The 108,485-nt window shown below is 37.7% G+C and overlaps 1 protein-coding gene across 1 annotated transcript; it reads right to left on the bottom strand.

Annotated features, from left to right (window-relative positions):
• Positions 1-6,353: 6,353 nt before the first annotated feature.
• On the bottom strand, positions 6,354-107,819 carry LOC110827331 (G protein-coupled receptor dmsr-1). Its single transcript, XM_022058918.2, has 4 exons — positions 107,033-107,819; positions 15,610-17,363; positions 13,704-14,035; positions 6,354-12,655 (listed from the first exon to the last, which is right to left on the bottom strand). Exons 2-4 carry the CDS (start codon positions 16,230-16,232, stop codon positions 12,282-12,284), a joined length of 1,329 nt encoding a protein of 442 aa, XP_021914610.1. The 5' UTR covers positions 16,233-17,363; positions 107,033-107,819; the 3' UTR covers positions 6,354-12,281.
• Between the last annotated feature and the right edge of the window lie 666 nt (positions 107,820-108,485).

The following is a 108,485-nucleotide window of genomic DNA, read 5'->3' as shown; positions in this document are numbered from 1 at the left end:
TCAAAACCTCCCATCAACCCATTCGTCTGTTCGGACATCAACAATCAGTCATGCAATAAGTCAATCAGTCTTGGCACCCATCCTTCCATCTTTTCTGTTTTAACCTTATTCATTAATTCAGGGCTGATAAATAATAAATTTTTGATAATAACATATTTATAAAGTTTCTTACGAGTTATAGCAAAGGAACATGTGCCATGTCGCCAAGTTTCTTGACTCTGCATCTGTATGTTTGTTTTGTGAAATTTTAAATTAAAATTCCCACATTCAGCGGTTATAACCTGCCGGTTTTTGAAACGTATGAGGTGCGAGCAAGACGAAACGTCTTGGATATTTACATTGTGATAGGAGTCACAGGATACTGCAACGTTTGTAAGGTCTGTCTAAAGTTTAAATAAGGAAGCGATTGGTTTTTTGTCTAATGGCAGTAACACATTAAGTGTTGCACCTAGGGACCTGAAACTTGTTACAGCATATTTTACTTTCGGCTCTACGTATTTATACTGTAAAATTTCTTTTACGCTTTTATATGAGAAATTTAAGTTATTACAACGGGGATATTATATGACGGCAGTCTCTCGTTGTTAGCGTGAAGTTTCGTTTGTATAGGTTACATCGTTTTTTTGCACAGTGCATGAAATTCAACATTCTATTTTAGTCGTGGACCGTAGTTCATAACTCGCTTTTGTGTAAGATTTTCCTTTATTTTTTTAACAGGCTTACAATTTTTCTCTGTGACCTGAAATTCTGTCACGAGTTTGTTCATTATTCAGTTCACATGCCTGAAGTATGGTCAGAAAGTACGAGAAGAAAACACAGAACATCTTCATGATAAACACATGATATCTTATAGGCCCAATATAAATCAGAAAAAATATCACTTCTGATATCCAAGTGTTGAGTTTAACTGTAATATAAAATACACCACACTTCAACAAACATTTTATAAGTTATGTTACTACGTCAGCAATTTTAGCGTTGTATAATTATGTAATAAGTTTTGGTTAAGACTTAAAGTGTGCCCTGCGTTTCGTCTGTTCATATAAGTTATTTATATCACTTGCTCTGAACAGAGACCAGTGATGGACTGTGCGGAACAAAGTCTTCTGGGATGTTGCCTCGTGTAATCTTGTAGAAGTTTACCGACGTTTCAGAGCTGCTTACTGCCTCCATAACCAGGGCAATGGGAAAGCTAAGCGCGAGGAATTAGTTTGAGATATGGAACGGGGGCGGAGAGACAGGTGTAGCTCAGACATGTAAGGGAGGGAAGTAGGAAAGTCCCTAATCAGTACCGACCTCATTGGAAGACCTTAACCTGGTTTAGTTTTAGACTATTGTTACATCTCCTACCTTCCTTAATTTCCACTATTGTAGATGCTTGCAAAGACAAACTTATTCGTTCATCAGCTACCAGCTGTTGCACAGTTGTTCGATCATTCAGGCTTTTGTCTTTTGTTAAAAAAGAAGGCGCAAACCGGAAGAACAGCAGATTTTGCTGCATAGACAGAGCCGTTTATTCCTTTTGTGCCTGAATACAAAACTTTAATAGCTTGTCTGTTTTCACAGTAATGGGATTATGTACGTAATGTCGGGCTTCTCACTCCCAAATTGTTTATTAATTGGTTTAGAAATTGAGCTGTTCTGATGACCGAGTAAATCTCTTCGGACTTTCAGGATGAATCAGATTACAGCATGGGAACTCGTAACTTTATTTGGATTCAGCGCCTGATAATTAAAATGTGTAGGAGCATCAGAAGGAGATTTAGCTAGATTTTTAATCCCTCCGAAAGAATAACTGATATCAAAATTGGTTGAACGACTAAATGCAGTTAGAAAAAAGAAGGTTATATATGTGCCGTTGTTGGCGAACATTCAAGGCATATTTTCGGATGCCGTATTTTGTGCTGGGTGATGTTTCATTCATCAGTTCATTTCAGTTGTAAATAAAATGAAAGTAAATCCAAATCTAATTAATTATTTTTATGTTATAAATTGAAAGTCAAGTAAACGAGAGCTCATATTTTCGAATGAATGTGTTTAATATGTCTTTCTCCTTATGAAATAATGTGTCAAATCTGGACTCAGAAATTCTGGAGTAGGCCTGCAAGATGGAAAACAAGTAGAAAGTTCGGAAAGAAGTAAAAGTTTGTTGGTACAGTTGTACGTAGGAAACATTGATGTTAAGTGCATTCGGCAAAACTTTCTAATTTCAGAGGTTGACATTTATAAGATGTGCATCGATAGTTAATAGACCTGTTTCATGACAGGTGTCGTAATTTTGAAAAGATTGTTCTTAAATTATATGTACATTTATTTTGCGTTATGAGAGTATTACATATGGAGATAGAATTTACATTAATAGACAGAAGGCTTGATATTTGATAGAAGTGTCGGTGTCAAGGTGCCTGTGTGATATTAAATTTTAATTGTATTTTTGTCGTCTTGGACTTTCTTGAGTTTTCGTTATAGGTAAGAGCTTCGACTTTTGAAACAAACCACACTGCATGAACCTTAACCCAGACTGCGCAAAGCTTTTTGTGAAGTAAATCCATTTGCATAATAAGAATTTGTCTGGTACCAAATGAACTATCTTACTGTGACCATTCATTCGCCATCTCGTAAAATATCAGAGAAACCTCTTTCGTACTCAGATTATACGAATCACGCTATTACGATGCATATAGGCCTATACTTATGTATTTAGGTACTGTTATAACCACTGGTATGTGAAAAAACAGTTCTTCTAACTTGGGGACAATCCTTACACGCGCTTTGGTAATAATTCATCTTATTTATGCGATATTCTTCTACACTGCGCTTACAAGAGTAGCAGCATTCTCATCAGTGCTTTCTCCATTTGTCTGAAGCCCACTATTGCATTAAATCATGTAGCCCTGAAAACATACAAATTTCCATCAGCTCTCACTGCTTTAGAAGCGATAACATTCGCACATGATGGACACTCATTTCACCGTCAGAGCTCTATTAAACCTGCTGATATATTTGTTTAGCTGCTTGCATTATGAGTTTAGAATGCCATAGCATGAGCCCTGGCCAGTTGCGTCAACGTACTGTAATTAATATCCTTAATCTTGCTAATAAAGTGTTTCAGCGCGTGTTTAGAACCCGGGATGGGGCGGTAGCGATGTTTCAGTTAATCTGAATTTCGAAATTGTTGAGTCACATAATAAGAAAGCATAAAATTTTAAAACTCTTACGTTTACAATAAAAATCTGAAACGTTCATAACGGTGGAGGAAATCAGGGTATTAGAATCCATCTTCTCCGGAAAACCTCGAGGAAAAAACCCGGAAGTCATAGACGGAGTTAGAAAGAAGACATTGAAATGGGTATTAGAGTGTGGATTGAATTAAAATGGACCAGGATAGGATTCAGTAGAATCAGTGATAAACATTTGGATTCCATAAAATGAGGAATTTGGTGCCTAGAGAGTTGTAGAATTGACAAGGACTTTGTGGTCGAAAAACATAGATTGGGGGTGTTTGAGGTCAGGGTGTTCAGGAGATATTTCAACCTAAGAGAGATGAAGTAACAGGAGGGTTAGGATCAAATAGAGGATTAGATGGATGGGTCATGTATCGCTCATTGGGCCGATGAAATATGTATACAGAAATTTATTTGAAAACTCTGAAGGAAAGACCTGGTAGTAGATGGAAGAATAATAGTAATATGGATCTCATGGAAGTAGACTGGGACGGTTTGGACTGAATTGGTGTGGCTAATGATACGATCCTAGATCGGACTGTTTGTAATAGCTTCAGGTTCCGTAAAAGACTGGGAATGTTTTGTCTAGAAGAACGACTGTCACCTTATCAAGGACTCTGCTCCGTGTAGTCAGTTAGTTATTCAGTTTGCACATGTCAGGATGGATGGGAGGATAGTATGGTATTTGAAGATGCTCTACCAACTGCATCTTCCATAATTTAACGATTTTAACTCCATGGAGTTGAGCCCCTGAGAAGGTGATAGGCTTTCCAATCAATCTTTTGTAGGCTTTTTTCATGGCCTCCATGCCCACTCATCTCATTCTGTTTGATTTGATGATACTGATAATATATGATGAAGAATACATAACATAGAGATCCACCCTCCCGTCACTTTATCCATGTTAGGTCCTAATATTATCCTGAGCTCCCTGTTCTCAAACATCCCCGATTTAATCAGTCTAACGATATTAAATTAAGTGTGCATATTATTATAAAAATTTTCATTTTGCAATTTTCTTCTGCCATTTGTTACTTTATTTCTTATAGGACCTCTGTCAGAATTTTGCTTTTAAACATAAAACTGTAACGGAACACATTAGATTTTTTTGGTTTCAGTTTTAGCTTCTTAGTATCCTTACACAAAGGTAGTTAGGTCTGATTGTCGCTGGCAGTGGTGACTTGCATTTATACAGAATAAAGCTTACGTAGGCATGCATATGGGCATAATGAATGGAAAATTCGGTTGTTTTGAACACTTTTCTAATTGTGGAGATTAAATCCTGTGTGGGCTTCAAAGAGAGGCAATGTGGTAATAATCCATACGTCCTGTCTAGAAGCTTATTGCTCCACAAATTAATGGTGGTGTTTATTCTTGGAGATTGGAATCTCTAATTGTTTTGTTTCAATATTAACGTAACATATGGACAAGGCGCATGGGAATCGGCTTCTGTCGTATTTGTGCAAGGAGAACTGTTGTTTTGAAGAGTGACAGGGCAGTCTGTGTGGTTTGTGGTTGTATGTCCGTAAATTCTACAAATAAGCAGGGTCTGTTCTACCCAAGCCGTGAATATTTGTTACAAGAAAGAGAAGTATAAATAGATTGCTTTCCTCTTTGGTGTGAAAGGGATATAAATGAAGGCTTCAGTACGCACTATAATTAATTTTAAGTTACAATTAAGAAACATTGATCCTGTATGAAAAACATAGTTAAGGAGTTCCGAAGTTGGATTGTTCCTAACATAAACTCAGATTATTATTACGCCTTCACTCCTACCCTCTGGTACTAATGAAGGTGAGGTTTGTCTGGAATGGTTTTGACTTTCTCTACTCGCAGTCCTTATTAATGATTCATGAGAAGGGGGGGAGGTGTTAGGTGCATTCACTCCTTAATCCGAAATATACTCGAGCCATTCAGTGTGAGTGAATAAGTTACTTGCTTCCTCTCTCCTTAAGCTCCATCGCCTTGGCGTTTGTAAGTGTACCTTACTCACAGTATGACTACTTGGACGCCGTTGTCATGCGTTTAATAGACTTAATTCACACGCCTTGAGAAGCTTCATCTATCAGTGTGACACGTAGCGTACTCAACTTTAATTGATGAGCAAAATTAGAATAATGATACAAGAAGAACAATTTTCCATTTCTCTTCCTTGCATCAATTTATCGCACAGTGAACCACCTCTGAGAAATTATATAAAATATTAGTTGAGATTGTTGTAAAGTAAGAGTTGCACAGTATTTCACCGATATAAACAAAAAGTAAGTTCTCCTGGCAATTCTTAGTAGAGACTCCTAATGTTAAATGTTGCCAATACGAAACACGTGGAAGGAAGGTCAACCGAGCATCACCTCCCCATTAAGTGTTAATTCATTATCCTCGTTGCAGAAGAACACCTGAAACAGAATAGTTGTTTAACATTATATGTTTCATAAATTAAAATACATATGGAGTCTGTAATGTATCGTTACCAAAACGTTGACAAAAGCGAGGAGTAAACTACCCGTGGAACATATACGAGTAGTTAACACGTGGCTGAAGTTAAACACATATAGGAGACGTAAAACTCATATCAAATTGGGCAGGGAAATGAATACAGAGAGACTAATTTAAGTGCTGTGGTTTGAGTAGAACAATGGGGTTTGATCAGCTCGAGCCGAAGTAAAGTATTTCATGAAGACGATTCAATAATACTAGGGAAGGAGTTTATGGATTTGTATATCTGTAAATACTTAACCGACTAACTTCATGGAACAATCTGTCTTAAGAAGCTCATAGTCGATCATCCAGTCAATAAATTGCCCGCTCCATTGTCTTTACAAGAGCCCGCCACTGGTTTCTTTCTGGATCCAAATGAATGCAATCAGTCTTCTGCGTGTTCTCCGCTACTCAGGTCGTTCTATAAAATCCGTCCACATGTAAGTTTGCTTCCCGCGATAAGGGACTTTTAACACCTCTCCGAATCCCAGTGCTGGAAGAAGGATATTCTGTGCTAATTATTCTCGTTTATTATTGCGACATATTGTCTGTTGGCACAACAAAGACATAATTATGTAATACAGGCCTTGTAAATGGGATATTTATTATCTTTTGAAATATATTAGGAAGCGATGATAATTCAATCACAAATATTTTTACATATTTTAATACTCTGTTAATGTACAATATTATTACATACATATTTTGAAAACTACTTCAATTTTTTACCAACAGACTTATCTTATCAATAAGCACCTTGGCAACTTATGAGTTAGCTTATTTCAAGAACCGTGAATTCACGCCGGGCTCATTTCAAAGTGAATTCAAACATTTCTTCAATAATATAACACACCGTTTTAATAATATTTCTCCATCTTTGTATATGAACTAAACACAGACTTGACAGATGCCATTATATATATGACAGAGTTACGAACGAAAGTGAGCGGCTTACAGTGTGTCTCAAAATCGCAGGTGACATATTTAATGACACTGCGAACGGTGTGCCTATATCAGTTAAAACAGAAGTACAATTGTAAAGTTTAAGGTTTTCACAGCGGTGAGTATGAAGATTTCTGTCTTCTGGGTTGTTGCGCCGTGTAGTCTGGCCGATGTTAACAAACAAGACAGAAATCTTCAGAATTTATACTCAGGCTGTATTCGTACTTTGAAAAATCTTGTTTGTGTAATGCACATGCTGTGGGAAGACAAGACCATACCACGTACCGGTACATACGCTGATTAATGTATGTTGTAAACCAGTTAGTGTGACTGAAGACAGGAGATAACATTTTCTCAGTTCCGTGGAACCACTGCAGTTAAGAACTGTAATTAAAACAAATATTTTTGTTGTGCATAAGTCTGTTCCGTAGAAAGGCTAAATACAAGGAAGAAAAATTGAACATAAAACTCATATATTGTACAGTAGTACTGTATGTTCTAAAGTAGGTAAAACTGGGGAAACCTATAAACTTTTGCACAGAAAAGAAACTTTTGACACGTGTTACAGTCTTATACATAAGGTAATACGAATCAGAACACCGACGTAAGAATTATGTTGTTAGTATCAGTGAGGAGAAAGTTTGGTTGTTTTCTTGACTCTCTAATAATCATTTAAAATTTATCCATTGTAATCAAAAATGTTTAAAGTACTCTGAAACTCATCAAGTCCGAGGAGGTATGATCATGACGTGTCCATGCACTCAGTAGTAGCAAAATTTTACTTTGTCATAATGGCTCGCTACCACAATAACGGTTGTAATAGTTCTCATGCAAGACACTATTAATGCTTGTTTTGCTCAGGTTAGAAGAGAGAGAGAGAGAGAATGATTTTGTTCCGGAAAAAATATTCTGGATTTTACATGATTTTGTGTTATACCTGACACTACAGCTTCTACTTAATAATTCCACAATCTTTACAGCTGTCTGAATCCAACAAAAAGTTCCATACACTTTCTTAGGGCGTAAAGCATTTAATTCTGCAATAATTTGACTGAAAATTAAGTGAATTCTATATAAAAAGTTCCATTCACTTTCTTATGAAGTAAAGCATTGAATTCCTTTGGAAGTAAATTATTGTGAAACCACACATTGGGTATTTGATATTTTGTGTTTTGAATTTTAAAGGACGGTGGTTACTAATGGAGCTTTATAATGGGGAATTGTTTGTTTTCCTTGAGGTACTGAATGAATTTTTTTAAATATTATTTTTGATGAGCTTGCTTGAAAGGATTACCGCCGAATTGTTTCGTGTACAAATACAACATTTAATTTTATATTATCGCATGTCTTCAGTGTCGTTGTTATGAGCCAAGCTGCTTCAGGTACTTTCAAATTCATCGCGATCAAGATCACGATTAAATTTCTACACTAGTTCATTTTGAAAACTAACATGACTAGTATCGTATTCGACACTACCCAGTCTCAGAACTTGAAAGTCGAATTGGAATATGAAATAAATGTGGTTAGCATTAAGGTTTAAATAAATTCATATATATTTGCCGTTCACCACAAAATTTGAGTTTAATTGCACAAATATTTACAAAAAATAACCAGTTTCTCATCATATTCCAACTGATTTAGAAGCCTGATATTAAGTATTTTTAAATTACGCATTGTGTGTATTGTATTCTATTTCGTTTATAGTAGTTTATTCCCGATCTGTTTACTATAGCTATATTAAAGAAAACATGTCATTTAGCTATTGAATATGCTATCTACGTTTCAATCACATTTCATAAATTTACCGCTCTGCGTTCTTGAGCACAGACGCCGTAATGCATAAAACACTGTGAGAGTTCTTATTTAGTGTGGAACGTTTTGTAGCAATTAAGGACGCTAGAAAGTGGTTTACTTATAAAAATGCCAGTAGTGTGTTTTGTCAAAAAACACTTTATCGAAGCACCAGTAACAGCGAGATAATTTGATAAATCTATCAAAGTTTGCATTTTAACAACAGTAACGGTTTAAGCCCTGTTTTAAGTCAATGGATTTTTTAATACATTTACGTTGCAGAAAACATAAGACAAATTATGAAGAATGTTTTCTACAGAAATGTGGCCGACATAACTTACTCGTACTTTTTTAACGTTTAAATAAACACTGTTCTTAAAATACGCTTACGAATACATATCTTTAACACAACTTTAAAATACACAGAGTACAACGAATCACATCATGCACTTATGTTTATAAAATTGAATTTGTAATGTTTATTTATTTGTGCGGGATATTAAATTACTCGTCTATATAATAGTAATCAAAATTCTACCATTATTTACTAGGGCTGTCAAATGTTAAACTTAGTCTAACATCGTATTTATTGTTGTAAAAGAGGACGGAGGGAAGGGGAGTTAATTATTTATATTCTTGACTATTTGATCACAATATATAAAAATCGAACACCGTTATTATTAATGAATACCCTGTAGTTTAGTCTAATAACATATACAAACATCCAAGTCTTACTATTACTTTCAAAATGCTGAACTTTCAGAGAAATTAGTTATATACGATGTGTCGTCTTCGTGCTATAAATAACATTGTGGTTAAAATACAGCAGTTACATCGTAACAGTTTTATTTTCTGTTATAAATGCACATTCACACATTACGGCGACTAATATCCTCAACACAATAAAAATATATTTGTCTATTTACAATAAAATACATTCATACTAACTATAGTTTGTGTGCAGTTATTAGGAAGGATGTTTTCTTATGCTCACGTTAGACGTACTGAGATAGACACACTGCATTTACTCCTTAATATTTCGTCCAAGCTGTGTAACAAGCATTTGAATTTGGTGCTGATTGGTTGTGCACAGTTTTGCTCGAGTAGTCAATGAACAAAAATACAAAAGGTGGTACAACAGTATCCTACCCTATGGCAGAGATGTGTTTGGTGCTGTCCCAAAATTCACAATAGGAAATCAAAACTCATTTGTACTCCTTCACATATATTGACTGATAAATGCTACAAATTGATATATTTAGTTCAATCACTTCACTGGGTTCTGAATTTTCCAAGTCAAGTTTGCTGTTACAGTGTTAGTAGGATTGTGCAATTATGTACAGGCCAAAATTCTTTCTGATTTGCTGAGATGTTGCGTGGAAGGAACGTCGCTGCGTAAGATTAACCTAAGGTCAGCTCTGTTGATCCGTCTATTGTCGAATTACTGGCATGAGCTGTGCCGTTTATCACAAATAGCTCCTATTCGCTTTTTGCCCGTGGCATGATATAACTTGTAATCAGAGGCGGAGCCTTCATGTTAACCCTGTTAGCCCGGCTAACACGGCCGCCGCTGTTAATACGAACGCTTCGCCCCCGCTTGTAACGCGCAAGTATTCAGGGTTGAATTAAACTCCAGCATTTCGACAGCACATGTATATTTTATACATTTTCCTAACAAAAATTATGTGTTTAATTATTAGTCAAATTGATTAGAGCATTCAACATATCGATATTTTCTGTTTTAGACAGAAAGATTCGAGGAGAATATTCGGGTTTAGGAAAGAGGAATTGAAAAGACGAGAAAAAGTTGCGTTATTAAATGAGGCCTACCCTCTTATCATAATATTAGTAGGGGTGCTGATCAGATCGGGTGAAGTGGGCGGGAGATGTATTTATTGCCCGAATGGGGATATAAGAAGTGCTCATAGGCGTAGATGGGATGATAATATTAAAATGGGTGTTATAGAAGTAATGAAAGACTGAAATTTTTATCAGCTAAGTAAAGCATTTCAAGAGAATAATAATAATAATAATAATAATAATAATAATAATACGGATTCAATCGGTTTATTAGTCAAACACAATTGACTGTGAATTTATTTATTTATGGTGTATTTAACTACGCTGTGGGGACTGAGTTTGAGACCTCAGTTTAATCTGAAAATACTTCTTAAAAAGTAGATGAAGAGGCGGACGGGCTGTAGCCTGTACAATGGAGCCCTATTAATCTGCGGACTGGAGAATGCTAAAATTGATACCTGTCGCAGCTGTTACATTTACAGGCAGATGTTGATGGCTGATAACTACCCGTACCCCTTAGCATGACAGAGTGACTGACGCTGTCAGTATCAGCTAACCGTGAATAGCTGCATGTGAATTTAATGCCTATTTATTATAAGGGAATAGTCCGCTGTGGTCATAATTTTCACGGCTGTGAGTCTTAAGATGGCTGTATTCTGGCTTGTTGCGCCGTGTATTCTGGCAGAAGGCGATGAAGGAGGTAACAAAGACCTCTGAAACGTCAGTAAACTTCTACCAGACTACACGGTGCAACAACCCAGAAGACAACCATCTTCATTTATAATTCCTTCTGCCGAACGCGCTTGTTAAGTTTATCTATCGCATCAAGAAGACTGAGATGGGCAGGGCGTGCAGAATACATTGGGATAATGAAGTATACTACAGTGGAGTTTATACAAAACTATGTATATATATGACTGTGAAATAGGGCCTGAAATATTAATATTTATAAAAACTTCTAAGTTTGCTGCTGGGTTTATTGAATATTGATGATGAAATTAATTATGGATAATGAAACAAATCTGGGCAAATAAATAACTGATAGGTCTCTCTCTGACAATAAATTTGTACAAGTCTTGTCATAATCGGACTTTAAGCATTAAAATAAAAATCGTTTATTAAATTATCTCGTGTAACCAGGGACTTTGAACCGGTGTAACTGGGCGAATAAGAATGTAATTCCATGTGAATAACACTATTGGTTTTCGCATTTTGAAAGATTTGCATTTTGTTTTATGCACCTCACAGGCCTATATAAATATATGTGATCGCTGACAGTTTGCACACGTAACACGTTTGTGACATGCAATATGTAAAATTTATGTTTTTCTACATATAATACATTGAGCTAATATCTTATTATCTGAACACTGATACTAATATTGGACCAATATTGCCTGGGATTATAATATTATATACAAATATTAGTAATACTACCGAGTTGTCTTTAATGTATAATCCAAGGTAACACATAAACTAATACGCATATTTAGGAGAGACTCGGGCATATTGTAAGTTTATCTACGCAGAATATTTACTAAAATATATAATAAATTGAGAACACTTATTTTATAGAGGAATCGACCGTATTCAAGATCCAGGTTCTGAAACCGAGTTGATTATAAAAGATGTCATGTAACTTCCATGAAACAGGGATTGAGTATGAATGTCTTTGTTTGCATATTAAATGCTCACTAAAACAAGAAATATTCTATAGTATCCACGAAATAGATCTGTTCTTTTACGTATTGTTTGCTGTGACAGTATTTTTTTTAGTAATTTTCGTAAAAACTGTGTTTTATTTCACACGATGGATTTGGGAAGATAAGGAAAAGAGAAATTACTATATTTTTGTTTTATTGTAATGCAGTTCATTATTCCCTATGTCTAAGAACTTTTGAGACATGCTGTATAATGCATTCACGATGTGTAAGTCAGTAATTGACAAATAATTAACTATACACAATCCTGAGACACTGTAGGAATCTTTCTCTGACTCGAAAGTGTTAGGAAACTTCGCAAAGTGATTGCACCGTTAGGTCTGTATCAGACATACGTACTCTGAACATCTGTCTGTGAAGCAGGTGTTGACCACTTTGTCAACATTCTAGGCTTAAACAACAGCGCAAAAGTTGTTCGGAACTGGCGACTCATTGAACAGTACAAGATAAAATTTATGGCACCGTTTAGAAGTGCCAATATGTCCATTACTTCACCGAACAAATAATAACATGTCCTGAAGAAACATCTTCCCAGCGCCACGCTGAGGAGCCCGAGTATTCCTTGTGGGAACTCTGTGATGAGGAACAGCATGAGGACGGCCACCAACATCTTTGTGGTCCTGTCTGTTCGCCTCTCAGATTTGGATACGATTCGTTTCTCGGAAGACAACAGGCTTGCAGAATTGCAGTTGTTGAGCCCTGCGAAAAGAGTAAAGCAATGACAACAACTTTTGTGCAGCACCTCTGCGTAGGCGCAATGCAGAGCCGTCTTGAATCCCAAATTTACATCCACGTTTGTTTCAGAAGGGTGAATGCTCCTTGCTGTAACGGTGAACCGCTGGTTACGACCGAAATTCGATTTCCGGTGGGGGGAAATTAATTTTTAATTGCTGCGGAGACGACTTGTGGTCCTGGTGGCTTACGTCAGTGGAGTCGTACAGGCACTCTTTTCGTGAACGACGACATGTTGTACGTCCTTGTTTGTCAGTCCCTGGGGCATGTTCAAACTTACGGATCAGTTTTATAATCTGACTTCTGATCCGGAGCACACTTTCACGAGAAGGAAAAACGCGTATAATAGGGCACGGTATTCAGCATTTAGAATGATTACGTAAGCATTATGCAGTGAATTGTAGCTGTTGTGACGATGTTAGTCTTATGGGAGGTGACGCCTTGTGGACTTGTAAGTAGATCCCAACATTTCGGATAAAAAGCTTCCATCATCAGGGATGAAATTAAGAGCTTTTGGAAGTTGGTGGTTTGTATAGGGTTAGAAGAAGAACCAGAATTACTTTAGGAATTTTGATTTCTTTTATATATATATATATATATATATATATATATATATACATAACTGATCGGACAAAAGCCAAAACACAGAAAATGCGGACATTGGTCTTATATGGTGTGGCATTCGAAATTGAAGTCCAAATTTTCGAATGACCAAAGACAGTGCGCACTGTAAAATATTCTGTACAAAAATGTCGAATGGATTTATCTGACTCAGGATAGATCCAAGCGCCTAGTGCTTCATGCAGTTAGTTATTATTTCAACACTAGCAATAACTATAGCGGGAGGACTCCAAACTCATTTTGTCATCTGGTATTTAAACTGTTTCTTTAGAAGTTATAAAAGTCCTGTAATTTTCGATAGTCGAATGTTTCGATGTAAGGGCCGCGTAAAATAATATTTTACTTTTGTAAGTGGACCACGTGAAAGAGCGTGTTGATTAGAGAGACAACTTGCCTTTGAGGGCCTGTTTCCTGCGGTTGGCCTTGTAGAGAGCCTTGATGAGCCAGCAGCTGATGACTGTAAGAATCGCACACGGCAGTAACTTGATAATTATGCCGTAGATCCAGAAGTTTATACAAAACAGCAGTTCGTCGTCCTCCTTGGCGACCCCACTCAATCCCACGTGGTACAAAACGATCAACTGATCGTTCTCCAGCACTACTGTCGCCTGTATCTTAAACATAAAGTATGAGGGGATGCAGACCAGCAGGGGTAGCGTGTAGCCGATCCCAATCGCCATGTTACACCGTTTGTCGGAACACAGGATGTGGCTTCGCTGTGGGAACCTGCAATCATTCGGGGAACATGACATCTCGGGACCAGACTGAATGAATAGGTGTCGCTTTGGAAGTACAGGGTCATAATTTCAATGTACTACACCGGAATTCATTTTTATGACTGAAGAAAATTAAGAAAAACCTTTCAGGATTGTCTGTAACCGGGTAGACGTTCAAACTGTGCAACTCCCAAATACAAATATAGAACGCCACCTGCTAGTTGGTATTTCGTATGGTCTTACGCAACCTTACCTTGGGTTAAATAAGTTTATTTATAATCCTCAGATATACATACAAATATGTTGAACGAGGGGTAGCGGATTGCCGAAAAGCGGTGGTCAGTCATTTTCGAGGTTATGCGCCCAAAGTTTAGTCGAACACCTTCGTAAGCGGACCGAATGGAACGTAGACTCGTTCGTTGTGATTGAAATTTGCTGTCCGGGACTAAATAATTATGAGTTTTCTTGTTGAGGGCTATGATTATTCGGGACGCACATTAACAAGTGACTTTTGAACAGCCGATCTATTCAAAGATGAAACCGCATCGCATAATTAGTCATTTTGCATAATGCTGCTTGTACCCGTTGTGAATACGTTGCCAAATCTTTTGGTTTCTCAGATTGAAGACAGGGCATCGTTGGTCTATATGTATTTGATTTCCAGCGGTACAGTATCTGAGTTTTGAGACAGATGCATAATGGCTTTGTGTTAAGCTCATAGAAGTGTGTTGTAAGACTCTCTTAATCTTAACTAGTAACAGGCTGGAAGATTAATTACAGCGAAAGTCACTAAGATACATTATCATGTTAATTCTGTGTGAAATATTCAGTTTCTGAGTAAGCGGTGGCTTAAAACAGAGCCCTTCGCATTCTCATTGTTTTACAGTGAGAGCAACAGAGGTACGGTTTAAATGTAAAAGACCAGGCATATATGTTAATCCACAGTTGCGTTACTACTCTTCCGCAAGTATAGATTATGAAGAGGAAATATTTACATACGAGCATGTGTGCCACGTAATGTGACATTTTATTAAATATATTTGCTTATACCGTCAACAAAGTATGTCAACTCGAGCCAAAAAAAATCTAACTTCGCGCAACGATCCAGAATAATGAATATTTAAGCAACTAAATTTTGTGAAGTAGCGTCACAAATATATTTACTCTTCGCGAAACGCGTAAAATTAATGAGATGAATCAACAGAAGCCAGGACCAATGGTGTTTTTCACACCTTTGTCTTGTTCTGAGAAAAGCAGCATTGAACTCTGCAACATAACGAAACGGGATAGGAAATTCGCAATTTCTGCTCTTAAATAAAATAACGTGTAGAAACGACTGTGAAAGCGATCCCAAACAGCGACCTCCAATTGAATAACTTGCATTAAGCAGGTATCCGGTTTAGATTGGGTTTATGGCAGCGGCTAACTTTTTTCAGGATTGTCTTAGTTTCCGTTATAATTCCTAGAAATAAGCCTCTGCTGCTTCCTTCCAAATCCTTTCAAAATCATCTTGGTTATTATCCTCTCATCTCATTGACACTAAACAGCCTTTGCGGTTGATACCTCAACATTTAATAACCTTACCTGATGGCGATGTACCTCCAGATAGCCAACACGAGCGTCAGACCTATGGAGATAGTGTGTAGCACCTGTGTGAAATGAGAGTGGAAGAGCACGAACACTGCCCACTTGTAGGGCATGTTGAGTTCCCCAGGTAGCACCAGGTATGCGTAGCATGCATAGGGGATGTACTCCAGCATGACGAGCATGTCCGCAATGGCAAGAGCAGTCAGGATCCTGTTGATGGGGGCGCTGGCCATGTCCTTTCTTGTGAGCACTGCCACGTTCAGTGCGTTGGCCACGGTGCCAAATATGCATACGATCAGGCTCAAATAGCCGTGTACTGACTTATACGACACCAACACTTCCCGCATAGGACCGCTGCAGTAACACTGGGTCATGACAGAGACAGGCCTTGACGACATGTTCAGAATCTTCTCGATGTCAGTGATGTTGAACTGTTCCAATAGAGACTGAGTTTCAGGCAGCGTTGATGATAAGAGGTCTTCTTCCAAATCATTCAAATCTGCCAGTGAGTTGTTGAACGCAGAGTTCCCAGATAATCTATCCATAATGAAAAGTATCCTTAGTAAATGCGCTAAACTGTAGCGTGAATGTTTCAATAGTGGTCTTGAAGTTGCATTCATATTCGCTTTATTGGAATTTCTCCATGACCAAATTTTCCTCTTAAATAGGTAGTATGAAACAACGAGAATCAATCGAAATTGAATAGTTCGGCCAAAAGCTGTTGCTCAAATACCTGTCCTTTCATGTTTGCTTCAGCTATTAGTTTCCACTACATAAAGACAATATGTAATAAACGTACATCGTAACACAGCACAACTTTATGTAATTTTCTTCTTAGCAATGATATTCTGTCACAAGATGTCTTATTAAATTTGGAGGGCAAGGAAACCCTGTTTGGAATGACTTTTAGATAGGGTTCAAAATTATGTATAAATTTTATCCTACACTTATAGTTTACAAGGAATTTCAAACACCCACGAGTTAAAAATCTTTTAAAGGTTTACATGGCCATAGAAACACACAGTTGTAGCATCAGATTAAAGTCTTTGGAAGATAATACGCTCTAGAAGTGATTTATAAAATTTGAAATGTGACGATAATTTGTGTACATGTCATACGTATGTCATCCACAGTTGATAATTTATAGACGTTATAACAACTGAAGTAACACGACACTGAAATTTGCACATAAACAAAAAATTTATGTTATTGAAAAAATGGAACCGTGTCTTGCTTTCATTGATTTGGAAGGTAAAAACTGTTTTAAATAGATAGAAGTTTAGAAAATGTTGTTTCATTTGGCTTTTGTATTCAGTAAGGTTTGTGCACATAAAATTTGGCTGAAAGTTTTCTGACCGAATTTCCGAGATTAATAGTATTCAGAAGCAAAGTTCTTAGAAACTTCCAAATTACAATGCAGAATCATATACATATTCATGAATGAAACATTTTACACTTCCATTTCACTAATATTCCTTCTAGATTTTTAATAGGCGCCGTTCTTTTAATTTCAAGTTTGTTTCTATTCCTTTATTGTGTATAAACCAAATTCACACATTTTGCCTGAAGCGCCAGTAAATTTTAATATACCACTTAACACTCAGAATTCACTTTTCAAGCAATTTAATATTCTCTGAAGAATATCACAATATCTCAAGCAATTAAAGAGTTCGGGCACACACTTCATTGTCTTCTTCAAAAATTATTTGTTACCGCATTGGCCTCCAGTATTTCATTCACTTCAGGAACACCTGTAAAGGCACAAAGAAAAATATTATTAGTATGACGCGACGTTTAACCCTTTGATGTTCGTAGCCTATATGGTGGTAAGGGGAATGAAATATTGTTACCAGCAGAACGACAGAAGTTATGTCCAATTCCGGCATCTTCCTTTATCGCGGAAACAAAATACCTGATACACATGATCTTAAACTAACGTCCCGTGACCCCTTGTCATCCTCTGTCGCAGTCTCATGGGTACACATCAAGACCGTTGTCCCGAAACAAGTCATATTCTTCCCATTAGACTGATAAAACATCTTTGTGATAAGTGCGTTTCAGAATTTAATTAACAGTTTGTAAATTAAGTAATCTGATAACAATAAATTGAAGTAACTTGCAAGTCACCGGAATATTAAATTTAATCAACATTCATTCACGAGACATTCTTGAAATACAGTGCACCATTACACAACTAAACTAATCATCTTGGTTAGTCGCAAGATTATTACGTTGATGTACATTGTGTAGTATGTTTGCTTGTTCAAACAATATGAATCAATAAATGGGGCACGTGATACATACGTCAGATCCGGTGTAGCATTACCAATGTCGAGGGCGAGAAATTGTGGACAACACAGGGTTCATCAGATTGTAGTGAGACATTTAATAATTAATACATAAGTTGTATTGGAAGACATAGGTTTGATACCGGTAACACCAAAGCCCATGTCCTGAGCATTTGCAATTCAGTAGTCGTAATCGATTATTGCAGTCTATTTTTATTCCGTAGAAATATCTGGAAAGAATGGTATCAGATCAAAGTTGTATTTAAGAAGTGCTTTGGGGCAGATTATATTCAGAGAATACTTGAATTTCGGAATTTATTGTCATTTAGTATGTCACTTAAAATGTACAAAAGTACAATTTTACCTGTTGTTTCATGTGACTTCTAATAATGAGGGAAGAACACAGATCGTGGGTGTTTGAGAAAGGGTTGCTGAGGAGTATATTTGAAAATAAGGGGGCTGAAGTGAAAAGAGGTTGGAGGAAATTACATAATGTGAAGCTCAATAATTTGTTCTGTCCTCCAGATATTACTGGGATGATCAAACCAAGGAAGGTGCGGTGGACGGGGCATGTAGCATGAGCGATGATGAGAAATGCGTACAAAATTTTGTTGAAGTGTCTGAAGGAAACAGAGCACTCGGAAGCCCTAGACTTAGATGGGAGGATACTATTAAAATTGGTTTTAAGAAACTGGAGTGGAACAGTGTAGTCTGGACTTTTCTGGCCCGATAGTGGGCTCCAGTGAACACGGTGATAAACCTTCTGGAGCCATAAAGGCGCGGAATTTCTTCACTACCTGAGCTAGAGTTATCTTCTCGAAAAGGACCTTCAGTGCAGCTGTTCAGCTCATGTTATTACCTGTCAGCTCTTTGAGAAGCCTGATTATAAAAACTGCCTGGAATTTGGGTCAATAATCTTTATCTGTTTCTGTGGGGTGGAGACGAAAGAAACTGCGTTGAACACATTTGCATACATATTTATTCGTACTGCAGCACAGTAAACTATCTTAATTATTTAATTAGCTGCTACTAAACGAGGACGGGAATCAACGCACAGTGAACAGTGGTGTTGCACTGTGGCAAAAAGGCATTAGGTCCGCAACAAGCGTTGTACGTATCGATATTCAAATTAGATTATTTATAAACTGTTAATTCGCGTATCGGGTTTCGAGAATGGACACTGACTTTTGACCTTTCATCAAATTTTTCCTGAATTATTGAAATGTTTCAGATGGGTTTGTTGGTGAAATATTTGATGCATCAGATTCGATCCCTGGTTAGTGCGTTGGTATTTTTCTTATCTTTGTTCAGATTGTGCATAGCGTCGAATGAAAGATATGGCGGGATATGGAAGGAAACTGTCATGGCCTATTTTAAGGTATTTTCCAGATGTTTCTTGGTGATACTGACAATGAAACGAAAACTCTTAGCCAAGTTTGCCGAAATCCGAGCCGAGAACCAGCCTTTAGAACACAAAGTTCGAATTCTTATCACTGAACCTGTTTTGTACCGTTATAAAAACCGAGGGGCCTTCTTTGTCATTGGACTCAATGCTGAGGAGGTAAAGTCCACAGCCTCACAGTTTTATTTCTTGAGAAGCATTTTAATATTTTCCTTCCGCCCATGTCTCGGCCTCCTAAATGATACTTTTTCGAGATGTTATCTAATTAATAGTACGTATGCATGTCTTGTTTCCATATCCTTTTTACAATACCATGCATGTAAATATAATTGATTTAACAGATGTAACAATTCTGGTCGAACACACAATATATTCAATTAAACCTGCAACATTTTCCTTCTCTCCCCGCCCCTTACGAAAGGAATGCATTTTTCTTCGCTTTTTATATTGCATGCTGCGCACAATTCTGCTTTGTTTTGTTTATTACGTAGGTATGGTCATTTGATTGTCTGAGAGTGTGAAATATTACAGGGAAATACTTAAAGCAGAATATAGGTAGTGTTTTGTTTGTCTGCGAATATATAAATCAACAAAGTGAAAGATAATATTTGCTCCAACTTGACGGTCTCAATATCCCTGGTAGTTTTCCGTGTACCTTATCCACAGTCCCTCGGGGTCTTAATCGGAACCACAAAGAAACCCTCGAAAGAGGACTGCTATGACGAAATAATGAAAGAGCTTGGGAGTTGTCTGTATCAGCGAGTTGTATTCCTTCTCTAAGGGTGGACTCTGAAGCCCTAAGGGGCCAGTTCACTTATCTGAGAGGAAGATTGGGTCGTATCTGCGATCATGAGGGGTCAAGTATAGGTCGTAGCGGTCGACGTGGGTGTCGTGACCTATGTTATAAATAGTAAACTTGTGGTCCGGAGGCCACAGAGGCATGTCAGAAAACTATCATACTAAACGCAAACAAAGGGCAAGATCCAACATGTTTTATAGAGATCTAATAAAACTGCCACGCGATCTGCCACCAAGCAGGTTACTGTAGGCTCTTTATAGAGCTCCTGACTTGTGTTCGTGAGGTAGCCGGTTCGAGCCTTGGTAGTGATTTCCTCAGTTACTTCGGGCATTGGCAGGGAACAACTTCCAAATATACAACGACAACCTCCTAACAAATCATAACATATTTTATCCATGACCACCTTCCCTTCTCATTTGAGAATAAGATTTTGAGTAATTGAAACTGCATTCTTCGGCAACCCGGACTCAGTTGTCAATCTTTTTACTCACTTTAAAATTCGGAGAGTACTGACATTTTAAACCGTAACATCAGTTTTATTGAATCCTGTAGGAAACTCAGGATTTCGTTCATTTCGTAATGAACTCGCGCCGTTTATCCATTTAGATCAAGTGTGATGGCTGGCGACCAGTCGATTTGTTTTGGCATTCCGAAAATAGTTGATTGGATCAGTGATGTACTGGTATTTTTTACTAATGTAACTTCCCAATACATGTTACCGTAACTAGTTGATTTAAAACCCTAGATAAGGTTTCCCTTACAAAATTATTATTTTTTGTTTGCGTTTTAAATAGCATAAGACGATACTGTTTGAATGTCCATATTTATTTTAGAAATAGTTTCAGAATATAAATAAGACATATGCTTGTTGGCGATGTTTGCTTTTTACATGTGCGAAGAGCAACGAAGATTGTATTAGAAGCACAGATTTCTAAAAATTTGAAGTGAAAACCTTTCAGTCTCTTATAATGACGGTATCCAAACACCTTGATGATCTCGTCTTGGAGAAGACGGAAAAATGTGTTGTGTGGGGGGAATTGAAAGAAAAGTTTGTACAGATAAACAGATTCCCTTATAGACCGATTAAAAGTTGGTGGTTCTTAACCTGCATCCTAATGTTAAAAAGAATGTGTGGTCTAGGTATAACGTCGTGCGTGTGTCTGTCTGTGTGTTTGTCTCTCATTTACCTAACTACTTGCGATATTTGGCGCATTTTAATTGGTATTAAGTTCAGGTTACTTCAAGCTGTCCTACGTACGTACTATGGGTTCCTGAGTAGGAAAAATAACCAGGACACAGAAAATTTGTAAACAGATGTTTGTGAAATATATGAGTTTTACATGTTGATTTTCAGGCTTCTTTAATTATTGTGCCCAAATTGTTGTGAATATTACAGTTGCCAACTTTAAATGACAGAATTGCTTATGGGTTACGTGACAGGTAGCTTCTGAGTATACTTTATAAGCTTCTATCAAACTGACGTTAATGTGTACAAACGTTGTTGTCGTTGTGGTCATAGAAAAGCTGCCATAGGTTAAGTTGGGTTAGCTTTAGTTAGGTTAGGGTTGTGTTGTTTTATGGTGGGTTGTGTTGTGTACTGAAAAATTACTATCGTGTTATCGAGTGGTCGTGAGGTGCCCTGGAGAAGTGCTGGAGAATTCCTGGAGAATTGCTGGAGTATCTACTTACCATTATATTCTGTTCCTGAGGGTGAGAGAGACCAAATTTGGCATCTGAACAAACCAAATGTAACATTTTTGGGTTTCAATATCACTGTAATTTTTATAAAACGGTTTGCGATAGCAAATAAAAGGTTTCCTTTGTTTCAATCTATGCTTACATGTTATATGTGTTTTTCCTTCAAAGACTGTCGTGTAATATTGTTTACATTATATTACTGTGTCAATGTTCCTTATATTACAGACCTATATTGCACACTCTTTTCATATATGTCGGATTCTTTTATTTTGTGGTTACCAACACTGCTTCATAGAAAGGAGAGCAACGGTTCGATTGTCAAAGCTAAATTTTGTGACTACGTAAGATTTTTGTTCTTTTTTCGCAGTTGTATCACAGATATTGCGTCTTTAGTCATCTCCAGCACATATTATTCCTGTCGAGTTTCTACTAAAAATCGAATAATTTGTACAGACGTTATTGTGAATGAACAGACAGAATTCATGTAGGCCTTTTGTGTAAATTATTTATTTTCGGAAACCTGTTCGAGAAGTACGGATTCTCACGGGTTCATGTCTCCAGTAACCCAGTTAATTATAGAGCTCAGGCCATTTGAGCTACACAGCCGCAATCAGAACGCATAGTTGAGTGAAATTTGGTTTACTCAAGGCCCTTAATTTTCTTGAACTGCGTATCTCCTTACAGCTGTAATGACTTTGAGGTTTTCCAATTAAGCTGTTCTACTCCATTTGCTATGAAGGCCAGCATTCTACTTGGGCTTCTGTCCATCTATTTTCGTAATTTTATACAGAATTTGCATACACAATGTCAACAATTCAACTCTCCGCTTTACAAGAACTTCTCTTCTGCTCTGAAGATGTAGGAAGTATGTTCCTTCGAAACGTTGTTATTGACCTACAAGTCATTATTTTAGCCTCATATCTAATGAACTGTAGGTTATGAGTTGTTAACCTGACTCATGTCATATGTAGATTACGAATCTGACATTCGCATCGTTGGTTCAGAATACGCGGAAAGACAACATCTGTCGAATCAGTAGCATTCCTTCCGATTCCAAGAACCCTACAATTAGGCTTAACCAAAAAGTAATTATAATATTTTGCTTACTTGATATCCATAGAAAATTAAATCAATATTAAGATCATGTGAAGTAGTTGGAAATATGCTGTAATAGCTTAGAAGACATTTGTCGTGTCTCATATTAAAATACTGGCCAAATTAATTGATTCTTGTAGCCTTTTTGAAACGTTTTCACCAGCAGAGGTTGTGTAGCGTCGGATGGTACAGTGATTATACGTGATGCATTCGGCAAGGTCTGAAAGGAAGCGGCCGTGGCTTATTTTAATACGTCATTCCAGAATTGTCTGTTGTTGACAGAAGAAAACCACGAAAATACTATCTCTAGTTATTTATGGATATGATTTATGACGTTTAATTTGAGAAGGAAAAACACCGAATTGGGAAGGATGTAGGTTGTGGCCAACTTTTAAATACTGCCTGGTAGAACTAACCAAAACAGAAGATACCTGGGTTGCCAGTTTGTCATCCGAGACTCGAACCGGGGTCCTTTTGAACACAAAGCGTAGTATTAATATCGGCACGGAAATGCTCATCAGGAGTAACTGAGTTAGATAAATAAGAGCATTGCTGATCACACAGTTAGAATCCCAAACACGTGTAGCAAAAGCTGTTTGCTCTACACGCCATTTGGTATTTTCTTTCTGTGTTAAGTTGAAGACGAACAGAGTAGTCATTCTGTGGATTCGGTCCAAGGTTCTTTGCAGACATGAACAATCACACTGTAATTGCATTTGATTTGTTCAATTTTTGCCTCAAGCATTTGCATTGATTTTCGTTAATACGATTTTATCAAGAGAGTGGGATTAGAGTCGTTCGATGAATTCGTTTGTTGAAGCTCCAACAACAGACAGAAAACACAGAAAAGCTCCAATTTCTGTGCTCCAGTTCCTGAAATCCGGGTTGCATCGATCAGGGATGCACAAAGCTTTAAGATGGCCATCTATATAACGTCACCGACGAGTCTTCGGAATCTTCGATTTCCATCATTAAAAATAACTCTCTCCCTTGTTTGAAATGAAAAGTGTTAAATGGAGGATAAACATGCCTCTCTGACAGTTTGTAAGCTCTTGATGTTCTCTGTGGAGCTTGATTTAAAAGCTACTATATCTTAATTTCATGTGGTTAGTAAAGCTTTAGGAAAGTTGTTCTGAAGGCGGAAACGAGCGACTCTGAATTCCACTGCTATGACAAAATATCTGTGGATATGAACAAGGTCTCGGGCTTTGAGGAAAAAACATAAATTGGATGCATTTGAAAGGAAAGTGTTCATGATCTGCGAAGGATCAAGAAATAGGATAATTAAGGAGCTTGTGAATTGTAGGCCTGCAAATTGTTAGTTAATTAAGAGTGAAATATGTTAGACTGTTATGGTATGGACTTGCGGGTATAATGGAGGAGTCAAGGAATACATGCAGAATAATTATGCAATTCAATATTATTATGACTGGGAATTTTCTTCGAAATAGCTATTTCGAAAACCTTGGAGGAGATGAGAGGATAAGAGTAAAGTTGGTCTTAGGAAAGTTGATACTAAGAATGGGGGGTACACAGAACAAGCTGTATTATAATTATTATAATGATAATTATTATCATTGACATCGTCATCACGTCGTAGCTTGTTTAATTTGTGTGCAACATTCTTGTGTATTGAGTTCCAGATGAGTTTTGTTTTTTGGAGAATGTAACAACTCCAGAAAAGTTTGAGCAACGACAGCTGAAATTTTTTCATGAAAGCATGTATGAAGGCGGCAAGGTCAATTAATATGAAGCTTGATCTGTATATAAACGTACACAGCCTTGCAATTTGAGAAGGCGGCTTTATTGTATAGAACTGTGTACTTGGCACTGTAGTTGAAAACAATAAGCAAGTCAGCCTTAACTGAAAACAATTCCACTGTGCAGTGTGGGTTGCACTGTATGGGAAACGGGTCTGTTGAAAAGCTGGGGCGTAAATAAAGTTTTATTCTGTATGGGTACAAATACAGGGACACTGACCAGAACATTTCTGTAGTTTTGTGAGATATGAGGTTCTCACGGCGGCGTGTACGAAAATGAATGCCTCCTGAGATGTTGCGCCGTGTAATCTCATGGAGATTGACCGACGTTTCAGAGGTACTTACTGCCTCCATCATCATAGATCTGGTGTTGAAGCAGTAAGCACCTTTGAAACGTCTGCGAGTTTTCACCGGACTACACATAGCAACGTGCCAGACCGATTTTGGTTCTGTGTCTCTCAGACATCGTGACGAGAATTCATTACAACATGATCTTGGAAAAGGAATACTCTTCACGTGGGTGTTTGTTAGAGGCGAAATCCTGTAGATTATGCAGATACACAGTTCTTGTGCTTCCAGCTGCTCTGCTATCGTTAATTGCACAGCTTTGAATTAATTAATTTAAAATTCTGTCTGTCCATAAACGATACTGATGGATGAGAGGTGTTTTATACTTTGGCTTTACAGTGCATATTAGACAGGAAGACAGGCCTTGAAGTTAACAAAATTGGACTATATTCACATCCTAGATGCGTTGTTTCTATTTAATATACCTTATTCTCGACGATGTTAATTTATCGCAGATATAAATCTACTGTAGCACATCGCACATACTTCCAATTGTACAGAGTCACAAAAATATTTTCTTAGATTTTGTTACGTGTCAGGATATGGAGAAACTATTTAATATTTCTATATTTATATCCTGCACTAATTTATTTTGTACATTGATCTGTTTCTGAGGAATTTAATGAAGTAAAGTAGACGTTATAATTCACTGGTACGCACCGGACGTGAAATTAAACATTTCGGATAAAAACACTTCCTCCATCTAGGACCGAAAATGAAGTCAGCATGTTGCTAACCATAAGATCAACATCGACATCCTCACCGCTGTTCGAACCTCAAGTACCGTATTATGCGACCACTTCCCTCTACATACTTCCAGAATCATTCAGAGTAATCGTCTTATTCTCTTATACATATTCTCCGTATCGTTGAAGTAAGAAGATTTGCGCAGGAAACATTGTCCTGAGTTGGCGAACATTTTGTGATTGAAAATATTAGATCTGCTTCTGCAAGGACTCGTCACACTTTCACCGGTTTCTGGTTATAATTTTCCGCTGACTGCATTACACTTTGTAATGGTTTTCTAACCAATCGCTCCGTGCTCATGCAACTGACGATTTTATAATCGAATTACTCTGTACCACTTATTGTCTGAGTATGTTATCAAGGACTAATCAGACTGAGTGGTTGTCCGTTCTTAATGAGTCGCGTCTGGAATGATTATCATCTCCTTGTGATGTCCTCGACACATAAGTGCATAGGCCTAATGTTTATCTGTTTGAACTTTGTTAATGATCAAACAGTCTAGTCTCTAGCGTCGAATGAGAAACTTGGCGTTGGATTGGATTGAACAAAATACTGCCTATACTGCGTACTTCATGGTATAGTGCCATGCATGATAAGTTGAGAGTCACTCAGCTGATCAAGAATTTCCGACATTGGGTTCCGTACTGAGTCACTTACATTCACTATATGTACACAGGATAAAATTTTATGTAACAGTAATTTTAATACTCTTATCCTAGCTACATATACGGGTCTCTAAGTATATTTCAACTTCGTATATTTAAATTTTTTCACGGCGATTAGTAGGAAGATGGCTGTCTTCTGGGATGATGCGCCATGCAGTCGATATCTGTCCGACTGTATGGGGCATTGTCACAGTAGACGGCCATCTTCCATCTCTTCACTTGACATTCACCGATCAGGGTTTTGTATTTCTCAAATGTGTGTTACATTCTAGTATTATTTATTTAATAACCATAACAGTTATAAGTTAAGAGCACAAATTCTAAAGCCTCTGATTGTGTAATTTCTCCAGCCATTTGTTACCAGTCTTTCTCAGGTCCAAATAACTTCCTCCACACTCCTCACTCTATGTTGTAGAGTCAGAGAACAAGTTTCACAATAGACTGAGAGGATGTGAACTGCATAAAAATTACTCAGAAGAGGGACCAATTTCGGACTTCCATGGTAACGCAGTTACGTACGGTCGTCGCAAGTTTATTAGACCTATGTTACGACCTGACTAGCGGAAATGCATAACACTCTTTGCACTTCAGCACACAAGATTAGTCACAAACAACAAGTGTCAAACAAGAGAAATCAAGTAAGAGGAGACAAACACGTGGGGTCAGACGAGAGTCATCAGAAAAGAGGATACTAACACAAGTCAAACAAGAGAAGTCAGAGGTCCTGAAATGTCATTGCAAACTGTTAGAGGACCTATGGTAGATTTATGAAGAAGAAAACTTGTATTTTGTGTGACACCACGCCATGAAGACGTAGGTAGTCGATGAAGGCATTGAGGATTCAATCTCAGATAGTAAACGAAGGCTAGACTTCCAGCTTGTTACTAATTATCTGTCAACGTAAGATACTACTCTGTTACGAAGTGGATTCTGATTGTGAAAGCTGTGGCAGTATAAAATACAGTCGTTAACATTTGGTAGACTTCTTAGGGAATAACAGGTAATTAGCACAGTTTAAATAGATGTTATATGTAATTGCACATTAGAAATTATAGACGGGCTAGGTCTTTCCCTTCAGGACTGGGAAATAGAATCACTTGAAGAGTAATTAGAGTGAGGCCGGTTGGGAAGCCAAATAATTGCCGTTTCTGTGTTAGGGGTTAGCTGCTTCGTACTCTGTCATCTCAAAGTGTGCGTGTTGCGGTCCACTGTTAGTATATCTGCCGTATTAGACAAGTCCTGTAGAAACAGTAACGTAAATAGAGTAAGTTTTTCTTATTTGATTTGACATATTTGATTATTTTTGTTGTATATAATGCAAAACACAGGAAGACATTTTATTTCCGTTTCTATTCTGTTTCCATGACAATGAATTGAAAGAAGTCATACATGCATCGTGCGGCTTGAATAGTTTTCCCTTGACGAGAAGGCTATTTTCGTAGATTGGATTCCCTACTTTGGTGCAGATATTCGCTTTTACTCCCTACCGAAGATGTCCATTCCAATTGACATCGGCTTTATGTTACAACAATCACTGGAATTTCTGTCGGTAACACTTTTCTTCCAGTCGTATCCGTATGGCCGCACGCTCATGCTGCTGCAGTGTTGCACAAGACGGAAAGAAATTGTTGGTGTGGTTTATGTAATGAATATAGCCTGAGAATGCTTCTGTGTGAGCATGCTGTTTCAGAATAACCGTACAAGCTACTGTTTACACATGAATGTGCGAGCGACATCAGTAAGCCTATATAATACGAGATTGGAATTTGAATGGCTATGTGTTTGGTTGCTCTTTTCGCTTCCGGAGTGGACCTCAATGAAAACACTTCTATAAACTGTTTAAAAAGTTGAATTTTAATTGCATTTCTTGTATCAAGTTACGTAACGTAATTTCACTCTGACGGAAGTAGATAAGACGAAGGTATTTAAAAATGTAATACTGAGGATAATGTTCAGGGAGGAGAAAGAGAGCATTACGCGACTAGGGCTTCCATAGTTTATTCTGTATCATTACTACAGTGGGTAATCAAGGAGATAGGGTTTGCCGGGGTGTAACAGACTGTTCTGGGGAAGCAGGAAACAGGCCTCATGTAAGATTTTGCCTGGAGAACTTCACAGAAAGAGACCGCTTGTGGGACGAAGGAGTAGACGGGAGGAAAATATTGAAATGGAGCTTAAGGAAGCGGGTGGTGAAGATGTGAACTGGGTCACACATGTTATGTGCTAAGTGGAATTCTAAAATGTACTTAGCCAATAGAAAGCAATTTTAGATATGCTATTCTCCTCTTCCTCAAGAACGACTAACCATTTTAGTTAGCTAGATAATACGGCGGTTTTATGAAACTTATTATTCTAATTATTAAAAAAAATTCGAACGTGATGTGTTCTAAGACGTTAGCCCGTCATACACCTGGCTGGACTATGAAAAGGCTTAATGGCAACATAAGCTTCAGTGGGATTCGAACTGTGTACTTGCGGAGCTGGAATGCTATATTACATAACGCCTTTAAAACACTAGCAAATGCATGGTATAACAATTACAAAAACAAAGAGAGAACCCATGATTGAGTTTTGGAGATTTAGCCCAGTTTACTAGCTTATAAATAGTAACGAGCATCCTTTTTTTGTACGAGGACCGGTTTAAAATTTAAAAGCTACGAGCCGAAAACGCTAATAGCTGTAACTTTTTTATTGAATATAAATTTACATGCCGATTAAAATCGACGAGTATTCATAGATGAAATAGGAAGTTTTATTTCTTCTACTCGGTGTCTGTTCTTAACCAGTCTTCTGATTCTTTTAAAATAACAAGTCTTGACATTGCCTTGTGCAGTTCTGAGTATTCTGGAGAGTTTTGTTTCTAAGTGGAGGCTACGGGGTGGACGACTTGTGTTCGATTCTCGACAGGGCAGGATCTTTCTCTTTGCCACAACGTCCAGACCAGCTATGGGATCCACCGAGTTTCCTTTTCAACGGGTATCGAGGGCTAAAGCGGCCGGAGCGAGAAACTGAACAAACTGACCACGGGAGGTGTAGATGTTCGTGAATGACAGGATTCATAGATGCCGTTCCTTTAAGCTTGCCTGTAAACCCTGAACTGGTAAAGTTATATGACGTTTGAAGCACAGGGCTGGAGACAGTAGAAGGCTTGATGCACGTAAAATTTACGACCCCAAGTTCAATGGGAACGTTCTTATATCAAAAGTACCATCTCATAAAACCGACAGAGTGGCGGGATATAACTCAACTCCTCCCTACCGACGCATTTACATAGGGCTTGGATGAAACAGAATGCGCTTTAGTACGGAACGGTTAAACTAAATCGGTGTTAGCATTTACTGCGCTGTTACACCAAAGTCGTCTGTACTTATCGATAAGAGGCTGTTCTTAAAGTCGCCATAGTAGCATCATGCATATTTTACACGTTGCGTAATATTTTTTGCCTTCATTTGGAGTAATGTTTTACAAACGATGGTCATGTTATGAACGTTAGTATTAATTGTGTCGGTACTAATTCGTCTTCGCTGAGTCACAGATTAAGCCATTTAATGTCTGCATCGATTTCAGGTTCTCTCTTCGACGTCTACTTGGTATTTCTGTCAGCCATACAAGTTGTTCTTGCTGTGTCTACCCATTCGCTCGCCATGTCGCTCCGAGGTTTTATCTGTGAACTTCTGCGTATTCTAAAAGCAATGTATTTTTGACAAACTAGGTAACTATCAGATTATCAATAAAGATATGGAGGTGGTAGGAAACCCTCACAGCTCAGAGCTTGCTTTCGTAGAGAACATGTTTGGAATGTCTGTGCACTTCATCATGGAATCCACTTAACTGCTTGTTTGCCAGCTGTAAGGGAACTTCAGCTACTTGACTTCCACAGCCTTTCCTCCACTAGCTGATGCCGCAACAACTTTACTAACTACTAAATTAAGACAACAGCGTAAAGTACGAGGCGAAACATTAAAAATTTAAGGAAGTGCAACTTCATCCTTCACGATCTTGCAACGAACAAGCCGTCATTACGCCGACGAAGTTCATTAAATTTCCCGCAGTAAGGAGCGTTCGCAAGTGTAACTGTCCGTAGATTTTGCCCCTCAGGGAAGGAATTCTTTTCCACATTTGAATGCAAAGGAGCTGCCACTCGGATTTGGATGTGTGTCCACATCTTCCTGTGTACGTAGAGACCTTACAATTACGTGATCTATTGTCCAAAAGGTTTCACAAAATGTCGTAATAGTTTTATTGTTTCAGAATTTATTTTATATCAGTACAGGCATAGTGTCCTAATTTGTAACTGCTGATAGCCAATAATATAAAGGAATTGTTGTCTTTATCAATCATAAATGTACTTGTGTCTTTACCTTTAGTGAAAAAAGGTATTAAACACAAAGAACACATCTTAGAACATGCAACAAAGAATATATCGTTGCCTTTGTGGTTCACATTTTGCCTGTCCTTCTAAGTCTTTGCATCTTATATAATGATACTGTTACGAGTCTCGAGAATGTGACTGTTCAAACCTAATGTGACCTTTCGAGGAAAGTGGTGCATACTTTATTTGTAGCACAAACACGTGGAAGTACTGTGCAACGTTCTTGCGAAATAAACTAGCACAGCCTTTTTATGTAAATAAAATATTCAAAGGTACGTATGAAATTGTGGCTGTGGTTCTATTTCACGCGGTACTGCTCAGATGTTATCGCTCGGTATCGCAGGATGTGTTCGGGAAGTAAATGTACAATGAATTTGGTAACATCTGAATTCTTCTAGCGCACGTGAATAAAAGAACAACAGGCAAGACTGAACATAATGATTCCATCCATACTGTGTCAGAATCAATATTAGACGTTACCAAGGTGCGTATAGGAATAAACACACCCAAGTATCTGTTTGTGTCTCGTCACTAGAATTCACTTCAAAGTCGTGATGTACAAGTAACTAAAATTCAGATACAATGGAACGACAGTAACCAATCAAAAATGCGTTCACGAAGAAGTTACAGAGTAGATGAAATTGAGGGAATGTTTGATAACATTCAGTTCAGTAAATTGCATTTTCGTGACTTTTGTCTAGAATCATGAAGATAAAATACAGGTGCCTGTTGTTTTATACAGGATGAGTCAGAACTATGTTTACAAACTTCGTATGCGTGTTCCATGATCAAAAATAAAGAAAATGTTCCTATGAACATGGGATCGCAAATGTTTTATTTTCGACAAATGGATAATAAAAATACGGTTTCTGTACGAAATGTTTTGATTACAACTGAAGGATATTCATAATATTTTCTTTGAAATGTGTGTCGTGAAACGTTAGAAATATATCTACTGGAATTCTGTTGATGTCTACGTTATATAATCGTTCGGAGTGCATTTAATACTTTATTATTCATTTTTCAGAAATGTGATGGGCTGAGGGAAATCCACGAACATTCTGCTACAACGATCTGGTTCCGATCACCCAGACGTATTACAGTCAACTTATACACATCGGCGTCAAGGTCACTGAACAGTGGTGAGTAGAGAGCCACTATTACATATTTTATCGCGGAAATTATTTTAACTGATGAGCCATTAGGTTTCGATGATTCAGCTGTTTTATAAATGACTTTAAGATTATTATTTAAGTTTTGAAGTTGTGGATCTTTGTCCTCCACCCCCCCCCCCCCTCCAAATGATTTTGTAACCTAGAGAGCACATTGATAAGCAGTGTTCTTTAACATTGTGAAACTGACTTAATCTTCTCGGAAAAGCAACATTAAGTTGTTAAGCGTTACTGTACGGACGAAAAATTTGATTGCATGATTAAATTTTTCGAAAATCCTATTACAAAGTAAGGGACTTGAATACGTTACTTGACTTTATTGCTTGCAATACGTTCGCACTGATATTGCCAAATTCCAAATAAATAAAGATTACAGTGGTCAGTATTTGTCATATAGTTATTTCTTTCATAATATTAAAACAGTTAAACATATCACTATGAAATTTATCCTTATGGTAAAGCATCTGTTTCGAAATATAAAGATCCGTGAATCGAGCCCCATGGACCGTATTACGGGTTGAAGTCTTTCGTTTTCTTTCTCAGCTTTTAAATGGATGCAGGGTTCCATTCCATCTAGCGACGCAGCACATCAGTTCTGACATCTACTTTGGTAGTTCATGTACATAGACAAATATAATGGCCAGACACTGATTTTTACTGGCAAATTTTCATTCATTAACAATCCAGTGAGTTTTATTCAATTTTGTTTCTGTCTATGCATAGTTGATCGAGTTCTGTAGAGGTTACGAAAAGGCTATGAAGGACGATGTATACGCGGTAGTCATGAAAGAGTTAAATGAAGCATGAACTAGACATCTGTTATTATTCATTGCAGATTTGTAGCGTGAAACGCGTGAGAAAGGATGGTATTTTCAGCGCCTGTGCATTCATGTTAATGTACCGTGAAATGTTGCCAAAGTTTTAGGAGCGGAACACAATGGTAATTTCTGAATATAAACTGCATTCTTGGTAGTCACTGTACTAGAGTGGATAGAGCAACTCTGTAGATGATGACAGAATTCTCAATGTTGCCATACCACTTAGGGAATTGTATTTTACGAAGGAAAAAATCTGCTCGAGTAGTGCCACCTGTTCCTAACCTGAAATAAACTCCGATGTTAAATGCTGATAGACTCTGGAGTTGATATAACGTTGTTGAATAGGTGACTAACGAACCATATACGGTTATCTACAGGCCAATTTTCTTCGTTCTGCTCTTATTTTTTATTTCTCTTTGGGACGAATAACAAACGTCCTTATTATTTGATTACGTCTGAAAACATGGTTGGTAGCACTGATGCCCATTTGGATTTTATCATAACACGTGATGTATATGTATAAATGTTATCCAGGGAACACAGGGCCGCCTCTGTATACAGAAGACGAAAAATGTATGTAATAAGGTGGAGCACAATATGGAGTATGACAAGACATCAAGCAAACATGAGTCTTAAAAAAATTCCGAGCGATATTGCGGCCTATTCGGTCCGCTGTGACCAGCAGTAAGAGAGGCATTTCTCTGTGAGGCTTAAGATAATGAAGCCAAACCTTCCGATCGTGAGCAAAAAAGTCACGCAACGTTTATCATATAGCAGGATCTACTCGCCGTCAGTTCTTGTTTTTCCCTGATCCAAGCGTAGATTGTTACTGGAACCATAAAGTTGTCTTGCCTTTAGGAAAGTAATGATTTCAAGAAGTAAACAAATGCTGCAGTTTCGTACTTGTCTCCTCTTTATAATGTCCAATCAATGCGTTTGCTATTGTACAGCCACTGCAGCCGGCAAAGATCTGGGACAACGATACAAACAGCAGTATAAGAAGGGAAGTCTTAAACGGGAGTATTATTGCCGTCTTTAACATTGATAGACAAAGTTCAGCTTTCAGAATTTATTTCAGCCGTCATAGGTGGTCTGCAGATATTGTGTAAATAAATTACATTGTATTCTTTTTCTTTGAACGTTGTGTGATCATTGCCCTCGTGACATCATCGGAGCGACCTTAGGTGCTGGTGTCCCTTTTTAAGTTCTGAACAGTTTCATCGCCTCATTTCCATTATAATGCATTAGGTAACACATTCGTCGATCCAGAGCGTCTGGGCCGATGAAACCGTCGTGGGCATAATGTTATGCTTGCATTTATCTTACGCTTCTCCGTGAGCCTGCTCATCCTCGTACGCTTGTTAATATGGGTCTTATTTTGTATTATATCGAGGTATGTTGGCCACAATAGTTCGATCTGTATTCACTGCTTTATCCCAGTGTAGTTTGTAATTATTGTTTTCCATATTATCATGTGGTTTGTAATACAATGTTGTGTGTTCAATGATTCACAAATTACAGCAGATTTGATGAAGCAGAATATTTTGCCACATTGTTATGCCTATTAGTGTAATCCGATTCGTATAATGCGAGGCATTTACTTTTATAATTTGTGTTATTTAATTTGCTGCTTTGCATACTACATCTATTCAGTGTATATAACTATATTTGTGTAAAATTAATACGAGCATTGTGTAAGTTTTCTCCAGTGTGGGAAACATTAATCGACATTCAAAGAGTATGAATATTCCTTTACAAATAGTGGAAATAACTTGTTCCCCAGACAGAAACGTATATTCGAGATAAGGTGACTAATGATGGGGTATAAACAAAAACTCGGCCATTTTCGATATATAATGGTGGCAGAACTCTTTCATTCGTGTTTCCTGAAAGTACGAAACACTACAGTGGCCATTAGTGTCTGTTGCTAGAAGCTTCAGAATCAACGAAGGAGCGTTTGCTGTCTACCAAACGAATGTAAAGCCCCAGGGAAAATACTCTTTCGTACTTTGAGCGGAGATTCTACACCTGATTTTGTCCAACGTTTTTGTGCTCCTTCTTCTTGTCTGAATTCTTGCAGGTCTGACTGTAGTTTTCATTGTTTTCTATTCCTTTAGTTATATCCTAGGAGGACAATACATTGATATGGGCTATGTTCTCTTCGCATTTGGGAGGCTCCGGGCTTCGATTCTGGTTCTGCTTTCTGATTTTTCTTGTGGTTTCGAAGAACTTGTTTGAAAGAACTTTAAAATAGGCCAAGATCGCTTCATTCAACATTATTTTCAATTCATCACCTATAATCTCCGTCACATTCGACGCTATATAACCTATGCAGTAGATAAATCGGCGCTAAATAAACAAAGGACTGCATAACATAAAACATTTACAAGGGTGTAAAAATGCACTCACTATGTATATATATATATATATATATATATATATATATATATATATATATAGAATGAACACTCAGAAGACGGCTTTAACGTTGGAATCGGCTTCAGCCTATCGCATGGAAAGCAGAAGGAAAAGACTGCTAAGATGCAATGAATCTAGAATTCCAGTAGACCTATACAAGAATAAACATTGCTTGACGCAATAAAATAGAGACTCGACTGATATAAATGGGCAAGGCGCTTTCCCGCGCCAGTGCTAGATGCACGCTGTTTACTATTAATTGTGGCTCCGCGAGTAATTGCTTTCGAATAAGAAACGTGTTCGGAGAGTCAATTGTAAGCGAGTTCTTACAAAGTGCTTGAACAAAGACTGGAAACATTCATCGGAAAACCAAGTCGCATCGCCTCTGCAGAATCCTCAAAACAACATCATTGTTTATATTGAACCCGACAGTTCATTACGCACTTCTTTATGCATCTTACATCATCACAGCCAGCTTCTGTAACGTCTGTTTTAACACTGTCAGAAATATTTACTATAAATAGCGGTTGATTAAATGGTCGGGTAGGTTAAAAATAAGTTGCAGAACTAAAATTCGTTGTCCTGTGGATTTAAGATCTGAACATAACCCGCTTCCAGTTCTGGAGCCTTTGTTTTCCGACATGCGAAGTCTGTGCAGTCAGCCTGCAAGAGTGTGAGCAATCTACAAGCGTAACTGTCGAGTCGGAGAAATTGCCGCATGAGCAAGGCGAACCTAAACTTGTCTGTAACCACCGAATGATTCTTGGCCTTAGGAAATCATCAAATATAAAAGTTCTCTTCATTATTTATTTCATTCAAGAGTTTTCAATTTTCTTGTGGTCGGTAGTTCGGCATCCAGGTTAAAGCGCATATTAAGCTGATTCACTCTTCGAATCTGAAACAAATGGTTGCCTGCTCATGCACTCATGGGTTTTTCTTATTTCCTCAGGGAGCATGTGCTTATGTCATTTTATGCATTATTTTTTGCATTCTGTCAACACATTGTCTTCACATTCTTCATAATTTGTATGCCGTTAACTGTGTTTGTAATTCCACTTTGTCTCTTTAACTTTTTTATTTTATGTCGCACATCTTCAAAATCACTCCCGATAGTGACACAGGAAATTTCACGTGTGCAGTTGTTATTATTCTCTTGTCATCGTTTCTCATAACTAATATGTCACCTACAAACGTTAAATTCTGTTTAGGCACAATGTTATGTAACCTTAGTAAAATACAATATCATTACACAAACATAATTTTATATAGTATATTCTCATTACAACTAGACGTACCAAATGACCTCATATGTTTTTCTAGGGTCTTTGAGAAATCAATATTCTATATTCGGTATATGTTATTGCTTTAAATGATATATGTCTACCAAGATCAAGTTCTAAGTTTAATATTTTGACTTGTGATAATCTTAAACTATCGAAGATCCTCTGTTTGAGAGACATAACGTGTATATGAGATAGGCGAGCAGATGTATTGGTTTTCGTGTGAGGGAGAGAGAGACAGAAATTTACTTTGAGCCGAGATAGATATCCGATATCTCACATTTTATTTAAATTCATAGATTTTATTGTGTGATTATAATGTTATGTGACACCTTATCATTTCGAGGACAATCACCAAGGATCGGTAGTAAACTTTAATGTCTTTTACATACCCTTCGTTCCGCAGATCGTCATCGATTCTTTTTAAGAGTGTGTATAATTTGTTAGTGGATTTTGTTTTTATATTCTGCGAACCTCATTTTTACTGGTGGTCACTTATTTTTGATACGAATGTATTCTTCCAGGTAGATGGGAAATGTAGGATTTAAGCCCTTCCCGAGTTCAGTCTGTTCTTGTCTTCGTTGTGAGTAGTATTTGGACCTGTCGCTCTCCGGTATTTGAACTTGGCCACATTTCATTCATACAATTCCAATGCAGAGTACTGTCTGATGTAGGCATGTGATACTTCAGTCTTTGTCGCGACAAAGCATCAAAAAGTGGGGCATGTATAAAATAATGTCTCACGTTAAAGTTGAAAGGTCACGCGCAGCAGAGCTTATTCAAGCGCAAAATGCAGTGTCGTGTTACGAATTTAGGGGCTTAGAGAAAAATCTGTGCACGAATAAAATGCAATATGTTACACAAAAGAAAGAGAAACGTAGTGAAATCTAACTGTAACAAAAAGTTTTACCTTCGAATTCTTCTTTCGGCAATGTGTATGGTATTTTTTTAGGAGTACTGAATATGTTTGGAGTGAAACCATAAATATGGTAGTAAAGAATGAAAGGAATGGTTTCGATATCAAACAATGTGTTATATGTATATGTATATGTGTACACATATATATCTTTACAAGTAGGTATATGTACAATTTATAGAATATGTACGTGTCATTCAATACTGAATACGTGAATTTAATACGAATCACAATATAACGCAAACCATATTTCTTAAAGGTTAAATAAAATAATAATATTGTATACATCACAAATTTTTTACAAAATCTATGGAATAGTTTAAAAATGCTTATACGTCAATTGATAGGGTATTTTAAAAACACTTTAAACAACTGTCGATGTATTAAACACTTATGAAAATATTGTACTGAATATATTTTGCTTACCGGTTTTACAAAATTCATTGAAAAGTTTACACTAAGCTGATCACGCATCGTCACAGAAATATTTTCCATGACTATAACTATCGCTACTAACGGTTTTGTCACATTTAATGAATTTTTAAACATCGACCGCACACTGTTGTGGTAAAATATCTATCAGGATGAGACATGCGCTAATTTAACGTACAGTGAATTTTTCTGGAGGCAAGTGAGGTTTATTAGCGCGCGCATGCACACTCACATGATTATTAGGGCCATAAAATCACAGAAGATGATATGGAGAGATGTGAAATACAAAAAAGGCTATATTCGGAGAAGACTATTTGCGACATAAACGTAGGTGAGTTCATGAAATGTCAAGGGATGGAGTGTGAACGTGTGAACCGCATTCGTCTGGTTCAAGGTAAAGTTCAGTGGCAGGCTATTGCGAGCACTGCAATGAGTGCGGGGTATTTGGTGACCAGCTGAGTGCCTGTAGGTTTATCAATAAGGGCTCTGTTTCACGAAGTTAATTTTATATAGAGAGAAAAATTGAGAGAGGTGAGACCTTGAGGTGGAAGTACATATATCCCAGACCTGACACTTAAACAGAGTATCCAATAGGTAAAATAAAAGCTCTCATCCCATAAGCAGACGCCCGTAAAACCTTTGGGGACATGGAGCTTTCGGCCCACGTATTTATATACTCAGTGCTCAGTAAATTTGTACGCTCAGTTTCATGCATCTCTGTCTTACTCCCCAGAAGAGACCACCGATAAATAAATTCGAAATGAAGCGGGTTGACACCGGAGTAGTTATGGAAGGATGTGGGTGTGACGACAAAGGTTTCTGACGCTACGTCCGGGAATTGAATTGGGTTCCAGTTGGGGGATGGCGACTAGGGTCATTGCAGCGCCTGGAAAAACCCTTTAAGAATTAAAGTAGACTTCTTTGGATATCTGTTTTTGTTTTAATTGTATTCTCATTTAAAAAGCATTATTAAAGTTATCATCTCAATTACATATGCAAAATATTCATACGCATGCCTGTTCTGTCATCATATATGACCCGTGTGGATGCAGAGATTTTGGAGAGTGGATGTGAATGGTAGAAGTGTCCTCGGAATCACGGAATTCAATAAATGTTTATTTTTATGTATGTAAATAAACACACTCGAGGCGTGGAACTGATAAAACATGAAACAAAGTAGTTGTTTTTATACAAATTTATTTTGTTGCACGCTGTAAAATAACTAAATCTGCTCTGTCCCACACACTGTCATGGGATAATTTTCTTTGAGAGACAAGGATCCGAAATAATCTCGTAGATTTCAAACATTCAAGTGACAGCCACATTAATACTTTGTGTTTCAGTACACAAAAACTATTTAAGACAACGACTACAAAAAAATTTATATTCCCATCATGCAAAAATACCGTGTCACTTTTTTCGGCAGAGTTGGGTAAAATTCAAGCAGGCAATATGTAGTAAGAAGATTCACTTAGATTCGCCTATGTACGGTATAACACATAAACTTGTATTCGGAATTTCGAGCATGTCACTGGTTATTCTGACTGACTTTTTTGTGATATTTTTAAAATTGTCATGGATGCTGTGGAATAGTGTCTTTGTAATACATATAAGCTCATGATCATATTTGTATGTCATTTGACGCAATAAATTAACATAAACTTTAAAGAGTATCGTTAAGTCGCTGAAATCATAATATGTACACGTGCTTGGTTTTACGTGCTGTATTGCATAAGAACATGTATCAATTACAGGACTTACATTACATCAAATGAAGTGTAGAGACTTATGTAGTTCGAATTTGTAAATAGTGGTGAGGAAGCTTTGTGTCATAGCTGAACTACCAAAGACTTCTGCTGGAAGGAAATTAGAGTCTGAATAGCCGGCTACATCACCGAGATCTGAACCTCGTATCTCTGGGACATTAACCGAAAGCGTATCGGCTCAACTATTTTGCTGGATCAGAGGAGCTCGTTCAATCCCGGGAATCACTTCCCTGGATTTATGTCGTGTTTTTTCTGTACCGGAGGCTGTCACGTGGCATAACACCTTGTATTGGGTGGCGGATTACGGCGGTGCGGGGATCAGACACGGTGATGAATATCACACAACTATCCACGGAATTCAAGTCCGTGACCCCAGCATTCACTCATCCTAAGATTGAAAGCAGTTTAAACTTCGCTGTCTCATTCAGATATTTTATATTTCATCATGAATCGTGTTAAGAAAGTAGTTTTTCACTTCCATTTTCTTTTCATTTTGGCATCGCCCGAGCTTTCTGTACACAGATAAGGCATTACGTCTTGGAAAGAGATGTAGGAAGTGTTGTGTGACAACGCAATGCAAGGGAGGCTGAAGCTGGAGGTTATCAGTAGTAGACATGCTCCTGTTCATCTGTCATTAAAAACCATTTTCGCTCTTTCATAACGAGTAAAACCAAAACTCTTACATTGTAGAATGCTCTGTAGTATCAACTCCGTAAATGAGTAGACGCTGTGGAATATGCATTATGAAAGCCGAAGTCGTGTGGTGTGCGTATGAGCGAAGCTTCTCCGAAGTATCTTACTTTTCAGGTAAAATATCTGCAAATTTGTAAAACACACTGGGCCATACAAGCATTGCTTAATCATGTTATAACAAGTTAAATGAAATCACACATACACTGCAATCAAATAACAACATTTGCAGTATATATGCAGTGGATATTGTTCAAGTTGGTTATCGTTTGCATAATTCTGTTATTTAGAAACACGTTCATTGTCCACTGGATCGGAAACAATGAAATAAACCTTTGTAACGGGTTGATTTGTTCGTATATAAGATGATGCACGAAGCTTTTATGAACAACTTTATAAAGCTGATCATGAAGTTTTGGTCCAAATTTATTTGGAGAAAAGAATATTGAAAAAATCTAGTACTCTAAAAGCTTTTAACTTAAATAATGTCTATTAAGCGTACAGAAAGAACTGTTGCAATAATATATCAGAAATTCATCTGATAGGCTTTGTACTAGATGCCCAGAGTGACATTTTTAAGGCCCGTTTAATGTTTCGGTACATCAACAATGTCCAGAATGGTTACGAGGACGAACCATTGTCTTATTATATCGAAATTCTTTCGCAACATTGTGTCGATTTATTACTATCGCCTGGTATGTCTTGTTACTTTGTACCGATTGGAAAGAAACTTTGCAACAGGAGGACAAGAATGATTTCATGTTTTGGAAAGAAGTAACAGTGCCCTGGTTACACACTGAATGGCAAGGGACTCTTCACAGTCGGTCGGGGGCGATGTAACGGGCAGACACGTGTCTTTCTTTTGACAGCCGGATTCTCTGTTACGTCCTCAACCTCGCTGTGTGTCCTGAGATAGCAGGTTTGTTGCGTAGGCCGTGTTCTTCAGCATTTCACTTTGCTTCGTTGGAGTTATACTTCTTTCTCGTAAAACATAATACAGTGTTACTTATGAAATACGTATCGTGGGTTTCTACCCGAGGGAATAAGGACAATGAGCTTGTAGCCTCGCAGAGTGTGGGCTGCGACATAAGCTACCCCCGTGTAACAGCGGTGTGTTCAGGTTGAAGGCTGTCACCGGGTGTCAGTTTTCCTGTAACGAATAAAAGGTGTCCAGCAATAAAGGAAACAATAGCAAGGGCGTAGTACTATGTGCCAATTGACCAATCGACTGCACGTATTTTTAGAATTTGCTTATTTGTTTGCCTGTCTTTTTGGCGTTAATATACCGGATTCTAATCTTCTGTTGTGATGATCATCATACTATAGATAGTACTACACTAGTAATCATTTATTTTGATTGTATTTCATGTCCATAATATTGTGTTATTTTGTGTTTCACGTCTGCTAGTTCGAAAAACATTTTAAATAAAAAGTTGCAGATATTAATAATTAAACATATATACTAATTTACTAGTAACATTGGGGAGATATATAAAATTAAAAATTTAATTGAGGCCTCATGACTATAAAATACTCGCTATTCTTTTTATATATATTTAAAAAGCGAACCTCGTTACAAGTCCGTTTTAATTTCCATGAACTTTTTTATTCAGACGTTTAACGACATGAAATAAAGATTTCCGGCACAATATGATAACTAACTTATAATACAGTACCTTCCTTAAATAGTAAATAATCAGCTGATGTGGGAATTCCCAGTTAAAATGTAACTTGGCTGTTCCGCACTGTCATCATAAACATCCACCATGGACGGAACCCTTAGGGATTCAACGTAAGAAGCGATTTCTATAAGATTCGTTGTAGTATTATTTTCCAATCTGCTTATGCTTTTAGATCTCCAACGTATACGATCTATTTAGAGTTATCTAACCAAAATGTTGTTTTTATTCATCCTTTTCATGTTTGTGTTAATTATATCGTCAATCGCTTTCTTGAATTTGTAACACAAATGATACTAGACGTAGCGTACAAATGATAAAGTTTTTCCGTATATAATTTTCTCATTTTACATGGTCTCCTCTGTCAAATACAACCAATTTTTTATGTTTTCCCGCAGAGTGAAGAAACAATACTTGTGCCTTACTAATTTCTATGCCCTGCGTTTTTTGCACCTGTTGGATAATACGTACCATTATTTTGGAAGTGAAGAGTGTGTCTGAGAAATTTCATTTCCCAAACTTTCGTCTTCATTTCATCATTCATAGAGGTAAAGAGCGCACTTACAAGCCCTTTGTTGACGTGACTCGCAGAACACTGTTGGTTATTCTACTAACCCAAATGACGTACTACAACGAGTAAATGAGAAGTGCAAACTGATTTTTATTTGCCAGTAACTGTGTTAGAGTCGCTTGGTTTGTTGACTTTGTTTCTCCCTCTGCTTGAAATGAATAAAAACAATATATGTGTTTATGACAACATTTGGAGGTACTTGTTTGTTTAATACGTAGATCGAAAAGTGCTGTAATTTTAAAGGTAAATCCTCTTCTTTGCAAATATAAATTTTCTTTCACCAAAACGTTATATAATTCGACATTTCTCACTGCTCTTTCATTTTATCACAAATTGAAAGAAGGTTTGGCCATTGATGTTGAAAAGGTTGTACCACAGTCAAAATTGGCTAAAAATTGTTTGTTTCGTATTTTTCTTTTCATTACACTCCTGCATTCCTTCATCTTCTGGGTCTGTATTTTAATACACTTGTATGTAAAGGAGAGCCTCACTAATTCGGACCCCCTATAATTCAGGTGCCTTATTTTTCTATTTTATTTGAATTATTTGTACAGTTTTAATATAAACATTTCATTAAATGTTTGTATTAATTTTCTCATATTTCTGTTCTAGTATCATTTAATTTAATACATGTTGCTAGATGTAAATAAATTTGCTTGTATACCATCCAGTCTGATTTATAATTCTGTATATTTTTGTTATTTGTGACTCATTTCTCTTCATTACGAATTGCATCCAACGTTCCTTTGCTTTCTTTTCATAAAACCTCATCTTGGCAGCCTGCATTCTTTTTTCGTTCTTTTTTGTTCCATGTCTACTTTTCACTGTAGCATGGAATTGTAGGCGTCGCCATAATCTTGTAAGATTTTAATACCGTCGCTCTTCCTGCTTGATGGAATAATCACACCAACGCACTGCAAAGTTGTGCTCAGATATAATTGTAGCAGTTGATCTAGTCCCAGCTGGAAAATGTTAAAAAGGAACAGCGATACCTACTGAGCCGAGACCGTATCTTAGAAAGAGGGATGAGTGTGCTCCCTATATAAACAATGCACAGTTATACTGTGCTACAAGGGAATAAGGGCAGAAGAAACTGCAACTTAGCTCTGAAGATTAGTTCAACTATTGACACGTGGGGACTAGGTAGACTGCTCGCCTTCTTATGTGTCACTAACTTGTACAACTTTTTCCAAAGGAAGTACTTGAATTTCTATTTACTATGTGGGATGAAGATTCTATTAATAAAAAGGATTGATAAATGCTCCATCAAAGACGCCCTGTGTTCTGGTTACCTTCATTAGCTCCCCTGCTCTCACCTTTTGCAGGCACCCGTCGCTAGGTGAGGGAAGTATGGTTGTTCGGAAGCATTTTTGTATTAAGCAGATAATTTGTTAATCTTTGTTTCTTGATTTATTTCTTTATCTCTTAATATCCTTCCGTCATTTATTCACATTTCCCTCTCTTGTAATTATTTAATTCTTTACATATTCAATTCTTGTTCTGTTGATTTATTTGTATTGTCTCCTCTCTTTGTTTCTTTTTGTTGTCATTTTCCCTTTGTTTTTATTCTACTCTTTCCGCATATAATTCATTCTTTTCTCGTTTTCTCCTTCATTCTCTCTCTATTTATTATAATTTATCTTCAGTTCTTTCTATATTAATCATTTAACATGAAAGTGTGTCTGAGATAAATGTTCTCTACTCTGAAATGAATTCGCCTGGCTCAGAATCCATTCTAATGGTGGGATATGGAGTAGCGGAGTTACGACATTCTTGCTTTATTGCTGGAGAAGTAGTTCAGAATTGTACCACTTCAAGTCCGGGGTGCGTAATGACCAATAGATCTTGAAAAGAGGAGCTAACCAGTGTGGTTACAAAAAGTATATACTTTAAAATTAAAGTTGATTATTTATGGTTCCACACAAAATGAATATTCGTAATGAACAACCAACGCAGTAAAACGAGAATAGTGAAACGCCGTCAGATATTCGCGTCAGGTAGTAGACAGCAGCAAATCAATAATCTAACATGAATAGCGTACTGCTATGTATAATATTAATTTGTAAAGGGTAGACAGTCACTCTCGTCTTTTTGCGATATTCTGCAATTAGAAACTCGTTACTTGTCAGGCTTTTGATCTCTCTTCAAGGCGATATTTTCTTATAGTTTGAGCACGTTTTGAGTCAAAATTGCCTCCCTTGACATTAATACTCGAACACAGTTATGAAATTGTAATTATGACTCGTGTATAACGAAGCTGGTGGTGGACTTCTGTGTATAATCAACGTCTTCACCGCCCCGAGAACCTCAGATACAGTCATCAAATTCTCTGCGAACAGTAATTTAGTACATTATGTGTACTCCAAGACGAATATAACATCTTAAAGGATATATCAACAAATTTCTTTTTCCATCATAATAAATTCATGCATCTTCAGGTTTCTTTCCTGTGCCCAGAGAGGTCCGGTAACATAACTGTAATTAGTTGGAAAATTGCCTTTCAAATAGAGATACAGACGTCCCGAATGAAGTAACTTGAATGTTGAACGCTGTAAATGAAAGCGTGGGCACTAAGTGATGGAGAAAGTAAATATGAATTGTCGTGGATACAAGTGCTGAATATGACTGTGTAGGGTCCAGAAGGTTGTGCCTTAGAAAGCCTGCAGCGAGGAATTAGCGTTGAGTCAAGAATAGTCATATGCACAAAGAACACGCCGGAATTTTCTGCGAGAAAGTATTGATTTAATTGTATTGTAAGGAATTTAATGATGCTGTATCAGCTGTAGAAGTTATTAATATCGAAGGAGATACAAGAATGTCACACGATGTTTCCTGGGCATTCGAGATTATACAGCTTGTTTATTCCACTGTAGAAGCAAAGACGGTAGCAGTGGATTAGGAGCCTTCGTCTCGACAGAGAGAGTGGTAGGACACGCAGTACGCATCGGAAACAGGTTTACTTGAAAATTCTCAAAATAAGAGATTGCCTAGGAGAACTAGACAGAGGCGGGAGGATAATATGAAAATAAATATCAGATAAATAATGTATGAGGGTGTCGACTGGATTAAAATGGCTTAGACTGGGGTCTGGAGTAAAGTAGCATGTTTTTGTGAACACGGCGACGAACATCCGGATTCCACAAGGTCATGAATTTTCCTGTCCAATTGAATACCTGTAGTTTTTTTAAAGAAAGTGAGGCTAACCGATTGTGAGTTATTTAATTTGGCTATAAAGACTAACATTTCGTAATACTGTTTAAATCAATGTGAAAGAAACTAATTAGCACTCTCTTATTGTTCTACAAGGTTTTATTGTTCATATTCAGACCAATCTTAATGTTATCCTTATATTTACATATTTGTCTCCGATGTGACCACTTTTCATGAGGTTGCTATATCATAATGTTGAAATGCAGTTTTATTTCTCCCCAAATCCCCCTTCCCCGCTCACCGCGACTTATTTCGTTCAACGTATGACAGGCAGATCTACGTATCATGTAATTGATTGCTAGATAAAGAATAAGAGATCGTTATTGAGCGACACTTTCAGACGTGAACCATAAAAGTATATTAAAGAAAGCACGGAGGTCTCGGAAGTAAGCTCTCTGAAATTTTCTCTAACAGGAGTTCGCATTTTTCTTCTGATTTGACACCGGATATTCCTTCAATTTATATAACATGCTTGAGCAGATATCTAAGAAAATAAAAAAGGCATCTTTTATCACTTTTACCTTTCTTCCAAGACTAAAACACAGGACCAATATTCGAGGACATAAAGAAATATAAATATAAAACGTATCAGATTGCTCCAAATATATCACTTGTCTCATGTAGTAGAAACACAACACTGATGCTGTGAAAAGAGGGAATAAATATTGACACAAAGACTGTGTGGAGAATGGACCAGCGCTGCTGCGCGTTTTGTCACTTTTCTTCCGTTGCCTATTTCTTCGGAAGATTCCCTTTCCAAGTTGTTATGATTTCACTTGCTTCAAATGTATTGAAGTAGTTTACAATTTGATGTAACTGATTGCTTTCTTTGATTTAAATATGAGACATGCGAATATTCTACGGTTTAGTTGTTTATATATGCAACGTCGAATGGGGATACATAATTCAAAGTAATACATTTACGCTTTATACCGAAATAACATTGCGCAATATTTGTTAACCAGGTTGGAATAAGACATTTTGAGAAATAAAGTGGTCTATGCCACGGTGGTCTAGCGGTTAGAACGCTGGCCTTGTAATCGTGGGGTCTCGGGTTCGATTCCCGGCGGTGCCCGAATTTATAACTTGTGTTGGGCAAGGCCGTGGTCTAGGCAACACGGAGTTTTCCTCCGGGGGCTTCCCCGGTTTCTCCGTGGCATCCCAACAATTACTCCATTCGCACACAGAAGAAGGCAATGACAAACCACTTCTGGATCATCTGCCAAGAACGTATATGAACAGGTCCGAGTCCGAGAAAAGGATGGAAGGATCATGTTCATATGGACCTGTCGTCAGACAGAACACTGAATAATAATAAGATGAGGTGGTCTAGCGGTTAGAACGCTGGCCTTGTAATCGTGGGGTCTCGGGTTCGATTCCCGGCGGTGCCCGAATTTATAACTTGTGTTGGGCAAGGCCGTGGTCTAGGCAACACGGAGTTTTCCTCCGGGGGCTTCCCCGGTTTCTCCGTGGCATCCCAACAATTACTCCATTCGCACACAGAAGAAGGCAATGGCAAACCACTTCTGGATCATCTGCCAAGAACGTATATGAACAGGTCCGAGTCCGAGAAAAGGATGGAAGGATCATGTTCATATGGACCTGTCGTCAGACAGAACACTAAATAAAGATATTCCATATTGTAGTGTTTTGTGTGTTGTAAACGCTGTCAACAAAAAATCTTATTTTTGAACATTTTCAGTGGAAGTAAACTGTTCAAAATTTTATCATAATCAAGAAAGTAGTTTACTTCAGAAGATCACGGACGTAAATTCGTAATCTGAACATATTTTATGACGTTATAATATCTTTCCGAACGGAAGCACAAAATATTGCCTCATATTAATGCAGAAATTGTCTGGTCGAACAGTGGACCGAGCGACCTCCAGCCTACTGCTTGCTGGGGGGTCTGTTAACAGCGCTTCGTTATTGCAAGCACGTCAAGGGGATGGGGCGAAGTGCTCGCGCGTTCGATAATAATTCCATTGACTTATACACTGGATGCTTAAAATTATATATTTTACTATGATTTTAGCCTTCTGTCCCTGTTTTACAAAGAAACGTAAACTAATGGCATAATGCCCTATGTGAGTGTCCCCAGTAACTTCTGAATCTAATACAGATCGATTAAACCATATATGAACGCCATATTACTGAGAAGCAGCTGCATTTAACTTGTTAAGTCCGTACCATAGATATGACCAAATTTCATCATAGTTTAATATTCATAATCATGTTACACTAATTATAATATTGATATGTTAACCAGTAATTGTCACAATATGCGAAATGAAATGATGATACTATCGGAACAGATATTTCGTGAAGGGCACAAATTTTTCGGCTAAGACACGTCGTAAATGGACAGGGGTGCCCAAAAGGAGTTCTTCGCTTACGTTAAAGCCTAAAGATGTGTACTAAATTATGACATTCGACCTAAATAATGTTCGATGCTTGTGACGTCTAAATTTCCCAAAACGAGAAGAAAGAACACGCCATTCTTTATAAGCATGAAATAGGCATTACGTCCACAACATGCAACGTACTGTGGGCGCTATACTTACACATTTCGACAAAACATTGTTACGTCAGACTCCCTGCGATGATTTTAAAACAGTTGACGTTCGAAATTCGCAAGTCTCAAAGACTGTGTACTTTACATTAGACCATTAATATTGAGGTGCAGCCGTGAGGTTGGAAAATATATTGTAATTAATTTTTCCTTTTTTTTTGGAATGGGATATTGAAGACCATTAATATTGAGGTGCAGCCGTGAGGTTGTAAAATATATTGTAATTATATTTTTTTATTTTTTTTTTTGAATGGGATATTGAAAACTTGAATGTGACAAGTAGTGCTCTTTGTCTGATTAAATTTTCGTGTAACCTCTGATATTTTATAGGCGCTGCACTTAAATTATAACTTCTATTAATTTTTCCAATTTAAAATTGGAGCAGCGTTTGGTGTGGTCAAAATATCATGTAGCCAGTGTATCATTTCTTATTGATTTTAACACTGAATCTGTTCTTACGTAGTATGTATGTGAGGTTAGATGTGTTTGTATTATGTGAATATGTGTTCACAAGGCCTGTACAATAAATGCGTGGGCGACCCGTGTAGGTTACTTCGGAGAAGGTCAACAGTTTCTGTCAACTGCATCCATTTTGTTTCGATGGAAATTGGTGTTACGCTGCTTCCGAAACGTTCAAGTAAGTAGACATGTGGCGGTTAAAGCGTAATAATTGTGGTTTCGGTTCGCACAGCTGTGAAATCGAAACCCAGCTTTAGCACCGTTAATTCTCAGTATTATTTAGCGCCACAGGTGATACTTGTCATTGAAATCTTCTAATCTGTTTGTACCGTGAACTGGATCCCGATGCAAATGAAACACGTATCTAAACAACTCTTTAGAGCTGATTCCTAGAATAGAGTGTTATTGGAACAATGGGAATCCTGAGGGGAGCAGTGGGAGGAAGAGATAAGTAGGATGAACATGAGGCTTATAGATTTAATTGGAATGCTATAATTAACTTTGAAGTAATTCAGTAGAATTGAAACATATCGCGTGTGTTAATGTTAAAATAATTTAGCTTCGACTTGTCAATTATTAATTTAAACACTCAGTTGAATTTACGCAGTGACATTATTTTTCAAAGTTGCGCATTGCCCTAACTTGTTTTAAATGTGGTGTACGCTACAAAACCGAAAACGAAAATTGAGCGAGACATAAACTTTAGTTTTTGTGATTGATTCTGTTTTCAGGGTAATTCCTTGTATGTCTGTGCAATTTCTGTCATACTGTCTTCTTAATATACCACGACACATTCCGTAAAGCATTATCACGAAAATTATAATTTATCCTTATTTAAAGTTATATATTTAACCAATTCAGTGCAAAACTTAACCCGGATATCGGCTGTCCTGCATGAGATTGACTCGTAGTTCATTGAACTGTTAAAGTTATATACAATTGACTGGGACGAGAAGATGACCATGAAAGGTTCATGAAGGAAGCGGTCACACCCAATTTGAAGGTACTATCCCGTCACTCCACTTTGAAGTCTGAGGGAAATCAGTCTCGTTCAAGATAGGCGATAACCCCGCGGAGATTTATGTTTAGTACACAACAATCCAATAAACGAAATTATCGAAGATTGTAATGAAGCGATAGCGTTCAAGACACTCGGGACACATCCAGATTGAATCTGAGATGGATTTTCTCGGGCTCTCCAGGTGCGTCCCCTTACTCATCATTCATTGTCTCCTTCGACCTCATTCGTTATTAACTTCAGTAGTTGAAATAGGGTTCCGCAGTGGCCGCGCGGTCTGAGGCGTGGGCCTTGTGCCGCTTGGTCGCTGGGACCGTGGGTTCGAATTCCACTCAAGCCATGTATGTTTTCCTGTGTTGTGCTGTCCTGTGTATAAGTAGAGGCCTTGCGACGGGCCGATCCCTCGTCCAAGGAGTCCTACCGAATGTCTATAGATCGAAGCCAACGAAAAGTTGGGACCCGCAGTGCTCAGGCACTTGAAGAACGGGTTGTTCCTAATATCCTAGTATCCTAGTAGATGAAACAGTATCACTAAATATCCTAAGACTCAGTTTAAAGAAGAATCTTCGTGACATTTATTTTCCTCTAGGATAAATTTAAAAATTTACTTGGGGGAGATAAAACTGAGATATAACTTTAGGGATGGAAGGTAAATGCTATGTAAAATAATATCAGTTTTTCTGGTTGAGTCAGTCTGAATACAGCTTTTAATTATCAACGCTCCGACGAGTTTGTGTAATGACGTATTGTGTAAGGTTATACTCCGTGAAGATAGTCGCCGTGCAAGTCAGGAGAGGCACAACATGCCGTAGAACACGTACATGCAATTTTCATACTTGTGAGCAGGGGAAGAGAGCCCAGCAGACCAGATGTTCAAGTCCTCCGCTCTAACGCCAGTCTGCTTAAATGAACGTGCGTAGGAATATCACAGCTGTCTGTTCATTTATTTAATTCCAAAACATACTCAACGGATTTTTATGAAATATTGTATTGAAGGATGTCAATAATAAAAGAGGCAAATTTAATTTTGGTTTATATCAGTACGATACATCTCCGCACATCATCCACCCGGTCCAGCGTCCCTTTACACGATTCCCAAAGTTAACAATTTCTATAAAAAAAATAAAGGTTGATAATACAGAAAATCGGTGCGTGCTAAACTTCCTGAAATCTAAAAATCACACCATGAGGTACTTTCTGATGTCTTGCTTATTTAACGAAATTCAAGTTAATAGGCTATGTTTTTCCATTCGTATGCTGTGTATCCGTGCTGTGATTTGCTTTGCGGTAGTGTATTTTAGCTACAATAAATGTACGGAAACGCCAGCGATGTACATGTAGAAGGCACAAAGAACGCATCTGGAAAGTATAATCTGCTGATTTACACTTCCCGTCCTTATTAGAATATCTTAAGTGCGTTAGGCTATTAAAATAATCGCTGCACAGATGGGCGTGATTTAACCACGAGTAATTAAAAATAATTATAACCAGGAGTATAAAGCTTGAAGATGAATTTGTGAAAGTCGAAAGGTGCTGTTTAGTTAAATGAAAAATTAATTAGTGTTGTTACGAAAGAAAGTAATATATTACATGTCATTGATAAACTTTAGCAGCGATGTAATCCAGTTACAGAACGACCAGTTTGCGTCGTGCATCATTTTATAGCCGTAATTTACAGGATGATTAATATCACTCAGGAGACAGAAGGGCGCCCTGTTATAGCAGATTAGAAGATAAGGATGGTGATGAAATTCATAATACTGCAGGCAGTACCTCAACCGGAAAGTTCAGGAATACATTTATGAATCCTTATTAACTATCAAGAATGGGTAAATGCTGCACTGGGAATTGCATTAAAGAGGCACGTTCTATTCAATCATGGCGCCTGACACCATGGCATCCGAAGCAATTACCGAGACTTGGAGAGCGTTTTTGATGACGCATACTTCATAAAGACTACTGTAGAGTTTCTAGGAATTATTGCGCTACGTCTGTTTTAAGAATACCTACAAATTTTATTTTACGCTTTTTCCCTCTCCGTAGATCTCTGTATTTAGTTGTGTAAGTTATGTTTAGTTTTATAAGAACTGTCACATTCCGCAGCGGCCTTCCATATACGAGGTGCGATCGGAAAGTTTCAAGACTGCGCGTATAAAAACCCGTACACTTATCTCAGGTATTAAATTCATCCATCACCCTCGAAGTAGTTCCCCTGGGAGTGAACACAACGATCCCAGCGCCGCTGCCAAGCCTGGAAACATCCCTGGAAATCTTTCTTTGTCAGCATATCAAGCACCATCTGCGATTCTGCCTGAATCTCTTCTATCGTCTCAAATCTCCTTCCCTTTAGCTCAAAGATCTTGCAAGAACCGACCCCAACTTCCTTTCTAAGGTTATCACAGGTGATGAAAGCTGGGTTTACGGGTACGATCCGGAAACGAAGCAGCAATCTTCACAATGGAAGAGCCCATCGTCACCACGACCGAAGAAGGCAAGACAGGTCAAGAGCAATGTGAAGTCAATGCTGATCTGTTTTTTCGACCAGGAGGGGATTCCATAGGGAGTTTCTTCCTGCAGGTCAGACGGTCAATGCTGAATTTTACTGTGGCGTCCTGAGGCGGTTGCGTGAAGATGCGAGACGGAAGCGGCCGTCAAAGTGGCGCAACCACAACTGGCTGCTGCATCATGACAACGCGCCAGCGCACACCGCCCTCAAAGTTCGGCAGTTTTTGGCCTCAAACACCATGGCCGTCATCCCGCACCCTCCTTATTCGCCGTGTGACTTCTTCTCTTCCCAAAGATGAAAATTCAGCTAAAGGGAAGGAGATTTGAGACGATAGAAGAGATTCAGGCAGAATCGCAGATGGTGCTTGACAGGCTGACAAAGAAAGATTTCCAGGGATGCTTGCAGGCTTGGCAGCGGCGCTGGGATCGTTGTGTTCACTCCCAGGGGAACTACTTCGAGGGTTATGGATGAATTTAATACCTGAGATAAGTGTACGGGTTTTTATACGCGCAGTCTGGAAACCTTCCGATCGCACCTCGTATGGAGGCCTTTGCCTCCTTTCGCAACCTGGAAGGCTCAATTCCAAGGGTTTGTCTTCCATTTTAAAAAAACACATAATTTATTGAAATGAAACAGACTTCCGAAACATTTTATTTTACTAAAAATAAATGTCATTAGTCTTTCAAACCCACGAAACCAATGGAACAACACAGTTAATTACACTGACAGACCTTAGTTCATCTCTCATAATGTGAAAATCACATTCTACTGCGCAGAGAACAGGCACCTGCCGTCTTCCTTGGCCACCCCTGATTTACAGTAGTTGAATAAATAATTCAGTTATGGAGAGTTAATTTCGGTATGTACAATGATATTGTGCACTATCAAGAATTTCGGGTTACGGTAATTACTGCAGTCAACGACTACAACTATGTTTACATTGATCAAAATGTAACATCTCAGAAATATCATCACACATTTATCTGAGCTTTTTGTATAGCAGTTCAGCGCGTAGCTTGTTCGAGGTGCAGATCACTGGTCTGAAAGGGAAAATAAAATGTTGCAGGACCATAGTCAGCTAATGAATGCGTTTAACAAGACCTAAAAACCGTCAAGTATTCAAGCTTATTGCATTTTGTTAGATTTTATATTTTACTTTTCTCTTTAACAGTTTTCGTTTTCGCTAATTTTACATTGTTTTTCACTCTCCATTTTAGAGGCCCAAGGTATATTCCACAATGGAACATAATTCTTTTTCATATGCTGATAGTCACTTAGTTATGAAATGCGCCATTTATAGAACATTGAATTTTATTGTCGTGTTTACAAGAGCCCGCCACTTGTCCCTGTCCTGTGCCACATTAATACTGTCTACATCATCACATTCTATTTTAGACCTATTTTAATATTATTTTACCATTGACCCATAGTTTTTCCAATTGGTCTCTTCCCTTCAGGTTCTCAGACTACAATGTGGTAAGCATTTCTCCCATAGCAATGTGTTATTTGTGTTCTGAAAATATCGACTACTTACAGACCTCACCGACATTCCTTCGTTGTCAGCTTGTGTTTTCAGGGTGAGCAATTACGACGAACTCCGTTTGCAAGGTTCTGCTGCGTAAACAAGAACAAGAACAATAACAAGACTGACGCAGTTTGTTTAACTTTCGCCGCGTGATAATGCTTGCTACTGCGCACCCAACAGCTACCTGCTCTCTTATTTGATTCTGACTTCGTATAGAAGGAATACCCACGCTCTTCCAAGAACTTTGGTCGTCATCTCTCTTTATTCGCCATAAAGTACAATTCAAACTGTTCTCAAGTCTGTCGAATTCCTGCGACACAAAGCAGTAGTCACCTCACAAATACGTCGTTACTATGTTCGAGAGGAAACTTCCGCTCACAAGTTCCCGGAGTTGATCACATTTGATGCAATGAAACGCGTTACAATCATCACCGTGCTTTTGTGTGCACGTGCGATTTTTCAGAAGGCTGTCATCTTCAATATGATACTTCCGTAACAACGGGCAGATGTACCCTAAGGAATGCCTTTAAAATCCACGTTACGTTTATGCATGGCGGCTTTCTGATGTTTAGTGCAGTTCATTCACAACGCTTTCGATAGCATAAAATTAGTAGCTGCTATTATACTACTGAGCCAGAATTTGTGACATATGTCTCTTATGTATAATTACTGGATACTGGGAATGACCCGTTCTTCAAGTGCCTGAGCACTGCGGGTCCCAACTTTTCATTGACTTTGATCTATAGACATTCGGTAGGACTCCTTGGACGAGGGATCGGCCCGTCGCAAGGCCTCTACCTGTACACAGGACAGAACAACACAGAAAATCGCTGACAAACATCCATGGCTTGAGTGGGATTCGAACCCACGGTCCCAGCGACCAAGGGGCAGAAGGCCAACGCCTCAGACCGCGGCCACTGCGGACCTCCTTATGTATAATTACAAAATTTATTTGGTACGTTTTTCTCTAGTGTATAAAAAGGGATATATGTCCTCTAAAGTGTTAAAGTAAATTATTCTTGCACATTATAATGCTCGAATACGAGTAATCGAATTTCGTCAATGTTTGTCAAAGAACTCAAAACATGCACCGCTCTTAAAAGTTAATTAGCGTCCATAAGTAAAGTGACCCTTGCAGTTTAGTGGTTTATTTATTTACTTATTTTATTGAGTTTCATTAAAGTCGGTGGTGTTGCTTGCGGACCGACAAATGTGACGAAACTAAGAAGAGCAGGTGTAAAAAGCAGAATATTCTTGAAGATTTCTGTCTTCTGGGTTGTTGCGCTGTGTAGTCTGGTCGATGTTTACCAACGTTTCAGACGTCATACTGATGACGAAGGCAGTATGACCTCCGAAACGTTGGTTGACATCGACCAGACTACACAGCGCAACAACCCAGAAGACAGAAATCTTCATCGCCCTGATGATGGAGGCAGAATGACCTCCGAAACGTTGGTAAACATCGACCAGACTACACAGCGCAACAACCCAGAAGACAGAAATCTTCATCGCCCTGATGATGGAGGCAGAATGACCTCCGAAACGTTGGTAAACATCGACCAGACTACACAGCGCAACAACCCAGAAAACAGAAATCTTCATCGCCCTGATGATGGAGGCAGAATGACCTCTGAAACGTTGGTTAACATCGACCAGACTACACAGCGCAACAACCCAGAAGACAGAAATCTTCATACTCATCGCCCTGATGATGGAGGCAGTATGACCTCTGAAACGTTGGTAAACATCGACCAGACTACACAGCGCAACAACCCAGAAGACAGAAATCTTCATACTCATCGCCCTGATGATGGAGGCAGTATGACCTCTGAAACGTTGGTAAACATCGACCAGACTACACAGCGCAACAACCCAGAAGACAGAAATCTTCATCGCCCTGTTGATGGAGGCAGAATGACCTCTGAAACGTTGGTTAACATCGACCAGACTACACAGCGCAACAACCCAGAAGACAGAAATCTTCATACTCACCGACGTGAAAACCTCAAATCTTACAGAATATTCCTAAACTAATTTATTTCTGATGCATGTAGGTAACAGGAATTGTTTGTACGAACAGTCTGTGCATTCTGTGGCAGGACCATTTGTTCTTTGGTACGTAATAAATGGTTCTCTGCACATACGTAGAGCATGGACGTACATATTACACAAACTCATTTCGGATGAGGTTAATGGGAAGCCAGAGCGAACTGTTTAAAAATCAATGGCCAAAGGTTCAAGCTAATATATACATACGTACTGAAGTTTCAGTAGTTGACTTCACAGTTCATGTTTAATCTTGCGTCTAAAGCCAATCCCGTTCTGAGTTTAATTAAGGGAAGTCAGAAATGCACGGACACACAACTCGCAAATCGCTCACAGGTTTTCATATCCACGCGTCAGAGGAACGAATTCTTTTCAATCCGTGTACTTGCTACTCAATAAATGAAATTCTCGATATTCCGATTTCATGGTGCGATATTATGTGTGAGATTTTCTCGTGTAACTTACAAGGAACGAATAGGAGTGCATATTCAACATATCGAGGACATCATGCCAGAAGGGCGTATCAACAAAATGGATGATATGCAAGATACTGAATCCTTACCCTTATTTCGTTTGAAAAATGTATGTTATTAGTGTTCATACACTCAATTGTAACTATATCTCTGTGTAGAGCGGCATCAGCATTACACCCTTCTGGCATCATGCACTCGATATGAACCTTCAGCATGTATGTTCGAGTGTAGCTAACTACCTATTGATTTTTAAACAACTTCCGATTGGCTTCATCCAAATTCTGCATATATGATTTGTGAGTGTTTGCGCTTGTAAGCATAGAGAGATATTTATTACGGTAAATCAAACATACGTCCTTCTTTATCATTCGGGAACACTGTCCATGTAGCCTAACCAAAGCTCATTAGCAAAAAGTGCGATAACTGATTTTCAAACGTCCTATAATCATACGGTGGTCAGATAGATGTAAACATAAATTATATAAATCTGTACGTATAGATAAACGAACAGACTGCAGTGCATTAAATATAATCGAATGACAATTCTTACATTTTATTACATATTATTTCTATTCATTGTTTTATGCGAATAGTTAACTTCATAGACTTCTCAACGGCAATGTGTAAAATATCATTATTTCCCTTTTGTTTTGGACAGCAATAGGTTTTTCAAGTCTGACTAATGTTTTTAGTTCGTCTAGTGCGACTGGGCGTGGTTTGTGTATGGATAGGCTACACACACGTATTTATGTGCTTATGGAAACACCACTTAGGCATGAATTATTTCGGGCTGTCATTTTGCCTCATATTTGTTGCTGAGTGCATTGAATTTGCCGACGTTTCGGAGAACCTTTCTCTCTTAATTTTTACGTCGAAAATGCAGCCCATTTCTACAAAGTTTCACCACCTGGAAAGAATGAACTGCTTCCCCTTTTATTACGATACTCCAAATTGTAACAAGGCGATGTGCAAGTATTAAACCCATGTTTGCTGTGTGTGGTATAAACACTAAGGCAAGCTACACTACTGTGCTTATAGATCACTGTCTATACATACTTTCTCATGACTTGTTAGGTTAAGACTTAGTTAAATTTTAGATAGGGGGAACGTGATAAATACGTACGTGTGAGATCTGATGTTTTCACGACGGTGAAAATGCCAATTCTGCTCTCTTGGAATGTGACGCTACGTGTTCTTGTAGGTAGTTACCATCGTTTTCGGGAACATATAGACTCAATATTCTGGGTAGAAATTTCGATGCACATCTACAATTTTTATTATACATTATACAATTTCTATTTACTATGGATTTTATTCTGTTCTAGTAACCCTATACACGTTTTCGCACTTTGGGTTACAGAATGAGTTCATATGTATAGGAAATGCTTTTATAACCTTTTAGAGTTCAGTAACACTGTTAATGGAATGTACATACACTCCATCCTTAGCGTATTGTGCTCCACCAGCAAGAACGAAACCCCTTGGAAAAGCCTATTGGAATACGTTGAAAGTGTTATACCATTAATGACTGAGTTTCGACATCGCGCTATGTAGTGGCTTTATTCATAATCTAACCATAAAGTTCATCTCCACCAGCATCCATTCTGCGGTCTCTTTACTTGATAATGATAGTGTTTCTTGTCATAACCAAGCCTTTGTAAAGTTTCTTTAAAGCTTATACTCTTTGATGAATAGGAAAGAAGATCTTGGAATAAGATTTGTGGTGGCTCGTAGAAAATTATGACTTTCATTAGAGATATAAAGTGTTCAATTTAGCCATTAGGGATTTTGTAGCTAATTTTCTTTGAAGATGTACAGCGAAGATACGATTAATTTCATCAAAGGTTTTACCATTCCTTAAGCTTTATCTGCAAGTTGTCTGGTTTATTTTTAGTAGGGTTTTACACAATCTCAAGCAAAATTCTTAACCTCTTGACATTTTAATGTTGCTTAGACTGCATATATACTCAGTCTAAGGTGGTATAATTATTACCTAAATGTTGTAATAACCCCTGGCAGTGAGTCATCCCTTATGTCTTGACAGACATATGCGGCATTACTTTTTAGGATGGAAATGTATTGGTTATCACCGCCATCATTCAACAAACAACTAAATATCAAATGCCTAGCCATCTGAGTCACTCTGCTGTAATGGAACTCCTAGATTCAACGCGGTTCTAACCGCTCTCAGTCTAATCCATATTTTCATAACCACCTTTTCTAATATGTGAACTAACAGGTAAAATGTTGAATTGTCCCTGTGTCAGACCATCTCGTCATGAAAGCTCACGGGTGAGGTGCATTTTAACTTTGCTAAAATGATCAATGATTCATGTGTGTGTTCCTCTTTAGCCATATCTATGTTTCGTACGACATAATTATCTCGGAAACACTGTTCTTTCGAATGTGGAATTATTTTTTTAGGTTTGAAGACGTAAGTGTAAAAACGTGTCCATCCATCCCTGAACAGTTGAAACGGAACATTTTATTTTTCAACAAGAGAAATGATGCGTTATTTTGAAACTGTCCTACCATAAGGTGGTTTATTTGACTAGAAATCGTCATCTAAAATGTTAATAGCTTGTGAAGGAACTAATCGAATTTCATAAAATTCGTAAACTTCCTTAGGAAGGTCGTTGAGATTGATTGTGGCCCACAATGTAAACGGACGATTGAGAAATGATGGATTGCGAAGGATTTTTCCAAAGGCGGTCGTTTTTTTATGATACTGTCCCATCTTTTTTAGATGAGGCTAACGAAATCCACGAAAATCAATTTAAAAGAAGCCGGACTTCGGAGATTATAATCAATCCAGATCTTGCCGAACAGGAAACAGAGATGCTAAAAATTAGCCGTCATTTTCTGTCTGAACGGACGCAACTTGGAAACAGCAAGGTTTATTAAACAATATTAATTACCGTTAGTTTGATATATTCGTTGAATAGGAAGTAAATACTGACTTATACAATCCTGCTCCGTCACTTCCAAGAGACGTATGTTAGAAAAACACACTGAACGGGTTGATATATCACTCGAAAAACGATATCGACGTATTGACAAGCGCTTTTACTGAAAAGTGTCCATCGAGTTTGACGAAATCGAGAACTTTTTGCGAGAACTGTAAAAAAAGTCTTCCAGATACTTGATGGGTGCAAAAAATTCTTAATACGTGTATTGATAGACGAATATTGCATTAGCACGCTGAAATGAAGGTGCAGAACATTATTTCGCTACTTCTGAAGTTTCTTCTCGCTGAACATTTATGTAACAGTATCACAAATGTATTATGTATTGCCTTTCTTAAGCGCTAATTTCACACACATTTCCGTGAGATAAAAGTCCAGGTGTTGACGAGAGATCGTTTATACTTTTTAAACAGATCTAGGACCGTTCTTCAAAAACAAATTAGGGTCGTTTAGTTGTCACGTGTGTCTGTTTGACCTTTCTCTCCGCTGGACCGGAATGGAACTGAAAGAAATTCTGTTCGTCAGTGTCCTTTTTAAATTCTTCCGGCATTATTGAACACGGTCAAGAGATGACGTGACAGGTGGCTGGACAGAATCGCATATTGAGGATATCTGTAATTTACTCTCGTCACCAAATATTTTAGGATGATGAAATTAAAGGAGATGAGGTGAGCGCGCATTCAGGTGGTGAGAAATGCCTATACAATTTTTGATAGAAATCCTGAAGGGATGAGACCACTCGGAAGACCTAGGCATAGATTGGATGATGATATTAAAATGAATCTTAGGGAAATAGGGTGGAAAGTTTTGTATTAGACTCTCTTAGATCAGGATAAGGACAGTAGGCGGGGTGTTGTGAATACGGCAATGAATCTTTAGGTTCCATAAAACGCGGGGAATTTCTTGACTATCTGAGCCTACTATTCGCTTCTCAAGAATGACTCTCCTCAACGCAATTAGTTGTTATGGACAAACATTTTACCTATTGTTGCATGTGTGTTCGAAACTTAGACTTTTGTCTTGAGGAAGGAACAAGAATTGAAGGAATATGAAAATTGAAGGGGGTGGGGATATTGCATCATAAAATGAAACCAACAGGAAGATTAGAAAATTACGTAGTGAGGAGCTTTGTGTATCTCATTCTTCATCCGCTTCGTTTCTTGATGCATGTGGGACACAAGAACTTCATGAATAGGAACCATTTGCAGGATAAAGCTGGTCTTAAAATGAAATCAGAGAAGTGAGCTGTGAGGGTGTGATGTGCACTAAAATTACTTTGGATAGGCTGCAGTGACAGTGATGAGTCTTCGGGTCTCATAACAAAGAATTTATTGGATATGTAAATAATTGTAAGTGTTTATATAAGACTGCTTAAGTGAGTTCGTAGTTAACTTTATATTCAAGTCAAACATGTTTGGATGTGCTGGTAATAATTAGAAATTATTAGATTAGACAGACCATTGCACTACGTAATATGAGACGTGTAGAGTATCGGTCCACGGAAGCCCCACTGCTATTTAACTGGCCAGTGAATCAGAAAAGCTGGTAACCGCTGATCGGTGGTGTTCCCGCGAAATCGAACGTCACGTTGTCACAAGTTCACTGAATCAAGCAAGAGCGTTCTCATTAAGCAGGGGATTTTCTCATTAGTCTGCTGTTAAGCCCACATCAAGCTCTACTACAAAGTGCAGTGTTGTTAAGCCAGTCATATTGGCGTCCCGGACTAATTACCCTTCGATTGTGTCAGCAAATCGTAAGACCCTTTGTTTTGGTGTCGGTGTAGTATTGTTCCATCACTCTAGAATATTACGTTACTTCCTCACGTACTTTGTATAATATTCACGAGAATGTAATATTTTTCAGATTTTTAAATGTTAACATCTCTTCAGTACCCCTGAGTCAGAATTAGTTTGAAGTTTACCCTATAAACCTTATTTTATCAATTTTTATGCACCGCAATGGTTCAATTCCTATAGGACTCATAAAACGTTTTTGCGTGCATCTTCCAGGTTGGAGAGCCTCGAAGTAGGAAAACCGTTGTCAGACACGGGAAGAGTTGTAAACTGGACTGCACTCGCTCAGGGTGTGGTCCAATAGTTGTCTTTACTAGACACGGTTTCGTACAGAGAGTTCTTGGCAAGCTTAACGACAGTAAATTCTTTATGAAAGACCCTCCACCATGAAGTTACTTGGAATTATAAACATGACCTGAAGAGTAATACCTGCACTCACATTTTTGAAATAAACATTTAACAGTATCAGCGTATAAAGAAATGCTTCAAGTAGCAGTAACATTATTATCGTACAGTGAATGATCCGGGTATTCTGGTCTCGACCCTGTCCGGAACTAGTGTCCTTCCTTCATCTCATGCGAATCTTTCCCAAATCCCTTTTATCATCCGTCAGTACCTATGAAACCTATTCGGTTGTCTGTTCTTGACATCCGAAGAACGCTCTGGCCCAAGTTCTCTTCACGTTAGTTGATTTTATTAACCTTGAAAGCACTTTTTTTCTGTCTCTCAGAGCTACTCCTTTCACTGCACGTAGAAATTACATTTGTGTCATCTCTGTCCTCTGGCCCTAAGGGCCTGGAACTCACTGTTCTGTGTAAAACTTTTTCCTTTCATGTGGCGTGATGATATATGAGACGGAATGTTCTCCTTATTTTTCCACCGAAATGCTTCTTCTTTACTCTATTCATTTCATTGTATTTCGTGATATTAACACCGTTCTTTGTTGGTTCTGCACTGAACTATGAGCATTTGTTGAAGGTTATCTGCATCTAAATCGAGTAATAAAACATGGTGACAGCGCTGAATATTTAACATTGTCACGATTACTCTTGCAACACATCAGTTGAAGTGGATACTTCTTCGTAGTCTGCAGGCCGTGGTTTCACATCCCAGTCCGAAGGGCTGCTGTCTTGACTGCGGGGTTTTCTTCCCTCACGCTACACAATTGCTTGGGTACTGCTTTAAAAGAGAAGCACTTGAAGGTTTGCACGAAAGTTGTCTGATGAATTTAATATTGGACCGTAGCTGCCAACTGTAGGAGCTATTTAACATGAAACTCTCAAATCGATGTTATTAATTTTCTAAAAAACTGTCCATTGCACAAAAATTTAAAAAATATATTAAATATACTATATCTTTTTAAACACTTTTAAATGTAGTAATATTTAGCGAAAATGAGTGAAATATTTTCTTATCCTGTCCAGTGCTATGTGACTACTTTTGTAGCACTGGACTTATGTCTGGTATAAATGAACAACAACGCAAATGAGTTGTACAAAATTACAGTGAACACATTTGCTCCAGTGATGCACAGCTTTTCATTATTGTTTGCGTGTAGCTAGTTATTCAGTTTTGACATTCATTTGCTGCTGTTGATCTGCGTAGTTCGCCTCCTTCCAGATATTTTAGTTTACTGGACAGTTGAGCCTTTGTGAACCATGTTCTATTTTAAGTGTCGCATTTTCCCAACCATAGGAAAATCTGTACAGAAGCGTAGTTGCGTGCGTGCTTATAAAGGTTACTCTAGGATATGTCTATCAGCAGACGAGAGTGCCGTCCGCTTACATCTATGTGCTCTGCACACATCGTATATATAAAATTAAATTGTAGTCCGTAAATGAAATTCTGATAGACGCATATCGAGTCTGTTCACACCGGTGGCAGAATCGATCGTTAACATCCATTATCAAAGCTGATTGACAAAATAAATTTGACAGAATATCTCAAAATAACTCATCGCAGCTGTATGGGGGTTCAATGTAAGACGTTTCAGTTGTTTGCAATTAATTTTTGAGTTGCATTACAGTAGGGGATTCATTGGTCGACGTCTAGTCACTTAGGAGACATCAGATTCAATAAAGGAAATATTTGGATGAGTATGTCTGTGTTATATAATTACAGGTTTAAGTCCGTCTGTTGCGCCACGCAGTCTCGTAGAAGTTAATCGATTGTTTCAGAGGTGCGTACTGCTTCCATCATCAGGGAGGCAATCGCCTGTTTGTGGAGCCATTAATAACCAATGAAACGTCGGCCAATTTCTAGAATATTACACACGCAACATACTCGTCGCCGTGAGACTGGAATATTAATTTCGTCAGTCTGTTTGCAGATGAATTTTAAGTCAGTTCATTAATTCCCTACTTCGTACCTGAATAAGTACTCCTATATAACCAGACTTGTAAACAATAAAGGCTAATTTTAATTTAATTTAGTTATCTATGCGTTTAAGACGAAGAGGGAGTTCTCCCATGAAAATGAAGAAACTTCTTCAACTTCTTAGTTTTGTCTCTCGAAACGACCTTAACTATTTAAATCCCAGACCCAGCTCCTCTTGACTTTCAGAGCTGCCCTGCTTGTCTGTCACTTCTCGAAACCTTTTTTGAGTTTGTCATTGATTGATCATATTGGTATGTGTGCATGCACATATGCGCCATCCATCATGGTTGTTTTCACTCCTACATTCGATATGGATACAGTACACGTCTCAGAAACATTGCAGAGTTTCTTCTTCTAACATAACACGGAGCTACAACACAAAAATACTAACAATTATTTTGTTAACACTAGCGTTGTGTGGACATCTGCAGTGTTTTGCAGTTCGTGTCTGCATATATTTGAAACACGAACGGTCAGTTGAATGAGGAATGTAAGGACGACTGTTTTCCTTAATATAAAAACCGTATTTCTAGTAATATAATATCATGAATTCATGTTATTCAGTCTAGTGAAATTATGCATGTGGATTACATCAAATACGTGTTTGTGCAAGGTGATAACCAAATCCCTTTTAGGTTTTAGTAGTTACGGTCTTCACATACGTGATTAAATTTCTGCGTAAAAATCAGCATATGAAACACAGGAAACGTTAATCATAATTAATTCCTGTACCTCGACAATATTTTTAAATTTAACGATGCAGGTAAAATTAGTACAAATCATTCTCCTGATCTTAATAAGGCTAAATTGTAATTATGTAACCTGAACAAGCAACATGTAACAGAATTAATTATCTCTGTTGTTCTACTCAGTCAGGCTTCGAATATGATAACTTCCTTCTGCTAATTGATATGTCTCCACAGTAACAGTTTCTGCGAACTAACCTTACAGAGCAGAGTCCGTGATGATTTAATTATCGCTTATCAAGTTACGAAATACTCGGCCTTTTATATAACCGGAATGTTCGTTACCATGTCCACAAGAGACCGCCATTGGAGACAATCTTGAGTCCTTAAGATCCGTTTGATATTGTTTTCCCTCTACGCCTGGTTATTTTGCAGTGGCCTCTTTCCTTCAGACTTCCCGATTATAACTATCTTCTGTGCCTCAGCTGTCTATTCCACAACTTTATTACGCTAATTATACTTTTTAAAAGTGAAATTTTTGGGAGCTCCTTGTTATGTTCTAGAAACATCCTCGTATTCCGCCATCTCCTTTAGATCAAAATATTCTCATCACTTTATTCTCGGACTTCTATATTTCCACAAGTAGTGTGCGAAGTACAAATAATTGTATTAAAACGAAGTTTTTTCCCCCCTGCAAGTCCTTTTTGTCGCTATGGACACGCAGTTGTACAAATATACAGGTTAACATTTGTTTTTTTAATCGGGTTTAACACCCCTCATTGAATATTCTTTCCTGTTATATGCAAACATTTTGTAGGCCTGTAGACTAACACAGTGTGCTTCATACACAATTGTTTTTCTCTTTGGGTTACACAGTTCAACTCGGTTACAGCGGAGCTGAAATATTCATGTCGTTATGAAAGCGTGTCTTGTGAGCAGGAAGGGATAGAACAGGATTTATATATCGAACATATTGACAGAATGAAATGGGCCGAGGTGTCGCCATAAAATTAAATCGTTTTTCCGGGGTTGAAATTTGTGTAATGAACTGGATCGTGAGGCCCTACTTCGGTCTTGTCCTTATATCGTGACGTTTGACGTAACAGGTTAGTTTGTAAGTCTGGTTTATTTATTACTTTAGCTGGTAAGTCTAAGTAATTTAATTATGTAATACGTTAGCTGTTATGTCTCGTTACATTTAATTAATAAGTTATTTGATAAATATAGTTACTTTGCTATTTAATCTGTTGATTGGTAAGTCTAGGTACTTTATTACGTAATCGGCTAGTTAATAAGTCTACTTATTTCATTAATTAACTGTTTTATTTCTTAGTGATTACTTTTGGTAATAGCCAGTTAAATAGTTGCTTATTTTATGTATTCATTAGTTTATTCAATTGGGTAGTTTCCTAGGTCTGTATGCAGGTAGTTAGTGAGTTCTGAAGTAGTTAACTGAACATGCGCTAACATTACCCTAGTTATGGCTGTCATAATTTCGAATATAATAGCATTATTTACGAATGAGAATATTTTATAACCAGCCCGTTTGGATTTACATAGCTCTCTTAATTGCAACATTTTAAAGTAATTACTTATAAACTTGGGTTATGCGCTTATGCATTCAATTAAAGAAGACATTTGTGTTTAAGGTTTTATATTCTTGGCATAAACCACTTGCTAACACTTTACTTCCTCCTCGGAGGTGACATAAAAGGAACACTTCTACAGACTGTAGGAACATCATAAAACAAATATTCCTCGAAATATACTGGCGTGACGTAAGACAAGAAGACACTGTCGTGTCTGTCCACTTTGTCAACACCTGCCATGGGAATTCCATTGTGGATGTACAAAATAACTTATCAGTGTCCTTTCTTGTAAGACAACTGGCATTAAGATATTTATACAATACTCAGATATGTCGGGGCATTCTTCCCTTTTACAATAACATGTTCGCATTGGCTATCCTGCTTTCTGTTCTGTGACCATAATTCAGATGCTGAGTTAACATTTTCAAATATTAAAAGCAACATAATATAACACAACATTTGTCGTTTAAGGATATAGTAAAAGATAAACACTTTGTATTGGATTCAGAATTTTCGGACAAACTACAGTGTTTACTGTGTTCAGTACAGCTCAATCTCTATGTTTTAATATTTAAATTATTTCCTTTATTATATTTATCTTTATTAAGAAATAGTTTATAAAGCTCGAAGTATCCCTTTCCCTGTATTTTCCCTGTTCTTCTAACTTTTGGTGCTGTTGTTAATGAATGAAACTCGTTTTGAAATCGAATGATGTTACAGATACATCTTCTTCTCTTCACGAGTTATTCAAATAATTACCTGTATCGGTCTCAAAATTCCTTTTACTGTCTTCACTTCTTACACTTCGTCCCGAAGGTATAAATTTCTATGTCTTTTCCCGTCATTTCCGTTTTCATGTTTTATTATCTCTCCCTGTAGTTTGTAATACTTTTAGTTGCACCATTTATCTTATTTCTGTATTTTATTTTTAGGCCCCGTTCTAAAATCCCTTATTAGTATAGTCACGCCCGTCCATCTGCGTATAGCACGGGCCGATCTACTTATACTTGACCGATTGGCGTCAGACTTCGTGTGGGAGACCTACATTAAATTTTGTCAGGTCGTGTAAATGTTGGTTTGATTTTGATAATCTCAAACGCTACTTTGCTTGAGAGCCTAATCGGACTTTTTAATGTATTTTGAAGTTTTTTTACAGGTTATAATAAAGCTTCGATAAGACAATTTTATCTCATGTATATTACTATGTGTGCATAATATTTCACTTTAATTAATTACCACTTCATTTGAGGGTCTCATTGAACCTTTACACAATGTTTTCTATCTTGTGAGAGATTGTGCTATACAGTATGCCTGATATGAGGCTCGTATACAAATATCATGTTTCAAACAAAACGCCATTATAAATAAGTACATAAAAATTGTATTTCTCAAAATTAAAACTTTGCTTTTATGTTCTACATGTCCTCTCGTTTTATATTCTCGTATATAGGCCTATCATATTAAATGGGATGTAATGTGATTTCTCATATAAGTTATGTATCTATTTAATTATCAATTGCGGTACTGTTTTATATAGTTTTCAGTTATTTTATTAGCATTCTTAATTTTTAAAGAACAGCGAAACATGTCTCCATTTTTCTTTTGCATTCCTTTACCTGTGAAACACGAGTATTTGCTATTTATATTAGTCATCGAATAGTGGGGAAAATCGAAAGCTGGTCATAGATCATGGAATTTGATATATAAACACAATTCATACGAGATCGTTAAAACAGTCAACTAACTGAAAATATAAGAGTGTAAAAGCGTCTGGGTGAGACAGGTTCACCTGCTGGCTCTTCGACTATAATTTTGAGTAAATGGACAACTGATCTCGTGACCACTTGTACGACATATCCGGTCGTATAGCTTTTGTAAAATCGGGCGACGAAACTTCGAAAATCTTACCGTTAATCCACTTAAAATGTTCAACACATCTGGCGTGAACGTAGTGCTTAAGCCTGTGGTTTTAATTTAAATAGGAAATAAGCTTTAAGGAATAACAGACTGAGAGAACAGGATGCTTATAAGAATGTTTATATCAAACAGAGAAGAAGTAATAAGACGATAGAGAAAATTACATAATTATAAACTTCGTAATTTGAACGGATGAAATGGGCGAGACTAACACGCATGGGGGCACTGGTTAAATGTATACTACATTTTAATTGGGAAACTCAAAGGAAGAAACCGCTGGAGGGACGTAGTAGATCACAAGTGGTAATGGTAATACGGATTCTAGAGAAGTATGGCATGAGGGGGTGGACTGGTTCAGGATGGGGCCCAGTCGTGGGATTTTATGAATCCGGTAAGAAATAATTATTGGGTTCCATATAAAAGGAATTTTCGACTAGCTGCACAACTATAATTATTTTAAGAACCATCCTGTACCATGTAGTTAGTATGTTAGTTATAGAATGTAGCACTTAACTCCATGGATCAAAGTTCTTGAAAAAAAGCATAGTCGCTGAGCTGATAAAGAAATTCTCCGTCTTTTATGAAAATTTAAGTGTCACTGCCGGGTACAAAAGATTTCATTTCACACCCTTGGATTATACTCCTTCAATATCCACTTTAATAGTATCCCCCCATTCATATCTAAGTAATCGAAATGGTCACGTTTTCCCACAGAACTTGACGAAAATAAAAATTAAGTACTGAGATTTAAACTACTTCGGCACTCTGTTTGACAACGTGTTTACTGCCAGAAGAATTTGATCCTTGGGCCCTGGGCTGCAATGTTTGCTTCAAGGTAGTGGCCATCTCGCGCTTCCTCCCCTTGTGAAGTTAGGAATCCCTAAGCACCTTTGTGCTCCGCAGACGATAATTATTTTATATTTTCAAATAAAGTTTTTCCTCAATTCTAAGACGCCGTCGATTGCAAAACGTATCCTTGATTTAGTAACACGTTCTCAAGGAAAGAATACGAATATTGCAATATGAATTGGTAATTTTCAAACATAAAACTTCTTTATATTAATATTTCTGAAATCCTCTTTCTTTCTATCTTTGTGTCTACTGTTCCATGACTAGTTTGTGTGGACATGAAGGTTTCCATTGTGCTTAAGTCATGCAGAATACTTTTTTGACATAGATTCTTAGACGCCATCAAATGTAAGACGTACCCCGATTTCAGAAATTTTAAAATATGAAAGAGTCTTAAAACTGAGGAAATGTGATACTATCAGAACGTGATTAGTAATTTCTGTACTGTTTATCTGTTTAATGAGCTCATCGCCCCGTTTTACATTTGATACATGATATTTGATTGACAAGTACAGGAGAAAAAATTGCTCTAAACGTCTTAAATATTCCAACTTGTGTTAATAAAGAGTTGCATAACAAGAAAATTACGGCAAGAAGCAAGTTTCAGCTGTAAAATAATTTTATTAATAGTGAAAATATAATTAAGAGGCAAAAATACAAAATATTTTAATGGGAGTCAGCAGTAGGTTTGCACTGTATAAATACTCACTCTAGTTGTTATACTTATTTTCGTCCATAATACTTAATTTCCCCCTCCCTCGCAGAGGAATCGTTCTAACACTGGGTTAAGAACCAGAGCCCTGGAAGCTATGCGCTGTAACTAGATGCTGGCAGTGCGTCATGAAATGTACATTTCAACAACCAAAACTTCCTTATACAGAAAATTAAATCTAAAGCAAAAGCCTTTCTTTTCAAGGTAAGAGACGGCAAAATGAAAGACTAATAATGCCCTTGGGAATAAGGCAAGGAGGAAAATTAAGTGACAGCCAATCCAACAAAACAAATTGCCGCGCTGTTTCGTGTTGCTTTGTCTTAAGACTGTGTGACGTTCTTATTAATGTAGAAATAGAGCACTCAGGCTTCATGCCAGCCTAGGCAAGCTAAAAATTACAATTTGTGTTTCTTATTTAGGCCTATATTTTCGGAAGATTAGAAATGCGTACATATTGTTTGTTGGAAAGCTTGAAGGGAAGAAACCACTCGGAAGACCTAGTGACGGGAGAATCATATTAAATTAACCTTGGGGACATAGCGTTACAGGCTTTGGATGAGATTTATCTGGCCTGGCATAGGGAAAAGTGGCGGGTTCTGTAAAAGGTGGAGAATTTATTTACTAGCTGAGCGTTCAACTAGCTTCTCAAGGTGGACTCTGCTCCGTGGAGTTATTAATAGTTATTTAATTAGTGGTAACCTCGTTATTTAAGGTTATATTGGCCTTTAGTTCCCAGAACGAAATATATTATGACCGTTTCCCTCTTCTTATATTAGCAAAATGTCACATACATAATGCGGGACTTCCAGAGCTCCTGCTGTTCGCTTGCGAGGTGTGTTAATTGCTGGTCGTCTACTGCAGAGATTCCGTATGTGCATGTGATTAACTACAATTGCATAGGACCTATGTAATTCTTGCTGGAAAGAGACCACTTGAAACGTCACGTAGTAGAGTCGACCATATTAATGCATTAAAATGTGGGATGAGTTTGTGCTACCTACTTTTCTTTAAATGTTTTAATAATAATTGCGCAAATAACATTAAATATATTTGTATATTCACTAGCATAATGTACTAATTTCCCTAGACCATGCTCAGTGTAAGCAATTAATTTAAATAGAGAATTCAAACCAAATGGCAGCAGTCCTTATGGCGTTAGGCCTGTAATGCTTGCAAGACAGTAAAGTTGGTGATGTTTCCAGCACAGTACTTGTAAAAAGAAATTATAACATTAAAACTCATGAGCAACTTACATAGTTTTGCTACTGGTTACACTGCTAGATGCGTATGAGTATTTGCGTTGTGGGTGTCGTATCATCAGTTCATGACGGACTTGGGTGCATGTTGTGTTACCAGTCGTCCGACGCAGTCCCAAAACGCGGTAACTGCGTTAGATTATCTGAGTCAGTGAATTATGGTCTTCTGAGTCATGTGGCCGTGTGGTATAAACTGAGATTGATAACTCAGTGCTGATGAGAATATTTCGGCCTAAGAGTGAGTAAGTAGCAGTTGCGGGAAATTGCTTAATGAGGAGCTTCATAATGATGGGTGGGCATGTAGTGCGCATGGGGGAAACAAAAAAAGCAATTATGCATTATAATATTTGTCCCTAATATTAACGTTGTATTTACGTGTAGTCTTCCTAGATGTCTCCTCCCTTCACGCTTTCAAACCAAAATTTTGTACCCAGTTGGCATCTACCCCATACATGCTACTTGCTCCATCTACCTCATCCTCCTTCATTTAATCACTGAAGCAATATTTGGCAAAGAGTGCAAATTGGAAACTGTTTATTACACACTTTTATTCATCGTGCAACGAAACAGATGCACATAAGAAATATAATAACTGTGACGTAGCCCATAGCATATCTTTAATATAAATTCAGGGCCTGTCTCTTATTCATTTCTTGAAATTTACATCTTGTTTCCTAGATTTATAAATGAGTTATGCCGGTTATTTTATGACGGTATCTTATTTTTCAAATCAAGTTTTGTCGGAAAAATAATATATTTTTATGCCGTCCCAGATATTTCAGAGTAGAATAGGTTTAAGTCATAAATATCCTTGTTGTTACGGTCTTGTCGCAAACATATATTCCATTCGAGTAATCTCATTATTATCAACTTGTTTCCTTCTCTCTTCTTCTTTTTTTTTTACAGTTTTTTGTGTTTTTATAGTCGTAGTTCAAAAGAGCATTACTGAGTTACCAGACATTGTCCTCATTTCACGCGATGTGGCAGGATATAGGCACGGAAGTAAACGTCAGCGAGAAAGACAGAGGAATGACAATTAACGAGCCGCTGACAGGAAAGGAATTTATCAGAATTTACAATGGGAGCTGAGTAATTCAAACAAAAGACAAAATGCATTCACTGTTTCTGACGCCAAAAAAATAGCGTCTAAAGTAGATCCGTATCAAGGGATATGTTAGGCAATAAGCATAACATTAAAATAACGAACAAGAACTGAGGGAAAGTTGAAATGTTATGAAGTGAACGTAGTTCTTGCGTTTTTATGTGGAAGAGAGACTTAGGATAAAGTTGAAAATAGGCTACAGGGCCTGTTAGTAAAATTCAAGCAGTGGAAATGAAATTTGCAAGACGTGTCATGCTGTGAACTAGATTAAAAAGTACAATCGAAGAAGAAATAAGAAAAGAACTGAATGTTTGTTCGGTAAATGGAAGAGAAGACGATTATGTAAACGATTATTCAAGTCTCCTTAACGGAGTGGGCAATGACAGACTTTAAAAGAATTGAACTTTAGTACAAACGAAAGGGATACCATCCAGAAGATGAATTGGGCCTAGGCTCAAGAAAAAGAAACACGAGTTTTGGTATTGTGCACGGGGTCAATGACCCAGAATACGACTACCTAAGCATTTTAATCGATATTTATTTCTTAAAAGTTTCAGACAGACACAGAATATCTGTTATATTTGTCTGTAATTATTCTTATGTTGACATTACAATTAAGTATATTACAATTGGCCCGACATTTGAATCATAAACAAGTGGCGTAGTTTTTATGTGGCTGTAATTTAAAAATCACAATGAACTAATCCCCATTATAAATATTTATGGTTTGCTTAAAAATAGAAGTGCCATTTCAGTTCTTCAACATTATCACGCATCAGTGACCGCGGCAATTTTGTCCATCATATGCGATTTTCCCAAAGCGAAAGTAATGTGTTGTCCCTGTACGACCCGTGTAATCACACAGCAGCAACTACGTCGTATATGTCCATGGCTTGTCACTCTTTCAAAATGAACATTCGACCCATTTTCACCCAGGGCGACCCACAGCTCTGTGTGTTTTTGAATTTTAGGACAAGAGGAGTTCTGGAGTTCGATCTTCTTCCCTCCATACAAGATTATTCCGCCTTTTTATTCAATCCTTACATTACACATTAAAATCCTTTCATCCAGTCTTCTCTGTTTCTTCGTTTCCGGTCTGCTCTATAGGCGATCACAAGCAATTTATACTCACCACATGGTTGCCTAGAAACATTGTATTGCATATTCACAAGCGATCGTTGTCATTCGGAATATAGACCTATATTTATGGAATGATCATAATGCAAACGCAATATAATTTTATTTTAAGACAAACATGAGCGATGGACGAGCGTGTGTGAACACAGGCTTATTCTCTTCAGTAATTTTAAATGTATAAGTTAAGATTTCCGCTTGATAGTCCAGAAGTCTCGGTTTCAAATTTAAATAGAAATGCCGCTATCCTGGACAGGCTTTTTGCATGTTTCCTATGTATTTACTGGTAAATGCCCTGACGTTACCTTGAAGTAGATCAGGCCGTTTCCTTTCTAATCACTACCTTTTCACCATTCATAATCATCTTCTCTCATTCCCCCTGTTTTCCCTCTGTCTTCCAATGGAGCGTGATGGGTTTTCAGGTTACAAGTATTATGTCTTCGGAATGCAAATTATGCTGAGGTGTAAGTCTGTTGTAATACACTGGATTTTATTTGAATGTTCAGTCTTCTTGCGGGAAGTTTCCTAGTTATGATCTGGAGCAGACCGTCTAAACTCTCCTTCTACTCTGATCTTCAGAAACTTAAATAATCCTGCAACGGAAACAGGAGGCTTACGTGTGAGATTTATAATAAATTTGAAGTTCGAAGTTGTTCAACTCTGCAAACAGACTCCGGGCCTTCGTGCAATTCCCTCCCAACTGTTGCTGCTGAAACTGCTGAATCCAGGAATTACCGTCCTACCTAATGTAAAAGAGAGTGAAATATTTGATGAGTGTGGAGTGAGGTGACAGGAATAAGTAGCTCTCATGTGAACCATGTCAAATTTCGTAAAAAGAAAAAAAAAATGGGAACGGAAGCGATCGTTTGGGACATCTAGGCCTAGATCGAAGGACAGTATGAAAGTATATACTTAAAAGTAGGGTTTCCTTGTATGGACTGGGTCCATGTAGCTCAAAATAGGATTCAGTGGGGCACTTGTTATCATGATAATCAACTTCAATATCACACACAAGGCGGAGAATATCTTGAAGGCTGACTATTATTTTTCAAGGACCCGTTAACTTTATTGACCCATTTGGACTTTTGCACTGCGTTCACTCATAAAGTTGAACGCAACTGTCACCTCCTGGTTCCCGGCTGGAACTGCGTGACTTACCGCCAAGCGATACAATATTTCCTGATACTAGTCAAGTATCACTCCAGAAAAACAATAAAATCAACTCACCTAGCAGTTTCTTCTCCGAGTTAGGAATTGATAGTTGCCTTGAGCATTATCAGCGCATTCACGTTTTGTAGTTTCTACATGCGAAGTTGTGACTGTCGTTTGTGTTGATAATAATTTATTGCAGGTCACAAACAAGTGTTCCCCATATTTTATTAAATATAGCTCATACAGAAAAATGATTTTAATAAGTTTCAAATCTTAATTGGGCCTCTATTTTTTTTCATGCATCAATCGTTTGTATGATGCGTCATGTTTTAAAAGTTCCACAAATTTCTAACTTTGAAGTTCATTTTTTGCAGATTCCGTCATACAAATTTCCTAGAAACCTGTTCAGTAATGTTCGGAGATGAAAGTCACGGACAAACTTACGCGATCTTCCCACATGATTTATATTCTGAAAATATGTTTGCTAATGTCTCTTAAAATATGCAAGTTTCTAAATTCCTTTGATGTTTAAAATGTAAAAATCAACAGAGCGTGTGCAAAGAACGTATATATATATATATATATATATATATATATATATATATATATATGTGTGTGTGTGTGTTTAACTTGAGCTATTATAGAAATATCTAAATGGCAATTTTTGGAAAATTCGATCCGAGGCTCGTCTGTGACGAGTTGATCTCGGCGAATGGGGAGAAAAAATTCACGACGGCCTTTATGTTGGGATATTTTAAGTTTGGGGATTAAGTGTGGTATTGGAATATATATCATGAAAATTTACTACCGATGTTATGAACAAGGACCACGAAAGATTTGAGGTTCTTAAGGCTGTGAGTACAAAGTAGCTGCTGTCTTCTGGGTTGCAGCGCCGTGTAGTCTGGAAGAAGTTTATCAACGTTTCATAGGTCCTTAGTGCCTCCATCATCAGGGCGATGACTTATGGATGAGTTATCTGGTAAATTTCTACAGTTACTAATATTACTAATATCACACTAATTTTGCTTTTGTTTCCGAAAAGGTTTTAAAAGAATTTAGAAACACAAACTGGCAGATATATGAGGAAGAATCGATCCGGCAGAATATACATCAGTTTAAACTCTTATTATAGAAGTGATCAAGTAATAATTAAATAATCTGTAGCTATTTTCTTCCCTGAGAGGGTAATGACGTCTAAATTACATGTTTTAAATAAAAGTGCCAAGGAAATTGTTTGGATCTACGAGATATGAGGTCGGCATCGAAATTATGATATTACGCTGTATAATAATGATTGCAGTGACTAGTAGACGTTATCTGGTTTAATTAGAATATCGAAGTAAAACGGGTTAAAATAGGCTGAGATTGTGACTGATGGGGAGGCTCGAAATGCGTACAGAATAGTTACTACTTGAATTTCAGTTAAGTTTGTTACTAACTTACATTACACCGATTTCATCATAGATTTAGCCTCTTTCGTGTCCGAAAAGAGTCTGCTTCTAAGAGTGATATAAATGTGATATTTTTTGGGGTGTAGGCCTCGTTTACTCTGAGGCTACGCAACTGCCAACGACGAAAACAAATGGAAAGTAAAGAAATATCATCGTTTTGTACTATAAGCGTACAAGCTTTAAAAGCTGTAACATACTGTGTTCTTCTTTTCTGTTGTTCATTACTAAAATAAAAGTGAATTGGTTTCGTTTTTTCACCACCGAGAGAGGTAACTGATCAGCACAGAACTTTATTAAGGAGCTTTCCCTATTTTGTAGCGAGACTTTGAGAGAAAGATGTGGTATACAGTTCGATTAGTTTTAACAGTTGTATCGATTGTTGAAACGAACTTCATGATGACCCGTCCGTTTGATTTTGCTGTCTGTTTCACGAGTTACTGGAGTCATAAACGTCAACTGTCGTCTCCATTTTGCACAGACCTGTGACGTAGACATCGTTACGTGAGACGTGTGGTCCCGAATCGTCAAAAGACGACCGCTTCGTCGCACGTCGAGCGACCTCAATAACAAAGTTCTTCAGACGGTTTCCATATAAAACAGTGATCGTAACGTTCACCGTAGATGAAGTTGGACATATGAAACGTGTCCCTCCTTCCTACGGGTGTATCAGGAGATTAAGGCCATGTGTAGAACCGAACCTTGTGGTGTAATGGTCAACAATACTGCTTCGCATTTGGAAGATACTCGTTTTTAATCTCGAATAGGATTTCGGAATTCTGACTGGCTTGTGATTTATTTTTTAAACAACTCGAGACAAATGCCAGGATAGAACTTTTAAACAGACCGCGAACACTTCTTTCCACGTCCAAATTGACAATTTCTCTCTACAGATCAGTATTAAACGCAGTTGGAAAAGCTATTTAGGTAAATAAAGATTTGCAGTGTATCCACCACTTGTTACTCAGAAAAACTGGGTCTAGGGCACACGATAATGTTTAGTTGTTGTATACTTTATGTGATGACATTTTATCAACTGTATAGGTTATGTAGCGTGGAATGATGTCATGATTTTGAGCAGGGAGGGAACTAGGAACGCTGTGCTTGGTAACGTTTGTGGCCTTCTGTAATATATTCGTTTATTTAATATGCTACCCCACAATCTGTCAAGACGGACTGAGGAAATTCACGAAACCTGTAAAGACAGAGCAGCCGACCGTTGCAAGGAGAAAGGACCTCTCAAATACAAATTAGATATTCTAACCTCTGTACCATGCCTTAGTTTCGTGTCTGTGTATCTCTTATTACCTTTAATAAGCCCGTAGCAAGTCTAGCCAGTTTGAAACTGTTGCAATGTACCACACGGCTCTTGCAGGAGATTTTATTTGCCTGGACATTTGGCTCGGGCGAAAATAATACGAAATTTTCGTATAGAAAGCACTTAAGTGGCTGCTAGTTTGAAGACCAAAAGGAGGTGAGGATACTATTAAAACTGAAATTTTGACGACTACATTAAAAGGATATGAAGTTTATGGAAATTCATATGGGTAGAGTCAAATAGTAACAGAATTTCTTAGACATTTAGGTTTAATATCTTGGTCATATGCATCCAATTCTGGTGGATACGAAGTGTTTTACTTTCGTCTACCCGATTTGGTTTCGTTTCCAGGGTGTATGTGAAGCGAACAATCGTGAAATATTTAAGGACAACCGTATATATTTATATATTTTGCACGTTTTGTAACTCCTCAGCCATTTGTGGATCTTCGACGAAAATTTATGGGAGACTAGCTAGCAATTAATTACAATAGAATATTTATTTTAGTGTTACTTAGAAATAAAGAAATATAAAGATCTACCTGCACTCAAATGTGACTGACCATATTGAAACATAATTGAAGAGAGTTTAATTCAGAATTTATAGATCATAAAAGAGTCACACACTTTTTATTACGAACCTTCTTTTTTAAAATAGCCTATTTTTGTAGGAAATAAATATCGATTGCAGCATAGTATATGAATGCTATAAATGTAGCCTACGTCTTTATTATTTTATTCTGAACATAATTCTCGAATTGAATTTGAGCTACCGCATGAAGTACGAATAGGGTCTTACTTACCATTCATTCAATCGCGGTAGTACTTTATTAAAACTGAAGTTATACTAATAGAATAACGTAAGAAAACAATTTGACCAAGCAGCACTGGAGAACTTCATAAATTTTTCTTTGAACGCTGTTTCATTTTTAAACTAGAAATTGTGTTATTCGTGTAAAAGAAAACTTTCGTTTATAACGAATTTCTGAAGGGCGAAATGGGGTCAGGGACAAATCTTAAATATGGCTGTTGTGATTGAATCTGACTGTAGGCGTCGAAAATAATACGTTCCAAATCATTATCTTACTTTGAAGGACTAGTATATTCGACTAAATTGCGATCATTTCAAAGTCATGGTGGTATTTATCCTGATTAGCTTGAAGTACGACGAGAGGGATGCTCGAGAGAAGTGCTTCAGTACAGTTTCGCTAGAAAGTGCCTAGGAACTGAATCCGCGACCAGAGACTCCTCAGCTAGCTCACACTTCTTCAGTATGCAAGAACTTTGAGCATAAGCTTCATAAGGTAAAGCTACTTACAGTATAATTCCGTTTACCTGAGCTGTAATATTTCGAACCTCGTGCAGGGGGTAATGAGGTTGCGGACGCTTTGCTCTGTATCGGGCCACTGATCTCTCTGTCGTGGTTATGCACTTAGAAGTAACTCAACTGTGAAAGAGAATTCTATTTTTTCCCAACCATTATACCCTGAAGTTATTCGGGTCCTCTGGAATAACTTGAGGTTCCGAATTGTTTCAGTTCATGTTCCATCTTATATTTTTATTTAATTTGATTCACGAAAGGAAATTTTTTATGGTGTTATGAGCCGGGATACGTCAGTCGTTGTGGTGGCTGGATGAAAGTTAAATCTCTTTCCATTCACACGTCCACTTCCCCACAAATTGATTCTTTAAACTTGTGAACTCTGCCACGTTTTTATTAAATTTAGTTTGAAAAACAAATAACAAATTAAGGTTCGCTTTTATCTCATATAAACGGAAGGAAAAGCTAAGGCATTCTGCCATTTTCAAACGGCATTTAAGCTCTTCTGTGAGGAAGATAATTCTTCAAAGGGCAATAAGCTTACTTGTTTTCGTCTCCACGTGGCCAAAGAATTTGTAATAAGTTACAGCCCCAGTTCTGAGTGTCAGGGATTGATGACTATTTGTAAAGAACGGTGTAAGTGCCAAAAATATTAAGTTTTATAGTTTATGAAAATGGTTATTCGTTCCGTGCCAGTGCCGTAAAACACTGTGTAAGTGCCGGAAGTCATACGTCACATGCTTATCAATGCGCTGTGTTATGGAATAATACAAGTGTTTGCACTTATATTGTTATCCATTAACAGCCCTTTTATTTTTTACGTATTATTATGCTGACAAGAAAAGCCATTCCGGTTAACAGACCTTATGAATACTATGGAAAGAAATAAAGCAGAAATTTTGGTAAAAATAACGTTGTATATTTAGAGGAAATCTTTGTATACTAGGCTTCCGAATTATTTTAAAAATCCTTAAATTCAGCCGTCTCTAGTAGTAAGTAAACACGACTCGTAGGATTACAGAAACAAAACTGGTAACATTTGAATCACATATAGGCCCTGGCTACAAGCGTGTCGTCTTATCAGCCACAATCTGGACTTCGTTTCACACAAACGTCAACAACCATAATTGAAAATATTTATCAGGGGCAGTGTTCCGGAAAGCTTGATGTTGCAGAGACCGTTTTAGAAAAAGCTACAAAGTACGAATATGTATTATCCAATAAATTATCGTGATTGTGTTACTGTATTTAAAATATATCTATAAATGGGAATAACTTCGTTTTAAGCCTCTGTGTTACTGACATAGATAAACAAGAACAGACAAGCGTATTCTTCAGAGTAGCATTGCTTTTGCAGTAGCCAGGGAGTAATGTGTGTTTCTTCCACTGAGTGGAAGATATTGTATCCTAACTGTACAGAGCAAATGCATTGCATATCGTAATATCTCTTATTTTATCCGAATAGCAGCAAATTTTCCCGTTATTCTGTTGATTTGAGAACGATTCTTGTTTTGATTTGCAATTCTTGTCCCCAATCATTTACTTTTAACACGCTATCAAAGAACTATTACCTGTTCTTGTATATGATAACTTTATTAAATTTATTTCGTCTTAATGTAGTTACTTAGATTAACTGCATTAGTTTCTGAACTGTATTCTTATTGATTTGTCCAAATATTTCGTGTATTATTTTTATATTTAACACAACAGTATTATTTTATTCATTAACATCATCATCATCATCATCAGCGTAACGGATCAGGCTTTCAGTGCTAATCCAACTACAGGGGGTGTGTTCAGAACTTAACTTTTCGTATTTAATACGCCGTTTCTTCTTCCTTTCAGTTTGTATTAATAAACCAAGCCGCGTAAATAGCGTTGTCGCACTTTAGGTCGTTGTTCATAGTACCCATGCCCATGAATTTGACTCAGAATTGAGAGTTCAAGTTTTAGATACGAACTAACTCGACGGTGTAAAACTTTCCTTTGACAGTTGATAACTACAGCAAGCAAGGATGTTGACTGCATTTACCGAACCCAAAGGTTAATTATCCGTCTGGACTTTATCCTCATCTGACTGAAGTCTATGTACGAGAGCACATCTTAAAGCTAGTTTTCTAAGATACCTTTTAATATTATCTTCCATCTATGCCTGTATATTCCGGGTAGTCTCTTCGTTTTAAATCTTCGGAAACAAAATTTTATGCAGTACCTATTCTCTTTATCTGTGCCATGCCAACTTCATCTTTTTTGGTTTGTTTTATTAAGGTTGAAGTTAAACGTTTTAACTTATGTGATTTTTGTCAATTATTCTGTCACTTCCCCTTTCTTTTATTCAGATTTTATCTTCGACATTTTGTTCTGAGACGCCCTCATTCTATATTCTTCCAGTCCAGAAATGACAAATTGATTAATACAATAGAACCTGAATTTCGTTGTGACGTCTACTGAATAACAATTTGAGACGCCAATGCTAGCTCAACAGTGTGACTACAGGGCTGCACGTACCTCTCGCCTTCCTCCTCATTTTTGATTGTGGGCGGATAATTTTGTGGGAGGCTGCGTGCCCTGGAGATACCGCTCATGGCTTGACGTATCAGACAATAACTGATGGATGTCTACGGCAGAATGCCTGGAGAATCCAGTGACTCGACAGCTATTTGGATTCGTCAGCTTCACGAAAAACTACATGTTAATATACAATCGTTTCACATGGTGTCTGCTGTTTTGAAACATGTTCTGAGGATAAAAGTAATAAACTATCTCAGGAGAAAGTATGGGTGGCGCGGAGTATACGATTCAACTCGTACTGTTTTCGAATAATATGGAGGCGCGTGACGAGATTCAAGCTCTCGCCACTTTACACTTTTTTTTTTTTCCTTGCAGAGAAAATCTGAGGATTCTATAACCGATTAAGCCTGCTTTTCACGGCAGTGATTTCGAAGATGGCTGTCTTCTGAGTTGTGGATACATTTAAATAAGATTTATTGCTTCGAGATTGCAACTTAGAGTTAAGCACTGGTATATTCGGCGACTTATGCTAAATGCGATATAACAGCCGAAAAGTTATGGGTTAAATTTATTTTTGGGTAGTAATTAATCGTGAGAGTTTTATATTTTAGTGGAAGTGATTTTTAATTAAAGTGCTGCCGTCTACTGCAATACATTTTATCGTTTCTGTAGCGTCGGCACACGAACGACTAAGAAGAAGAATAAGATACATCAAAGCATACTGTACACTCGCGAATGCATTAAATGAAAATGAGATACATCAAAGCAGATTTTGTATGTTTGTTTATGTACAGGTTGGTAAAATTTATACAGAAATGGATTGAACAAGTAATGAAAAAGTAACAAGGCATGTAATGAAATAAGGAAAAGACCGGGGTATTCGAAAGTCGGAATATTGTGTAGTAAAATCTTGGAAATGAATTTTAAATCAGTCAATCCAGAAGTTTACTTGGTATCATCTCAACTATTTGTGCAGGTTTTTAATATAAAATTTACATTTAAAAATGCATTTAACTGAAATGTGCTGTGTAAATTCTTTAAAAAGCCTAAACCATTTCAACTAAGATTATGAATGGGTTTATCATAACATTACTTTACAATTAAATATTTATAGTTAATAAGTTTTAAAGGAATTGGCTGTTTCATTCATTTTAATATGTTGGTTCTGGTTCTTGGACCTCTTGGTTGCACTCCATCGTGAGTTACTTATTCTGTGTTGGATCTTTTTCTGTAATATATATAAACATGCAATAGACATATTCCGGGTTTCCTGTCTTCTGCACGATTATAAGCCGTTACTTGACGTTGGCTCTTATTTACTGTTGTATAGACACATCTGCACACAGCACAATCGCTACCATGTAATTTTGAACGAGGCTGGCTTCAAACCCACCAATAATCTTGCAACTGTTACGCAAACCAGTTAATTAAGCCCAAACTCTGCTAAGAGAAGGCGTGAGTTTCCAGGAAATGGAAGTTCATGCAACTACATTGAATACAACCCACTTGAGAGGGCGGTCTGCTTTAAGCGGTGGTGTTAAGAGGTTACTATATATATATATATATATATATATACTCCTGCTAATGCGTCTTAGGTTACTGTGTCCAGATACTGTACTTTGAATCAGATCTTATGTAATGTCATGTTTCTTCGTATAAATACACTGTAGTACCAGTTCGCAATTTATTGCGAATTCCAAGCGCATTTAAGCATTTAAAAACACTATTTTGTTTTCTCTGACCATTGCTTTGAGCGTAGTAATTTGCACATTATTTATTGTTATCCACTGTGTGTGTGTGTGTGTGTGTGCGTAACGCGTTTCGGGGGGGGGGGGGGAGACTGACCCCTATCTCCGTCTTCAGGTTTAATAAAATGGAACGTGCTATATAGGGGAGCCCGTTGGGTAAAGCTTTCCCGTTACATTGGACGGAGTTGGAGCCAATTTTCAGACAATGCACGTTGTCCGAAGAAAGTTCCCTCACAGAGATAGTAGATCGTTACCATAAATCTTGAGAACGAGAATTTTAAACTGCTCTCGTGTCCAAAATAAATGTAATCTTCATGTGCATGTACGTATTTGATGTTCTCGACGAAAGGGAATCTGAGCAGTGTACTTAAAACGATGATTGACTGAACTACAGAATCCTGTTTATATTTAGGTTTCAGTCTTGACCGGAGGAGCTAAGCTACCGACGTGTGATTAGCATCCCCTTTTAGTATTTGGTAGGTTCTGGATTCAAATTTTTCCCAGGAGTCCAGCTATTTGTCATTTCCTCTAAGCAAATGCTAGGATAGTATATTAAACTAGGCCACAACCGCTTCCTTTATATATAATTTCCAATTCTATATTTGTTAATCACTTCATCATTCGATGCTGATTATTCTGAACTACTGACATCGTAGTTAAATAAATCATAAATGAAAAATATGAAACTGATCGGAGGGCGTATTTCTCAGCCAGAAGTTTCACGCGGAACAAAATTTACAATTCGAAGTACATGTTTATTAACTAAGATTTCAGGTTCTCATGGCGGCGCGTATGAAGATGTCTGTCTTCTGGTTTATAGCGCGGTGTAGTCTGGTAAAAGTTTACCGGCGTTTCAGAAGTACTTACTGTCTCCATTATCAGGGTTGTGAGACAGGAAGTTCCTCTAAAACGTCGGTTAACTTTACCTGACTACACCGCGCTAACCCAGAAGACAGCAATCTACAAGTTTAATAACTTTTTCTCTGAAATACGAATCGGCCTGGCTGCAGCTGTGCCAGCGACGTTTCTCACGGAATCCGTAGCAGACGCAACTCTATTACTGTGATTATGTCTTGGGAATAGGCTTCCTGCGTTGACAGATAAAATAATCCAGAATGCAGAGCTGTCTGTCCCTCCGCCTGTCGACTGCTGAGTTCGGAAGGGTAGATAGGCTGTGGAAATTTTTCATCTTGCGCTACCACCCACGCAGTTGGAGCAAACTCTTGAACTCTTGATGACTTTGTCTTGCCTAAGTAAGGTATAAAGAGGACCTCGCCAAGCTTCGCTGCATGTGTATTCAAAGGACCTTTGATGATCATAATATATCAGACTAGCACTGATTTGACTTAAAATAGTTCCTGTAATATAAATGAAGAAGGAAGTGAGGGAATGAGTGAATTAGTTATTCAGTGAATGATCAGATTAAAGAATATGGGATGGGTGGGGCATGTAGCACGTATGGGTATAATAGAAATTTGTACAAAATTTCAGTCGGTAAGCCTGAATGGAAGAGACTACCTGTAATTTTTACGCTGAAAAGATAATATTAAGGGAATAGGAAGTAAGGTGTGAAGGTATAGACTAGACACACCTGCATTGCTGCTACGTATTCGGAGGTCCATGGTTCAAATCTCGGCCGAGCACCGGCTATCCTGACTGAAGTTTTTCGTGATTCTCCTCAGTCCTGTATAAATGGAGCGATGGTACCTTGAGTAGGGCTACGATCGCTTCATTATGTTAATGGGTAGATGATTAGTGAGGCAGTGAGAGACGGAATCAGTCGCTGAGTCGACCGTATCGGTCACCCAATCAATCCGATGACAATTTAATGGCACTTCGAAGTCTTTCAGATGCATAATATTTGCTGAAAATCATACCTTTCATTACATTGGTGGCATGCAAATTGCAATAGCTTTAATAATCTTCGACATAGACAGTTTATTGTGGTACAGATTTTAAGCTCTTTAATATGAAGCTGAATATTTTTGGTTATACAAGCTTCTGTAGCAAATCTTTGAAGAAAATTAAATGTAATGGTATAGTGCTACAGCTCGGACACCTTGGAGACCTGAGTTCAGAGCCACGTGGAATTTGTGCTGGACTAAGTGGCACTGGGATTTGTTTCTGTCCGAGCACATAGATTTAGTCTTGCCTCCCATCCATCATTCTATTAATGCTCCATAATCATCAATCACCATACCTGAAATATGCGATTGGACCGACCAGCCAGCACGTTATCACACAACTGGGGCGTCATCTCTCGTCCGATATTAGACTGGATTATGAACAATAAGGATTATTTCTGATTTTTGCCGGATAAAATTTACGCATTGTGAGTCTAAAGTCTGTACGTCACATTTGGCCTCTTATAGTACTTGATGGTTTTGAATTAAATTTGTTGTTCGGGATTTTCACTAAAATATGCCAATCAAACTTCATTTTGGTTTCTGTCGGTCCGTTATAACTCTTTCCTTCCACAAAGCACAAATCTATAACCATCGACTTTCTCAAACGCGGGTCGTCATTCAAAGATTCATATCTTATATGTGATCTTTAAATACAGGTACCCATTAAAAGGCATAGTTTTTATTTTAAATATTATTTGATGTGTTGAATATTTAATGAAATCGATTTACAATAAACTTTTTCCATATAGTGCGGTATCTGTAGTGCAATTAAATTTACAGAAATAGGTTACTATCTGGTAAAATATAATTTTATGCTAGAGAAAGTGATGCTACATCTTGCTTCCAGGTCACTGAAGAAGCCAGAATAAAGCAGGATTTCACACTACAACGTTCAGCCCACTCTTCTCGAATATATTCTGCATGGTTACAGCACAGGCTAGGAACATCTATTGGTAAGTAAATCCAACATATTTCGCTTTGAAGTGTTAAATCTCATGGTAGTTAATTGTCTCAGATTTCCTAACGAGAATTTCAAGCATAGAAGGAGTAAGGTAAGAACTTAATCATAGAAATTTGATTGAGTTTCTGTCGAACCCTCTACTTTATTATTAAGGAAATATTTGCATGACACAGAATGTTAATTTCATTTGCATTGCTGAACACCGCGAAAATTTAATTTGCACGTTGGTGACGGTAGAGAATAGAGTGTTTAATGTACGGCTTAAAGGGTTGTTTATGTAAATGATGTACAAGGTGTTTCGATAGTGTTTAAAGCAGTACAGAGTCCGTTAGAACTAACCATGTCCTTGCTAAAAACGCGATATTTTAGCTATAGACACCATTCTGCCTTGCTCTAAATGTGTGCATTGGATCTAACAGTACCAGTAAAATATTCATTTTTGGAAATATTAAAATAATGTTATCACGAATGGATTAGTCTTTTTTTTCTTCTCAACAAAAAGCTCTCCGTGGAAAGTCATTGATCTACTTTACTAACTCTACGGAACTGATAATCGCTTGGTTATTCAATAAATTCCTCGTTTTTGTGGAACGGGGTGGTTCATTATCTTATTCATAAGAGTATTTGTCTACTTTACGATACTAATTGAATTAATATTTATTGGAAGCCTGTTATTATTCATTTCAATATCGTCTCTCCTCTCTGTTTCCTTCCAAAACACCGAAGATTTAAATATATAAAACTATTATTTTGATATTTTTGTGAGACTGTGAGACTAAATCTCTTACTACAGAAAAGAGCATAAATTGGAAGCTTTTGAAAACTGTGTTCAAATAATATTTTCTAACATAAGAGATCACTTACGTTGCAAATGGAAGAAATTACACAACGATATTCTTTTCCTGCTATTGTGAAGTACTTTTAAATTAAGGAGTTTAAGTAAGGTGGGTGGATGTTGATGAGAAACCATAAAAGAAAGCGATATCTTTAAGACGGACGAATGGGAGGATGGCATCGAAGTTTATTTTAAGGAAAAATGTTTCGGTAACGTGGCTGGGATTAAACTGGCTCAGTATCTTATCTGATGGACGGTTTCTGTTGTTCATATGTTGAACCTTCTGGCTGGTTAGCTAATTCCAAAAACATTCTACGTCATTTATGCACGTTTTTCGCAACGACCCAGTGGCTCCTGCTGTAATAGTGTGTTGGTCTCTTTCTACGCTGCGTGCGGAGGACCGTAATTGAATTACGGACAGGGCGCAACTTCTGGGTCACTCTAGCTTCGAGAATCATGTTATAAATACCAACAACTTTCACCCTGATGGGCATTCTGATTATATCACTCTGGACTGTTAGTCGCTACCTGGACTGCTCGGGGTCTCAGCGTAACATAGTAAATTGATTAATGTACTACTCGATTGCTTCCACATCTTAGCATAACCTGCATGAATTTTGATTCTTCATACCAGCACTTTTTCAAAAAGTTTCTGTTTAAGAAACACTGTGACATACAATTCTATGAAGAAAGGGTAAGCTTATAAATATGTATTTATAACAAACTAATTATCCTAGAATTTTTTAATTACTGTCGATAGGAAAAACAGATAAAAATATCGAAAGTGATTTAGTTCAAAAAGACTAAAATTTAAAGTAGGCTACATGCTTGAACCTTGAATATGTAAGGTTGTTCAGGCGAGCTACGGCTTTCAAGGGTTACATTACTTTCTGCAATAACAGAGAAAAGCCTCTACAGCAGTTAATAGTGGGTTCGGTTACAGTAAAGATACATATGTGTTGCTTCAAATCGCTATTCACACTGCACAATAAGTAATTCCGTTTTCCTGTATTTCGTCAATTTCTCACGATATCGAAAAATGTCTCAGAGTGTCACTGTCGACCGTAAATTAGATCTACAGTATACGTATTTGTATGTATAAATTCCTTTTTTAAAAAAACAAGCTATTTTTGCGAAAGCGAGTAAATTTCGATTTGAGCTTCACGTGAAGTAGGGGTTGTATGCAGTGGATACGAGAATTAAGTTTGCTCTTCACCTTTCAGAACAGCTGAAGTACCAAACAATATGGAAACCCGATCAGTGATTTCGGAGATGAAACACGTCAGGTCGATAGACGGACACGATATGCTTTTATGTGTTTTTTTTGTGCGTTTTGTGCAAATAATGCATAAAATGAGGCACAAATCATCTCACTCCGTGTTGCCATAGTGACCAGCAAGTGACAAGCGGTATGTAAAAGTGGCACAAATAGATTTTTATAACCTGGGGGGGGGGGGGGGGGGGGACGGAGACGTACTATATGAAGGACTTGAAATATCGGAACTTTTGTTTCAGTGTTTGGAACAGATTTCGCTTTCTTGCGTCAAAATTTCTTTTGACAGTTGTAGAATATTACCGTCTTTATTCTTCCACGATATCTCATGCCATTCATGTTAGTGATGCCTTTTTAATGCGGTAAAATGACGTTTCCATAAGATTTTGTTTTTTCTCATATAGCAATAAATATTTATTTCATAATTAGATCATAAAATGGTAAAATACTTGTTCAGTGTAGCCAATGTATGATGAGGGGCGAAGCTATTCGAGAACATTTTGTTTCAGTAGAGCCCATTATTCTATACTGGTGCCTACTTATTCACCCATCAGATCAGGGCTCTATAACGTTTTCTTGTGCCATGCCAATTTGTATTAAATCTAAAAATTAAATGGTGCACTTATATACGGTATATCAGTCTGTATACGAGCACATTAACACTGAATGTGACAGCTGTGTGGTGTCGTAGAAGTTGACCGACTTTGCAGTGGTGGTACTGCTTCCATCATCAGGGCGATCTTTCCTATCTCTTCAGTCTTCCGCTTTGCATCTTTTTCAGAAACGTGCCCCTTAAACTTCCCTTCTATCCTCAACATACAAGTCATCTTAAGCTAGCTGGCTTCATTATCTTAGCCGTACGGAGACATCTGTAAACGTCACAGACTTCCTCGTCATATACCGTACCTAGTAATATCCTAAAATTCCCATTGGTTTCAGGTTTGTTAGATCCAGATATTTTGCTGCGAACGTTGCTTAGAAACGCGTGATTTTTATGTTCTTTTCTCCGATTAAAAGATCATATTTCGCAGTCAGACAAAAGGTTTGGAAAAATTGTTTTTTTATATATATATTTCTGTGTAGTGCGTTTTGGCATTAGTCGTCATGGTAACAGTTTTCGAACTGAGCAATACCAGAAATTTTCTGAATTAATTTTTTTTGTCAATTTTATTACATATCTCATCTATGTTTCTTATTGACCTGAAACACCGAATTTGAAACAGCGTTATTAAATAACCTAAGGCGATTAATCCGCGAGTTTCAAAAGTTAAAAGCCCTTTTTTAGGCTACCTGCGAACTGATATTAAGAATCGGCAGCGTTAGGTGCTGGAAATGTTACAATTCTGCTCACATCTCACTGTGCATTTGCAGATTATGTAGACAACGGCCCACAAGTAGTAGTTTATATTCAAAATATCTTCCAAAAGAATTAGCATATTAATGCACCAACACCGGTACACTTCTGTGGTCCCACGTGGCTTACTACTGCATATTTCTGCGCAACAGTTTCCTGCAGTTTTGTTCGGAATGTACACGAAAATGTCCTACGATTTTTCAGTTAATTTCATTTCATAACACCATCACTGTATAAAATTGTAATATAAATTGCCTGCCCTTCGAAACGATTATAATCGGAGGACTAAAGAGTGTTTCATCAACGGGGAAGGAATAATTGCTTCAAGCAGAGGAACAGAATGGGCCTCAGCACAGCTATTATACGTTTCGCATGGTGACTTCGTAATTGCCATGACACAGTTGGAAAGTGCTTTGTATTTGTGCGGACGTAGAGGCTTCCAAATGCAGACCGCGTACAAAATAACTTTATATATTAAAAACAGCAGCAAATAGTGTAAATGTATTTTAATATTTCATCAAATCCTGAGTGATGGATGATGGGGTAAACATAACTTTTTAAAATAGATGTTTATAATTAAAATGAGTCGGTAACCAATCAACATGATATATTATTTGATACTTCTCACCGTTCTGTTTGGAGGTTTGTTTAATTTGAATCTTTATAATATATGTTGATCAAAAATTTCAAAACTTTATTGAAATGTATTGAGTGGTTAAGAAGAATGTTACTTATGTCCTTTTTCTTTACACTCCGCTAACAGACGTGTTATGCCTATAATGGCTTCTGCAACCCAGGGCAGTTAAAGAAATCGAAAGGGAGGATACAAATAGAATAGTCTTGAATAGAAATCTATAAAATTGAATGGTGTCAATATCAGACATTCTTTCTGTCGCCGTTTATTTGTGAGTCTTATTCATACTTTTGTAATAAAAGCAAAGTGTGTATTGTAATATTAATTCAACTGGAATAATGTTACTAGTCTGGAACCTTGTTCAGCTTTATATCAGTTACAGTTCTTAGTCAATAAAAAGTTATTGTAATTTATTTTGAAAATTGAATGCAAAATCTGTGGGGTATTAAACGAGGCTTTGAATCGCTTGGATGAAATTACGCCAAAGAAAACAAAACCTCAGTGCCTTTCTGTAAGATAATCCGTTAGAATAACTAGCAATTTATATTCTGAGGAGAGATTGAGTTAAAAATTATGTGTCATAGAAGAATAAAATACATAGAATTAGCCCCGTTTTTCACTCTTTCTGTAAACTTTTTGTTTTGGTTTCTTCTCTGTAGACTGCACGTTTTTGGAGGAATTAGAAGATCACTGTTAAATGCAGTAAGAAGAAGTTATTTCTTTTGCCAAACCAAATAATTTAACAGCAAATTTTATATTGCATAAGCTATTTTAGCGTAATTAAAATTGTAAATATGAAAAAACAAATACTTTGCTAGGATACCGACTGTAAAATTATTTGCTGCATTATAAATGTAATAGAAGAACTTAAAAAAGTATATGCTCTTTTATGTATGTAAATTGTTCGTTACAATTGTCCGATATAAATGAAAATTGAAATGGCTCGAGAGTTATTTTTTTAACTCTCCAATATCATATATACTCAGCATGGATGTGTCCTCGAATGCGTATGGACGCACAGAGAGACAGAGCTATTTTAATACCCACTGCGCAGGATTCCGAACCCGGGTAAAATTGAGAGTAGTAGTGAATGGTCCGATTAGTATCATGTGTGATTGTTAGTGCCTTAGAAAACAATTGACCCCAGATTTTATCATTTGATTTATATAGGAAAAGCTAAACCCGATTACCTCTTTCTGAAATTATTAACGTAGAGTCAGCCAAAAATTCTGAATAATTGTGGCTCCTCCTTACGTCTTCTTGGCGTGGTGCTTAATTAAGCACCAGAGATAAGTTGTTCTTTACAAAATTAAGGAAGATGATGCCGGAACTTGTAGCACGAGGGGGGGGGGACCTAGGCGTAGGTGGAAGTATAATATTAAGGCGGGTCTAGATGAATAGACTATGAGGACGTGGCCCATCTTGCGGACCAACAGTGGCTTCCTGTGAACACGGTATTGAACCTTCAGGTTCCGTAAAAGACAAGAATATTTCTGCTTCATGAAGATAGTTTAGTTATTAGCGCGATACGAGCTATACCATTCGCCTCGTAGCTTTTGAAAGACGAGTAATACCTTTAACAAGCTTCAAGGACATTGACAGCGGAGAAGCGTGTACGTTCTAGAACTAGAAAGTCAACACTTCCTTACAAATTACAGCTATCTTTCGTTTACTTTGAGTTTGAAAGTTCTTAATTTTATTCTGTGTTGAACCCTTATCACTCCAGAATAACTTTAAAATTTCAGGCTCTAAAGTTACCTGTAGTAACATGGAAGCCATGCTGCAGCCTTAACTTTTAACGCCTTCAGCAAAGTGAGATAAAGGCAGGCGGAGACGATACTTGGTTAGTTTAACAATGCTTCTCAGCCGGATTAGCTGTAAAGCGCCGAATTGTAGGATGATTGTGGATGATTAATTGGTTAAGACAAGGAAATTACCATCAGTGTTCGGAAAAAGAATCAAACGCACGACTTCCCGAATTTGAAACAGACAATGGTGTTTAACCACATGACTGCAACTTTCAAAAAAAAAAAAAATTCAAAGTAGTCGTATTATACCAGAGAGATTAACAACAGTTTATTTTCATTACGGATTCATGTTATTTAAATTTTGGCTTGTTCTGCCAATTCTAAAATGTGATTTTTCCAGTGGATATCCAGGAAAATACAGGAGTATTGACATAACAGATACGATTTAGAAGATAACTATTACTTTTCACGAAACTAACTACCTGTCGTGGCTGTGGTCAACTCAGATTCGTTCTGAGTACAGTGGTTGGGGGGGGGGGGGATCACGTTTTCGGAATATGTGAAATTAAATATGCAACAGTAATTGAGGAATATTATATATACTTGCATTAAAATACGTATCTGCTGCAGCAAACAACCCGGGCACTTAACACTGATAATACCTTAACCCCCCCACCACCACAATGAATCTACCCTCAGAAAATAAATGAAAAATAATGTGACTGCCAGACTTATATCAACACAATCCTGATCCAAATTCCATTTGTCTTAAATGTGACATTGCCCTTTTTATGCCCAGCCTCTGGAAGAGATTTAGGATTTGTAATATACCTAGTGCCATGTGCACTACTTTCTACCGTGTTACTAATTACAGCACATCGCTAGAAGTAGTGGTTTGTGCTGTAGAATTTAGTGCCAAACTGACAGTGTTATGAACGACATATTGGACAGTAGAGGTTACTAGGTGAGGTATGACATTAAATGCTTTGCAACCGTGAAGGAGTGTGGTAATTAAACGGGGACGGCTCCTGCACAAAAGCAGGTAGTCAGCCGTACCTCGAAGAACTTATTACTTCCGTTTCCCTATGAATAGTTTTCTGTGTAGATATAGCGCACCCATAAGCCGAACCAATTATTACAAATTCTTGGAACCAAACTATTTCAATAATACTATTCTTTGAATTAGTGAACACATTGATCATCTGTAACGTGGCTAATGGGTTGGCTTTGCTGTAACACTGCAATTCGCATCCTGAAGCGCGTCTGACCGACATCCGACTGCAGTGCTTTTTTCACAGTCTCTTCATGTGAATGCCTGAATAGCAGTCGTATTCATATTTATTTGTGGTCACTGCGTTGTGCGGAGACAGAATTATGAGTGCAGGGACCTTCTATCAATGGTGAGTCCGGATCCAGAAGTCAGGTCATGCAGAAATGCAGTATTATAAAATCCTCTAACAACTGCACAACAGTGCTAAAATAGTATTTCAACAACATCGCGGGCGAACACGACATGAGGGAACTTCAGAAAACCGCCTTTCTAGGTTCCTCATACATAATTCGAAAGACGCCGATGTGAAATATATAGTACAGTAAAACCTCTCTAACTTGGACACTTGCGGTTCCACGATAATGTGTCCAACTTACAGAGGTGTCCAGGATAGAGGGAAAGGGGAAAATCATCCTTTAAAATTGTCGTGTAATAACAATGTGGTAATTGTAAAATATTATGAAGCCCTTCACAAAAAGGAAATTATTGATAAGAAAAATCAAAAGGGTAAATTAAATTTTTACAAATTTTGTTTTCACTAAATTAAACTTGCATGGATAAGCTCAAAGTGAAGGGCACCAATACTTTACGTTTTCCGACAATGTAATCTGTTTACTTACATAATATAACTACTGTAGGCTTGCTCGAATTACGAATTAATGACAATAATAATAATCTTTTGAAATCCACTCTCATGGTTGCACATTACACCCCAGCCTCAATGAAATTTTAAATGTTCAGAATGTATTTTTTTAATTGTACTTAAGGCATTAGCTCAACATATGATGTCACTTATTTCTTGCAAAAAAGTCCGTCACAAGATACTGCTTTTTTGCTTGTATCTTTCTAATTTTCACCGCAATCCAAATAAAGTTTCAACCACTCCTGGTTGATTATGAGCGAACGCATACCATTCCAATTTCTAACACTGTTTAACTCAGTTGCAAGCACAGTACTGACAAAGTTAAAACTCCAGTGAGGTGTTTAACAAAAGAATAACTATACACTTTCACTGCATTCCAGTGATTTGCTCAATGTCTCACACCCTCAACCATAAGCAAATCCTCAGGTAGAAGGCATTCATCAGTCAGAAATTCAAAACAACAAAATACTAACTGTAAACGTTTCCCATAACAGCATCGAAGTTAAGTGCATGAACCTGTCCAACTTACAACAAAAGGGGTGACCAAGTTCCAGGATAAAGGGGTGTCCAACTAGAGGGGTTTTACTGTATATATAGTCACGCGTCACAATAAATCTATCTAATACATGTAACACATATTAAAAACAAAATGTATTTCGGAAATAGGTGCTGCACTATGTATCTTGGCGGCAAGGTTTGTCTCGGGTACATGGAAGTAAATATTATTATTATTATTTATTATTGACTGCAAATGGGTTTATACCCGGTGGCAGTGACCTACAATAAGATACAAAACAATGAGACAGAACAAAACAATACCCTATAAAGTGGTGAATATTTAATGGGTTAATAATAATAATAATAATTCAATTCAATAATAATAATAATAATAAAGTGTTACGTAGCAAGAACATTTCTTTTGTAATCTTGTTTTAGTGGCCTGACAGTGCTCCCACCACTGCTTTGTGTCTGTAGCAACGCTTTCCCATTAAGAACTAGACCAACCTGCTTAACTGTGTATTTCCTACTTGCTGCTATTGGACTGGACTGAAGTCACTGCGCACTGAAATGACACCGGTAACGTCTAAAAAATAAGACTGTAAGCGTCTGTTTTCTATTTCTTTGCTTTGTTCTGATGTCCGGTTAAGGTCTGTCATAATGAATAATTCGCCCTATATGTCGACCTGAGAAAGGAATTTGGTAATTTATGCGACAGACCTACGAGGATTCTTAGGAAGATTTCTGAAGCACGGCTGGACAAGTAGGCTATCTGGAATGGGACGAACAAAAGATGCGTGCAGAATCTTTGCGACGAAAGTTTTGGGAAGACTGAAAAGATAAGAAAATAACTTGATTTTAAAGAAATTGGTTTGGACAATGACCTGAACGTATCATTTGTTTTTAAATCGATCTCGCAAACTTGTCTGGTGCCGAAACAGATCACCTTACTTCGTGATGCTGATGGAAGCTAGTCCAAGTGTGTTCAAACATCTGTGTTGCACTAATAATGCTCAATGTCCAATTACACAGAACTAAACAAGGCTTATTTACGCACTATTGGGGAAAAAAATGAAAACAAGCAGTTTGTAATATAGCAATACGATCTGGCAGCGGCACAGTGCCTGTTGAACAGCTGTGGATCAACTTAATTCTGTTTTTATTTAATTTGCAAAGCCATTAATTGGGTTTATATAAAAACGACTGTATGCTGGCCGAAATTACCGTTGTACAACAAAGAGGACAACTGAAGCCGTAATTTCATGTTTGTTTCAGATGTGGAACTCGGTTTAATCGATTTCCATCGCATTGTTAGGCCATGTGATGTTTGTGCATTTTTAAACCTAGAAAGTAATTTCAGTATTCAGTGCCTGGGAGGATTTGTAGGCAAGGTGCATAATCTTTGAAAGATTGAAACTCTAGTTGTTCGGCCGGTAAATAAATTTCCTTCTTTTATGAACTCGAAGTTTCATTGACATCTTCATAGTATCCCGCTACGACCCTGTGCTGGGCCAGCTGAATCCAATACACACCCTCACCTTCTGTTTCTCTAAGATCCATATTGGCACCCCTTCCTAGTGCTATCTTCTCTTGCGATTTTCCGATTGAAATTTTTGTTTCTCATCTCTGATGTGTGCTGCATCTCCATCGATTTAACACTAATCGAATTAAGCGATGGTTATAGGTTACAACATTCCTCCTCATTACTTAATTTTCTTCGTCATGTTATACCATTTTACGTTTTTAGTTTCGAAAGCAATTTTAACGAAATTTCACTAAAACTGAACAGAGTCAATTTCATCACAGTTTTTACATGAATCTTCAGACGGGGCGCAGCGGGGTTAATTCCCCCCCCAGTAGAGATAAGTTGCTGTTCCCTCCGCTCGCTTAAATAGATTGGGTAGCAGTTGTTACGTCATCACTCTGAATGTCGTTGTTATGGCGACGCTATCCTGCCTACAACCACTCAATCCGATCAAGAGACTATGACAAACAAGAGAACAACGCGATACCAAAATTCATTACTTCAGTTTAACAAGCATATCAAGCGGCCATTTGCGATAACGCACGGCGCAACAGGAGGACCGATTCTTAACATCCGTGCTTGTTTTGACAAACCTGGCCCCTCCTCTGCATTTCGTGTATAAACGTCATAGGAGACACGCATGGCTGCTTCACACTATACAGAAGCCACCAGTGTCTGAAAATAAATTCTGTGTTGCTAGAGCTGCGATTTTCAGAAAATGACATTATAATTGATACACAGAAGACGAAAGTAAGAACTGAATTCTGAAAGTTTATTTAGATGAGTTTCTAGCTTCAGATGGTTAAAAAATGATTCTAAAGACAATGTTTCCGTAAAATCAGCACTTCCTTCATAAGGCTAGCCACTGAGGGCGTCTGAGTACCTGGAACTACGAGTACAACTTTTCACCCTCTGGAGACCCGTACTGTTCTACTGGAGCTCGGTGAAAATCCTGCTCGCGAAATTACTGCCGAGAGCGGCTCGGCCTGTCTGTGTCTATATGTCTGTCTCATCCAGCTCGTACTGATGAATTTAACCTGCGGCTATGCATAATTCATTATTTGAAATAAATAGAGATGCTGTATCTAAGAGTCGCAGTAGCTCGTCAGAGTAGCATGAAGTGAGACTGGGGAAATTACGAATTAGTATTGGTATCTCCCTGTTACAAGCCAACCAGTTTCAAGAGGTGGAAAAATGATTGCATTTGTATCAGGATTATTTGTCATTAATTTTAACAAGTTAATACTTTCACACAACTGATATGACCGGTTCTCATTTAGGCTAACAAAAATGCCCGATTGTTTATCTCGTCTGGTGAAACTATATTTCATATTCGTAGGACCATTAATGTTTATGACTGACGGTATCGAACGTCACTGCCGAGTCAATATTACTTCTGTTTCGTAGTCGGGAGGTCAAGGGTTCAAATCTGAGCCCGGAGACTTGCTATTCTGACTTAGGTTGGTCATGTTTTTCCTCAGTCAATCCTGCAAAGAATTTAGGGATGGTACATTAATTATGTCCCTGCCACTTTCTTCCATAAACGTTCCAATTCATATTTATGAATCGCCATATTATTCGACGCTGTATAGTCTGAGCTGATGACAACGTTGTTAAATATAGGCCTGCTATAAACAGAACTTAGAAACCTATATTTAGTTTATATTGTAAATATTAGTAAAACGTTCCATCAGAGCCAGTTGACAAATTTCAAAGTTAGACGTTGTATTCTTGTATGTAATTATAGTACTTCAATTTTATTACTTTTCCGCCCTGAAGGTAGAGACGTTATGTTTTTTCTGAAACGTTGGAATCTACATAAGTATCCGTACAGGGAATTAAAATATTCATTCGACGTTTTTGTTAGTTTAACCTTCGTGTTCGTAACGCAGAGAATATGTCGACAAGCAGAGTGTGAACTCTGTACTATGTAGGTTTGTAAGTGCGAGTGTTTTGCGATGCAACGTGCATTCTTGATCATGTTTAATGGTGAATAAACGCGTGGCTGCTAAAGTGGATACTCTAACATCGTACAGTTGGCATGACCTTCGTAACAGCAATAATTACGCTACTAGTTCAGTGCTCAAACAGGACGCAAAGTAAGGTTAAAGGCTGAACAAATAGCTGCGACTACCTTGTTTGCATAAGAGTACACGGATAAAAATAAATGTCTCTGAAATCTAAACAGAAAGATAGATTCCAGAAGGACTATAAATTATTTATATTGTGAACAGATTTCCTTTTCACGAATAAATATTTAATCATGTCTGTGCATATTTGTTTAAGTACACACAAGCTGATACTAATGTGACGTAGTTCGAAAGTCGCACTTGACTGCAGAGTACAGATATCGCAAGTCAGTAAGTACCCTCATTCTGGTTTCTGTAAGGAAATGCCGAAAGCCAGGATCTAGCCTCTAGCATCCCTGATTTCCTGTTCCGTCAAGTCCCTGGCACGAATGTCTAGCGACAGACAACGTTTAGTGGCTGAAGTATCAGTGGTTTTATCCAGTCCCTACAGACCGTTGCATATGTATAACTGTCAGCGTACCATGGATATATTAGGCTATTTTTAATTCCATCTTGTTTTAATTATATCAGTTCTGAAATCCTTTAATCACCATATAATGTCATGCCAACATAAAGATATGAGGTTCCTATGAAGCAGACGTATGGGGAGTGCAGGTATCGCTCCACGCATTCTTAACCTCTGCACTAGGTGAAGATGAGTGGTTTATCTTCAAGACTCGGCCGCTTTACCTCCGAGGAAATAATCCTGGTGCTCACACGATAGGAAGCTGGGTGTGCCCAAGAGATCGTCTGTTGTAATTAACTTTAAACATAAAAAGCAGTTGGGAGTAGCACTGTGTCTTAGGCTTTTATTCGGTTAGAATTTCCGCCGGGTTATCGATTATTGTGGCTAAGGCTGTTTCTGATTTTGCTCAGTTTCCCTATATAAATATAGTTCCTTAACACAGAATACGACAGCCTCATAAATATCTTTTTCTCGCAGTTAATCATTATTCATGATGATTGTCCCATGTCATTAGACATGTGAACGATGTAGATGGAAGACCGACGTTAAATAATCAAATAATTGACTGATTATAATTGATATAGGTGTTATTTATAATGTTAATAGTCATTCTTATACGATGTCACGAGCCCCAGGTTGAATATCGCTGACGTATCTCTTATTTAAGTTGTGTTCCGAAGGACACAAGGGCCTTCTTCATACGGTCGAGTGAGATTGAAGAGGAAAATAGCGGGGGTCGGCCGTTCTGTAGTCACATTCACTGGCATAATTATTTATGTTTTGAAATGGATGGGTTTTGTTAAACGAATTAACACGCTTAACATCCCTTCTTTATAATAAAATCTAAATGTGAGAGGTGCTAACTCGTTGGTTTAATGTTTCTGCCAGTACAGCTGACCAATTTTAATTATACAAATACCACAAACTGTACCCGAGCTTTTGAACACCGTGCACTTGCGTTAATCTGCCGGACCGCTCACTAGAGATGCGACCCACTGGAACGCTATTAAATTCTTACCAATAATAAAACTAAAAGCTACGCCTGATCGATTAAACAGAACCGTTCTGAATCTATGAAGATATTAATAAATATGTGATCTTGCTAAAAGTAATTAAGGATATGTGTAAATATGAAGAGGGAGTAATTATGCCGATTCTGATATCAGCAACCTTATACCTCGACACAGTAGTTCTAAGAATTGTAATTAGATAACATACAAACATCCGCTCTGTTTATTGCATAACGATATAACAAGTAATTATTTGTACTGTATCGTTGGCAGAATTTCGTATACATTAAGCTCATTTGAAAAACCATTATAAAAAGCGAATACATATCAGTGACGTTGATTATAATACTGCCTCTGAGTAAAACTTCGTAAAGAAGGATAATGAGAAATTCAAATTGTGTCTAAGAAAGTTAAGAGAGATGGCACAAAGCCGGGGTTAAAACAATACCAGTTATAATATATGCAGTAAGGAATAATGCTAAGGAAATTTGACAGTAACGCTAACGAGATACTGTTGGTCAGTCCGTTGTTATAATGTTGGAATGTATTGTAAAAATGCTTTTTTTTAATTATGTCGATATTGGTCTCTTCTGTTCTAACGACGCGTAGGAAGATATACCAACGTTTCGGAGAAGCAAATGTACCTCGAACTTCAGCCCAGCCCTCCAAAGCGCAACAATAACTTTTCATGGCCACACAGTTTCAGCGGTTCTGTTCATCATGCAAACAGCTTTTCTGGTTTAGTATTAATTGCAGAGTCCCTTGCCTTTAATTTGGCCGCCATTGCAGTAGGAAGAGTGCCGTGGCCCCATAATTGGATCGTTCCCACACACCTCGCTAGTCAGCGTCCTTATCTCCTTTACCAAGCCCATGAGTTACCGCCATCGCTAAATTTTCTTTGTTCACAAATGGTTTCCATCATGTCAGTCAGCAGTGTTAAAGTTGGCAGGTACAAATCCCATTCCGTTACTTGGCGAAGTTCTGACGATCGAATTGTCACATCATTTTATGCGCAGTTTGTCTTATAATACACACCCGGATGTACCATGTTTGAATCCCGGCTTCTGTACTTGCTGTACATGACATAATTTTCGTGGTTTTCGTGAGTTTCTCCAAACAAACACCGGAATAGATCACAGCAGTCCCATTTCAAGTCCTTACCTATTTATCAATGGTCATGTTACATCTCACTGTATACTACGTAACGTCTGTGCAATTGGTCTTTGGGTAATTACCAACGTTTCGGAGGATCGTGAAAACCCTGAGAACCTCATTTCTTACGTCCTCACACATAACACATATGCCACTTCGTCGATTCGGAATTGTTAAATAACTTCCAGTTATTGTATATGGCGATGATTAAGAAATGTTAATGCCCCTACAAATAAAACGTAATTCGATCACATAAGCCAAGTTAAAGCACGAGTGCTTACTGTTAAAAACGATCAAATTATAATTTCGGGCCGGAAGTTGCCAGCTTGACTGAGATTGTCTTTCTAGGAGAGACTCAATGTAGCAGCACAAAATATACCAATTCTGCTTATCTCTTATGTTTTTTTCAAATAATTGTACATACCATTCTGTCATCACACTGAACGCCTCGAGACTAAGCTAATACAGCGTCGTTGGATAAACTACAACCCAACTATAATAAGATCTGTTCTTCCGTTCCTAACATGAAAGTTTGTCTTAATAACCATAGTAGCAAGTTGGCCTTAACTTGAGAACAATTAATTTCCTTACTTCCTTCTCCGCCTTTGTTGAATTGACCGTCTTCCCGCCGTCCACTGTACACTGTTTCTTCGTTATTTCACATTGTCATCTCGGGTTTTGTTTCCTCTCTCTCTTTAAAGTTAATTTTCTTTTTTGTATCCCACCACCGTTGCTACTTCCATATTGCCTCTGTCCGTTTCTTTAATTGTGTTGTCTTCTCATACCTCGCCTTTTCAGTTACCTCCGATCCTTGTTAAACAATTAACATAATAAATTTAATTAAATCATTCGCGTTTTTAATGCTTCAGAAGAAGCAATGTGTGCATTGGTGGTAGAAATAACGGACTTCCCGTCGCTTTTCAACTATAAAACATTGCGTGTATTATAAATAAAACAAGAATCTGTTGATCTTGGTGGCGAGACTCACTCGTATAAAGCCTGTGTAAAATGTGCCTAGTTTTGCAGCGAGAAACTGAACTCTATAATTAATAACACAAATCTATACATCTGAAGGATGTTATCTTTACTAGTTTAATATAACTTCTAGTTGCCAGCCGGCTTCTCAGTACCCTAGTCAACACAAACGCACACTTCATTCTGGCTTCTGTTTCAACGAGCATCAAAAACTGTCACTCGCTGTCCTCGTGGTTCAGTATATATTTTCGAAAAGAAGATTAATAAAAAATGGTATAAATTCGTTATGATATTCTTTCTGAAGTTAACAGGAATTTTCTTTCCTATCACGAACCGCGCAGTAATTTTCCCAGAATTTTATGATTTTGTAAGCACTAGGGGGCACTGAAATATACTACAAATGTTTCATATGAGCATGTGTTCATAACATGCATTCACATTGAACTGAGAATAAGATCTTGTAACATCTTGGGCTGTAGTGGCACGGCATACCAAGGAGAGTGCATTGGGCTGGATGTATAGTACGCACAAGCAAGATTAATAATTCATACAAAATCTTCGTCGGAAAACTTGAAAGAGAACATGTTGGGAAATATTGGCATTTATAACAGGATAATACTGCGTGCTACATGTCCTGCCCAACTTATCATCCTTAATTTGATTATTCAAGTAATATTTGGTGAAAGGTGTAAACTATGAAGAGCCCCATGTCGCAGCCTTCTCCATCCTCCTGTCAGTTCATCTCTCCTAGATCCAAACATTCTACTAAGCACTACTCAGCACCCTGTTCTCAAACACCCTCAATATCTTCTCTTCTCAGTGCTATACCCCTAATCCGCGGAAACCAAGGGTTACACGAGGAGCCATCTACAATGCGTGATAGGAATGAATAGTCTACCGCAACACCATAAGAAAATCATTATACAAATTGCATGTGACATTTCAATGATTCATCAAATCAGATTAAACGACTCATTAAACAAAAGCTCCATGTTTTAAATATTAGTCGCTATACACAACATCGTGACCCTCATTGTCTTGCTCAGACCTTGCAAGTTCTCAGGGTCATTGTATCGTTTAATCCGCACTTCATATACACTGGCCTTCCCAATATCAGACGTGCTTCATTCTCAGCTGACGTACTGTTGCATCGCAGTCCTTATTCACGGATTTATTCGTGCGCTACTGCCTGTGATCTTTCAATCCTATAGAATCTATAGAGTTACTGATGTACGCAACATCATAGAGCACCCGCACACGCCGGTCTGGGAGACGTATCTGTATGCAGTAAGTATTTGGTCTCTGGAGGTGCTTTTCCATACGCAGGAATATTACTGTTTCTTTCCTTTTCCGTCAGTATAAGAACTGTGTGACCTTCAATACGCAGAAACTTATTCGAATTTTAGCTTACTTTCAGCTCGAAAGAATATCGAAGCGTTTTTTTCCGTTTATGTGTGTGTAGTAAAGCTGGAAAGGAACGTCATGTCGAGCGACGTCCTGTGATATGATGAGGAAATCACCAAATGTGATAAAGGCTGTGTATTTGTCTTTTATTTTGTATGGTTATAAATCATTGCCGCTTACTTTGAGGAAAGAACATGAGTGACAATTATTTGGAAACATTCTGCTGATGAAAATTCTTTTACGTAAAAATGACGTATATAAGTAAACAGTTTAGGATATTACATGTCATGTCCTTTGTGACTCGTACGGGCTATTTATTACTGTTGGGATACTGAAATATAGGTTACTCTATGTGCTGAGCATGTGGATTTGATGGAGCACAAGGAATGCACGAGGAATTTTGGTGGGGAAGCGTCTTGAAAAACTGCTACTTGGAAGGCAATGATGTAGACGAACGCAGTGGGATCTTTAAATATAGGCTATGAAGGCGGGAACTGGATTTAACGGGCTCACGAGAAGGTATATGGAGGCGGGATTTTGTGGTCAAAGGTATAAATCTTCCACTTTCAATATGTACAGGAACGATATTAACTATCAAATGTTCGAGGAACATCTCTGTACCCTGACGTTAGATAGCACTGGAGAATCCTGAGGGCCTGCATACAAGTCTTTCTTGACCTAAACCTCTGAAAACCAACGTCCACTTACTTTAAGTGGTACCCGCCACATGGATAGTGACAGTTGAACTTTCTCTGTCTTAACTTGTTTCTTTCCCCTTTCTTAGCTATTAAGCTCTATCTGAAGCCAAAGGAAGAAACATTTGCCACAAGAAATAAAGTTGCTTGTCCACAACGCCATTGTGGTTTTCCTTGTGTACAAAATAAAAGTCGCGTACTTCTCGTGAAGACATCTCGTCAAGTTCCCACTTACTGAAAGAGAGCTAGCTTTAGTTCCTTCATTTCTATTGGTCGCGCAAAGTACACAAAGCAGAAGTAGCCTTTCTCTTGATATTGAACCTGGAATTTGGTGATGTATTGCAAGTCTTCTGGTGGGAGTGTTAGTGCTGAGGAAAAAACATACAAGAAAATCAGTGTCTAAGTTGCACGATGCCATTTCTGTCACTCCTTTCTTTATTTCTTTTATTAGCTATTATTTATGACTTTTCTCTTTCCTAGTTTTCTTTGTCCAGTCGCTCTTTTTAATTTTCTTTCTTTCACTCTTTTGCATTTGTTGTGGTTTAATTTTTTGGTCTACTCTTCTTGCTCTTATGTTTTTCTTTTCTTTCATTGAATGTTTATTTTCTTATGCTATTTCCCGTTTGATCTTTTCTTGCCTTTATATTTCTTTCTTTGTTTCCTTTTTATTAACGTCAATTTTTTTCATTCCCTAATTGTTTCGTTCTTTCTATTTTTTTCTTTGCGTTCGTTTTTTATTTCATCTGTTTCTTATTACCCTCTTTATTTATTTATTCTTGCTCTCCCTTCCGTTTCGACTTTTTTTCTTTTGTCCTCTTTTACCCGTCGCTGTGTTTTGTCACATTCTCCGCCACGATTAAGCAAACAATAATAACAAGTGGTGCTGGTGGATCAGGAAGGGAATGTGTCGTCACTTGCCGGAAGTGGTCGCAAAACAATCCTTGAACTCCACAAATGTCAAACAGAAGTCATTAGTGGCCGCTGATTCACATGTAGCCGAGGTGATTGCTACGACTCGATTAGATTCAGAAGGTCCATAGACTGAGTCTTGATGTTATCGTAAATAAGGTTTTAGTAGCTTTCCTAATTTCCCCGGGGAAAATACTTTAAACAACACGATTTACAATGTCACGTCTTTCCAATTCTTTGCCTCCATTTTCGTGTAGTTTTCTCTGTAGAAGTGACCATGATTGATTATCCGTATGGAGGAGGGACTCGGAAAGTTTAACAGATGGATTCTGCTGCAGATACTCTGTGTTCTTCCATGCAACGTCCGAACGACGTCGCAGAAACACAGACAAGCACAACAGGCCGAACGGCGATTCCACTCCTCACAGCTGGTTCAAGAACAATAAATTGTGAGCTGAACGAGACAAGATGAAACGCTTGATGTATCGTTAGCAGCCGTGTTTCGTATTCGGGAGTTCCCGTTTCGAATCCATGCCGAATGTTTCCAGTATTTTCCCCTAAAGGTCCTCATATTAAAAGAGTAATTCGTGGCATGTGTTAATGCATGCCATTAAGCCTCATTTACGTGTGAGACATCTCGACAGACGTAAGTTTAATGAAGTTCAAGGTAATGAATTTGTTTCATTAGTTGTCAAATCCATATAATGTGATCGTTTCTCTTAATCTGTAAGATGTATATCGCTCATGACAACTGTCGACGATTAAGGACCACAAACATTGCATGGACAATTCCTTCAATGTGATCTGATTCTAAAAATTATTATTCAGAAGCGAAACAATGGATTTGAGCCCCGGTGTAAGTTTATTTAGACTACACACAATACAGTACTGTCGAAGAAGTTGCCTGTACGTTAGGCGTTTTGTAAGAAACTGAGATACTAGGCAGTGATGTTAATTATTAAAGAATGTATTTTGTCGAACATTCAAATAGTTGGAGAGGAACGAAAGTACCAGTACAGACTCAATATAATAATGGACGTGAATCTGACAGTTACAATCTACCTCATTATAGCGTTTGTGGATGGAATTCAAAACACCTTATCCTGTCAGCTGAATATGCAGAATATCCGTCTTCTTAAATGCCGCAAGGCAGTCAAATTCGAGAAATATGCGGCCCGCAGACCCTGCAGTGAATATATCTATTCTAAACTTTGGAATTGAATTTTGATAAAATATGTAATCTTTAATGACAACATTTCGGAGGATATTTCACAGCGGCAGATAAAAGCAGCCCAGGTGACAGCGTGAGTTACGGTAAATTCAATGGAAATACGAGCTTCATTGTTACAGAGCCAAGAAAAAAACGTCTGTCTTCGTTTGCTTTCAAAATCACAAAGAATCGTCTACCATCTTTTGTTCCTTTTGTCACTTCTGTGCAGATTTCTTTCAATTTGTTCTTTTATAAAGACATTCGACGTAATCACGTCCATGTATTTTTTAAGGATAAAATGTCATTGTATCACTCACTGTGATTGACAGTTAAGTGGTTAGCAGTTTTCGTATTATACGGAATTTCGATGCGAACCTCAGCTGGAAAATCGGCGACCCAAAATAAGGATTAAGAGTACCTGGGGACGGCGCCCAAGATTTATTCGTATTCGTCCCTCTAGACCCCGTTTTAGATAGCAGAGACACGGGATAAGCATATGAAGTCTCTGTGGAAGTGGGGATTAAAACATGGAGCTTCATTGGTCCGGTATGCAGGTCTAGTGTGGGTCATAGATGTACGTATGAGCTTCTTGTCGCCATTAATCACCCTACACATCATCAATGTAAAAGAGAGTATCGCTAAAGGAAGTAGATGTATGAACCCAGGACGACAAGAACTCGGTGCTAGGCTCACACAGACCTGTGCATAACGGAGCACAACTTAACATGTAAGACTTGAGGTTCTCACAGCGGTGAGTATGAAGATTTCTGTCTTCTGGGTTGTTACGCTGTGTAGTCTGGTGGATGTTAACCAACGTTTCAGAGATCATACTGCCTCCATCATCAGGGCGATGAGTATGAAGATTTCTCTCTTCTGGGTTGTTACGCTGTGTAGTCTGGTGGATGTTAACCAACGTTTGAGAGGTCATACTGCCTCCATCATCAGGGCGATGAGTATGAAGATTTCTGTCTTCTGGGTTGTTGCGCTGTGTAGTCTGGTCGATGTTTACCAACGTTTCATCGCCCTGATGACGGAGGCAGTATGACCTCTGAAACGTTGGTTAACATCGACCAGACTACACAGCGCAACAACCCAGAAGACGGAAATCTTCATACTCATCGCCCTGATTATGGAGGCAGTATGACCTCTGAAACGTTGGTAAACATCTACCAGACTACACAGCGCAACAACCCAGAAGACAGAAATCTTCAACTTAACATGTGTTATCATTATCATCATTATTGGTCCTCCTCTTGTATGATTCTGCAGTGATCACCCTTTCAAGTAAACAGCTGTTACCAAACAATTTTGGGAGGTAATACACCTGAAATTTTCGTCACAAATTTCTCGAAAACTTACACTGTATCGTATATACTATACTCAAGTCATGTAACGCATTTGCGGTCATATCGCCACTGCATCTGTGGCAATAAGAAGATTCAATGTCGAAACTCGCCTAATCATTGATACATATACATTGTATGTGTGTGATGGGTTACTCTGTCAGATCTTTCCCTGTTCATACGTTTTATAGCTCACTGCCGCAAATCGTATAGGGAGCGTATTGAAAGGTAAAATATTCTCAGATCGTAGATGTATCGTACATCCAGCATTAAATATAAGTTGTTTTGCAACATTGCCACCATATGAAATTAAAATTTTCGTTTCTACATTTCCGAAATGCGTTGTAACGCAGTTACGATTTTTCTGTAAAATTGCTGTGGAAGCAATTTATAGTTTACAGTTTACTTGTTCGGACAAAAGTTTTAAATTTACTTCCATACTAATTTGTTTCCTTTTAGATCCCTGCTCGCTAAATTCCCCCATTGGTGTCCATTTTCTCTCTTATCATAAGCGATCATTCCAGTGCGCTTCAAAAGACTGCAAAAAGAGGTACAAAGTTTTTCTGCGCTGTCAAGGTGAGGAGCAGTGAGAGATTGTGTGATGTTGCTTTTGTTCCTCTGTACATTAATTACAACACTGTTGCCATAAAAATAAAAATCTGTTCTTGACTTCGGACAGATCATTAATGGACGTGTTTCTTCGGCACCCTTTCCTTACTGCAATAATTTTATTGAAAATCACAAGTTTCCACAGTATCTTTATTCATAATTGCTAATGACAAAACAAAACTTCCCCCTGATTATTTTGGTTCATAGCATTTGAAGAGAGCATTTGACAAGAAAATATCAGATACATAAAACACACATGCACACAAACACGGTTATAGACTAGAAGCAACGAGTTCAGTTGACGTCATTGATTACAATCTTTACTTACACTGTATTCAGCACAGCATCATCGCTTCTGGCTCAATGATTCTGCTTCGTGACAGGTATACGGTATCGAAATTTCAGTCTTCTTGAGAAAATGTAACTTCGATCGGCTTAGCATACAGTGACGTTTAAAATTTGTAAAGGACAAGTCTTCAGCCGGAAGAAACAGTTGAACAAGTGCGTAGTGTTTATGCTTTTAAACTTTTTACACACTTTTTAATGTGTGTGCGTCGTGTAACTTAGCTTCTTCTTGAAATGTGTTATGGATACTAATATTCAGTCTTAATAATAATAATAATAATTCTATGCTAAATCACTACATAGTTCCTTTTGTTATGTTCACATACTCCTATTAATTTCAGTCACTTCGAAGACTAAATCTATTTAGTAATTTAATGCATTGTCTCATCACGTTACTACTCTATACGTTTTATGCCAATGTTTTATGAATACTTGTATGTAGAATTTTTAACACAGATATGAAACAAGAGATTACGTTATCACAAAAACAGAAAATTTTCCTCTTTTTTGTTTAATTTTTTACATTGGGACCGGGGTGATTTCACAACGAGAGTGTGCCACCTTGCCGATTCAACAGGTAGCTGCTACTAGTACATATAACTCGACGCGTAATGACGCTCTGAACACGACGCCGACGTACACAGCAGGTAGGATGAGACGTACTGAACGTCTGCCTACGGAGCCGAGACTTGTGTACTGTTACGAGTGTCTCGCAGGGTGTTCCTGACACCAGTACCTCCGTCCAGAGCCTCACGCGCATGCTCCGTCTGGCGTCCTCTACCTCTATCGCGAATTGTAAAGACTGCCCACCAGTATGTATGTATGTCGTGTTATTGCAGCTAACGGGTTTTATTAGATCAGAGAGCGGTCGTTCGATGCGTATTAATGCAGATTAAGATGTAATCTCGGATGCTGTTTTTCTTGGATCGTTGCCCAGATAACGTAGAAAATACAAATATGTACGCAGTTTAAATAACAAGGAAAAGTTTGAATATCATATATATATAATGAATTATTAAAAGAGAAACAAGTCGACAACGACTTGAACTGCAGTTGCCCAAAACAAATTTTAATGTGAATCACAAAAACTGCTTCTTCACGTATTACGCTAAAGAGTCGCTCTTCTGCAATTGGTCTCTTCATCTCTTCCTTGGTTGTCCTAGTCTTCTTCTTCTTCTTCAACGAGATTTATGTTCAGTTCCTAGTTTCATAATTGCATTGTCCTTCATCCGTTTAAAATGCACGTACCATTTCTCTCGCTGATATTTAAACATTCAATTTACATTTTTATATTTTAGTTGGCTTCCAATACAGTGTGACAGGATGCCACGTTTTGTGCGTGTTTCTGTTGTTCCAGTTCTTTCTAAACCAAAACGGCGTGATGAATGGAACAGGAAATACCAGAATCATTGACCACACGTTATGAATTTGCCTTG

This window comes from Zootermopsis nevadensis, unplaced genomic scaffold (genome assembly GCF_977971745.1).
Source record: "Zootermopsis nevadensis isolate Lab colony 2312 unplaced genomic scaffold, Znev_1.0 Znev_ptg000029l, whole genome shotgun sequence".
Classification (NCBI taxonomy): Eukaryota; Metazoa; Arthropoda; class Insecta; order Blattodea; family Termopsidae; genus Zootermopsis; species Zootermopsis nevadensis.
Note: the sequence above shows the minus strand (reverse complement) of the source record. Positions and strands in the feature narration are given on the sequence as shown.

Bases quoted from the DNA above. Each gene is read 5' to 3' on its own strand.
- LOC110827331 (XM_022058918.2), bottom strand. From the start codon at position 16,232: ATGAATGCAACTTCAAGACCACTATTGAAACATTCACGCTACAGTTTA. The intron at 14,036-15,609 runs GTAAGGTTATTA...GAATGATTGCAG, and splicing joins TGGAGGTACATCGCCATCAG to GTTCCCACAGCGAAGCCACA. The intron at 12,656-13,703 runs GCAAGTTGTCTC...CTCTTTTCGCAG, and splicing joins CAGGAAACAGGCCCTCAAAG to GGCTCAACAACTGCAATTCT.